The following is a 144,179-nucleotide window of genomic DNA, read 5'->3' as shown; positions in this document are numbered from 1 at the left end:
AATAATTTTGTTACTTCCATTTTCAACTTATCTTCTACTATTTTGTATAAAAAAAAATTGTTTTGGAAATTAAATGAGTAATAACCAGAACGAACTAATTTGATAGTAATTAACAATCAAATTATGACAAATATCCACTAAACTAAGCACCCTAAAAGTTTACATAGCTTCAACTTCAGCAATTGATGTAACCAACACCATTCTTCTTTCATTTGAGCAACATATATATATATATATATAGGTTGATGGTTCATTGTGTATAAAATTGTTCTCTAAAAGCTGATGTTGTAGAAGTCATTTTGCTTGAGCATGATTAATAATAAGCATTCACCTGAAGAAAAAATAAAAGAAAATAACAAAAGCTTTAAGCACAAGTCAGCTTGAATATTTAAGAAGTTAAAAGAGAGATAGGTTTGAAACTTACACAAACTATAGCCTTTAAAAAATAATTTTAAGTATAATATCAATCAATAATGATGTAGTCATAAATCTCATTGTCGTTGTCGTCGTCATTATCATTTTAAGGATTGGTGGAAGAAGGAGGCTTTAGGAAAACAACTCCAAGACAAATCTCGGAGGGATCAATGTGGTGATTAGAGAGATTATAGAGAAGCACATCATCTTCATCAGATTCTTAAAGTAAAATTTTAGATCCTTTATTTTTCAAAAGATCATGGAATCTTCTCTGAGGTACTTCAATAGTTGAAAGATAATGGTTTTTCACTGGGTTTCTCTTCTTTCTAGGTATTGGTTTTTCCTATAACTAACTTTCTCCTATTTTTTCATCTAGAAAACCCTAACTCAATATTTCATCATCTCCACATATATACATGCATAGGCTATGTAATATCCTTAATTAATTTTAATATAATTAAAATTAATGTATAAATATAATTTTTTAATTTTTGAATTTTTTATTTAATGTAACATGAAAAAAAATAGGTGGATGATGAAATTAAAAATAATTTTAAGAAAAAAATGGATGAAAATTTGGGTTTTGGGGTCTTTTTGAAAGAAAAATCGGAAACTAGGGGTCAAAATACAATTTTAAAAAATTGTGCCATGTAGGACGCCCAGTCAGTAGCCCCGACAAATTAGAGCGCACCGCGTGGCAAGGCATATTGACATGGTGCCACGCGGGAGGCCACACTCGCGATCCACATGTTTGCAATCGGACAGTTCGAATTTGTTCTTGTGCGCACGGACGGTCTGGATCCGTTCACCCTTTAAATGCGATCGGACGGTCCAGATCAAATCGAAGAACGGTCAAGATCAAATTACGATGAACGGTGCAGATTTCCTATTTAAACAAAATCGAACAGTCCAGATCAAACGCAATAGAAAACCCAGATTAGAAGAAGACAGATATAAATAACCTTCTTCACACCAAACCCTAACCTTAGCTACCAGACCCCGCCGTCGGAGAAGAAGAGCCAGTCGCCGGAAAGGGAGTTTATCGTCGCCTGCTGCCGCGCCAGAGCCACTTCCGACCTTCAAAAGAGGTAAAAAAATTTCATTGGCTTGAAATTCAATTTTAATCTCTCCCATGGCCAAATCAGAGCAAAAGGACCGGTGTAATTTTTTCACCATTGTAATCACTATTCCTTTCTCTACAGGATGACTAAAGCAAAACACCCAATCGCGAAGATGAGCCGCGAAACCGCCGTACAAGAAAACTCCGCCGCCGGTAAGCTTCGATTTTTTTCCTTTTTTGGGCCAACCAAGACTCGTCAACATGTTTTATCACAGGGATGGGTACAAAACAGACCAAAATTGGTCGAAAATAGCCAACTAGAGGTAAATTGCCACCGCACGCGGTGGTGCTGTTGCTAGAGCACGGTGGAGCCGCTGTGTCGGAATTTCAGAATTGACCAAAAAGGATTTCTAACACTAATTTTGGGCTTTTTGGGGTATTTCTAGGTACTTGGAGTGTGTTTTAATCCCCGAAGGAAAATTCAGGGAACCTAGGGATCGCCAATAGACGCAACCAAAAGTTTAGCATCTGGACACCAATTCGAGTAAGAATCTCTCACCTTATTCCCTGTTATTGAATTGAAGTTTAATTAATAATAATACAGTATTTTATATAGTTTAGAAAATATCCATAATTAATTACAAGTCACTAATAGAGCCAGAATCGGTTATTTATTACTATTCACCGTGTTAGCTCATTGGTTACTTTTACAGTTTTGAATGCATGATAATACACCAGAATTGGTATGACAATGCGATTTTGCTTCTTTGATACATGTATTGCTTGTTTTATGTAATCACAATTAAATTGGAAAACTAGAAATTAAAAGTAAACGAAAAAATTGTTTGATCAAGTAAATGGATGAACGGTAGCCTTACAAGATATCCTAGGAGATGGTGGACAGACCGAGTACATAGGAAATCCTACCGTGAACATTGCCTCATACCAGATGGGGTATCTAGGATTATTGTTTTTGTGCTCATACCGGACACGGTATGGGGACGACTCGTTTCACCCTCATGTCGGATGAGTATTGAGAGATGGTATTTTGGCGCTCATACCAGCTGGAGTATGGGGACGACCCACTAATTAAAAATGTTAAAAAAAAAAGGTTCACACGTAGTGGAGACAACCCTATGGATACCGAAAGGTACCAGTAGGCTAATAAAAGAGAAAGTTGTTGTTGCTGACTGATTGCATATGAGATTATGATATTGTTTATGTTATTAACTCTATAGGTTGGTTTTGGAAATCTCGCTACAGTAAGTATACAGTAAATGATTTTATTTATGATAAATGAATTTACTTAAATTAAGAGCTCCATTAGTTGTTTTTATGATTTTTACCAACCTTCAATTCTGTGTCAGTGAGTAGCATGATATTCTTATTGGGCTAGTGTAGCTCACTCTTTCATTAGTCATTTCAGATCAAGAGGACCAAGATCCAAAGCCCGATCCACAAGAGGATTGCAAGTAGGATGCCTAGTTGTTTATTTTCCATTTATTTCTTTGATTTTCATTATTTCATTTACAATGGTCATTCTCGTAACCCTATTGGGTAATCTGAATAATTGTATAAGGAGTGCAAACCCTAACTATTTATTTCGCTTCCGCATGCAATTCATAATTTATTCAATTTCAAGTTCACAGACCGTTACAGTTGGTATCAGAGCCACGTTCCTCGGAACCATCCCTCACACAAAATCCTTAAGAAACACCAAAAATCATGAATTATGACTCAACTGTTCCTTGTGAAATGTAGGTACAGATAGTTGAGGAGAGGAAGACCCCCACAAAATCGAGTAGCTCGGGAGGGTTCGCTTCGAGAGGATGTTGACCGGCTATTCGAAATGCTGGAGAGACTCATCGCTGCCCAGTAGTCCCGAGAGGAAAGGAGGGAGCTACCTAACCCTTCCCCGCTGCCACAAGTTGAGCTACCCCTGCAACAAAAGGATCCTAAGCCATCCCGGTACGACACTGCTCCTCCACAGTACAATTCAGTACCATTACAGTATGATCCAATGCCCCAACCACTGTACCACCCGGCACCACCATAGTATAGCCCGATGCCCCAATCGCATCACCCAGCACCCCCACAGTATAATCTGATGCCTCCATCGTATCATCCTGTACCACCATGGTGCCATCTAGTCCATCCTCAGCATAATCCAGTCCCTCTTCTAGGGGACCAGTTCCTCCCATGATGGATCCAGGCTACATTGAGAAGTATAAAAGACTAAACTCATCTATTTTTGTAGGGGGGATCTTCATTTGAAGAAGCTGAGTACTGGTTAATTGAGACAGAGAAGGCCTTCACGACTCTTGTGGTGATTACCGAACAGAGGGTTATACTTGCCACCTATATATTGATGGGAGAGGCAGAAGCTGGTGGCAACTCAAACAGGCCACCCGGCACGTTCTAGTCACTTGGGAATAATTTTTGATCGCCTTTAACGCAGAGTACTTCCTAGAGCATGTCCGATATCTAAAAGAAATAGAGTTTGCACATCTGATCCAGGGCGACATGACTGTTTTGGAATATGCCTGAAATTTCCTGGAGTTGGGCCGGTATTCCCCTGAGAGCATGATAGATGAAGGCAGAAAGGCAAGAAAGTTCGAGTGGGGCTTCTGTCTTGAGATTCGATAGCAGCTGTATGTATTTGAGCTCAGTACTTACTCGTTTGTTCTGTCCAAGGCACAACTAGTGGAGAGGAACATTCGTATTTTTTCTCCAGCAGCAGGGAACCTCAGGCCCCCAGTTTCACACGCAGACCAGCACCTACTGTACTTGTTCAACAGAACAAGATACCCAGGCAAATAACTCAGGCTCTTCCTCATATTCCAACAACAGGACACGGCAGGACTTGCAAACACTGTGGCAAGGATCATGGAGACCAACCCTGCTATCGTCTTAACAATACCTGCCACATATGTGGGAGTGCCCAGCATTACGCGAGGGAGTGCAGGGCTTACAACCTCACTCAGTATAAATATAATTTTTTTAATTTTTAAATTTTTTATTTAATGTAAAAATGAAGAAAAATAGGTGGATGATGAAATTGAAAATAATTTTGGAAAAAATGGGTGAAAATGTGGATTATGGTGGTCTTTTTAAAAGAAAATTCCGAAACTGTGGGTCAAAATATAATTTAAGAAAATTATGCCACGTAGGATGCCCAGTCAGTAGCCCCGACGAATTAGAGCACGTTGTGTTGTAAGGCACGCCGACATGGTGCCACACGAGAGGCCAGACTAGCAATCCGTGTACCCACAATCAGATAGTCCAGATTTGTTCCCACACGCATAGACGGTCTGGATCTGTTCCCCTTTAAACGCGATTGGACGGTGCAGATTAAATCGCGATGAACGGTCCAGATCTACTTCTAATTTAAACGCGATCGGATGGTCAAGATCAAATCGCGATAATGGTCCAGATTCACTTCCTATTTAAATGCGATCGGACAATCCATATCAAATACAATGGATGGTCTAGATTAAAAGAAGATGGGTATAAATAACCTTCTTCACACTAAACCCTAATACAATGGATGGTCTAGATTAAAAGAAGACGGGTATAAATAACCTTCTTCACACTAAACCCTAACCCTAGCCGTCAAAGCATGCCGCTAGAAAAGAAGAGCTAGTCGCTGGGAAGGGTGTCAACCGCCACCTGCCACTGTGCTAGAGCCACTTTCGACCTCCAAATTATAAAAAGTATTTGACTCTAAATTGTTACTATTAGTAGAAATTAATAACTAGTCTAATGCTAAATGTTTCAATGCCTTAAAGGAAGAAATTAGGTGCTATTTTTGCTTAAGAAGAAATGTAATAAAGAAATGATGATGTCTTTTTCATATAGTAATAAGAGAAACAATATTGCAGATATATATAACAAGTAATAACATCATAAACCTCCCAAGTCCATAAGGATGTGCATAGCCCAATTTTTGTATAATCCATACCAAAAGTTGCATATTATTTTGTTTGGTTCTTATCTCAATATTTCCATCCATTCTCATATCTTCGTACCAAAATACTAATACCTCTTACCATATAACTCTAAACACAGTAAGACTCCCTAGTGTCTTTAATTCTTAAGATCTTAGTTATAAGTCAATAATGAGAAATGCTTACAGATTTTTCTATAATGGCTCCTCTTCCAGGAACTCTACTATACATTCCTTGTGATTGTTTGCATAGTTTTTCATTAATAAAAAAGTTTCGGAGCTGAAAACTTTTACTTTTAGGATTACACCTATTTTTTATTTGTGAGCAGGTCACTAAGAGAATTCTTCTTCATTTCCCAACTAAAATTGGCACAAGCTCTTATTCTCCACATGTACCTTCTTGTACATGTACAACTAAAACATTTTGCCCATAATTTTTTTAACAATGTATCTTTTGAGTAAGTTTTTGTGAGCTCTAGGAGGTAAAGTTGTCAGAAAGATATATTATTTCTCTAAAACATTTTTTTTTTCATGATCAACTTTGTTACAGGATGGGAGACATTAATTTGGTGACTCTTTTAGGGTCATTTATCAACATGTTACTTTAGTTATTTAGTTGATAAGGCTGAAGGCTTAGGCTTAATGAATTATTGTGGAAGAAAGAGGTCCAATTTATGTATCTTTCTATAGTTTTTGTTCATCCTTGGGTGTCACATTTTGACATTCCTCTATTATATGTTAATTGTTTATTTTTTTCTTTTACATAATAAGTCAAAGGTTGCAGTAACGTTTATTCATTCTTACTGATGTTGATATTTGTTGTAATTTTTTTTATGAGTTTGGTCATGTTCCTCTTTGTGTCGATGGTCATTTTTTCTAATTTTTAAATTGTAATTATGAAACTTTGTTAAAAATTTGAATGCTTGCGATCTTAAGGTTAGTTTGTTAATAATTTTTTTGGTATATTTGTTAAAGTGAAAGTTCTTTAAAGATCTCTATAGACTAACTTAATGTTTTCTAAGAGCACTCGAGATCATTTTAGTTTTTGTATATTTTTTAAAGTGGAAGTTCTTTGGTGATGTCTACAAACTAACTTTGCTTGAAATTCAAGTAGCTACAACCTTAAGGTTAGTTCGTCTATAGTTTCTATTATTGTTCTACTTATGTTGTAAATGTCTTCTAAATAACATTCTTTGGTTGCTCTTTTTTTTAATACCACTTAAGCCAATAGTTTCTACAACTATAGGATATATACACACACACATATATAATTTATTTGTGTGTGTGTGTCTGTATGTGTGTAATACTATAGATATGCTCTTCGAACATATACACGTATGTGCGCATATGTATAGCATTTTCATATTGTATTTGTATTCATCATGTACATATATGTGTATGTGAGTGTGTGTTTATGGTACTACATATGTATATACAAGTGTTATTTGTTTATGGTACTGTATGTAGACTCTTCATGCATGTACAAATAGGTATGTGCATGTGTGTTGTGTGCACATGTTAAACCTCACTTTTATGCAACTTTTCATATATATAGGATTGCATAAATATGTATGAAGTACTACTTTCTTGCTACTCGTCATATTTATGCATGCAAATAATAAAGCACATGTGAAACTTCACTTTCATGCTGCTCTTTAGTACTTATAGTATTACATATATATGTATGTAATAATACTCTTCATGCTACGCTTTTATTATTTATGTTTACATATAGTAAAGCACATTTGGAACCTAACTTTCATGCTACTCTTTAATATCTATAGTATTACATATATATATGATATAACTCTTCATACTACCCATATCTGTTTACATATTGTGCACGTGTCAAATCTCACTTTTATGCTAAACTTTGATATTTATAATATTGCATATATACGTATGTAATACTATTCTTCATGTGACTCTTCATATATACCTTTGCATATAGTATTGCAAGTGTGAAATCTCACTTTCATGTTACTCTTCATACATGCATTTTTCATGCGTGCAAAGTTATATGTGTATACATGCATGCACGTGATATAACATCAAATCTATATTTGTAAGTTAAATTTCAAATTTATTAACGAAAACCCTATAGTATAAATATGCAACTCTTAATTACTTACAATATAAATTGTGTTAAAACATTATTATGTACATACATTTTATTAATGAAGACAAAACCTCCAGACACGGAGATGAGATTCCAACTTCACTCCTTCTAATTTTTAAAGGAACCTAGTTGACAAAAAAGTCCAACCCTTCAAGTCTAAAAAAACTCTTTCAAATCAATGGAGATCTAAATATTAATCTCATTGGTAAATATTCTTATCTTATTTGATAGGCATTTAATTTTTATTTTTCATATTTAATCAAGTAATTATTAACATATTTAAACTAAACCTAATAAATAGCTCATGTTTAAATGTTTTGAGAGGGAGAGAGAATTGAGTCATTCATGACTTTAACTTTAGATCTAAATAATCATTAGAGAGCACTCAGAAGCATCAATATAATACATCATACATTTTTTTCCATTTCGAGTTTAATGAATATGACTATTATCTTCATATATGTATAAAATGTAGGAAAATTATTGTTTCCTCACATGTAAGATGAGATAAATAATTAGTTATATAATATAAATATTGATCAAAATAATAAATTAAAGTAGAAGGTAGTAAAGAGATGATAGAAAATTAACCTGCTTGGCTTAGCTGAAAGCTGGTAATGATTTTATCTGAAACTGGTTTGGCAATTGGATTAAGTTGAGGAAGAGAGGAAGGGTTCACATCAAAGGAATAATTGTCGATCTCTATGGGTTCAGTTTTAATGATGATCTATTTAGGTGAAGGCTTAGCTCTCTTAGTGTTTCTCTATGATTTCTTCGACTTCCTCTTGATCTTGGTTAGGTTCAGCAAAACTTGTTTAGGGACATAGTTTATCAGACTCTTTGTTCTCTTTAACTTGTACCTCGATCCACATACATTGCACAATACTGGCTTCTTCGGAGGTCCATTTCTCTAAAGTGGTGTATCTATATTTGCATATACATGTAAACACGTGTATAATAATCTCATCATAAGCTACCAAACAACATTAATATTTATGATATAAATTGAAGTGGCCATGTGCTCTTTTTTTATTACATTTAGTTCCAATAAATTAATATTTGCTAATTGTATTAAAAGTACACATGCTCGTGCTGGTGCTCAATATGAAAATATATATGCTCGTAACTCGTAATTAGGTTAAATTTTATTGAAAATATATAAAATAATTATGCAAAAGAATATAGATATCAATCAAGATTACCAAATTTTTAATTCTTTTAGTGGTAGTGATTTAATTAGACATATACAACAAATTATTATATACGTTAAAAAGAAAGAAAAATAAAATAAAGTTAAATATATATGTACAATTATTAACATCTTTTAGAAAAGAATATATAGGGACAAAATCAAATTTTAATGCATATATATATGGAAGTTTATAATCATATAGAAGGGAAAGAAATTAAGAAATAAAGGGAAAGGGAAAAAAAATTATCATTTGTTTGAAAATTAGAAAGAAAATGAAAGAAATTTACAGAAATGACACTTTTAAAAATGCTTCGATTTATAAATAATAATTAAAAAATTATTAAAAATGATTAAGACATTAATCCCTATTCTCTCTCAGTCAATAGAAATGAACGACTTTCCTCTTCTTTTTCTTTCATTTCCCACCTAGCACCCATTCCTCTCTTTCTCTGTCCCCTCTGTCTAGACACTGCAACAGTAAATTTATATGGAAAGAAGAATTGAACAAAACAAAATATAAAACATAAATAAATTACAACTGGAACAATAGAACTACTAGAAATACAAAGTATATGGTACAAAATTAAAGCCAAAAAGAAACTCACTTTGAACTCCACAGTGGCGATAAGAACCTTCTTTTTCCATCACGACTAATTTCAAGTATCTACAAGAAAGATTTAGGTCAATGAGACAAGCACCAAGTGATGATTAAACTTGACTTCCATTAATAATTAAGAAATCTGGAGCTTTAATTAAGAGAAAATTTAAGAGGATTCTCCTAATCAATTAATGGAGAAGAAAACCCAATATCTACTTCAAGATTTTCTAAGAAAGAAGAAAAATAAAACCAACATTTTACCTTTTCTTAATTCAAAAGTTTATTCACCCCCCTTCAATTTTGTAGTTATTAGGGGATGTTACTTGATTTCTCTATGTATGAATGCGGGTAGAATTGTTAGAAAAGAGAAAATTACCTAGTGTAAGTTGCAAACTCCATATGCTTGTGCTTACTGAAACAAAGAAAATAATACCTACTTATTTCTTAAATTGAGGATAATTCTTTTAAATATGTCTTTTCTTTCTTTCTCTTAATTAAGTTTTTAGGCAGATTATGTCCATAAATACTTCTCATTTAAGACTTACCTTTATTGTAAATTAAAATTTAATGTTTATCTCAAATACAGGTCTAATAGAATTGTGCATGAGGCACGAAAAAGGGTGGAGACATCCAACTTACTTTAATTTTGTTAAGGATTTAATTAAAAGTAAGAGAATAATGTCTTTGATGCTTTATTTTATTCCATTATATAATTTTGTCTCTATAATATATGAAAGTATATATTTATGATTTTAATGTAGATGGTGAGAATATATAAATATCTAAATTCCAGATCTTAATGGTTTGAAGTTTTTATTATTTTTATTATTATAATCCCCTTGGTATATATAAATTAAATTTTACTTCAAGACCAAAGTCAACTAATATGACTTGGTATGTACATGGGAACGTCTTGAGCTTAAACCCATTCTAATTTTTTATTATTTTTAGCATTGGGTTTGCGTTTAAATCTATTCTAATTTCTTTAATTTCTCTTTTATCTTCTCTTTCTTCATTTCTTTCTTTCATTATTTTTCTTTCATTTTCTTATTTTTTGTTTTCTTTTTCATAATAACAATAAGAATAAGATGAAATAAAAACACAATAGTAATAATAATAATAATAATAACGACAACAACAACTATACTAACAATATATAATAACAATAATAATTTACAATTTAGTATCATTTTTTTTAGTAATATTTTTATTATTAATTACGACTTTAATTATTATTTTTACTTTACATCCTTTTTAATGAGTACGACATATCCTAAGTGGCATTTCAATAAAACTTGTAGTGTCCATGAGAACTTTACAAACTCTAATGTTTGATAGTAGTGCTATAATGACTAACATATTTTCATATCCCTTAAAAAAAAGTTATATCTGAATGGGATTGATAGCATCTCAGTTTTTTTAGACTTTTGTTGGCCTTGCTAGTGGAAACAAGTGCTCTCACATTTTTTCTTAGAGTTGAAGGAGGTTAAATCTCTTATTATATCTTGTGCAATTTGTTGTTTCATAGGGCTTGCAACCTTGTTAACAAAGACTGTTGGGTGTAGTGTTATGTATATAAAGTCATAGTTTATTAAGTGGATTTTAACTAATACAAAAATGTCCTTAATAGATCATCACTTGAGAATTTACTAGTTACCTTATAGGTTATAACAACTTGATTTTCCCAAGGTCAAATAAGTTATACCTCTCATGATGCTTGGTTTTTTCAAGGTCGATAAATTTTTCTCAAGGTTGAAAAGTTAAATGTCTCTAAATACTTCTTCTGCTCCAGGTTAATAAGCTACACCTTTCATGATACTTGTTTTACTCAAAGTCAACAAACTACACCTTTTATAACTGTTCTCGTAATACTTTTTGTGCAAATGACTTCTCGTTCATTTCTTATAATTAATGTGGCTTGATTTTAGTGATATTTATCTATATTCTAGGTGATAGTTTATGTTTTTCATAGTAGATAGTTTATGTTTTTTGTAGTAGATATTTCATATGTATCTTGCAAATATTTTCTATTTATCTTGAGAGATATTTGATGCATATTCTAGAGAGTTTTGTTTGAAAAAAACTCTCATAGTTGTTGAAGAATGATTTAAATTACAATTAAGAATATTTTATTTAGTTAGGTAAGTTGTGATCAGTTTTTTTCTATTTGTTAGGCATGTAAGTCTTAGTTGGGTAGTAAGCATGGTGATAGAAGTGATGAATGATTTTCAGCACAACAGTTTCTTTGTAAGCTTATAAATAGGCATTATTCATTTGCTGATATATATGCAAAAAAATTCTTTTGGTATTTTAAAAAATCTCCCCTGTTATTTTTACTTATTTTGCTGGTTTGTTCTTATTTTTCAACAAAACTGGTATAAGAGCATACCAGGTTCACTGCTCACTAGGTGTTTGATAAAGGTTCTGTGAGAACGCTTCCATGGCAGCAAATGGGAATAGTATGAATATGTCATAGCCCCTCATTCCCATTTTTAAATGAGACTAATATGAGTTATGGAGTATCAAGATGATGACGTTGTTCAAGTTTCAAGATCTTTGAGAACTTGTGGAAAGTGAGTATGTTAACCAGATGAGGAGAATTAGTTGAGGAAAAATAAGAAGAAGGACGCAAAGGCATTATTCTTCATCCAATAAGTTATTCATGACAAAGTTTTTTTAAGGATTTCAACTACAACTACAGCAAAGGAAGCATGGGAGACACTAAAGAAGGAATTTCAAGGCTCAATAAGGTAATTATAGTTAAACTTTAATCTTTATATCGTAATTTTGAAACTTTCTTTATGAAAAGTAATGAGACTATGCCAGAATTTCTATCAAAAGTAATAATAATTTTGAGTCAAATGAGATCCTATGGGAAGAAACTTAATGATCAAACTATTGTTGAAAAAGTTTTAAGGAGCTTGACTCCTAAATTTGATCATGTAGTTGCTGTCATTAAAGAATTAAAGGATCTTTTTATTTTTTCATTTGATGAACTAATTGCTTCTTTACAAGCATATGAGGCAAGATTGAGCAGATCATTTGACAAGATTGAGGAACATGCATTTCACGTTAAAAGTGACATAACTTCACATGATAATGACTCAAGAAAAGTAGTCAATAGAGATGGATATCGCGGTCGAGGTCATAGTAAACGAAAAAGTAATAGTAGAAATGGACAAGCTGATCGTAGGCAATCTTCAAATCAAAAATGCTATAACAAAAGTAATATTCAATGCCACTACTGCAAGAAGTTTGGGCGTATAAAGGCTGAATGTTTGAAATGAGAAAAATAAACAAGTTATGTTACATAAGACAAAGAAGAAGAGGTATTGTTCGTGACATATGAAGCTAAACATGTTGATTCAACTACAAATGAAGTCTGGTATCTGGACAACGGCTGTTCAAAGTAAAATGACAGGTGTAAAATCAGTATTTAAAGAGTTGGATGAGTCTCAAAAGACAAAAGTAAGGCTTAGAGACAATAAGGCACTTCAAGTTGAAGGTAACGGTACAATTGTTGTCACTATTTCCACCGGTAATGTTAAGCTTCTCCGTTATGTATTTTATGTTCTTAATCTATCTCATAGCTTACTAAGTGTTGGGCAACTAATTGGCAGTGGGTATTCAGTATTATTTTATGATTCTTCTTGTACTATTATGGACAAAGAATTGGGGCAGCCTATAGTTAATGTTGAAATGACAACAAACAAAGTGTTTCCTTTAGCTATGTCTACCATAGAAGATCATGCTCTTGTTGCCAACAGTTCAAAAAATGAGTCGATGTTGTGGTATTTATGGTATGGACATTTGAATGTCAATGGGCTGAAATTGCTGAGTAGAAAAGAAAAAAAGAAATGTTTAGTGGGCTTCTTAAAAGCTATAGGAAAATCCTTTACTATAGGAAAATCCTTGAGAGCTAAGTGTTGTATTGATTTAGTGTATGATAATTTATGTGGGCCTGTCAATATAGAATCTCTTGGTGGCAGTAAATATTTTCTACTTTTTACTAATGATTGTAGCCACATAAGTTGGTTATACTTCTTAAAATTCAAATCAGAAACTTTTAAAACATTTTTGGAGATTCAAAGCACTTATTGAGAAGCAAGATGGTGGATGTATAAAGGCTCTTCGCATGGATAGGGGTGGTGAATTTTTATCTAATGAATTCAGTATTTTTTGTTAAAAAGATGGTATTCACAAAGAGTTGACAACACCATATACACTAGAGCAAAATGGCATGGCTGAATAAAAAAATTGCACAGTGGTATAAATAGCAAGAACTTTGTTGAAAGCAAAGGGATTGCCAAATGAATTTTGGGCAAAAGCAGTTACAAAGATAGTTTATTTACTGAATATTTTACCTGCAAAAGTTGTTCCAAATCAAACCCTTTATGAAGCTTGGATAGGTACAAGACCCCGGATAAGCCACTTAAGAGTTTTTTATTGTATTTTATATGATTTGATTGATTCACGAAGTTGATAAAACTGGACAACAAGTCAGAAAAATTTATTTTTGTTAGTTATTCATCACAATCTAAAGCATAAAGATTACATAACCCTATGAGTGGCAAAGTGATTATAAGCAGGAGTGGATGGTTAATGAAAATTCAAGCTTGAAATGGAATAAAAAAAAAGGAAGATTCTACAACTATATTGCCATATGAAACTTGGTTTATTCAAACATAGAAGCATATATAACTTTTACAACCACAACTCCATCAACACCACAAACGACATCCACACATCTTCATCTTTAGGAATAAAAGAAGCATTATTTTCAAGCACTTTTTTTTATGAGACTACAGGAAAAAAATTTTACATCCCTTTAAGAAATATATGATTCCATATATGCATTATTTATAGCTGAACCAACCACCTTTATAGAAGTAATCAAGGAAAAAGAGCGGTGGCAAGAAATGAAGGAGGAACTTGCAACAATAGGAAAAAATGAAACATGGGAGTTAGTTGACTTGCCAAATGAAAAACATACTATTGGTCTTAAATGGGTGTTTAAGACAAAATATCATGCTGATGGGAGTATTCAAAAACATAAGGCAAGGCTTGTGGCAATAGGGTATTCACAAGAGTAAGGCGTAGACTTTAAAGATACATTTTCTCTGATTGCTCAATTTGAAACTGTAAGAATTTTCTTAGCCTTGGCTACTCAGTTTAATTGGTTAGTTTATCAATTTGATGTTAAATCTATCTTTTTAAATGGTGAATTGGAATAAGAAATTTATGTCACACAGCTTGAAGGTTTTATAATCAATGGTAAGGAGAAAAATATGTATAAGCTAAAAAAATGAAGGTTTTATAATCAATGGTAAGGAGAAAAATATGTATAAGCTAAAAAAAAAGGCTTTTTATGGGTTAAAACACGCCCCTCGACCTTGGTGCACCAAAATCAACTCTTATTTTCAGCAAAATGGTTTTGAAATGAGCAAACAATAGACTACTCTCTACTTGAAAAAGAAAGGTACCAGTGAATTTATTATTGTGTGCCTTTATGTTGATGATATAATTTATATGGGGTATAATAAATCTCTCATTGTTGAATTTAAAGATTGTATGATGAACAAGTTTAAAATGATAGACTTGAAATTATTGCATTATTTTTTTAGGTTAGAGGTGCGTCAAAGTAAAAATGGAATTTTTATTTCACAAAGGAAGTTTGCAATCAACTTTCTCAAAAAGTTTAGTATGATTGATTGTAAAGTGGCTACCATTCCCATGAATATGCATGAGAAGCTGCAAGTTAAAGATGGAACTAAAAAAGGAGATGTTAGTCATTATAGAAGTCTAGTAGGAGGACTAATTTATCTAACTCACATTAGGCTAGATATAGCATTTTCGATTTGTGTTGTTTATAGATTTATGCACTCTCCTACAAAGCATCATTACGGAGTAGCAAAAAGAATTATGTAGTATACTACTGCAACAACTGAGTAAAGGATTTGGTATTCTAAGAATTCAAAATGAAAGTTATTTGGGTACACAGATAGTGATTGGGGAGGCTGCTTAGATGATAGAAAAAACACATCAAGAAATTTGTTTTCTCTTGGGTCTGGAGCTATTTTATAGACTTCAAAGAAATAGACAACTATAGTTTTTTCCTCTGCAGAGATAAAATATGTAGCTACTACTTCCGCTGCAAGTCAACTTATTTGGTTAAGGAGATTACTTGTAAATTTTGGTCAAGAATAAAAGAGTGCAACAGAAATTTTCTGCGATAATAGTGCAGCAATCATATTGTTTTTCATGAAATAATAAAACACATAGATTTGCTTCATCACTTCATCCATGATTTGGTCATAAGTGGGGCAATCATTCTGGAAATTTACAACACAAATGAGCAAGTGGCTGATATATTTACCAAGGCACTTTCCTATGAGAAATATGTTTATTTTAAATCTAAGCTTGGTGTATGTAATTTTGAATCAAGGGGAGAATATTGAAGAATGATTCAAAATTACAATTAAGTATATTTTACTTTGTTGGGTAAGTTGTGATCAGTTCTTTCTTATTCGTTGGACATGTAGCTCTTAGTTGTTTAGTAGGTATAGTGATAGAAGTTATGAACTAATTTTCAGTACAACAGTTTCTTTGTAAGCTTATAAATAGGCATTATCCCTTTGCTAATATATATGCAGAAAAATTCCTTCAGTATTCTAAAAAATCTCTTATATTATTTTTTACTTGTTTTGCTGGTTTGTTCTTATTTTCAAACAATATACTTTATATTAATAGGTTTGCTGACCAATTGGTGATGTACTCTCAATTGATTATAGTAGATTACTTTCTTATCAATCTTAACTATGGACATAGGCACATTGTCAAACCATATTAAAACCTTATGTTCTTTTATTTCTTTGTTTACTTTGGTGTAATTATGTATAATTTAGGTATTTATTTTCCTAACAAGTGGTATCAGAACTCAGGTTCGAGATAAAGTCAAATGAGAGAGTGAGATATCATATCAGATCAAGAAAGTGGTGGCGACGATACAAATCGGCATGGTGACAATTCAAGGAGGAGTAGTTGCAGTGTGAAGGAGAAAAGTTGGATCTATTAGAGTGCCACTCGGAGAACACAACCAAATGCACACACGACTGTGACATTAGAAGTGTGGTGAAAAGAAGATCAAGCTGCGATTGGTGATGTCTGGAATAAGAATGACACAACTAGATGTGGAGTTGACAAACCACTTTCAGCTCCACGCATGGTAGACATCTTAAATCGTGCACGAAAGAAAGTTGATCACTGCGAGAGAAGAAGATCTTATCAGCGCATCAGTTTTGTGAGTGGAAGAAGGTCGAATATGACTAGATCTAGCCAGAGAAGACAATGGTGACAATTGTACGAAGTCATATCTGTAGTGCTCTTGGACATTTTCGAGTGCACATTCACCATATCCGTGTCGGATTTGACAAGTTGGTGTGTTCTGTGGGTTCTTTTGCTAATTTTTTATGGCGATGAGTGGCGATCAGTAGTGGTATGTAAAGTTCCGACCACCGAGCATGGAGGCGTGTGTGACTTTAATGGTTGTATAAGGTGATGTTTTCTATGCAGAGGTGTTTCCCTATGAGTTGTTTTTGTTTTCTGTCAGTTATATTTCTCTCAGTTTATTTTTGGAGCATAGTATAGGGATTCGAGATGATATCCATAAAGTACAAGGTAGAGAAGTTTGATGGTGGAATGAGTTTCAGTATGTGGAAAATTAGAATGAGATCATCCCTATTCTACAAAGTCTATTGGGGGCAATTGAAAAAAGATATTTTAAGGGTATGAGGGAGTTGGAAAAGGCAAATCTACATGATAGAGCCTTATGTGCGATTTTTATGTGTGAATTGCAATGTTCTGCAGGAAAGTTTTGGATAGATTTCGATTTCAACTCCGTGGAAGAAACTAGAAGAGTTATACTTTATAAAATCTTTGACAAGCCACCTTTATTTAAAGAAAATACTGTACAATATGAAAATAAGTGAAGGTATGCTAATTAAATAGAATCTTGATGAGTTTAATTCTATAATTATGAACCTGAATAATATAGATATTAAGATTAAAAATGAGACTTAGACATTATATATTGTGTTCATTACCATTTTCCTGCGAGACTTTTGTTGATACTCTACTGTATTGGAAAGATAGTATTTCACTGGATGATATTAGCAACGCACTAAAATTAAAAGAGTTGAAAAAGAACTTTTCAAAGTATAGAATAGAAGATGAAGGTTCAATAAGCAAGGGAATAGCACAAAGAAGCGACATATCAAAATCTAGAGGTAAAAATGGAAACTGTTTTGAGTGTGGGGAGCTGGGTCACTTTAAGAGAGATTGTCTTAAGTTAAAGAGAGGAAAAGAGCAAGAGAGTTCTACTAATATAGTCGATAGGGATAATTTTGATGATAGTGATAATACTATTAGGGTAGTATATTTGTGAATTCAAATCATAGAAAGAATTCTTGAATTATTAATTCAGGTGCTATATTCCACATGTGTCTGCATAAGTATTGGTTTGTTACTTATGAGCAGATGAGTGGTACAATGTATATGGGAGATGGCAATTCATTATTTGTTATTAGAATTGGTAATATCATATTAAAAATGTTTGATGGTATCAAAAAAACTATTGAGTGTTGACATATTTCTTACATAAAGAGAAATCTAATTTCTCTTTCTACATTGGTGTCTCAGAATTATAAATATCATCTAGAGAATGATATGTTTAACGTGTATAAAGGCTCTAAAGTACTTATGAAAGGTAGTTTGAAATCTAAATTGTATGTTATTCAAGGGAGTGTAGTCTCAAGGGAAGTTACTGTAACATCAAGGAGCAGTAATCAAAATCAGTTACGGCATTTATGTTTGGGTTATATGTGTGACAAGGGATTATCTATTTTGAGCAGACAGAGTTTGTTGAATGTGTATAAAGAAAGGGCTATGGGTTTCTATGAACACTTTATATTTAATAAACAAACCAGAGTGAAGTTCAACAAAAAGGTAGTGCATAAAAGCATAAGTAAGTTGGAATATGTTCATTATGACTTATGAGGTCTAGAGTTCTCTCTAAAAGTGGTGTCAGGTATTTCATGATGTCGATTGATAGTTACTCTTGAAAGATTTGAGTGTATTTTTTGAAATCTAAAGAAGAGAAACTTTTAATATTTGTCAAATAAGTGACCATCATTGAGAAGCAGACAGAGAGGAAGATCAAGTCTTTTAGGAATGACAAAGAGTTGGAATTTTCAATCATGTGTTTGATGATTTTTGTAATACAAAAGGAATAGTGAGACAACGCATTTATGTTGTAACACTACAACTTAATGGTATTGTAAAATGCATGAAGAGGACGTTTTGCGATAGGGCACAAAACATGTTATCTCATTCAGGATTGAGACATGAATCTTGGGCTGAGGTTATGAATACTATTAATTTCTTAGTTAATAGATCTCTATCCACAACTATTAAGGGCAAAGCCCCTTTTGAGGTATGATCTAGATCACCTCCTGATTTCTCTCAATTGAGAGTGTTTAGTTGTCCTACTTATGCTCATGTTAGAAATGTAAGCTTAAATCGGGGCCAAAGAAATGCATATTTATAGGGTATGCATCTAGAATGAAAGATTACAACTTTTGGTATGGTGATCCCAAGTCTCCAAGGTTGCTTATCAATACAGATGTGACATTTAATGAGTTTATTTCACTAGATAGTTAGAAGGAGAAGATAATATCATAATCAGATCATGGTGTCAGAGAACAAGTAAAGTTAGAGTTGAGTGCAATGGCCCAGGGAATAAAGTGCAGGATCTTAATCAAGAAGGTAGATGCACCTAATCAACCACAATCATATAGTATTGCAATAGACAAAGAGAGAAGACATATTAGATGACTATAGAGGTATGGAATCTAGTTGCATGTGACTTGTCAGCTGTAGGAATAGTTGATTTAAAGGAACCGGAGAATTCATATGCAAATTAGATGATAGATGTTGTGTGTGAAGAACTTAATGGTAGATGTCACTTTGTTTAGGGTTCACATAGCAAGTTTAGGCACAACCTAGACTTGGTTGGAATATGTGATACTCAATAACATCCCAATGGGGGCATGTTGGCAAAATAGTGCGACAAGATGATCAGTTGCTTTGATGATAGAGGGAATTCAAGTCAAGGGGAAGATTTGTTGATATGACTTGAATTTTAATGATATTTTTCTATATTCTACGAGATAGTTTATGTTTATCTTGTGGATATTTCTTGTATATCTTGGGAATATTTTGTATTTATCCTACGGAATATTCGATGTATATTTTAAAGAATTTTTGTTTGAGAAAAACTATACTAGTCTCTCTATAAGTAGGTTTGATAACTTATTGGTGATGTACTCTCAGTTGATCATAGTGGAATATTTTTTTGTCAGTCTTACTCGTGGATGTAGGCACAATGCTAAACAACGTTAAAATCTTATGTTCTTTTCTTTCTACTTTTACTTTGGTGTGATTATGCACTGTTTAGGGATTTATTTTCCCAACACTTATAATACCTAAGTATGGATATAGGAAAAGAGCTCAATATTTTCTATTTCTTAAGAATAGATATATAAAGTGAGGCTCAAAACTTTAAATGTATGCCCAAGATGTTGTAGACAAACTTTGCTTGAAATTCAAGTGGCTGCAACCTTAAAGTCAGTATGTCAATAGTTTTTTTTGTATATTTATTAAAGTAGAGGTTCTTTGAAGATGTTTATAGGCTTAGTCTACTCTAAGAGTGCTCAAGGTCATTTAAGTTTGAAGTGGAAGTTCTTTGAAGATGTTATAGACTAACTCTATTTGAAATTCAAGTGGTTGCAATCTTAAGGTTAGTTTATCAATATCTTTTCTTTTTGTATATTTGTTAAACCATAAGTTCTTTGAAGACATTTATAGGTTTAGTCTTCTTTAAGAGTGATCAAGGCCATTTAAATTTGAAAATGAAGTTCTTTGAAAATGTTATAGACTAAATTTGCTTAAAGTTCAAGTGGCTGCAACTTTAAGGTCAGTTCATCAATAGTTTTTCTTGTATATTTGTTGAAGTAGAAGTTCTTTGAAGATATTTATAGGCTTAGTCTTCTCTAAGAGTGCCCAAGGTCATTTGAGTTTGAAATGGAAGTTCATTGAAGATGTCATAGAATAACTTTGCTTGAAATTCAAGTTATTGCAACCTTAAGCTCTGTTTATCAATAGTTTTTCTTGTATATTTGTTGAAATGAAAATTCTTTGAAGATGTTTATAGGCTTATTCTTCTCTATGAGTGTTCAAGGTCATTTGAGTTTGATGTGGAAGTTCTTTGAAGATGTTATAGACTAACTTTGCTTGAAATCAAGTGGCTACAACCTTAAGGTTAGTTTGTCAATAATTTTTATATTTGTTCTATTCAATTGTTGTAAATGTCTTCCAAAAAACATTTTTTGGTTGCTTTTTTTTTAAACTCAAGGCTCTATGTTCCAACTATGGGGACACATACATGTACATAAAATATATTTGTGCGTGTCTCACTGTGGGTGATATTGTAAATCTGCTCTTTAGACATATACATGTATATGTGCATGTGTGCAGCATTTTAATCTTGTATATGCATTCTTATTGTATTACGTGCATTTAACTATGTGTTTAAGGTACTAGATGCGTATATACTTTTGTTACGTGTTTATTGTACTACATGTGTACTTTCCATGCATGTACAGACGTGCATGTACGCGTGTGTTGTGTGCATATGTTAAATCTCACTTTCATGTTATTCTTTATACATGTGGTATTGCTTATATATATGCTACTCTTTATGCTACTCTTCATATACATGTATGCATACAATAAAGCACATGTGAAACCTCACTTTCATGCTACTCTTCAATACTTATAATACTACATATATATGTATGTAATACTACTCTTCATGTTATTCTTTATATATGTGCTTGCATATTGTATTGCAATACTACACTTTCATGCTACTCTTTAATATCTATATATTGCATATATATATATGCAACACTATTTTTCATACTACTCTTTATAGAATACATTTGCATATAGTATTGCATGTGTGAAATCTCACTTTCATGCTACTCTTCATACATGCTACTTTTCACGCTTGCAGATTTATGTGTGTATATATAGATGCATGTGTTATAACATCAAATCAATATTTATAAGTTATATTTCAACTTTATTAATGAAACCCTATAGTATAAATATGCAGCTCTTAATTACTTACAATAAAAATATTATGTTGAAACATTATTGTATATGTTAAAATTAATGATTTTTTTATCTGTTCAGTTTAAATTCAAAAGGAAGGAAATCTATCGAGAAGATGTATCACAGTAGGATACGTAAACTTCACGAGACGTGTATGCATGTTTTTCGGATGATTTGAGTTGATCACTTGTAATCGATATCTCTATATATATGCTGAAATAAAAAGATCAAATATTTTCTTCTCTCAAAAAACAGAAAGTGAAACTTCTCTTAGAAAACAGCAAAACAGAGGCAGTTGCAGGTTTTTGCTCTGTTTTGCTGCCCTCTCTCTCTAAGTTTGTTCTGCAGAGCCTACTTCAAAGCTCTTCGGTTTTCGACTAACAACTGGTATCAGAGCCTGGTTCTCCCCTGTATCAGGTGAATCAAAAAATTTCTCAAACCCGATGGCAACCTCAGGAACTACCCCTGCTCTGCAGTTCAACGGAGAAAATTACCATGTGTGGGCAATAAAGATGAGAGCTCACCTCAAAGCTCTGGGTTTATGGGACGTTATTATAGACGATAGCGAACCAACCCCACTACAAGAAACTGCTACATTGAACCAGATTAAAAGACATGAGGAAGAGAAGACCAAGAAACCAAAAGCACTTGTCTGTCTCTTCTCAGCGGTTTCGGACAGGGTTTTCTCTAGGATTATAAACTATGAATCACCTAAGGAAGCGTGGGAGAAACTGAAGGAAGAGTTTGATGGAGGAGACAGAAGCAAGAAGATCAAGCTACTGAGGTTAAAAAGTGAATTTGCATTACTCAGAATGCAGGAAAATGAGTCTGTTAGGGACTATGCCTCCAAACTCTCGGATATTGTCAATAAAATGAGATTGTTGGGGGAGGACTTTCCTGAATCAAGGGTGGTAGAACAAATTCTTATAAGCTTACCACCAAAATTTGAGTCTAAAATCTCAACTTTGGAGGAACTTGCAGATATTGATAAGATTTCTTCAGCTGAACTAATCAATAAGCTGCAAACACAGGAGCAACGTGTCAACATGCATGCTCGTGTACCTATTGAAGGAGCCTTATTCTCATCTCAAATCAAAGCTACCCCTTCAAATCAGTATCAAGGGAGAAGGAATGGAGGAAATCAAACTGGAAACCAAAGTTTCATAAAACAGAAGAAGTATCCTCCTTGCAGCATTTGCTCCCTCACAAATCATTTGAGAATGAATGCTGGTATAAGGGAAAGAAAGCTATCCAATGCAACTTCTGCAAAAGACTGGGCCATAAGGAGAAGTTCTGTCGGCAAAAACAAAAGCTGGAAGCGGCACAATCTAAGCAGGAGTTGCAACATGTAAATGTCACTGAGATATCTAGTAAGCAAAGTAATACAATACTTGTTGCTTCAAGTGAATTGATAGTGGAAGACGACAGCCTCTGGGTTGTTGATAATGGTTGCACTTCACACATGTGTAAGAATGAAGCCATGTTTGTGTCACTTGACAAATCAGCAACAGGCCAAGTAAGACTTGGAAATGGCATGATGGAAACCATCAAAGGTAAAGGCAACATTGCCATTGAAACCAAAGATGGTAGGAAACTTATCACTGATGTAAATTTTGTTCCTACCCTCTCACAGAATCTACTCAGTGTTAATCAGATGACTGATCGAGGCTACTCGGTTGGATTCAAGGATAACTGCTGCAGGATATATGATCCTGAGGATCGCTTGATTGCCTTCATCCAAAAGAAGAATCAAGTCTACTCCTTGAAACTCAAAGAAGTAGTTGAAAGAGCTAGTGTTGCCTCTGTAACTGAAGGCGAGATTTGACACAGGTGCCTTGGGCATTTTCATGCGGCTGGGCTACAACAACTGCAGAAGGAAAGTCTAACCAAGAACTTCCCAAATTTTGCTGTCATTGAGACAGTATGTGGAGCATGTCAGATGGGGAAATTGGCAAGAAATTCATTTCCTCTGCAAGCAGATTAGAGAGCGAAAGAGAAGCTGACACTTATCCATTCTGACATTTATGGTCCAATGACAGAAAACTCTATGAGTGGTTGCAAGTATTTTGGCTTGTTCATAGATGATTTTTCCAGGATGATTTGGGTTTGTTTCCTGCAGAATAAAGCTCAAATTTTTTGTGAATTCAAGAGGTTCAAAGTTATAGCAGAGAAAGAAAGTGGCAGCGTACTGAGGTGCCTAAGGACAGATAATGGGCTTGAATTCAATTCCAGCAAATTCAATTATTTCTATTCTGAGAATGGGATCAAAAGGCAGCTCACGGCACCATATTCTCCTCAGCAAAATGGTGTCTCAGAGAGGAAGAACAGAACCATCATGGAAATGGCAAGAAGCATGCTTGCTAACAAACACCTGCCTAAAGCCTTGTGGGCTGAGGCAGTGAACACTGCTGTGTTCCTGCTTAACATGCTGCCTACAAAGGCTGTAAAACAAATGACACTGGTGGAGGCTTGGAGTGGCATCAAACCATCAACTAAGTATCTAAAGGTGTTTGGATCAGTGTGCTACTGCCATGTCTCGGATGACAAGAGATCCAAGCTAGATATGAAGGCTAAGTTGGGAATATTTTTGGGATACAGTACTAAAGCAAAAGCATACAGAATTCTAAACCTGAGAACCAACAAGCTTATGATTCGAAGAAATGTAACGGTGGATGAAAACAGCTACTGGAATTGGGAGAAGCAAAAAGTCGAACGAGACTGTGTCACAATTGAAGAAGGAAAGAAATCAGTGACAGTATCAATCTCAACTCAGAAAGATAAAGATGATGAAGATGGTGAAAATGATGACGATGATGAAGAAGATAAAGAAGATGAAGAATCTGAAGCAGAAGAGAGAATAAAATTGAAAAGTCTAGCTGACATCTATGAAAGGTGCAGTTTTGCCTCAAAAGAACCTTCCTCTGTTGAGGAAGCACTTCAGCAGCAAGAGTGGAGACTTGCTATGGAAGAGGAAATCAGAATGATTGACAAAAACAATACTTGGTCTCTGGTAAAATTAAGTACAAATAAAAAACCAATTGGAGTAAAGTGGGTGTTCAAAGTGAAACTCAATCCGGACGGGACAACAAACAAGCACAAGGCACGGCTTGTGGCAAAGGGATACTCCCAGCTTCCAGGAATTGACTACACATAAACTTTTGCTCCTGTGGCCAGATATGAAACAATTAGACTCATTCTGGCCATGGCAGCTCAGTTTGGTTGGAGTGTGATGCACCTGGATGTGAAATCGGCCTTTTTAAATCGCAAGCTAAATGAAGAAATTTATGTTGAGCAGCCACCGGGATTCATTCAACTTGGAAAGGAGAGTCATGTCTATCTTCTTCACAAAGCCCTATATGGCCTCAAACAGGCTCCTCGAGCGTGGTATGATAAGTTAAATTCATACTTACTTCACTGTGGGTTTGAGAGAAGCATGACAGAAAGCACACTGCATGTGAATAGAGAAGAAGACCGACTTATCACTGCAGTATATGTTGATGATATACTGGTGACAGGCAGCAACAAAAGGAGAATGAAAGAGTTCAAGCTAAAATTGGAGAAGGAATTTGAGATGTCTGATCTTGGAGAAGCTACCTACTTCCTGGGAATGGAAATTCATCAAAGCAACTTGGGTATTTTTCTTTCACAAGGCAAGTATGCCAAAGAAATTCTAAATAAATTCAATATGAATCAATGTAAATCAGTATCTACACCACTGGTGTCCAACCTGAAATTGTCAAAGGATGAGAAAGGTAGCCAAGTTGAAGAAGGGAATTACAGAAGTCTAATTGGGAGCCTTCTATATCTCACAGCTACCAGACTAGATATTTTGTTTGCAGTAAGTTTACTTTCAAGGTACATGGCTTCACCGAGGGAATCACACTTACAAGCTGCCAAACATGTGCTGAGGTACTTGAAAGGAACCTGGAATTTTGGTGTTCAATTCAAAGCAAGAGCAGAAGGTGGATTAGTCGGCTACAGTGACAGTGATTGGGCAGGAAGCGTAGAAGATGCACGTAGCACAACTGGGTACTTGTTCAAAATAGGCTCCGGTGTTTTTTCATGGGCATCTAAGAAACAGGATACTGTGGCTCAATCCACAGCTGAGGCTGAGTATGTAGCCGCAGCTACAGCAACTAACCAAGAAATTTGGTTGAGGAAGGTGTTCAACGATCTAAAGCTGGAAGAACAATCACCTACAGTGTTGTATATTGACAACAAGTCTGCAATTGCCATTGAGAAAAATTCTATAATGCACGGGAGAACTAAACACATCAACGTTAAGTATCATGCTATACGTGAGGCTGAGAGGAATCAAGAAATCAAGCTGATACATTGCTCCACTGATGATCAGCTTGCGGACATTCTAACCAAGGCCCTGTCTAAAGCTAAATTTGAGGATTTGCGAGAAAAAATAGGGGTTGGTGGAAAAAGTCATTAGGAGGGAGTGTTAAAATTAATGAATTTTTTATCTGTTCAGTTTAAATTCAAAAGGAAGGAAATCTATCGAGAAGATGTATCACAGTAGGATACGTAAACTTCACGAGACGTGTATGCATGTTTTTCGGATGATTTGAGTTGATTACTTGTAATCGATATCTCTATATATATGCTGAAATAAAAAGATCAAATATCTTCTTCTCTCAAAAAACAGAAAGTGAAACTTCTCTTAGAAAACAGCAAAACAAAGGCAGTTGCAGGTTTTTGCTCTGTTTTGCTGCCCTCTCTCTCTAAGTTTGTTCTGCAGAGCCTACTTCAAAGCTCTTCGGTTTTCGACTAACAGTATATATAAATTTTATTAATGGAAAACAACATGATCAGGGAAATGAGCAGTTATGTATTGCAAAGACCTCCGACAACCCAATACCTCTAATGCGTACGGAGACCAGCAACCCGAAATCTTGCCCGACAAAGCTTTCAACATAGTTCCTGATAAATCCATGAATATAGCCCCGAAGCACGCATCGAGCTCTGTATTGAAGACCGCCCCATCAACATTACATTTCCAAGTGCCTGTAGGAGGGACTCGCCGCGTACCCGATCCTGATGGTGAGAGACATGTGGACAGCTCATCTTTTTCCTGGATGTCTTGTACCTGTTTCCACTTAAATAGGAACTTCCTCATTAATAAATGTGAATTTTGATCGTTAAAATACTTTCCATTCCACAATAATTCATTGCGTTCTAGCCATATTCTCCACAAACAACAAAAAATACCTCCATCTTCTGTTTTGTTTTCTGTCGAGCATGACTTTCTATCCAACATTACAAGTCATTAGCCTGAATTATCTGTATTCGGATACCCAAAAGGACCAACAAGTTTACCGCTTTTTCACATTCAAAAAAAGTATGTTGGGCAGTTTTCTCCATGTTACACCTTGGGCAGCCACTTTCGGCCGCTGTACCCTTTTCCCTCAACTGGGTTTTTAGTGGAAGAGTTTTGTTTGACAGCCTCTGGATGAAATTCTTCAGCTTTAGGGGAATGTTTGCATTCCATATATATCTTCGCACACTAAAAGAACCAGCTACATGATTTGCATGGAAACCTTTCAAGTGTTGGTAGGAGAATTTTACTGTATATTGATCGTTTCTCGATAAGGCCCAGATACACTACTCTTTCCTACTTGTTAGTCCCAGCAGGATGTATAATAAGATCCTAAATAATTCCCTGATCAATTTTGTGTTTTAGTGGTCGTCTTCTAATAGATCACAAACCTACATATCTTGAAACCCATCCACACATGCACTGCAGACGTGGAAATCATGTTTCTTCGGTAGCCATGGATCATTTCAGACCTCCACTTGTTGTCTATTCTATATCATCCATCTCAGCTTCCAACTTAACAAATGTAATACCCCGCCTATCACTGTGGTAAAACGATTAGGAAACTCTATTTATTTAGATCTTTGGCCGCTTTAAACTTAAGTTAATTTACGTTATTTAACATTTTTTTAGATTCGTAATTTTGATCTTTTTTTAATTTATTTTATTATTTTTATTTTATTTTATTTTATTTTAAATATTTCATTTTATTTTATTTTATTTTAAAGGAAAAATTTAGAAAAAAAATCAGAAAATGGCGAAATGGGAGAAAACTAGCTCGCATGAAAAATCTCGCAAGGAAATAGTTTGCTCGCGCGGGAGTTGGGCACTGTGCGCACGCATACGCACACAGTCGCCACATGGTGTGTGCATAGCATGCACATCCAATCCGCACAACGCGTAGGTCACGTTCGCGGGCACAGCATGAGGTTAGGACCTGCATGCGCATCCTGTCGGGCACAGGCATGCCGTCCGCATGTCACTTTGTGCATAAATTGGCATCGCACACTATCCAGGCGCAATCCACATAGCAAGCTTGCACGGACAGGCCCTGTACGCCTGGGGCCTGCACACAGTAGGTTGCGCGAGCAATGCTCAGTACGCCTCAACCCTGCACGTTCGCAGGCTAGCCCCTGCATGCACAGCAACAGGCTTGTGCACCTGCAAGCTAGCCTGCAACGCACCGACCAGGTACTGCCATCTCATGCAGTGCATCGCTGCTGCTTTGGGCGGCACGCTGCTGCTTTGGGCGGCGCACTACTGCCACTAGTGGAGAAAATTTTCCTCCCTTATTTTTTGTACCAAAAATCTTTTTCTTCTCTCTCTTTACCAGATTTTGCCACTTGGCACAAATCCAACGGTTTTGAAATTCTATAAATTGCCCTTCCCCTCTCCTTCCTCTCTGCATTTCCATTTTTTTCATTTTTCAAGATTTAAAGAGAGAGATAGAGAGAGAAAGAGAAATGTACAGTAAAATAGTGGGAGAAGAAGAAAAAGAAAGGAAAACAATGAAGAAGAAAATATTAAAGTTTCGGTAAGAAATCTAGTATTACTTTCGACATCTTAAGGAGTATTTTTAGATAAGCAAATTTAATATGATTATTATTTTATCTGTTTTACATGCCTCTATGTTTAAATGAGTCAAATTATTCTAATTTTCAAGCATGTTATGTGAATTACTGACATTTGATGAATTTGCAGGTAATCAATGTAAAATATAATCCATAATAATAAAAGAAAGAAAAAAAGAAAAGTGGAATGAAGCCTGTGTGGTCCGAAGTATGTCTGTATTGACATGTATATTGTATCAAGTATCTCGTTAGGCTTTTTATCTCTGAGGGGTATCTGTTCCCCTTTCCCTTCGGGGTATATGTCTTTTCCTCTACTATCTGTTCTGGAAAGATGTAAAATGACTGCTCCTAGTGGATGACGGTGTGCCCTCTGATGCTAGTGGTATCGCACTATCTGTAGGGGTCACTCGTGGCTAAGTAATATTGTGACTATAAATATCTATTAGGACCACTATGATTGGTACAGGCATGGTTATAGATCGTACCATGATTTGGCCAACTGAAAGTGGGGTTGAACAAATTGTCATATCTACATCTGATCTGGTCATTCCACTTGGGTAGTCGAAAATCTGTATCTGCCCTCAAATATGAAAGTTTGTAACGATTTCGCAAAAAATGACACGAAATATCTGTGCATTTCATGATTTATTTGATTTTCTGTGCTAACGTACTATTTTGATATTTAAATAAATGATTTCATTTTATAATGATGAGTTAGGTCAATAAGGAAGCTAGATGATGAGATAAAATAATAAACTTTTGAAATCTTATGATGTTAATTTAATACTATTTTCCTTACTGAGTATATGGAACTCACTTTTTCCATCCCCCCTAGATGAAGAAGAAAATGAGGAACTGCAAGCAGACCTACCCTTGGAAGTTTATGAGAATCTCGTGGATCCACAACTCTGAGTGCATGACTGTTCTCGCACTCTGATGAATTCCAGTAGCATAGTGAAAAAAGTGGTCCTTGTGTTTTGTATTTTGTTGCCACTTCTACCTCAGTGATGTATGTATTTGGAACATTATATATATTTATAAGAGATTTGTTAAAGTTTGATTCTACTGAATAAATATTATCATGCATTCGTTATTCTAAATCTGTATCTGACACCCATTTATCTTAATTGGCACCTAAGATATCACGGCAAATCTGTCGAAAAATGATTCAAAATTATAGTTAAATATATTTTACTTAGTTGGGTAAGTTGTTATCAATTTTTTCCTATTTGTTAGGCATGTAACTGTTAATTGTGTAGTAGACATAGTGGTAGATGTTATGAACTAATTTTCAAAGCACACCAGGTTCACTACTTACCAGGTTTTTGATAAAAGTTCTATGAGAAAGCTTCCATGGCAAAAAATGGGAGTAGCATGAATATGTCACAACCCCTCATTCCCATCTTCAAAGGAGACTCTTATGAGTTTTGAAGCATCAAGATGATGATGTTGTTAAAGTCTACAAATCTTTGGGACCTTGTGGAAAGTGGGTATGCTAACCCAAATGAGGAGAATAGGTTAAGGGAAAATAAGAAGAAGGACACAAAGGTATTGTTCTTCATCCAGCAAGCTATTCATGATACAACTTTTTCAAGGATTTCAACTACAGCTACTGCAAAGGAAGCATGGGAGACACTAAAAAAGGAATTTCAAGGCTCAATAAAGGTAATTACGATTAAACTTCAATCTTTACGCCATACTTTTGAAACTTTATTTATGAAAAGTAATGAGATTGTGCAAGAGTTTATATCAAGAGTAATAAAAATTGTGAGTTAAATGAGATTCTATGGGGAGAAACTTAATGATCAAACTGTTGTTGAAAACGTTTTACTCCTAAATTTCATCATGTACTTGCTGCCATTAAAGAATTAAAGGATTTTTCTGTTTTTTCATTTGATGAACTAATTGGTTCTTTACAAACACATGAGGCAATATTGAGCATATCATTTAAACTAGATCATTGAGGAAAAGGTATTTCGAGTTAAAAATACACAACTTCATATGATAATGACTCAAGAAAAGCAGTCAATAGAGGTGGATATCGCAGTCGAGTTCGTGATAGAGGAAAAAGTAATAGTAGAAATGGGCAAGTTGATCGTGGGCAATCTTTAAACCAAAAAGGATAAAATAAAAGCAATATTAAGCGCCACTACTGCAAGAAGTTTGGGCATATGAAGGCTGAATGTTGGAAACGAGAAAAACAAGCAAGTTATGCTGCAGAAGACAAAGAAGAAGAGGTATTGTTCATGGCATATAAAGATAAACATGTTGATTCAACTACAAATAAAATCTTGTATCTGGACAGCAGTTGTTCAAGTCATATGACAGGTCTAAAATCAGTATTTAAAGAGCTTGATGAGTCTCAAAAGATAAAAGTAAGGCTTAGAGACAATAAGTCACTTCAAGCTAAAGGTAAAGGTACAGTTGTTGTCACTATTTCCACTAATAATGTTAAGCTTCTCCATGGTGTATTTTATGTTCCTAATCTATCTCATAACTTATTGAGTGTTGAAAAACTAATTGGCAATGGGTATTCAGTATTATTTGATTATTCTTCTTGTACTATTATGGACCAAAATTGTGACAGCTTATAGTTAATGTTGAAATGAAAGCAAACAAAATGTTTCCTTTAGCCATCTCTACCATAGAAGATCATGCTCTTATTGCCAATAGTTCAGAAAATGAGTCGATGTTGTAGCATTTACGATATGGGCATTTGAATGTTAATGAGCTAAAATTGTTAAGTATAAAAGAAATGGTTAGTGGGCTGCCTAAAATTGATTCTATAAAAGTATGTGAAGGGTGTATTTATGGGAAATAAAGTAGAAAGTTATTTCCTATCGGAAAATCCTTGAGAGCTAAGTGTTGTTTTGATTTAGTGCATGTTGATTTGTGTGGGCCTATGAAAATAGAATCTCTTGGTGATAGTAAATATTTTCTGCTATTTATTAATGATTTTAGCCACATGAGTTGGGTATACTTCTTGAAATTCAAATCAGAAACTTTTGAACATTTTCGGAGGTTCAAAGCACTTCTTGGGAAGCGAAATGGTGGATGTATAAAGGTTCTTCACACGGATAGGGATGGTGAATTTTTATCTAATGAAGTCAGTGTGAAGAAAATGGTATTCATAGGACCATATGTGCATAGCAAAATGGCATGGCTGAACGGAAAAATCACACAGTGGTAGAAATAGCAAGAACCTTTTTAAGCAAAGGGATTGCCAAATGAATTTTGGGCAGAAGTAGTCACAATGATAGTTTATTTGCTGAATATTTCACCAACAAAATCTATCCATGCGTATGAAGCTTGGACAGGTACAAGACCTCCAGTAAGCCACTTAAGAATTTTTTGTTGCATTTCCTATGCTTTAATTGATTCATAAAGTCGAAAAAAACTGGATAGCAAGTCAGAAAAATGTGTTTTTGTCGGTTATTCATTACAATACAAAGCATATAGGTTATATAACCCTATGAGTGGCAAAGTGATTATAAGCAGGAATGTGATGTTTGATGAAAATTCAAGCTGGAATTGGGATAAAAAAGAAGTAGATTCTACAGCTATATTTCCATATGAAACTGAGATTTATTCAAACATAGAAGCAGATGCAATTCTTACAACTACAACTCCATCAACACCACAAACTGGCAGCTCCACCTCTTCATCTTTAAGTGGAAGAGAATCATCATTCTCAAGCACTTCTTCTGATGAGACTCCACCAAGAAAGTTTAGATCCCTTCAAGAAATATATGATTCCACATATTCATTATTTATAGTTGAACCAACCAGTTTTGAAGAAGCAATAAAAGAGAAAGAGTGGTGTCAAGCAATGAAGGAAGAACTTGCAGCAATAGAAAAAAATGAAACTTGGGAGTTAGTTGACTTGCCAAATGGAAAACATACTATTGGTCGTAAATGGGTGTTTAAGACAAAATATCATTCTGAGGGGAGTATTCAAAAACATAAGGCAAGACTTGTGGCAAAAGAATATTCACAAAAGCAAGGCGTAGACTTTGAAGATACATTTTCTCCAATTGCTCAATTTGAAACTATAAAAATTTCTTAGCCTTGGCTGCTCAGTTTAATTGGTTACTTTATCAATTTGATATTAAATCTGCCTTTTTGAATGATGAATTAGAAGAAGTTTATGTCACACAGCCTGAAGGCTTTGTAATCAATGGCAAGGAGAAAAATGTGTATAAGTTAAAAAAGGCTCTCTATGGGTTAAAGCAGGCCCCTCGAGCTTGGTACACCAAAATCAACTCTTATTTTCAGCAAAATGGTTTTGAAAGGTTTCTCTACTTGGAAAAGAAAGGTACTAGTGAATTTATTGTTGTGTGCTTTTATGTTGATGATATAATTTATATAGAGTCTAGTAAATCTCTCATTACTGAATTTAAAGATTGTATGATGAGAAAGTTCGAAATGATAGACTTGGGATTATTGCTTTATTTCCTTGGGTTAGAAGTGCATCAAAGTAAAAGTGGAATTTTTATTTCACAAAAGAAGTTTACAATCAACCTTATAAAAAAATTTAGCATGATTGACTGTAAAGTGGCTTCCACTTCCATGAATATGAATGAGAAGCTGCAACTTGAAGATGGAACTGAAAAAGGGGATGTTGGTCATTATAGAAGTCTAATATGACGATTAATTTATCTAACTCACACTAGGCCAGATATAGTATTTTCTATTGGTGTTATTTTCAGGTTTATGTACTCCCCGACAAAGTATCATTATGGAGCAACGAAAAGAATTCTACGATATATTGCTGGAACAACTGAGCATAGGATTTCGTATTCTAAGAATTCAAAATACGAGTTATCTGGGTACACAGATAGTGACTGGGGAGGCTACTTAGATGACAGAAAAAAACACATCAGGTAATATGTTTTCTCTGGCAGAAGAAACAGACAACTATAGCTCTTTCCTCTGCAGAGGCAGAATATGTGGCTGCTACTTCTACCACATGTCAAGTGATTTGGTTGAAGTGAATACTTGCAGATTTTGGTCAAGAACAGAAGAGTGCAATAGAAATTTTTTGTGATAATAGTGCTTGAATCACAATATGGCCAAGAACCCAGTTTTCCATGGAAGAACAAAACACATAAATTTGCATCATCACTTCATCCGTGATTTGGTCACAAGTGGGGCAATCACTCTAAAATTTCACAACACAAATGAGTAAGTGGCTGATATATTTACCAAGGCACTTTCTTATGAGAAATATGTTTATTTTAAATATAAGCTTAGTGTATGTAATTTTGAATCAAGGGGAGAATGTTGAAGAATTATTTAAAATTACAGTTAAATATATTTTACTTAGTTGGGTAAGTTGTGATCAGTTTTTTCCAATTTGTTAGGCATGTAACTTTTAGTTGTGTGGTCAGCATAGTGATAGAAGTTATGAACTGATTTTCAGTACAACGGTTTCTTTGTAAGCCTATAAATAAGTATTATCTCTTTGTTGATAGATATGCAGAAAAATTCCTTCAGTATTCTGAAAAATCGTCTCTGTTATTTTTTCTTGTTTTGCTGGTTTATTCTTATTTTCCAACAAAATCCTTAGCAGCCAAGTAAAACTTGGGATGGAGCCCAACCTAGCAGTTAAGAAGTTCCATCTTGAAAAGTATCTTGCTTTGTAAGTTCTAGCAATTAAGGAGCCCGGGTTTCTAAGGATATGCCAACAATACTTGTCAAACATGGCTAGATCAAATTCCTATAGGTGGCGGAACACCAAACCACCTTCTTCCTTGCTACGGCACATAAAATCCCATGAAAGCTACAACATATTTTTATATTTGTTCCTCTTCTTTCCCCACCAGAAACTATTCATCATACGTTGTAGTTCCTCACACAAGAGGGAAGCAAGGTGGAAGACGCTTATATTGAATGTTGGGAGAGCTTGTGCCACTGCTTTTAACAAAACCTCCTTTCTGGCTTTAGATAGAAATCTAGTGTTCAAGGATTTCAACCTTTTACAGAGCATTTCTTTCATATAAGCGAAAATAGCCCGTTTGCTATGACTGACTATGAAAGGTAAACACAGATACGGGTTGTGATTGATGTTGTGTGTACCCCCATGATATTCTTCAAGCCAACTTGCAGGTCCGGCAGAGTGCTCGCACTGAAAAAAATACCTGATTTTTGGTAATTAGTTGCATGACCAAAGGCTATCTCATACTAGTGTAAAAGCTATTTAACATGGAAGCATTGCTCAGCATTAGCTTTGAAGAAAAAAAATGAGTCATCAGAAAATAGCAAATAAGAAATGTTATGACTCTGAGGGCTTACCCGGAACCCCATATATCTTTCTTACTTCTTCTGCATTCTTGAACAAGGCTGATAAACCCTTTGCACACAGTATTAATAGGTAGGGCGACAATAGGTCTCCTTATCCAAGGCCACGTTGTGGAATGATCGAGCTAATTTTCCTTTCGTTGACATTCACCATGTACTTGACAGAAGACACACAGGCCATCATCAAGTGCACCCATCTGCTATCGAAGCCTAGTTTGATGAGAATCTATTCCAGAACTTCCCAACAGACCTGGTAGTATGCTTTACTTATGTCGACCTTCACTACCATATTGCCCCACTTCTTTTTACCTGCCATTTTCATCTTATGTATAATCTTGAAAGCAATCAATACATTGTTTATCGTTAACTAGCCAAGCACAAACGCAAATTGGATCTCGGCGATAATGCCTGACAGGATTTCCCGCAGTCAGTTGGCCAGTAGTTTTGAGAATATCTTGTATAATACATTGCATAAGGATATGGGTCTCAAGTCCTTAAGAGTCTTAATGGGTGTTGGAATATTCACATGTTAATAGAATGGGAGAGTGATCTAACACAAGTGCACAAAGGTTTTCCAGGTGAGCTTGCAAGTATTGAGCCGACCAGAGTTCGTTCACAACACATCTGTCTGATATTTTCTTTATAGCATTTGTGCCATTCTCGCTGGACCACGTGAAGCCATAACCAGACAATGGCCGGTCAGATGACATGATTGTTGGAGGAGAGAAGTTATAAGCACTACTAATTTGTTAATAGTGCAGTAAATATTTGAAATAATTAAGAAAAACCAAGAAATCATTCTTAGAGTAATTTTGTCAAATAGATAGAGACCAAAAGGAGTGCTAAAATTGCAAGACAGAGTCTATATTTTCATGAACCAGAGCATGCCTATAAATAGGCTTACAAAGCTAGAAACAGAAAGTAAAAAATCACGCCACAATTGACATCGTGCAGTAACCACAATCCAAAAATTTAAGTAATAAAAAAAAAAACTAAGACTTAGTCAAATAATAATAAAACTGAAACAAATCAATTTTAATCAATTTACTCAACACTCTCCCTTAATTCAAACTTGCAAACTCCAAGCTGATTCTTGAACTAGATGTGTTTGTCACGTGGCAAAAATATTTTAAAAATATCAGCTATCTATTCATTTGTATTGCACTACAGTAATTTAATTGACCCATTTGCCACAAGATCACGGATGAAGTGAATTCGAATATCAACATGCTTCCTTCTCCCATGATAAACTAGATTCTTAGACATAGCAATTACTACTTTGTTGTCACAATAAATAGTAGTTGCTCCATTTTGCTCTTGACAGAGATCTGCCAAAATTCTTCTTAACCATATTTGCTTGATAAGTTGATGTTGCTGCAGCTATATATTCTGCTTCTATGAAGACAAAGCTGTTGTAGCTTGTCTTTGAGCTCCATGTGATAGAAACTTATCCAAGATTGAATATGTAACTTGAAGTGTTTTTTCCATCCTCCAAGCAACTAACCCAAACACTATCACTGAACTTAACCAGCCTAAAATCTGATACTTTTTCATACCACAGCCCATAATCAAGTGTTCCAGCTACATAACGTAATACTCATTTAGCTGCCCCTATATGGTTGTGCATAAACCTGGAAATTACTCCAATTGAAAAGGCTATATCTGGCCTTGAATGAGTCAAATAAATTAAGCCACCAACCAAACTTCTGAAGTGACTTGCATTAGCTTGTTCAGTTTCATCATTAACCTACAACTCATTCAAATTCATTGGTGTTGCTATAAATTTACAATTAAGCATGCTGAATATTTGAAGTAAGTCAGTTGCATATTTTCTTTGTGACACAAAAATTTTATCTTAAACTTGCTTCACGCCTAGTCCAAGAAAATAATTCAGCAAACCCAAATATGACATCTCAAATTTCCTTTTCATGCACAACTTGGAACTCATTAATAAGAGAATATGATGAACCCATATATATCATGTCATCAACATAAAGGTAAACAATGAGAAAATCATTTTTACCTTATTTTAAAGTAAATAGTGGGTTCATTTTTACTTTTCTTAAAGCCATTCTCTAAAAAATATGAGTCAATTTTGCTATACCATGCCCCCGGAGCCTGTTTTAAGTCCTAAAGAGACTTCTTTAACTTGTACACTTGCTCTTCTTTCCCACGAACTACAAAACCTTCAAGTTGAAAGAAATACAATTCCTCATCAAGCTCTCCATTTAAGAATGTTGACTTGATATTGAATTGGTAAATATGCAAATTGAGCAGCCAAGGCTATTAAAATTCTCATTGTCTCAAACCGAGCAACCGAAGAAAATGTGTCATCATAATCCACACCTTGCCATTGCACATAGCCTTTCACCACAAGTTATGCCTTGTGTTTTTGTATGCTGCCATCTGCTTGATATTTTGTTCTAAAGGCTCCGTTGAACTCTAATGGCTTTCTTGTCTTTAGGAAGATCCACCAATTCTCGAGTATTATTCTGCTGGATTGCTGCTAATTCCTCTTTCATTGTATTTTGGCATTCTTTCTTTTTTTTTCTGCTTCTTCAAAGGTCGTTGGATCAGCAACAAATAAGGCTTGTGTGCACTTATAAAGTTCAGCCAATGACTTGAATTTTCTTGGAGGAGTATCATCACCAGATGAACTTTTACTGTTGGGAACTTAAAAAGGTGGGGCTTGATGGAGTTGAAGAAGGTGAACTAGAAGTATTTAAAGGAGTTGGTGTAGCTTCATTTTCAAGTGGAACTTCAAAATGAATACCATCTTATTTCTTTTCCCACGTCCAGTTGCATCTTCATCAAATTCAACATTCCTGCTAATAATCACCTTGCCACTCAAAGGGTTATAGAGCCTATATGCTTTAGTTGAGAGCAATAACCAAGAAATATATATTTCACAGATTTTTCATCAAGTTTCTTACAATTTTGTGAATCTATCAATGAATAGGCAATACAACCAAAGATTTTTAAGTAACTTACCCACGGTCTCCTACCACTCTAAGCTTCATATGGTGTTTGGTTGAGAACAGCCCTTGTCGGAGATAAATTTAATAGATAGATTGTAACTGTAACACTTTTAGCCCAAAATTGATTAAGTAGCCCATTCACTTTTAATAAGCTTCTTGTCATTTCAATAACCGTTTGGTTTTTATGTTCAGCCACTCTGTTTTGCTCTAGGGTATATGGTGTTGTCAACTCTCTATACAACCCTTGTTCTTCACAAAATTGATTGATAACTTATGCAACTCTCAATAGAAATTATTGCACTGATTCCCTGGTTTTCATTTGTAACGTCTCAAAGTCACGACGGAGAGATTGAAGTTTTACTATGATTTCCTTTGAGGAGCCTTGTTACGTTGTCTGTAAAGTTGTCTGTGCTTCTTTAGCTGTATTTGCTGCTGCAATTTTAGAAAAAATGGATTCATGCACTGCTTGTTAGACGAAAAATAATGTTTTGGAATCCTTTTTTTATTTTCTCTTAACCTGGCTTCTTCATCTTAATCAGGATACCCATTCTCAACAAAGTCCCATAAATCTTGAGACTTAAATAATGTCTTAATTTTGATGCTCCAAAATTCATAGTTTTCACCATAGAAGACAAGAATTACTGGTTGAGAAATACTCACGACATTGCCACTTATCATCATGAGATGTATGCCCAGTTACGACTGAACCTTGCTCTGATACCACAATTGTGGTATCAGAGCAAGGTTCAGTCGTAACTGGGCATATATCTCATGATGATATAGATTTCACTCACCTTCTTCCTCATATGCTATAGATAGTGTGGCCATAGTCGATTCATCCAGAGTGAAAGCATAGCGGCAGCAACCACTGAGGTTAAGAGAAACGTGCCAGAAGGCAGATTTTGTGGGAACATGCCAAAAGGCAAACGTGCTAGAAATAAACTTCCAAGTTAGTACTATTTTTATTATTAATTACAACTATATGTATTATTTTTACTTTATTTCCTTTTTTGAGGACGACATATCTGAAATGGCATTTCAATCCAACTTGTAATGTCCATCAGAACTTTGCAAACTTTAATGTTTGATAGTAGTGCTACGGTGATTGGGATATCTTCATATCCCTCAAAAATTCATATCTTCATGGAATATGGAAATCTTTGCAATCAATTATAATGATTTTGGAAAATTCAAAATTGAAAATGTGATTCTTAAAATAATCTTACTTATTTGCAGATATATTGCGAGCTTCTTGAGAGAAAACTTTTTAACTTATTGAAAATAAATTCTGAAGTATATAACTTTGCTCACTCCACACGATATAATTAAGATAAAGTTGATTTTGATCATATATCATGAAATATATCCTTTTAAATTATAATAAATTCAAGAAATAATAATTTTTAAGTATTAAAAAATTAATCTATTTATTTGATAACTAAATTTAGAAATAAATAAATAAATAATAAAAACATTAGCAGCAACTTTTTTAAAAAATATATAATTTAAGGTGAATATTAATTTGCCGACTTAAAGAACTGGATTGAACTAGCCAATTCGATCCAATCTTTAATTTAAAAATTTTAGTATGTTCTAATTATAATTCGATCTGATTAAATCCAAATCAGTTAATATTTTTAATATAAAAATTTAAAATATTAAATAATAAATACTATATATATGTGTATTGTATACGTTATATAAATAAAATATTTAAGATATATCAAAACATATTTTTTAATATCAAAAATTAAAATATCAAAAATATATAAATAGTATATTTAAAAAATTAAATTTTTTAGATTAGTTTTAATTTTAATCAGGACATTATAAAAGGATGAAAACATAATTTGCCTATAAATTTTTTTACCACTCATTATTACAAACCTAAATGACTAATTATTTTATATAAAACAAAAATAAAAACATATATTGAATTGTTATAATGAAAAATTATGAGTAAAAAAATTATAAATATATTTTAATAAAATAACTAAAACCTACATTTAAACCAATTGTAATAATTTTGTTACTTCCATTTTTTATTTATCTTCTACTATTTTATATAAAAAAAATTTCTTTGGAAACTAAACGAGCTATAACCAGAACGAATTAATATAATAGTAATTAACAATCAAATTATGACAAATATCTACTAAACTAATCACCCTAAAAGTTTACATAGCCTCAACTTCAGCAATTAATGTAACCAACAACATTCTTCTTTCATTTGAGCAACATATATATACAGAGGTTGATGGTTCATTGTATATAAAATTGTTCTCTAATAGTTTATGTTGTAGAGGTCATTTAGCATGTGAATGATTAATAGTAAGCATTCACTTGAAGAAAAAATAAAAGAGAATAACAAAAACTTTAAGTAAAAGTCAACTTGAATACTTAAGAAGTTAAAAAAGATGTAGGTTTGAAACTTTCGCAAACTATAGCCTCTAAAAAACCAATTTTAAGTATAATATCAATCAATAATGATGTAGTCATCAATCTCATTGTCATTGTCGTCGTCATCGTTGTTGTCGTCGTCCTCATTTTGAGGATTGGTGGAAGAAGGATGCTTTAGGAGAATAGCTCCAAGACTAATCTCGAGGGGATCAATATGGTGATTAGGGAGATTATAGAGGAGCACATCATCTTCTTAGATTCTTCAAGTAAAATTTTAGATCCTTTATATTTCAAAAGATCATGAAATCTTCTCTGAAGTACTTCAATGGCTGAAGGATAATGGTATTTCACTAGGTTTCTCTTCTTTTTAGGTATTGGTTTTTCCCAGAACGATTTTTCTCCTATTTTTTCATCTAAAGAACCCTAACTCAATATTTCATCATCTCCACATATATACATATGCATAGCCTACTCTTTTGATAATGATAATTAATGAAGTAATTAATTGTAATCATCATTGTAATAATAGGGACCGAAAAAATTAGGAGCAAAATGCTAATTAAAAAAGTGAGCAAATTTAACTAACAAGAAATTAAGGAAAATGCAAAATTTATATAACCTATTTACAGTAATTGAGATATAAAAAAAGTAATTATAAGATACTATGAAAATGAAAATAGTTTGACAAACTCAATAAATATGATTGATGCACTTCACATTATGTTTATTTCAAATTTTAGAATAATCTATACTTTTAGAATACTTAATGATAACCCCCAATTTTTGTTATAAAATCAAAGACCTACTCTAATTTCTCATTGATGTTCAATCTTAGTCCCAGATACATCCATTAATGTTGTCAATACACAAGAGAAAAATGCAACTAAGGTCTAAGGGAACGCCTGTGATGTTTCACTCTTTCATGTTCATGTTTAGTTTAGACTATACATGATTTTTGGTGTATTTTTCCCTCTTAGCTATTTGTTGTATTTTTTATAAACTTCTCTAGTTTTTGGTGTATCATTTAAATATTTGGGATTTGTTTGTGGTGTTTGTATAATAATTTTATTTAATAAAGATTTTACCTTTAAAAACTTCAGACAGATCTTTTTTTTCCATAAAAGTAAATGAAATGAGTAAAATGATATTTTGATAATACTTTGTATTAGTAGGAGTAATTACAATATTAGTTATATGCAAAGTTTGGAAATAAAGACGTTTGATTTTATTACTATGAGATATATTATTATATTTAATAATTAGAACACTAATTTTATAAAATTATCACGTTATGTCTCACTAACTTCATCATCATCCATCATTATTGTCGTTAACCTTGTGACATTTTTATCTACCTCATGCTACCAGAAACTTTATCATGTTATCAAGATGTTAAAAACTTCATGAAGCCTCCAACTACATTGTGGGAATTCTTATCTTATAGTAGTTAGATATAAATACTAAGAAATAATGAATTGAGCATATATTTTTCATTCCAAATTTCTTTTAGTTAATATAGTATAAGAGTCTATCATGCCTCAACCAACTATTTATTGCTTAGATTCTTAAAGGATAAATTGCAAGGAGGTCTTCGAGTTTTGAGCCTAATTACAAATGGTTTGAAAATTACAATAAGTTATAATGATTTGGACAAATATTGTAACTCAATCTAGTAGACTAATTACAAATGCTAAAATCATTGTTAAAATACATAGCAGTGTTTTTCTTAATATACATTACAAAAAATTCTTTAAAGGATCAAAGAAAAAATATTAAAGAAAATAAAAGAATATTCACTAAAACTAGAAACAAAGTTTGGTAAGTCAAACTTATCTAACTGCAATTCTCAAAGCTCTCTATTAAATTTTGACCAAAACAAAAATTCGAGTATTTTATTTTTTAGATGAGCTTTTCATGTCTCATTTTGAGGAAAAAGTTATTTGTATTTTAATACCTCATTAGAATAAGTTGTTATACTTGTTCAAAATACAAAAATTAGGTTATAAGTTTTCAAATTTACGTAGTTAGGTGCAGTTAGGCCCAAAAACCCGAAAATTCTACTATAATTTATCTATTCTCAAACCTCTTCAATTATCAATATTTTTTCAGCAGTGTCTTCCACAAACATTCCAACTCAAACTATTACATACCATGTTTTTCCCTACGGAAACTCAAGTATATAAACTATTTATTTAATCATCAAAATGTACATGACTATTTTGAAAGCCTATAAATCTATCCAATCCACTTAAAACTAAATCTTCTTGGATTCTTCTTTATTACATTTCTTCGGCCCTAATTTTATAACTAAGCATCGAAAGTATAAATGTTGATAGCATGACTTTTTTTCCGTTGCTCTTTAAAAATATAACTTCTTAATAATAAGATTAAAGTTATCTGTACAACTTTGCTATGTATTATAAAAATTATTTGACTCTAAATTGTTACTATTACTAGAAATGAATACTAGTCTAGTGCTAAATGTTTCAACGCCTTAAAGAAAGAAATTAGGTGCTATTTTTACTAAAAAATAGTGTTCTTAGAAATGATGTTGTCTTTTTCATATAGTAACAAGAGAAACCATACTGCAGATATATATAACAAGTAATAACATCATAAATATCCCAAGTCTATAAGGATATGCATTGGCCAATTTTTGTATAATCCATACCAAAAGTTACTTATTATTTTGTTTGGTTCTTATCTCAATATTGCCATCCATTCTCATATCTTCATATCAAAATACTAATACCTCTTACCATACAACTCTAAACATAGTAAGACTCTCTAGTGTCTTTGATTCTTAAGGTCCTAGTTATAAGTTAATAATGAGATATGTTTACAAATTTTCTATAATGGCTCCTCTTCCATAAACTCTACTATACATCCCTTGTGCATGTTTGCCTAGTTTTTCATTAATGAAAAAGTTTTTTAGTTGGAAACTTTTGCTTTTAAGATTATACCTATTTCTTATTTGTGAACAGGTCATTAAGAGAATTCTTCTTCATTCCCTAATAAAAATTGGCACAAGCTCCTATTCTCCACATGTATCTTCTTATGAGTGGCTGACAACAAGGTAATGACATGTACAACTAAAATATTTTGCCTATAATTTTTTGAACAATGTATCTTCTGAGTAAGATTTTGCGAGCTCTAGGAGGTAAAGTTTTCAGAAAGATATACTATTTCTCTAAAACATTTTTTTCATGATCAACTTTGTTAGAGGATGGGAGACATTTAATTTGGTGACTCTTTTAGGGTCCTTTATCAACATGTTACTTTGGTTGTTTAGTTGATAAGGATGAAGGCTTAGGTTTAATGAATTGTTGCAAAATAAGGAGGTAAAATTTATGTATTTTTCTCTAGTTGTTGATCATCCTTAGGTGTCACATTTAGGCATTCCTCTATTATATGTTAATTGCTTATTTTTTTCTTTTACCTAATTCTTCAAGATTGCAATAACGTTTATTCATTCTCACTAATGTTGATCTTATTGTAATTTTGTTTATGAGTTTGGTCATGTTTCTCTTTGTGTCAGTGGTCATTTTTTCTAATTTTTAAAGTGTAGTTATGAAACTTTGTTAGAAATTCAAATGGTTGCGATCTTAAGGTTAGTTCCTCAATATTTTTTCTTGTATATTTGTTAAAGTGGAAGTTCTTTGAAGATGTCTATAAACTAACTTAATGTTTTCTAAGAGCATGCGAGATCATTTTAGTTTTTGTATATTTTTTGAAGTGGAAGTTCTTTGGAGATGTCTACAGACTAACTTTGCTGAAATTCAAGTAGCTACAATCTTAAGGTCAGTTCATCAATAGTTTATATTATTATTCTATTTATGTTGTAAATGTCTTCCAAATAACATTCTTTGGTTGCTCTTTTTTTAATGCCACTTAAGCCAATAGTTTCTACAACTATAGGATATGTATACACACACACATAATTTATTTGTGTGTGTCTGTATGTGTGTAATACTATAGATGTGCTCTTCAAACATATACATGTATGTGCGCATATGTGTAGCATTTTCATATTGTATTTGTGTTCTTCGTGTATATATATGTGTATGTGAGTGTGTGTTTATGGTACTACATGTATGTTCGTATATGTGCATGTGTGTTGTGCGCATATGTTAAACCTCACTTTTATGCAACTTTTCATATGTATAGTATTGGATATATATCTATGTAGTGTTACTCTTCTTGTTACTCTTCATATACATGTATGCATATAATAAAGCACATGTGAAACTTCACTTTCATGCTACACTTTAGTACGTATAGTATTACATATACATGTATGCAATAGTACTCTTCATGCTACTCTTTTATTATTTATGTGTGCATATAATAAAGCACATTTGGAACCTCACTTTCATGCAACTCTTTAATACTTATAGTATTACATATATATGCATGATATAATTCTTCATACTACTCATATGTGTTTGCATATTGTGCATGTATCAAATCTCACTTTCATGCTACACTTTTATATTTAAAATGTTGCATGTATACGTATGCAATACTATTCTTCATACTACTTTTCATATATACCTTTGCATATAATATTGCAAGTGTGAAATCTCACTTTCATGTTACTCTTCATATATGTGTTTTTCACGTTATATGTGTATAATGTGCATGCACGTGATATAACATCAAATCTATATTTATAAGTTAAAATTTAAATTTATTAATGAAAACCAAATAATATAAGTATGCAACTCTTAATTACTTATAATATAAATGTTGTGTTGAAACATTATTATGTACATACAATTTCTTAATGAAGACAAAATCTCTAGACACGAAGATGAGATTCTAACTTCACTCCTAATTTTTAAAGGAACCTAGTTGACAAAAAAGTCCAACCCTTCATCTAACACTCCGCTCATCATTGTGCTAAAATGATTTACAAACTCTATTTATTCGGGCATTTGGCCAGTTTAAATTTAATTAATTTACGTTGTTTAGCATTTCTCGTGATTCGTAATTTTGATTGATTTTTATTTTTATTAATTTTTATTTAAATTTTATTTTATTATTTTACGTATTTTAAATTATTTTATTTTATTTTAAATTAAATTAAAAAAATTTAGAAAAAAATCAAAAAATGACGAAATGGGAAAAATTACCCACGGGATAAATCTCGAGAGAGGGCGGTTTGCCTGCGCGGGAATGGGGCACTGTACACACGCGCATGTGCACACAGTGGCCGTGGGGCATGTGCACAGCGCGCACGTCCCCTCCGCACGCACGCTCGCACAAGATGTGCGCACAATGCCTCTGCGCAAACGGCGCGGGGTTAGGACCTGCACTCGCGTCCAATCACGCGCAGGCAGGCCGTCCGTGCGTCACCTCGCACGTGGACAGGCACTGCACACTGCGCGCATGTCGTCTACGCAGTAGGCCTGCGTAGATAGGCCTTGTGCGCCTGGGCCTGCACGCGTGCAGGCTAGCCCTTGTGCCCACGGCAATAGGTCTGTGCGCTTGCAGGCTAGCCAGCAGTGCACCGGCCGAAGAATTGCCACCTCGGGTATTCTGTCGCCGCTACCTTGGGAAGTGCACCGCCACTGCGCAACGTGCTGACGCCGTCGGTGGAGGTGGTCCTCCTCTCTCGTTTTTCGTACCAAGCATTTTTTTATCATCTCTTTTCACCCGATTTTGCCACTTGTCGTAAATTCAATAATTTCAAAATTCTATAAATTGTCGTGCCCTTTTATTTCCTCTCCACATTTCTATTTTTCAAAGGTTTAAAGAGAGAGAGATATAGTAGATTAGTGAGAGAAGAAGAGAAAGAAAAGAAAATGGTGAAGAAGAAATCATCAAAGTTTCGGTAAGAAATCTAGTATTACTTTTGACATCTTATGGAGTATTTTTAGATAAACGAATTTAATATAATTGTTAATTTGCCTATTTTGTATGTCTTTGTATTCAAATGAGTCGAATTGTTCTAGTTTTTCAAACATGTTATATGAATTGCAAACACTTGATGAATTTGTATGTAATAAATGTAATATATAATCAATAACAGTAAAAGTAAAAAGAAAAAAAAAATGGAATGAAGATTGTATGGTTCGAAGTGTATCTGTATTGACATGCATATTGTATCAAATATCTTATTAGACTTTTTATGTTTAAGAGTTATCTATTCCACTTACTCTTCGGGGTATCTATTTCCCCATTCGCTATCTGGTCTAAAAAGACATAAGAGGACTGCTCTCAGTGGATGACGACATGCCCTTTGACGATAGTGGTATCGCACTATCTATAAGGGTCACCCGTGGCTAAATAATATCATGACTATAGATATATATTAGGACCACTATCGTTGGTACGACCGTGGTTATAGATATACCATGGTTTGGCCAGCTGGAAGTGGACCTGCGTAAAGTGACGTATCTGTATCTGATCAGGTCATTCCACTTGGGTAGTTGAAAATCTGCATATGCCTTCAGAGATTGAAGTTTGTAATGACTTCAGGAAGTATGACACAAAACATATGTGTATTTCATGATTTATTTAATTTTCTCTATTATCTGGCATGATGTATATTTGATTTTCTATACTAACGCATCATTTTCTTAAAAAATAAATTATTTTTCATAATGTGAGATAGGTAAATGAGGAAGCTAAATGGTAAAATAAAATAATAAACTTTCGTAATCTTACGATGTTAATTTAATACTTTTTTCCATACTGAGTATATGGAACTCACTCTTTCTATGTCTCATCCCCCCTCCTCCCCAAATGAGGAAGAAAATGAGAAACCGTAAGCAGACATACTTTTGGAAGTCTATGAGGATCCTATGGATCCATAAGTCTGAGTGCATGACTGTTCCTGCACTCTAATGAATCCAATAGTATAGTTAAAGAAGTGGCCCTTATGTTTTGTATTTGTAGCCACTTCTTTCCTCAGTTTATGTTTGTACTTAGAATATTATATATATTTATAAGTGATTTGTTATGATTTAATTCCGCTGCATAAATTGTATCATGTTTTCGTTATTCTGAACCTGTATCTGACATTCATTTGCCTTAATTAGCACTTAGGATGTCACAGATGATATTAGAGCAGAATGTAGCTGAACAAATCCCTTGCACTGAGGCTTACGGTAGATGAACCTGTAAGAGTACCTAAGTAAGAAATAAGTCCTCTTTTCAAAGATTAAACCTCCAACTCATGTCTTTTTTTCTTTTATAGGAATGACACGATGAAGACCATCTGTAGAGCATACTGAACGACCTAAAGCCTCGAATCATCCGACTAGGGCTGAGTTTGTAAAACTTTTTCGAGCCACCCAAGGATTAACTACAACCATAGGATAGAACCAGGCCAACCCTTGACTGTCCCCTGCCCCTGAATTCTAAAACACATATTGGTCTATCTCCCACAATATAGCAAAATTTAGGAAACTTAACCCCCCAAACTATGAAGGTGGCCTTGATCCTTTAGTAACCAAAGCTTGGATCTTACAAATAGAGAAACTCTTCTCTATCCTAGACAAGAACGAAGAATGAAAAGTCTCTCTTGCAGCTTTTATGTTAAACGACGAAGTTGAACACTGGTGGCGACTTAAGAAAGAAGTCTTGCCTACCCCTACTACTTGAGAAGTTTTTGTGAATACTTTCTTTGATAACTTTTTCCCTGCTTATGTTCGAGAAAAGAAATAGGAGGAATTCTAGGACCTCTGCCAAGGAAGCCTGTCTATAGCCCAATATGCAGCCTAATTTGTTCAACTGTCTAGGTTTGTCCTTTTAGTGGTCACCCCTGAAAGTCGAAAAGGTAAGAAGTTTCTCAAAGGCCTTTGTGACGACATTTATGACCAGGTCGCAATACTGAGACCCAGCTCCTATGCGTAGGTGCTTGAATATGCCCAGTTGGCTGAAGATCTTATCTCGGCCAAGCACCAACACTTTGCCCGAGTCCGTGCTCAACAATAACTTCAATAGTTTAAAAAAAGATTGCCTAACCCAGTAAGTAACCCTCTAGATAAAGGAATTATAATTCTCCTTCCTCCTACCTTACTCCTACCTACAGCTCTGTCTGCCCGAGTTAACTAACCCTATCAACATTATGGTTGCTCGCATAGTGACCTACCTTGTCGGCGTATCAATAACGCCTGCTATCGATGCAAAAGCACCAACACCTTATAAAAAATTGCCCTCAGCGACCAAATGATGCAGCCCGACCCGTAGCTCAAGGTCGAGTGTACCACTTAGAGGAATCTAATGTCTTTCCTGCTCCTGTTCTCATCAAGGGTATGCTTTCTATTCATAATACTATTCATAATACTTCTGCCAAGGCTTTAATTGATACTGGTGCAACTCACTTTTTTATTTCCTATGCATTTGCTTGTAACCTAAAATTTAGACCAAAAACCTTAAGAAAAATACTGATAGTAGAAATTCCCTCTAAATGACTACTAAAAGCTCATTGTGTGTATAAGGACTGTAGGATAAAAACTTCAGGAATAGAGGTATGTATAAACCTAATACTATTAGATTTTGTAGGATTTGATGTAATATTAGGAATAGATTGGTTAGAAAAGTATAGAGTTATAATATATTGTTAAAGTTAAAATTGTAACCTTATGATCCCCAAAAAAGAAATAAAAATCATTGTTATCACTTTCCTAATAATTAAATGAACAAGAATATGGACGTTGATCCTATTGTATATTCCATACTAATTGTTTGCAATTTTCAAGATGTCTTTCCCATCGAACTTCCCGGTCTACCTCCCCCGCGTGAGGTAAAGTTCTTGATTGAATTGTCACCTGGAACGCAGCCGATCTCGAAGCCTGCATATTGCATGACTCGCATTGAGCTAACAAAGCTAGAACATCAGCTTTCTTATCTTATCACTCGAAAATTCATTTGCCCTAGCCATTCCCCTTGGGGCACTCTGGTGTTTTTCGTAAAGAAAAAGAATGGTACCCTCAAACTCTTCCTAGACTACAGGGAACTCAACTAAGTGACCGTTAAAAGTAAATACCCCTTACTCCAGATCGATGATCTCTTCAATCAACTGCTAAGGAGCCACGATCTTCTCTAAGATCAACCTCAGGACTGGGCATCACCAGTTGAGAGTTAAAGAAGAAGATATTTCAAAAACTGCCTTCTGGTGCATATATAGATTGTACGAGTTTAGGGTGATGTTGTTCGGTTTAACCAATACCCCAGCAGCCTTTATAGACCTAATAAACTGAGTAGTTTAATACGCACTGGATCAGTACATCGTCATCTTTATTAATGATATTCTGGTGTATTTCAAAAGCCGTGAGGAACACATTATGCATTTGGCTGAAATGTTGGAGACTCTCCGGCAAAACCAACTATATGTGAAATTAAGCAAGTGTTCCTTTGGGTTGGATTGAGTTTCTTTTCTCGATCATGTAATCTCAAGCGAATGAGTTTTTGTAGACTCGTCCAAGGTAGAAACGGTGATCAACTTGAGTCCACCAATCAATGTGGCCAAAGTACATAGTTTTCTTGGCTTAGAGGGCTATTACTGACGATTCATTTACGAATTTGCCAAGATTGCTGCCCCTATACCTCGACTCAATAGAAAGGCATACCTTTCATTTGGAATTATACATTCAGTGAAAGCTTTATGGAACTAAAGTGTCATCTCACCTTTGCTCTTGTGTTAATCCTCTCTGATAATATTACAAGATTCTAAGTTTACTGTGATGCATCTCATATTGGTTTGGGGTGTGTTTTGATGCAGCATGGCAGAGTAATCACTTTTGGATCCCGATAGCTTAAAGTCCATAAGCAGAACTATCATACCCATGACCTAGAGCTGGCAGCCATTATCTTTGCCATGAAGATATAACGGCATTAGCTGTATGGTAAGATTTTTGAAATCTACATTGACCATAAAAGTCTCAAGTATATTTTTTCTCAATAGGAGTTAAACATGAGGCAAAGACACTGGATAAATCTTTTAAAGGATTACAATTGTTAGATTTATCACCCTGTGAGAGGGAATGTAGTCGTTGATGCTCTAAGTTGAAAGGAGCCTACTGTGTTGGCTCAAACTATGGCCTCCAGTTGGAAGATGATGGACATTGTACAATCACTCAGCCTTAACTATTATGAAAAAGGCATCTATATCACCCAAAACTAAGCCCTACCAGATCTCTTTATGAAGATTTAGGAAGCACAGGCCACGGATCTAGAACTCATCAAGAATCTGGATAAGTTCACTTTTAACGAATCTCTTGATTTCAAGATCTCATATGACAGACTATTCAGATTTTAGAATTGAATTTGGGTCCCCGTTGCTGTACGTACAAATGTACTCAAGACCACCCATGCTTTCAAGTTATCCATTCATTTCGGGAGTACCAAAATGTACCGAAACTTGAAATGACAATATTGGTGGCCAAGAATGAAGAATGATATGTTGACTACGTCTCACGATGCCTCACTTGTCAATGGATAAATGCAGAACATTAGAGACCTGGTGACTTGCTATAGGATCTTCTAATTCCCAAATAGAAATTGGAGCACGTGACTATGAATTTTGTCATTTATGTATTTTAAATTATTTTATTTTATTTTAAATTAAAAAGAAAAATTTAGAAAAAAATCAAAAAACTGCGAAACAGGAAAAATTGTCCACTAGAAAAATCTCATGAAAGGGTGATTTGCCTACATGGGTGCTGGGTACTATGCGCGCGTACATGAGCGCATAGCGGCCGCAGGACATGCGCACAGCACACACGACCTATCCGTACCCCAGCATGCACGGGACATGCACATAGCGCGCACAACCTGTCGTGCGCAGGCAGTCCGCACGTCACCTAGCACGCGGACAGGCTTCGCACACTGCGTGCATGTTGTCCATGTTGTAGGCTTGCGCAGAGAGGCCATGTGCGCCTGAGGCCTACACGCAGTACACCTGCGCGAGCAGCGCCTAATGCGTCCAAGCCTTACGCGCGCACAGGTTAGCCCCTGTGCGCGCAATAATAGGCCCGTGTGCTTGCTGGCTAGCCTGTAGCACATCAGCCAAAGCACGGCCACCTCGAGCAGTGCACTGTCACTGCCTTGGACGGCAGAGGTCCTCATCTCTCATTTTTCGTGCTGAGCATCTTTTTCTCCTCTCTCTTTATCAGATTTTCCACTTGTCGCGAATCCAACGGTTCTAAAATTCTATAAATTGCCGTCCCCCTTCCCTTCCTCTCTACACTTCCATTTTTTCTATTTTTCAAAGGTTTATAGAGAGAGAGAGAGAGATAGTAGATTAGTGAGAGAAAAAGATAAAGAAAGGAAAACAATGAAGAAGAAATCATCGAGGTTTTGGTAAGAAATCTAGTATTACTTTTGACGTCTTAAGGAGTATTTTTAGATAAATAAATTAAATATGATTGTTAATTTGCCATTTTTGTATATCTCTGTGTTCAAATGAGTCAAATTGTTCTGGTTTTTCAAGCATGCTATGTAAATTGCAGACACTTGATGAATTTGCATGTAATAAATGTAATATGTAATCGGTAAAAGTAAAAGTAAAAAGAAAAGAAAAAGAGAAAAGATGATGAAACTTGTATGGTCCGAAATGTATATGTATTGACATGTATATTACATCAAGGATCTCGTTAGAGTTTTTATCTCTGAGGGATATCTGTTCCCCTCACCCTTTGAGGTATCTGTTTCCTCATCCCCTATCTGATCTGGAAAGACATAAGATGACTGCTCCTAATGGATGACAGTGTACCATCTGATGAGAGTGGTATCGCACTATCTTTAGGAGTCACTCGTGGCTAAGTAATATCGTGACTATAGGTATATGTTATGACCACTATCGTTAGTACGATCGTGGTCATAGATCATACCATGGTTTGGCCAGCTGGAAGTGGGCTGAGCAAATTGTCGTACATGTATCTGATCTGGTCATTCCACTTGGGTAGTTGAAAATCTATATTTGCCATCAGAGATTGAAGTTTGTAACGACTTTGTGAAGCATGACACGAAAAAAATGTTCATCTCATAATTTATTTGATTTTTTCTATTATTTAGCATTGCGTATATTTGATTTTCTGGACTAACGTATCATTTTCCTAATAAATAAGTAGTTTTTCATAATGTGATATGGGTAAACAAAGAAGCTAAATAGTAAGATAAAATAATAAAATTTTGAAATCTTATGATGTTAATTTAATACTATTTTTTTTACTGAGCATATAGAACTCAGTTTGTATATGCTTCCCCCCCCCCCCCCCTCCTGACAAATGAGGAAGAAGATGAGGAACCGCAGGCAGACTTACCCTTGGAAGTTTATGAGGATCCCGTGGATCTACAACTCTGAGTGCATGACTGTTCCTAAACTCTGATGAATCCAATAACATAGTGAAGGAAGTGGCCCTTATATTTTGTATTTTGTAGCCACTTCTGTCCTCAATTTATATATGTACTTGGAACATTATATATATTTGTAAGGGATTTTTTATGGTTTGATTCCACTGCATAAATTTTATCATGTACTCGTTATTCTGAATTTGTATGTGACACCCATATGTTTTAATTAGTACTTGGGATGTCACACTTCAAGTCTAAAAAACTCTTTTAAATCAATAGAAATCTAAATATTAATCTCATTGCTAATAATCTTATCTTATTTTATAGGCATTTAATTTTTATTTCTCACATTTAATCAAGTAATTATTAACATATTTAAACTAAACCTAAAAACTAGCTACTGTCTAAATGTTTTGAGAGGGAGAGAGTGTTGAGTCATTCATTACTTTAACTCTAGATCTAAATAATCATTGATCTAAATAATCATTGTACATTTTTTTTCTTTTCAAGTTTAATGAATATGACTATTATCTTCATGTATGTATATAAATGTAGGAATATCATCATTTCCTCACACGTAAGATGAGAGAAATAATTAATTATATAATATAAATATTGATCAGAATAAGAAATTAAAGTAGTAGATAGCAAATAGATGATAAAAAATTGGCCTATTTGGCTTGGCTGAAAGCTAGTAGTGATTTCATGTAAAACTAGTTTGGTAGTTGGATTAAGTAGAGGAAGAGATGAATGGTTCACACCAAAGGAATTATCCTCGATCTCTATTGGTTCAGTTTTAACGATGATTTGTTGAGGTGAAGGCTTAGCTCTTTTGGTGTTTCTATATGATTTCTTCGACTTCCCCTTCATCTTGGTTAGGTTTAGCTGGACTTGTTTAGGGATATAGTTTATCAGACTCTCTGTACACTTCAACTTGTACCTCGATCCACATGCATTACACAATACTGGCTTCTCCGGAGGTCCATTTCTCCAAAGTCGTGTACCTATATTTGCATATACATATAAACACATGCATAATAATCTCATTGTGAGCTGTTAAACAACATTAATATTTATGATATAAATTGAAGTGGGCATGTGCTCTTCCTTTTTTATTACATTTAGTTCCAGTAAATTGATATTTGCTAACTTTATTAAAAGTATACGTGCTCGCGCTGGTGCTCAGTATGAAAAATACATATGCTCGTAACTCATAATTAGGTTAAATTTATTGTAAATATATAAAATAATTATGGAAATGAATATAGACATCAATCAAGATTACCAAGTTTTTAATTCTTTTAGTGGTAGTGATTTAATTTGACATATATAGCAGATTATTATATATGTTAAAAAGAAAGAAAAATAAAATTAATTTAAATATATATGTACAATTATTAACATCTTTTAGAAAAGAATATACAAGAACAAAATCAAATTTTAATGCATATATATGGAAGTTTATAATCATATAAAAGGGAAAGAAATTAAGAAATAAAGGGAAAGGGAAACAAATCATCATTTGTTTCAAATTAGAAAGAAAATAAAAGAAATTTACAGAAATGGCACTTTTAAAAATGCTTCCATTTATAAATAATAATTAAAAAATTATTAAAAATGATTAAGACATTAATCTCTATTCTCTCTCAATTAATAGAAATGAATGACTTCAATCTTCTTTTTCTTTCACTTTCTAACCCCCACCCATTCCTTTCTTTCTCTGCCCCCTCTATCTAAACACTGCAACAGTAAATTTATATGGAAAGAATAATAGAACAAAACAGTACATAAAACATAAATAAATTACAATTGGGCTAATAGAACTAATAGAAATATGAAGTATATGGTAAAAAATTAAAGCAAAAAAAAAACTCACTTTCAACTCCATAATGGCGACAAGGACCTTCTTTTCTCATCACGACTAATTCCAAGTATCTACAAGAAAGATTTAGATCAATTACACAAGTATTAAGTGACAATTAAACTTGACTTCCAAAAATAATTAAGAAAGAATCTTTAAAATTTAAGTGGAGCTTTAGTTAAGAAAAAATTTAAGAGGATTCTCCTAATCAATTAATGGAGAAGAAAACCTAATATCTACTTCAAGATTTTCTCATTAAAAAAAAACCAACATTTTCCCTTTTCTTCCTTCAAAAATTTATTCATCCCCCTTCAATTTTGTGGTTATTGGGGGATGTTATATGACTTGTCTATGTATACATGTGGCTAGAAAGGTTAGAAGAGATAAAATTACCTGGTGTAAGTTACAAATCCCATATGCTTGTGCTTACTGAAGCAAAGAAAATTATACCTAATTATTTATTAAATTAGGGATAATTCTTTTAAATATGTCTTTTTTTTCTCTCTCTTAATTAAATATTTAATTAGATTATGTCCATAAATAGTTCTCATTTAAGACTTACCTTGATTGTAAATTAAAATTTAATATTTTATCTCAAATACAGGTCTAACGTAATTATGCATATCTAAGATATAAAAAATTTGTAACGTTTGTGCATCGAGGCACGAAAAAGGGTGGGGACATCCAACTTGCTTTAATTTTGTTGAGGATTTAGTTAAAAGTAAGAGAACAATATCTTTGATGCTTTATTTTATTCCATTATATAATTTTATCTCTATAACATATGGAAGTATATATTTATGATTGTAATGTAGATGGTGAGAATATTAAACATGTAAATTCCAGGTCTTAATCGTTTAATTTTTTATTATTTTATCATTATAGTCCCCTTGATATATATAAATTAAATTTTACTTCAAGACTAAAGTCAACTAATATGACTTGGTATGTCCATTGGAACCTCTTGAGCTTGTCTTCCTTTCTTAGGCTTGGCTTCCAGCATTGGGGTTGAGTTTAAACCAATTCTAATTTCTTTAATTTCACTTTTGTCTTTTCTTTTTTCATTTCTTTCTTTCATCATTTTTCTTTCATTTTCTTATTTTTTGTTTTCTTTTTCACAATAATAATAAGAATAAGATGACACAATAGTGATAATAATAATAATAATGACAACAACAACAATACTAACAAAATATAATAAAAATAACAATTCACAAATTAATATAATTATTTTAGTACTATTTTTATTATTAATTACAACTTTAATTATTATTGTTACTTTATTTCTTTTTTTGTGGGCACGACATATCCTAAGTGGCATTTCAGTCAAACTTGTAGTGTCCATGAGAACTTTGCAAACTCTAATGTTTGATAGTAGTGAGATAATGACAAACAAATTTTCATATCCCTTAAAAAAAGTCATATCTGAATGGGATTGATAGCATCTTAGTTTTTTTAGACTTTGGTTGGCCATGCTAATAGAGACAACTGCTCTCACATTTTTTCTTAGAGTTGTAGGAGGTTAAATCTCTTATTATATCTTATGCAATTTGTTCTTTCATAAGGTTTTTAGCCTTGTTAACAAGACGTGTTGGTGTAGTGTAATGCATATAAAGTCTTAGTTCATTGAATGGATTTTAACTAATATAAAAGTGTCCTTAATAGATCACCACTTTAGAATTTACTAGTTACCTCAGGTGATAACAACTCGATTTTCCCAAGGCCAAACAATTTGTACCTCTCATGATGCTTGGTTTTTTCAAGGTCGAAAAGTTTTTCTCAAGGTTGACAAATTAAATGTCTCCAAATACTTCTTCTGCTCCAGGTAAATAAGCGATACTTTTCATGATACTTGTTTTACTCAAAGTCAACAAACTACACCTTTTATAATTGTTCCTTAATACGCTTTTATGTAAATGACTTCTTGTTTATTTCTTATTGTTGATGTGGCTTGAATTTTAGTGATATTTATTTATATTCTAGGGAATAGTTTATGTTTATCATAGTGGATATTTCATGTATATCTTGGAGATATTTTGTATTTATCTTTGAAAATATCTTATGTATATCCTACAGAGGTTTTATTTGAGAAAAACTCTATTAATCGCTCTATAAATAAGTTTGCTAACCTATTGGTGATATACTCTTAATTGATCATAGTTGAATACTTTCTTCTCAATCATACCCGTGGATGTAGGCACACTGTTGAACCACGTTAAAACCTTGTGTTCTTTTTTTTACATTTATTTTGATATGATTGTGCACAATTTAGAGATTTATTTTTTCAATAAATGGTATTAGAGCTCGTGTTTGAGACAAATTCATATTAGAGAGAGAAAGAGAGAAAAAGAGAGAGAGATCATATTAGGTCAGGAAAGCGGCAGCAGTAAAGATGGGTAGTGAAAACGGCAGTTCAAGGAAGAGTAAATGCGGTGTAACGGAGAGAAGTAGTCAGATTTGTTAGTGCGACGTTCTAAGAAAGCTTTCCTCTTTCTCAAGATAGCTTGCAATTTAGGAGCAATTTTTCCTCTTGGCTGATCTTTAATTGTGAAGATTTCTCATATGATTAGAAAATAAAATTATATGAGAATTTTTCCTTTTCATGTCTTGCAGAATTTTTTTCTTTTCTTATTTATTTCCCTCTTGCACTTGGGGTGAATATAATATACTCTTATACTCTTGGGTTAATGACCATGTTGTCATTTTTTCTTGGACTTCTTTAATTGGTCCAATCCCATCTTCCTCATTGACCCACGCTTAAATAAAAAATTAGAAAACTTGTTGTAATCTTTTAGCTCTCCCCCTTGTAATGGGCCCACTTAGCATTGAAATATCATTTCCACTAACTTAACCCATGTCCATGCTCACATCATCCCCTCCCCCTTTAAAAAGATTCGTCATGGACTCTGAACCTGCATCAAAAAGGGAAAGGTCAGAAACATTAAAGGTAGCAGACACACAATACTCACCTGGGAGATCAATTTTATAGGCATTATCATTGATACACTCTACAATTTGAAAAGGTCTGTCTCCTCAGGGGTCCAACTTAGATTTTTGCTGATTGAAAAATCTTTCTTTTTACATATGAACCCATACCCAATCATCAAGTTATAACACTACTCGTTTCTTTCCTTTATTTGCGTGTCGTGCATAGGAATCATTCTTCATTTGGATATGTTGCCTGGCTTTTTCATGTATGGCTTTAACAATTGATGCTGCTGACCATCGATATCTTGAATTTCCTGCAAAGGTAAAGGCGTGAGGTCCAACAGAGTTAAATGATTAAAACTATAAACAATCTAAAAAGGTGAAAACCTGTAGATGTATGAATTCTCCTATTATATACAAATTCTACCAGGCAAACAATCCTCCTATGTTTTCAAGTTTTGGCCAACTATAGCTCTCAACAAGGATCCTAAGGTCCTGTTAACGACCTCAGTCTAACCATCAGTCTAGGGGTGACATGCAACAGAGAATAACAACTTAGTTCCTAATTTACCTCACAAAACTATCCAAAAGTGACTAAGGAATTTCACATCCCTATCACTCACAATCATCTTAGGAATGTCATAAAATCTCACAATATCCTTGAAAAATAAATTTGTGATATATGTCGCATCATCAGTCTTATGACATGCAATAAAGTGGGCCATCTTACTAAACCTATCCACGACGACAAATATTCTATCACTACCTCTCCTGATCCTAGGCAATCCTAATATAAAATCCATAGATATATCTATCCAAGGTGTTGTAAGCACAGGTAAAGGTGTGTATAACCCATGAGATAGAACCCTAGATTTGGCCTGCTTACATACAATGCACTTACTACAAATATGCTCAACATCTTTCCTCATGTTAGACCAATAAAAATGCTCGTTTAATATATCTAGAGTTTTAGTTACCCCAAAGTGCCCCATCAATCCCCCACCATGAGCCTCACGCACCGGTAATTCCTTGAATGAACAATTGAGTACACATAACTTACCATCATCCTTAAGGAGGAAATCATCATGCCTATAAATTTTTAGAATATAGAATGCTCACATGCATGATAAACAGTGGACAAATCATTATCATTAATATACATCTCCTTAATATGTTCAAATCCTAACAAGTTAGAGCTAAGTGTAGAAATTAAAGCATATCTGCGAGATAATGCATCAGTAATAATATTATCTTTACCATGTTTATACTTGATTACATAGGGAAAAGATTCTATAAACTCGACCCATTTACTGTGACTACAGTTGAATTTATTTTGACCTTTCAGATGTTTTAGGAATTCATAGTCTGTGTGGATCACGGACTCCTTTAGCAATAAATAGTGCTTCCATACATTTAATACTCTCGCTAAGGCATATAACTCCTTGTTGTAGGTTGAGTAGTTCAACTGTGCGGCACTAAGTTTTTCACTAAAATAAGTCACAGGACGCCCTTCCTACATTAGAACTGCTCCTATACCAATATCTGAAGCATCACATTCAAGCTCAAAAGTTTTGTTAAAGTCAAATAAAGCTAAAATAGGTGCAGAACGTAATTTATATTTCAATAAAGTAAAAGCATGTTCTTGTTTTTCAGTTCATACAAATTTTACATTTTTCTTTACCAGTTCATTCAATGGTGCTGTTATGGAACTAAAATCCCTAACAAACCTGCGGTTGAAGCTCGTTAAACTATGGAAACTCCTTACCTCACTAGTTGATGTCAGAGTAGGCCATTCTCTGATTGCTTTCACCATATCTTGATCTACCTCAATGTCCTATGCACTAACTACAAATCCTTAAAAAATTAATTTTTCACTACAGAAGGTACACTTCTTGGCATTCGTATATAAATTTTCTTTCCTAAAGACCTCAAGGACATATTCGATTTGTTGAAAGTGATCCTTTAAAGACTTACTGTAAATCAGAATGTCATCAAGGTAAACTACCACCAATTTACCTAGAAAAGGTCATAAAACATTATTCATAAGTCTCATGAACGTGCTAAGGGCATTTGATAACCCAAAAGACATTACTAACCACTCATACAACCCATACTAGGTTTTAAAGGCAATTTTTCACTCATCTCCAGGTTTCATCCTAATCTGGTGATATCCACTCTTAAGATCTATCTTAGTGAAAATAGTAGATGCACTTAATTCATCCAACATATCATTTGTTGACAGCTCGGTAATCTATACACATCCTCCAAGTGTCATCTTTCTTAAGCATCAGTAATAATAGAACAGTACAAGGGCTCAAACTTTCTCTTACATGTCCCTTTTCCTAACAATTACTCCACTTACCGCTAAAGTTCCTTTGTCTCCTCAGGATTACTTCGATAAACTAGGCGATTGGGAATTGAAGCTCTAGGGATAAAGTGAATCTAATGTTCAATCCCTCGTAGCTGTGGTAGACCATCCGGAATCTCCTTTGAGAACACATCTTCATATTCCTGCAAAAGAGAGAAAACAGAACTAGGCAAAGAAGTGTCAAAGTTAGAAAAAGTTAGATAGGCTTCCTTGTACCGAAGTACAATCAAGCTTTGCTTCTCACATATCATTCTTCTCACTTCTCTCTCCCTCACATATAAATATTTTTTTCTTTTCTCTTTCTCACTTTCTCTCATTGGGCCTTTTTTATTATTCTTTTGGGCCTCTTTTACGCTTAATGGGCTTTCTTTATTTTTTTAGCCTCTTTTTCTCTCAGTGGGCCATTATTTTTCTTTTCGGCCTCTTTTTTTCTTTTTATTTTTCTTTTCTTTTTCTGAGAATTCTTCAAAGGATTTCTTGATTTTGATTTGATCAGCATAGCCCTTTTTTGGAAAGAGGTGTCAAAATGTGTTTTAGGCCATCTAGATGTAAAGAGTATTGATTCTTGAACCCATCATAATGTACCTATCTATCATACTGTCATGGTTGTCCGAACAAGATATGACTAGCGTGTATGGGAACGACATCACAACATATCTCATCTATGTACTTGCCTATGGAGAAGGGAATCTTGACTTGCTTATGTACCATAACTTCTCCACACTTATTGAGCCAATGTAGTCTATAAGGGTTAGGGTATTTAGTATAAGATAACCCTAACCTGTCAGCTAGTAAAGTACTGGTGATATTGGCACAACTGTCTCTGTCTATGATTAGACTGCATACCTTCCTATTCACATGACATCTGGTATGAAAACTATTCTCTCTTTGATCGTTGTTTGTCTCTTTGGATTGTATATTTAGGGCTCTCCGGACAACCAATATCTCATCTTGTACTAGGGCTACTAAATTGTCTTCACAATCATTTAGTGATGTTCTACTATTATCATCATTGTTGTACTCACTACCAGTCTCTATCTCACCATCGTCTCGTAGTAACATGACGTTTTTGTTAGGGCATTATGACGCAATGTGTCCAACTCCAAGACACCTAAAATACTTAATAGAACTTGATCTTTGAGTAGCAGTAGGTGGTTTAGGGTTACCTTTAGATTCGCTAGAGTTAAGTTTTGTAACACTCTGTCCATCACTGTACTAAAATAATTTGGGAATTTTATTTATTCGGGCCTTTGGGCCGCTATAAACTTAATTAATTTACGCTGTTTAATATTTATCGTGATTCGTAATTCTGATTAATTTTTATTTAAATAATTAATTTCTATTTAAATTTTATTTTATTTTAAATTATTTTATTTTATTTTATTTTAACTAGATTGAATTAAAATAAAAATTTAGAAAAAAATCAAAAAAGGGCAAAACGGGAAAAAAAAATGCCCGCAGGAAAAATCCCGCGAGAGGGTTGTTTGCTCGTGCAGGTGCTGGGCACTGTGCGCGCGTGCATGCACGCACAGTGGCCGCGAGGCATTCACATAACACACACGACCCCTCTGCACAAATGTATGCATGGGACATGTGTACATGTCCCATCCGCGCGCACGACACGTGGTCAAGACCTACACGCGTGTCTTGTCACGTGTAAGCGAGCCATTCGTGCATCACCTTGCACGCAGACAAGCATCGCACATTGTGCGCACACCGTCTGCACAGTAGGCCTGCGCGAATAGGCCCTATGCACCTGGGGCCTATCATACGGCGCCCAATGCGCCTAAGCCTTACGAACGCGTAGGCTAGGACCTGCGCGCACGGTAGTGGGCCTGTGCACTAGCAGACTAGCCTATAGTGCGTCAGCTGGAGCATTACCACTTTGTGTAGTGCGCTGCTGTTGCTTTGGGTGGCATGTCGACGCCGCCAGCAGAGGAGCCCTCTCTCTTGTTTTTCGTGTCAAACATCTTTTTCTCCTTTTTTTCACCAAATTTCACCACTTGACTAGAATCCAACGGTTCTAAAATTTTATAAATTGTCGTCCCCCTTCCCTTCCTCTCCACACTTTCATTTTTTTTTCAATTTTTCAAGGTTTAGAGAGAGAAATAGATGTATATATAGTAGTCTAGTGAGATAAGAAAAGAAAGAAAGGAGAATGGTGAAGAAAAAATCATCGAGGTTTCAGTAAAGAATCTAGTATTACTTTCGACATCTTAAGGAGTATTTTTAGATGAACTAGTTTAATATGATTGTTAATTTGCCTATTTTGTATGCCTCTGTGTTTAGATGAGTCGAATTGTTTTAATTTTTAAGTATGTTATGTGAATTATATATACTTGGTGAATTTGCATGTAATAAATATAATATATAATCGGTAACAATAAAAGTAAAAAGAAAAGAAAAATAAAAAGTGGAATGAAGCTTGTATGGTCCGAAGTGTATTTGTATCAACATGCATATTGCATCAAGTGTTTCATTAGACTTTTTATCTCTGAGGGGTATTTGTTCCCCTTACCCTTTGGGGTATCTGTTTCTCCCTCCCCTATCTATTATGAAAAGACGTAAGAGGACTGCTCATAGTAGATGACAGCATGCCCTATGACGAGAGTCATGTCACACTATTTATAGGGTTCACTCGTGACTAAGTAATGTTGAGACTATAAATATTTGTTAAGGCTATTATAGTTGATATGACCATGGTCATAGATCATACCATAGTTTGGCCAGCTATAAATGGGCTTCAGCAAATTGTTGTATTTATATATGATCTGCTCATTTCACTTAACTAGTTGAAAATCTATATTTGCCCTCAAAGATGAAAGTTGTAACGACTTCACGAAGTACGACACAAAAATCTGTACATTTCATGATTTATTTAATTTTCTCTATCATCTAGCATGATGTATGTTTGATTTTCTGTGCTAACGTATCATTTTCTTAACAAATAAATAGTTTTTCATGATGTGAGATAGGTAAAAGAGAAAGTTAAACGATAAGATAAAATAATAAACTTTTAAAATCTTACGATGTTAATTTAATACTATTTTTCTTACTAAGCCTATGGAACTCACTCTTTCCATGCCCCCTCCCAGATGAGGAAGAAAGTAAGGAACTGCAAGTAGACCTACTCTTAGAAGTTTATGAGGATCCCGTAGATTCATAAGTCTAAATGCATGACTGTTCCCGCACTCTGATGAGTCCAATAACATAGTGAAAAAAGTGACCCTTATGTTTTGTATTTTGTAGCCACTTCTGGCATCAGTTTATGTATGTATTTGGAACTTATATATATTTGTGAGGAATTTGTTATGATTTAATTTCGCTGCATAAATTTTATCATGCACTCATTATTCTGAATCTGTATTTGATACCTATTTGCCTTAATTAGCACTTGGAATGTCACAGATTTATCCTTCCTTTCTTCAAGTTTCTTTCTTTCTTATTTTTTAGGCCATCTGAAACTAAACTGAAGGGTAGATTGAGAATTACTTCTGGAGGAACTTCTATACTTTAGATTTTTCTCAGTCTTCATAGTCATGTGTACAATTTCATCTAGATCTATATAGTGATGCAGTTCCATAGCATTGGCAATCTCACTGTTCATACCACTTAGAAATCTAGCCATGGTGGCATCTGGGCTCTCATAAACTCTGGCCCTGATCATTTCCATCTCCATCTCCTTGTGCTAATCTTCCTCCGAGAGAGATCCCTAGGTCAATCTTTGGAGGTTCTGGTGCAATTCTCTATCATAACAAGATGGGACAAATCTCTTTCTCATAATAGACTTCATCTCTCTCCAAATGGATACAGATTGGTCTCCATCTTTTCTCCTAAGAGCAGTCACTTGATCCTAGCAAATAAGTGCATAATCTATGAACTCGACAGTTACTAACTTTACTTTCTTGGCTTCACTATAGTTGTGGCAGTCAAAAATCAACTCTAGCTTTCATTCCCACCCGAGATACGTCTCTGCATCATTCCTTCCTCTGAACAGGGGTATCTGTATCTTGATGGATCTGATGTCATCATCTTCTCTCCAGATTTCTCTTATATCGACTTTACTATTGTCGTCATGTGTCTCATCATCATCCTAGTGATGTCGGCATCTGGGATGACTATGATTCCTTCCTCCATCTCTCTCATCCATTCTTGTTGATATACCTTAAATGGCTAAGCTCAATCTATTGTACATATCATCAATCCTAGCCTCCATGCGTTCTTCGAAGGTCATAGGTCGGCTGGTTTCACTAAGCTGTGACATATCTGCAAAAGATGTCAATGAAAAAAAAAATCAATCCCTCTCAATCACTCGTGTTTACATCTCCTGTCTTCTCCCGTCAAGTTGAGTGTTGGAATTGGATCTCTTGAATCAAGACGAGTAAGATTGTCTTTTAAGACTCTGCAAAGAATCCTAAAAAATAATCTTATTCTTTAAAATTTCAGACGTAAGCACACATAAAAAGAATATGTGATGTGTTTATGCTCATAACTAAGTAGTTAGGATGTAATTAACCACTTAGATGTACAATGGAACTAAATCACTTAAGAAAGAATGAAACTAGGAATAGAAAAAAATAATTATGGACTTAAAGCGTCAAGGATCCGATTAATCCCTATGGATATAACTGAAATGTTATACCTAATTATTCTATCCCAATGACAGCTGCGCTCTATGACTCACTTGAGTTTTTGTGATGTAGGTGCTAATGCAGAATATTGAATGTAATATTGAAAAAAAAAACAAGGAGTTACACACCTCTCTCCCTTTTTTTTTGCTCTCTATTTTTTTTTCACATATTTTTGTTTTTTTTTTCAAAATATCTCCTTTTTTTTTAATTATAATAACATGGTAAAAAAAATTCTTGGAAACAAACTAAATGAATTAGCACTTTATGTAATGATGCTAATTTTATATAAGAAATAAATGTAAATAGTAAATAACAAACATAATAGATTTACCGAAGCGTATGCTATAATACCAACTGATGTGAAACCCAGGATCAACAATAGAATCTAAAACCCTGCATATACATTAACAATCATAAACTCAAAACTTTAAGCAAACCTTCCCTACTTGACCCGCACTCAACAAGGGAGTGAAAACCAAGGTAGATGCCACGAGACTTACCTTGATAAGTGATCCCAATTCCTAGTAAAACAAGTCGGTCGAAAACTCATTTACTCATTCGCTCTTGCAAGCTTGGAAGCTTAAAACAAAAATACCTGAATTTTATTAATAAGCTGAATATTCTGAATTGAATTACAACTCTAAATTGAATGCTTATTTATAATGTAGGCCATGCGAATAATAAAAAAAAATTAATCTCCTAATTAATGGTAGAAATTACATAGGAAATTAAATTTAGACTATAATGGAAAATTAGCAAGAATTAAAAAAATTACAACGAAAATAACATAGATATGATTTTCCTATGAGAAAAATTTTTAAATTGGGAATATCTAAATTAATTGTGGCTGATTTAGGGGAAGAAATTATGCCAAAATAGTTTTCTCTTTCTTAAGTATTTTTTTTCCGTGATATTTGGCATTTAAGGAGTTTTTCTTTTTTTAAAAAAAAATAACTTGCAATTTAGGAGCAATTTTCCCTATTGGCTAATCTTTAATTGTTAAGATTTCCCATATGATTAGGAAATAAAATTCCATGAGAATATTTTCTTTTCATGTCTTGCAGAATTTTTTTCTTTTCTTGTTTATTTCTCTCTTGCACTTGAAATGAATATAATATACTATTATACCTTTGGGTTAATGGCCATATTGTCATCTTTTTTTGGATTTCTTTAATAGGTTCAATCTCATCTTTCTCATTAATCCACGCTTAGATAAAAAGTTAGAAAACTTGTTGTAATCTTTTAGCTCTCCCCCTTATAATGTGCCCACTTGGCATTGAAATATCCTCTCCACCAACTTGACCCATGTCCATACTCACATCAAGGAGCATATTAATCTAGAGGTAAAAAGAAAAACTATTTTGAGTGTAGGGAGCATAGTCATTTTAAAAGAGATTGTCCTAGGCTAAAAAGAGGAAAACAACAGGAGACTTCTACTAATATAATCAATAGGGATAATTCTAATGATAGTGATAGTGGTGTTGGGATAGTATATCTATGAATTTAGATCATAGGAAAAATTTATGGATTCTTTATTTTAGTGCTATATTCCACATGTGTCCATATAGACATTGGTTTATTATTTATAAGTAGATCAGTAGTACAATATATGTGGGAGATGACAATTTATTATATGTAGTTGAGATTGGTAATATCATATTAAAAATATTTGATGGTGTCATTAGAACAATTGGGTATTGGCATGTTCATCAGATGAAGAGGAATCTAATTTCTTTTTCTACATTGACATCTCAATGTTATAAATATCATATAAAGAATGATATCCGTAAAGTGTGTAAAGGCTCCAAGGTACTCATGAAATGCAGTTTGAAATCTAGATTGTATGTTCTTCAGGGGAGTGTAGTTTCAAGGGAAGTTACTGCAGCATCAGAGAGCAGTAATTATAATCAGTTGTAACATCTATGTTTGGGTTATATGAGTGAAAAATTGTTATCTTTTTTGAACAAACAGAGTTTGTTAAATAAGTATAAAAGAGTTAAGGGTTTCTGTGAACATTGTGTGTTTGACAAGTAGACCAGAGTAAAGTTCGACAAAAAGATAATGCATAAGGCCAGAGGTAAGTTGGATTATATTCATCTTGACTTATGGGGTCCATACATAATTCTCTCTAAAAGCGGTGTAAGGTATTTCATGATGTTAATTGATGATTACTCTCAAAAGGGTTGGTTGTATTTTTTGAAATCCAAAGAAGATGCATTTTTAACATTTTTCATATGGAGGACCATGATTGAAAATAAACAGAGAGAAAGATTAAGTGTCTTAGTATTGAAAATGGGTTGAAATTTTACAATTATGTGTTTGATGATTTCTGCAGTACGGAAGGAATAGTGAGACACCGCACTCGTGTTGGGACATCACAATAGAATAATATCGTAAAATGCATGAATATGACACTTTGTGATGGGGCATGAAGCATGTTATCTAATTCAAGTTTTGGGCAAGACTATGAATTTTAGTCTAAGACTCTGAATACTGCTAGTTTCTTATTTAATAGATCTCCATCCACAGCTATTAAGGGTAAAACTCATTTTGAGGTATGGTTTGGGTCACCTACTGATTACTCTTAGTTGAGAGCGTTTGGTTGTCCTGCTTATGTTCATGTTAGAGCTAGTAAGTTTGAGCCCAAGGTAAAGAAATTCATATTTTTGGGATATACATCTAGAGTAAAAGGGTAGGTTGTGGTGTAATGATCTCAAATCTTCAAGGTTGATTATCAGCAGAGATGCGATATTTAATGAGTTTACTTTATTAGACAATCAGAAGAAGAAGACAATAGCAGAATCAGATCACAGTGTTGGAGAACAAGAAAAGTTAAAAGTTCAGTCCAATACCCCAGGGAATGAAGTGCAGGATCTTAATTAAGAAGGTGATGACGTACCTGATCAACAATAACCGTATAGTATTGCAACAAGTAAGGGGAGAAGACATATTATACGACCATAGAAGTATGAGAATCTAGTTACATACTACTTGTCAATTGCAAGGATAATGATTTGCAGGAACTGGGGAGTTTAAATGCAGATAAGATAATTGGTATTGTGTGTGAAGAACTTGATGGTAGATGTCACTTTGTTTAATGATCACATAACAAGTTTAGGCGCGACCTAGACTTGATTGGAGTATGTGATACTTAATAATGTCCCAGTATGAGCATATTAGCAAGACAGTGCAACAAGACAGTAAGTTGATTTGATAATAGAGGGAATTCAAGACAATGGGAAGATTTGTTGATATAACTTAAATTTTGGTAATATTTATCTATATTATATGAGATAGTTTATGTTTATCCTAGTGAATATTTCATGTATATTTTGAAAATATTTAATGTATATCTTAAAGAGTTTTTGTTTGAAAAAAGTCTATCAGTCTCTCTATAAATATGTTTACTAATCTACTAGTAATGTATTCTCAATTAATCATGATGAAATACTTTTTTGTTAGTCTTATCGTAGATGTATGTACATTATCGAACCACATCAAAATCTTGTATTCTTTTTTTTTTTTTTTTTTTTACTTTACTTTACTTTAGTTGGTTTGTGCTTGTTGGTAGCACAAAGTCCCAAATAACTTGCTCTAACTTCCATCCTCAATATTTAAGTATATCAAAAAATCATTGAAATCGAAAAGATAGATATTAAAAAGGAATTAAAAGCCTAAAAGGCATGCACATTAAAAAAGAATAAAAAATGGTGTAAATCTTCTGTGTAAATTTGGGGAGTATATTTTTGGTTTTTAACTTATCCCGGTTAGTTCGGTTTAATTTTTTTCGATTCGATCCGATTTTTCGATTTTCAAATTTTTTAACCGGCCCACACGTTCTTAAGGTGTGTTTCTGTCACTTCCCCCTTCTTTATTTGGCCTATTCAGCTTCCCAAACGATAGGCCGTAGCTTGCAGCTGCTTTCTCCAATGACATATCAGTCCAGGTTCTCTCTTTCTCCATCTCTTGATCCCTCCAAAAAAACTAATATTTATGTATCTCAGTTTTTTGTCAATATTCCCGTGTTTGATTTTGAGGTAATCTCTCTTGCGATTTAATACCTTGTCATCGATCTTCTTACATTAGTATTGGATAAATATTTTCTTCAAGTTCACCTTTTCTTTCTCTTTTTTTAATCATTCATGATACTCTATTTCTGATTTTCTGTAATCGGCCTCTACATACAACCCTTTTCTAGGGTTTTTATTTTTTTTTCCGTTTCTTTGTCTTGGTTAAATACGTTATCGTGGACTTTGTTATGGGGATTCTTCTGAATCCATTTTTCATATTCATCATCTAGAATGAAAAGGAGAAAATAAATTTAATGGTCTTTGGTTGAGTTACATTGAGAAAATTGTATAGTTGTCTTCAACACGTCTTTAAAAGAAGAGAAAAACGCATAAAGATTAGTTGGTGCAGTCTTGTTGATAAAGTTTTGTTTCATACTTGTTTAAATGTCTCTGCTTCCACCATTTTATGATTGGACATTTAGATGGCTCTACCCTGAAATAAGTCAGTGAAAAGTGAAAACTTTACTGTAAGTCTCTTCTCTAGTTTTTGTTTATGAAGCTTTAAACAAGTCTTACTGAGCCCTTTGAACTAAGATTACGATATGTTCTATTCCAAAATGATCAGTGCAGTATACCCTTCTACATTTAATAATCCTTTATGGAGGAATACTGCCTTTTTGCTTGACAAATTGATATGTTGTAGACTATCTTGCCTTAGGAACTTGGGCAGATGAATGGTATTCTGCTAAGCCTGCTGGTGGCTTATTTCCACCAGTTAACAGATTATGTTCATGTTATCATTTATACAACTGTATCATCACAAATGAACTTCTTTCTGGGCAATGTGACATGTTTCAAATATGCAACTTTCATGCTATTTCTTGCTAGTCCTTCCTAATATCTATAGCAATTGGTTTAGCCACTCTCACTGATCTCTCATTCTGTGCAATGAGCACAGACAGGTCATGCACAAAGTTCCAGGATAGGTGGTAGAAAATAGTAATGCCTGATAATTCTGTTCTGTTCCCCGAGTTGGGAACAGTATACAGGAATTCCAGTGGGAATGTTAGCAAGTTAAGTCATAATGTGGCAAACATATCTCGAGGCTCAAGAGAAGATCCTAATTGCAAGTTTAACCCATGGGATTCTCACAGTGGAGTAACTTCAAATCCTCAGATTCCCCACAATTCAGCTTCTAATGCATGGGAACGTCCAAATTTGATCCAGAAGCTGGGAATTCAGAAGAATGGCTGCTCAGGATCTGATAACAGTAATATGTGGCCAACTCAAACTACTGTTGGAAATGCATGGCCTAAAAAGACTAATGAAGCGTGGAGAAATAATTTCAAGGCTTCTCAGCTGTCTGCATCTCCAACTTCAGACAAAGCTGATGAAATCATCTCAAATGCTCAATCCAGTGATTTTATTTGTGCTGTGAATGGTGTTGATGATGATAATGATGATGAAGAAGAAGATCTTTTATATGATAGCGATGATGATTTCTTTGACATTGACTCTGATTCAGATACAAGTCAAAAGAGCCATGAAAATCTTAAGAAATGTATGCCGTTCAAGGCCTTTTTTGAATGTTTGGAAAAACTAACTGTGGATGAGATTAATTCACCAGCAAGGCGATGGCACTGCCCTGCTTGCCAGGGGGGTCCCGGAGCCATTAACTGGTACCGAGCTCTCCAACCCCTGATTGCTCATGCCCAGACAAAGAAAAAACGAAGAGCACTACTCCATCGGGAGTTTGCTAAACTTTTAAATGAGGAGACTTGCAGAAGAGGGATTTCTGGTTTCCCAGTTGGTGAAGTATTTGATAGGTGGGAAGGCCTTTCTGAGACAGTAAAAGACCATGAAATAGTTTGGCCTCCGATGGTCATTGTAATGAACACCAGAAATGAGCAGCATGAAAATGGCAAGGTACTCAATGTTTGCATTTTTTCTTTTGGACTTGACTTATTCCATTTTGGTTGTATTCTTTGATGCAATATCATGTAACTTACCAACTTTATTTCATCTAATTTTTTTGCTTAAATAACATTTATCAGTGGAGTGGTATGGGAAATCAAGATCTTCTTGATTGCTTCTGCAACTATGCTGCATCGAAAGCTAGGCACTCTTATGGTCCACAAGGGCATCGGGGCATGAGTGTTTTGATTTTTGAGTACTCTGCAGCAGGTTATATGGAGGCTGTGCATCTGCATAAACATTTTAAAGAGCAAGGAAGAGATAGGGAAGCTTGGGATCGTTCTCAGGTTCTATTTTCTGGTGGGAAACGACAACTGTATGGTTTTATGGCTATGAAAGAAGACTTAGATATCTTTAACCAGCATGCTCGAGGTCTTCTCTTTCTCTCTTTCTTTCTCTATATATATATGTAGTGTCCAAACATTCTCTGTGTTTTGTTATACTCACGTTATGAATAACGTAAATTTAAAAAGAATTGCCTTTTAGATCCTGCTCCACCGACCCAATGAAAAATGTTAATAGTTGAGCGGAATACATCTCTGGATGTTAAAATGATCTAACATTGGTGAGTTGTTATTATGAATTAATGGTGTTTTTAATTTGTTTCTTTCTCTTTTGGAGGATGCGTTGTCCTATAGTTCGTAAAATATTTTTCCTCCCTTCTAATATATTTCTTTACTTATCAACATAAAGAAGACTTAAAAAAGCTGTTAGACCATTGTGGGATAAGGCTTCATTTGGCAAATGAAAATGTTTCCTTGTTTTTGTTCCCTGAATTCATATATTTTACAGATGAAAGCATTTTGTATGTATATTTTACTAGTATAGACAAGAAACACTTTAAATACTAATGAGTACCTTCAAACTCATGCCAAAATTTTGTTATGATTTTTTATTATTATTTGTTGAAAACTGCACATTGTTTATATATAATATCTATTATTAATAAAAACTAAAAAAATTCTTTATGTGCCAACCTGAGCTTCAATTTTTTCAAGGCTATAAACATCCATGGAAAATTTTGATATAGTTAGATCTTATTTTAGTCCCAAAACCATTAAGTGGTATGAATGGATTAGAGTGGCCTCACCACTATAGAATAACGAAACTTAAAAGACAATAACTAAATGGCTAAGTTTTTGCTACGTTTGCCTACAATTGGTTCCTTTGTGAATAAAAGAGTAGCTCCTGAAATTAGGATGTCCCTGGTCTTAGAAACAGGAGTTAAATAATATGCTGGTACTCTGAATTGCAGGTTTTTGCAATTCAGATTAGAAATAAAGTAGTAAGCCTGGAATTATATGAACTTTATGTGGCATTTGATTAAATAGGAAAAAAAGGTGAGAGTTGGGGTTGGGGGATTTCACCAAATTAAACTTTATTCAATCTGTAGAAAAGTCAAATAAACCATTGTTCTTCCATTTATTGATATTTGTGTAGGGAGGTCCAAACTGCAATTTGAGATGAGGTCATACCAGCAGATGGTTGGGAGCCAAATTAACCAAATGAATGATAACAGTCAGCAACTTATCCAACTTAAGGACAAATTTGTCGAAGGACAAAAGCATTCCCAAGTCCTTGCAGAGTCTATTGATAGAGTGAGTGAGAAGTTACGTCAGACAATAGAAGAGAATAGGCTTATAAGACAGAGAATGAAGCTTCAGCGCGAGGAAACCAAGGATGAGGTAGTGTTTCCTAATTGCAAGTCATTTTTTGGTAACACATTATTTTTTTATTGTTACTAGTCATCCTGCGATAAAGATTCATCAGGTCGAGGGAGTCACTAATTGCTGATGCATTTCTATTTCCTTTATTTTTTTTGTTCTTTTTGCATGCTTGGCTTCTCATTGCTTACGCATTGTTGGTGGGTGATTTACACATAAGTGTATATTGCAATGCTTTCCAGATGGATGCTCAAGAACGATTTTTTAAGGATCAAATGAAGATTATTCAAGAAGTTATAAAGACAAAGGAAGATACTTTTAAGAAAATGCAACAAGCGGAGCGAGAAAAGGTTCAGCAATCTGATGCACATAATTCAAATGTAGGACACAGGTAGTATTCCCTTCCCTGATTCAGCTGCCATCTTAAGCTGGTATTTTAAGAATTTTTGAACATGTAGTAGGTTTGGAAATCAAATTAGGATGTTTGTTTCACAATGAGGCTTGAGATATTTAACCAAACAAGTGACCTAACCTCGATCAATTTTCACCACAATGACTTCTAGTTTGTCAAAGTATGAGTTTTACTGTCACTACGAAGCAAATTAAGCTCCATATCCTTGATCAGCACACCATATATGGCCTAACTCCAGTGCAGACTCAAGGGAACTGTTAGAATTATCATTAACCTTGGAGGATGTTGAATGTATTCTTAAACAAACAGAAGTTTGTGTGTGGTTTTGTTAGTTAGTCAGACATATACAAATACTTGTTAGATGGTAAGCGAATGCCATTGATGCTTTATCGTAGAATTCTAATATAATGTGGTTTTGGCACTTGTTTGTGTTTGTTGTGAACAGGGAAGAGGAAATTGCTAGCCTTCAAAAACTTAAAGAAAGAGAGTGGGAAGAATTTGAAACAGAGAGGGAGAAGATAATAAAAGATCATGAAGGAAAGAAGGCTGCAACCATGCGTAGATACTGGGATGAACAGCTTGAGCTTAAGAAAGAGTTGGAGAAAGAACTAACCTTGCTCATGGAAAAGTACAGCCCAACTGGTCTTAGAGAAAATAGTACTAACAATCTTTGATGGTCTTTGTGCAGAAAAAAAAGAAAAAAGTAGGAAAATTTTTTGCTGGTTTTGGGTAAAGAAGCAATCTCTAAGAGTGAGAGAAAACGACAGGAAATGTGCTCGGAATCATCTTCTTTTGGTTGGTGATGCTTCTGAAGCATGTGGAAGAAAGAGAAGTGAAGCAGAAGAAAACCTTCACTTCAAGTTGTAATCTTCCAGATAAATCATGGAATTTGAACATTTTTTTAAACTGTAAATTGCTTATACATGATTCATGCTATGTGCAATAAATAATATGGCAATGCAACAAGTTTAATAATATTTTTTACATGGTTTTACGCTTACGAGCGAGTGTGTATGATATCAGATTCTACGTGCTCTCTTTAAGACTGAAAAATTAAAAAAAAAAAAAAAAAAAGACTTCATGTGCTCTCTCTAAGGATTACTAGTCCTTATTCTACTGTAATACAGTTCTCTTTCTGTTGTGGGAAATAATTGAAAAAACGTGCGATTGCCGGGGAGTCAAAACCGGATCAATTGCTTGAAAGGCAATTATCCTAACCCTTGGACTTCCAACCCTTGTAGCTGCAGGTGATTGCTTCATTTTATTTGATGATATTTCACAGCAAACACAATTACTGACATTCAAGTTTTTTCCAGCCCTTTCGGGCACACAAAAAAATAATAATAAATCAAAAGAAGTGAAAATGAGAAAATTTGAAATTTTAGGAAATTTTTTAATTTAATTTTTTTATTTACATTATTATTTTGTTTAATAAAATAATAAATATTATTAACTATTTTCTTAAAACTATTTTTTATTTTATAAAATTAAACTAAATAGAATATTAGAAGAACACGTTTGTTTATTTTATTTAGTAAATTTTTAAACGAATAATTTTTAATAAGTAAATTTTTATTCATTTAAAAATTAAAACGCTTACAAGAAAATATAATTTTAGTTTACAACAGGCGAAGGAAAAGATAAAATACTGTACTGTGCGAATCAGCGTTAACATTAATACCGTCAAAGAGGCAATTTGGAACAGACGCTTTATCAATTAATGGCAAAATGGAAGAGGAAAAGGAGGAGCGGAGGAAACCAGTAGCTGTTTTCATGGCTTTTGGTACCAAAGGCGACGTTTATCCTATCGCTGTAAGTCTGACCTCCGTCTCTCTTTTGTTTGGTTTCTCTGAAAACGTCAGAAAATAGAAATCCTGAAGAAATTCCGGACAAGAACGCTGTCTTAATACCAGATAATTAATTTAAAACGATGATTGATGTTTATACAATCGAAATGTTTGGTCGTCGCTTTTGTATTAGGATTTACAGTGTTGATGTTGCTCCTTGTTTGAAACCTTCCAAAATGAGTTAATGCATTAGAAATTTGGTTCTTCTATGTTTCTTGTAATGATTTGCTTTAAGCAGAAGAATGATGATTCCCGGAGTTTCAATATTTTAATTGGAATTAAAACTTTCAGTTACTAGTACTTTTAAGTTCTCAGAGGTTCCTGTATGCAGGTAAGTCATGTTATCTTAAAATCATGAATGTTCTTTTTGTTTCTTTTGGGATTATTTGAACTAGTGGTTGCTGTCTACATTTATATCTAGGAGATACAATGCTCACTGTCCTTTTCAAAAGAATGGCTTTGCCTTTCCTTTTGAGTTCATTTGCAGAACAATTTAGAGGGCTTCTGTCAGCAAGAAAAATAAAAGAGTAACTAAGACGGCAAGTAATGAACTTTTTTGTCATCCTTTCAGGCCATTACTGCTTCTTTTGCTCGTGATCAGAAACAGTATGATGTAATCCTGATAACTCATTCAGCACATGAGGTTTTCAATCTTTTTAGACTTTGCTTATTGTTTTTCACAGCACATGCTTAGGGTTAGCTTACTGATAATAACATTTTAGACCTGGCTCGCTATTAAATTGTACAGTGTGTGGTTGGTTTCATTGTGGAACCACAAAGACACCCGCTTGTCTGGTGAGAGTTACAAAACATAAGTGAACCAGGAATCAGTAAACTCCAGTCCAAGCATTTCCTTTACTTCTTTTTGGGTTAAGCAAACTGTGGTTGGGCAATGTTGACCTTCTATGTTACATTTATCTTATGAAAATTTATTATTTTTCTACGATAAAATGATTCAATAAACCCCACTATTGGTATCTTATAAAATTAAAGCCAATGTCATATATAGGTTAAAATTTTAAAATGATACTGTAGAAAACAAAAAAACGTTCAATAGTCAAACGTTTTGGGCATAGTTTTAAGTGAAATGCAATGTTTCACTTTAGCTATAACCAGAACATATTATTGGTTGAAGGCACAAATATTCAATGTCTCCCATATGTTGAATAGTAAACATTTCCATTTAGTAGTGGTGGTTGTTATTGGCATTTAGTAGTAAAGATGGTATTTATATATCTACAAAAGAGTTAGTAACCGTGCGGTTTGGCTATTTGATAATAGACAGAGTCTAGTCCACATTGAACTGCTGGTCTTAGGTAATTTTAAAAGCCTTAATGAAACTGAGGATATATGAACTAACCAAGTTAACTCAAAATATAAAAGCAATTAGTTTGACCTGTTTGCTTTGTGGGTAAAAATGAAGCACCGCACATAAGACTTGCACAAACTTTTAACTTTTTGGTGGCTTTTGAATTGACTCAACCATATTTAGAGACCTTGCCATGTTTAATAAAGTTGCAAATTTGGTATGATTTACTGCAGACCTTAAGTTCTCACTTGGCAAAAGAAAATGCTGCTTATTTTCCAATTTCATCACCACCAGTTCTTTCTCCTCCTGGAGATATTGATACAACAGGTTTGGCTGGCAGACTCTGATACCCGTTTTTTCTATAGTTCCTTATCATACAACAACAAAAAATGGCTTTGTTTATTCAAAAAGAACAAAGCAACAACTCCATTGCTATTGAATTGTTCTGATATCTCACTTTTTATAACCAGGTTTTCCGGAGATATTTGCACTGCAAAAAAGGGCGATAACATGGGCACACAGACGAGAATGTTATTCGGCAATCAAAAAGATCTTTGGAAATGGCCCTAGCATGGGGGGTGATTTTATTGTGATAAACTTATTTGCATTGGTATTTCTAATAAAAGCTTAAAGTCAAAATATATTTCTTCAGTAATTTGCAAATGCTATTAAGGTTTTGCTGTAGGTTTTGATGGGGAAAAAGCCCATTCAAGGGAATATATTTTAATCCCCTAAACTTCCGTACAGAAAGAATTAAAACTTTAGCAATCCAAAATATTTTAGATGTCTGACTCCACCAGCTTATTGTATGATGGGTAGATGACAGTAATGACAGGTTTGAAGTTTCTGAAGAAAATAGGAACATGTCATACTTTAGAGGAATTACTTACACCCAAAAAAAATAAAAGAAAAACTTCAGAGGAAATTACTATAAATGATGCCATAATATTCTGCTAATATAATATGTATATATGCACACTTTCTTAATCTTATATTTAAAGATTGCTATGGAAAACCTGATAGTCTTGCTCTCCATGATGACGCAGGAAGGATGGAGCCTTGCAGAGGCTTTTTGCATCCGTTGCATGGTTGCTGCTCCTTATGTTGTTCCATACAGGTGAAGAAAGATTCTCATTTTTTTTAGACAATTCCTGTCTCTGTCTCCGTCTGTGTCTCTCTTCACACGCATATATATATAAATATATATATATATATCTATCACACATACAAAAGAACATTTCCCTACTCCTCTAACTCAACACACCTGCAGATTGTAGTTAATCGCCCTTTTTTTTTGAGCACTCTGCAGTGCACCTTCAACATTTGAATGCAAGTTCAGAAAAGAACTTCCTGAGCTATATCAGTATCTCAAGCAAGCTCCTTTTGACAAGGTAAGTTATCATTTATATGGTCGATGTAATTATTCTGATGGTTTTCTTTTGGGTACATGTTCTGCATAGTTTCAGCGGAATAAGTTTGTTGTCTTTTCTTTTCATTTAAAAATATTAAACAGGCTTGAATTTTTTTGCCTCATGTTAACCTATCAAATATTTTAATGAAGGTTTGTTGGAAGGACGTGATTCACTGGATGTGGCCCCTTTTTACTGAAACTTTTGGATCATGGAGAAGTGGAGATTTGAATCTGAGCTCTTGCCCTTTTATGGTTAGTACTTTCGAGGGTAAAATTTCTTTTATGCATTAATGGCTTCCAACTTATTTTTTCATAAAATAAAATATTGGTCGTAAAAATTAAAATCAAATGGCCTTTCTTTCTTTAATCAAATGCAGGATCCAGTAACAGATCTACCAACTTGGCATGCCATGCCGCAATCTCCTCTCCTCTTGTGAGTTGCCAATTTTTACTCTAAAATCTCATATTCTAAAAGAATACATTCACTTATTGTTGGGAAAAATTTAATTGCAATGGTATTTACATCTAATGCTGGTTCTTTCCTCTGATGCATACGACTACCAGTTATATGCTTGCCACTGCTAGGGTTCAAAGGTTTACTGTGAAGTTTAAAAATGGAGACTTGTAGTAATGTTTTGTTCCATAATATATTTTTTTTAATAGAACACACATCTAGTTCCTTAAAGGGGGTCATTTCAGTTTTGACAAAAGGCAATGCTAAAGTTTGTATCGTAACTTAATGTAATTATCTTACAAATTAGAGTTTGCCATTGGCATTTTTCTCTGTATGAATGGCTTCTTTAATACATTTCTTGATATTCTTTATGTTTGAACAAAATCTAAAAAGTCATATGCAGGTATGCCCTTCTGATTTGACTACTTTTTGTCTGACAGGTATGGCTTTAGCAAAGAAGTTGTTGAATGCCCTGGTATAATATGTCTACAAATTCATGGGACGTAGACTGTTGCATATTACTAAAATGAATCATGGATGATTTCGTATTCTTCTGTTATTTGGGCCTTCTTTCTTGGTTATACTGCATAGCAATTTGCTTTTTTCTTTTTGAAATAATAAATTTTATACTGCATAGCAATTTTGAATGTAATAATGCTTTCCATTATTTTTAATCTCTGGCCCATATATTTTTGCTTCTTGGTAATTAGATGGGAAGTAGACAGCAAAAACAGGTTTAAGGTTTGATTATTGCTGAACTTGGAAATGATGGATGATCATTGTGTTCTGCAATGAAAGCTAAGCATGAAAGCTATGACTTGCCTTTTTCCCATTCAGAACATAATATACATGCTGAATTTCGAGAAATTCCTGCTTATCAACTGTTGTTATCCTTCCAGTAATATTACTTAATTAACAGATTACTGGCCGTCAAATGTCCGGGTTTGTGGCTTTTGGTCTCTTCCCTACGAGTGGCAGTTTTCATGCAAGAGTTGTGGGGAAATTTCAGCAGCTTCTAAAAGGAATCTGGCAAGAGGCGAACATGAATTTTGCTCAGCTCATATGGAGTTACAATCTTTCTTAAAGTTTCCTACAGCAGTACAGCCTATTTTTATAGGACTGAGTTCTATTGGAAGGTTGGTTCTTCTGTTTAATGTCTCTATAAGTGTGTATTCCATTTGAAGGTTGGTTCTTCAGTTTGAGATCTCTACATGCGTGTGTTGGTAGGTGGATTTTTTTTTTTGGAGAGGGAAAAGCAGTGGACATATGTCTTAATTGCAGGAGGGGTATTTAATCCTCTCAAACCTTAGGTTAACCAACCTCCTCTTCCATCTTCATTTGATGAATCAAGGGATTTCCTCTAAAACCCTTTTGCTCTCATAGAAGATTGACTATCTATTTACTTATTCATGCATCTTGTATTTGCATATAAATCACCTTTCTTCATATATGTAAGGAATCGATGAATGAAATATTTTGAAAATATTATCACTATCTCCATTAAGTTTTCTATTTATCTCTCAGATTCATCCTCTCTTCCTCTTGGTATTTTCACTCCCCTCTCTTTTTTTCAAACCCGAATACATACATTCTTACATCAGAATCATGTACTCGGGTCTTCACACTCAGCCCCGTAACTAATGATAAATAGAGCTCATAGAGAAAGCATCATTCTTATTTGAGGACTAGATAGGCTGATCAACCTCATTAGGGAATACAACATATGACTCAAGGTGAATGAGAAGGCTGTTTATGATTGTTCATCTCCTAATCGTCAACATCACAGATGAGTCCCAACTCCCGCACTACCTGGCACTCACCGGGTTGCCGTGCTATTTTCAAATCGATTGATAGATAGCCTGATCTGTTCTGATAGATCGAAAGAGTAGGAATAGATAGAGAGGGAATCTATCAATAATAAGGGCAAATCCCCTATTTCTATCTATTTTTTATAAAACTCTCGATTCTTGATCCCTAAGATGCATATTGATTTCTTTCTGATGGAGTCTACATCGTATGTAGAGTGCCCCAGCGCTTTTTTTTCCAGCTCAGTTCTCTTATCCATCGGTCCAATGCACTGGGCTCATCTCATGGAGGGAAAAGCCAAAATGTAGTTGTGTTGTTGTTGTTCACAGCATCAACGCATTCACTTCTCTCCCCGGCATCGTCAACAATGGCTTCCTTATTCCTTGCAATGTTAAATATTCATGGAAATTGATGACACAAGGGGGAATGACAACACAAAATGTCTTTCCAGAATCTGACACAAAGAACCAAGCCTACTTCAAAGTGCATAGGAGCCAGCTCTAACGAATTTCCAAACTCTCAAGCCATGTGGAACCTTATTAGAATCCACCCATTCTCCTTGAGATCAAACTTTGCTCTGAGAACCTTCTTCCATAAGCAATCTTGGTTTCTCATGAACCTCCAAGGTCATTGTTGAAGACATTAGGGACCACAAACAAAAGCCCTTTCCCTCAAAAGATCTTATGGCTAAATTCTAGACCACCAAATCAAAATGCCTTTGATCAATTACCCAATAGAAATCCATGTCGAATAGATTCCAATCTTTTAGCAAGTTGGCCAGAATGGGTATGTAACGTAGATAGGGAGGTCAGATCAAATTGTTTCGGTAAGAGTCAGTCTATCACCTTTACACAAAAAAGCCCTTGTTCAACCATCCAATATTCTCTCTAATCTTGCAACAATAGGCTTCAAAATAGAGACATCACTAAAACCAGCTTCCAAAGGCAAGCCCAAGTACTCGATGGGAAGAGAAGCACTTTTAGACCCTAGAATACCTACCAAATTAGAAGCACTCATGCCACCCAAATACAAACCAATTAAGATTCTTGAATATTGGTTTTCAAACTGGAAATAATCTGAAAGCAAAGTAAGATGCACCTGTCATACAAGAGAGACTCCCTATCAAGCCTGCTGGATAAGAGGCTGTGCTAAAAGGTGAGAGACTGCAGTACCCTCCTTTCTGTCACCAATTACCAAACCTTTAGAAAGATCCATCTTCTGCTCTTGCAAATCATTTGCTAAGTGCTTCCATGACCACATTGAAAAGGAAAGGAGATAGTAGGTTACTTGCCCCAATCCTCTATATGCAGAGGAAAAGCTCGAGAGGTCATCATTCACCATAAGCACGAAAGACAAATAGGAGATAGTATCATTCTTTGACTATGATACTGACATCATTCCCCCATAAGATCATAGCAAAAGACATTCTCTCTATCACCAAGAGCTTCCTTGGTAACCAGAGAGGCATGACCCATGTGAGAGACATTGGAACAGGGCTGAAAAGGAGAGAGAAAGGGAAAAGAGATAAGAATGAGATAAAGAGTTCAGTTATGGGTGAATGGGTGGATTTGTAAACACACATCCCTTCATATATCATGCTCCATCTCATGACGTCCTAGTATTACCTGTTCTTTTTCTTTTGATAAGCAATACCAAACTAACACTACTACTTGGGTGGATTATAAGACAAAGATCTTGCTGGGTCTAGCCTGTTGGTTAGTTTCAGGATTCTGCCAGAATGAGATGTTATAGCATTTGTTTATGCATCTGGTCTTGGATAACACTGCTCATCCTTTCTTCCATCAACTATTTTGCAGCATGGGTTTCTTGAGGAATCCCCAAGCATTTCTTCAAGTTCTTCAAACTGTTTTAGAGATCACAAGTTACAGATTCATCCTTTTTACTGATGGCTATGGACCTTTAGATGCAGCAATTAGGATCATTGCAACTGAATCATCTTCAAACGAAAGGAAGTCCACTGATGCTGGGATCTCTCTCTTTGACGATCGACTCTTCTGCTTTTCTGGGTAAGCATTTAGATGCTTTCAGATACTAAGAATGTAAAGTGCTAAACACTTGTTCACTAAGAAAATAACCAAAAGAGTCATGTAAGATCTTTAGTTCTTTGCTGTTTTATGGAAGTCTTAACAGAGTATTTGAGATTGCTAAAAGAAATGTACTAAAATAGCATGATGCTTTAACATACTTGAAGTAGGTAGGTTCTTATTAAAGAATAAGTAGTAAAGGATTTAGATAAAAATAGTGATTGCAAAAAATAAGCAGTTGCTTTTGTAAAAAAGAATATATTTATTATGGAAGTTTTGTTGACTTATATTATTTTATGTATATATTGTTACTATAGAAAATAAAATAATTAGAAGAATAAATTAGAATTAAAAATGGTTATTTACAACTGTTATGTAAATGGAGGGAATTACCAACGAATTTGTTCCAATAAATTTCTCATTAGAAACAAAATTTTGTTAGGTTTTCTCTAGAATTTGTTAGGTTGTTAGGAGTAGTAGACTTGTATATATATGTGTAAATCATTCATCAAAAATAGAAGAAGAATATTTTTACCTCAATTTTTTCATGGTATCAGAGCCATACCTGATCCAAGAAGAGATCAAACCCTGCTGAGCCGTAATCAGAAATGACCTCGGGTGAGCTTCCATCCTCTCCACCAGAAGTTTCCTTTGATTCTTATCATCACACAGCAACAACCAGAGCTGTGAGTGAATTACCATCATCCTGTATCACAGGACATAAACTCGATGGCAGTAGCTTCCTTCAATGGTCGTCGTCTGTCCGTCTTTTCATCCGCGGAAGGGGGCGTTATCAGCACCTCACTGGCGAGCTCATGCCTCCTCCAACGTCCGATGCAAATGCACAAACTTGGGAGATCGAAGACAGTATGGTCATGTCCTGGCTCATTACCTCAATGACTCCTGAAATCGGAGAGAATTTCCTACTCTACAAAGCTGCTCACGAAATCTGGAAGGCAGCACAGGAACTATACTCCAGCAAGCAAAATACCTCTGCAATATTCGAAATCGAGTCAACTCTTCATGATCTTCGGTAAGGAGAACTCAGTGTCACCCGCTATTACAGTATTCTTAGTCGAAGTTGGCAACAGATGGACGCCTTCGAGGAGCGTCACTGAAACTGCCCCAAGAACACAAAAAACTTCAAAGCCTTTGTGGAAGAAAAGCGGGTCTTCAAATTCCTGATAGGGCTAAACAAAAATCTCGACGCGATTCGGGGACATTTTTTGAGCACCAAACTTTTGCCAAGTCGTCGAGAAGTGTTTTCTGAGGTTCGACGCGAGGAGAGTCGTCGGAAGACCATGATGGGAGAGAATGACCAACCTCACCCGACTGAAAATTCTTCAGCTCTCACAACCTGAGCGATTGACAGTCGAACGAAGAAGACAAGACCCTGGTGCGACCACTGTCGGAAGCTAGGGCACACTCAGGAACGTTGCTGGAAGCTTCACGGCAAGCCAACTGACTGGAAACCACCTTTGGGTGAGTGAAAAATGTGAAAAGCAGAGACCTCTAGCAATCTTCGAGGAAATCACGTGATGGCTGAGGAAGTAATTTATGATGAAATGGGAAAAGACCTATTTACCCTTGAACAGTCGGAAGCCCTCCAGCAAATCTTGTCCAAGAAATCTCACCCAGTCAGTGCCTTTGTGGCACACAAAAGTAATATTCATGCCTTATCTGTTCTTTCAGAAAAAGGACAGGTGTGGGTGGTAGACTCTGTAGCATCTGATCATATGAGTGGCGATTTCTCAATGTTCCAAAATTATAGAAGATGTAAAGAAAATATTTCAATCAGAATTGCAGATGGTTTTCTCTCAAAAGTGGCAGGAATGGACTCTGTAAATTTGTCTCCAAATTTGACTCTCTGTTCAGTTCTTCATATTCTAAATTTGGATTGTAATTTGTTGTCTGTCAGCAAGTTATGTGAAGATTTGAAATGTGCTACGAAATTTGTTTTTAATATGTGTAATTTTTAGAATTTGGACTCAGGGAGGACGATTGGTAGTGCTAGGATGACTCGGGATTATATTTACTTCAAGTCAACATTTCTAAAAGACAAGCTCACAATGCAGTATATGAAAACTCTGTTCTTATCTCCAAAAATAATGAACATGATATTATGTTGTGGCACTATAGAGTAGGATATCCAAATTTCATGTATTTGAAAAAGATGTTCCCACTATTATTTAAAGGAAAAGATTCAGTTTCATTATAGTGTGAAGTTTGCCAATTTTCCAAACATACTCGAAGTTCATTCCATAGTTTAACCGTCTAAACCATTTGCATTAATTCACAGTGATATTTGGGGTCCTTTCAAGGTTTCCAACGTTTTCAGAACTAGGTAGTTTGTATCTTTTATTGATGACCATACAAGAATTACTTGGGTATTTCTCATGAAGGAAAAATCTGAAGTGGAATCTTTATTTAAAAAATTTCATACAATGATTCGAACCTAATTTCATGCTACCATCCAAGTATTGAAATCTGACAATACTTGTGAATATTTTGAAAATACTCTTGAAAAATACTTTACTGAACATGACATTATTCATCAAACTTCCTTTGTTCATACTCCACAACAAAACGGCATAGTCGAAAGATAAAATAGACATATCCTTAAGGTTGTCAGATCTCTCATGTTCACCACACATGTACCAAAATATCTTTGGGGAGAGGCTGTCCTTTTAGCTACCTATTTAATCGGATGCCCTTCCGTATCCTACAGTTTCAATCACCATACACTATTCTCTCAAAAATCTTTCCTGATTCTCACATCTTAAACACTTTGCCACTTAAAGTCTTTGGTTGTTTAGCATATATCCACATTCATAAACATTTTCGTAAAAAATTAGACCCAAGAGCAATAAAGTGTATTTTTGTTGAGTACTCAGCAAATAAAAAAAGATATAAATGTGTAGTTCCGGAAACCCGCTGATTTTATAATACCATGGACGTCATCTTTTTTGAGAATCAACTGTTTTATCCCACCACTGATATTCAGGGGGAGACATTCACTCAGGAATATCAGTTGTGGGATGTGAGTGTACCACCTCTCTACCTACAAAATCCATCACCAGACCAACCTTCCCTGGAGATTGAATCCGAAAGCTTACAAAAGAAATCAAAACTAAAACCAGTTACAGAAAGCACATTACCTGCAATGAGTGAGCTACGTGTCTATACAAGAAGAAACAAAAGAAAAGCACCCGAATCATTCAAGCACTGCTATGAATCCACCACTAATCCAGGTAACGTAATCTTTGTACCAACTCTTGATTCCGTTGATTCTGATATTCCTATTGCTTTGAGGAAGGGTACTCGAACATGCACCAAACATCCTATACAGGACTATGTTTCATTGGACAAATTATCATCGGAACATCATGTTTTTGTGTGCAGGATAGACAGCAGCTCACCTGAACCCAGAACAATACGTGGGGCCTTGAAAATTCAAGAATGGAAGTTAACTGTCCTAGATGAGATCAAGGCACTTGAAAAGAATGAGACATGGGAACTAACTGATCTTCCTCCAGGAAAGCGTCAAGTGGGATGCAAATGGGTTTTTACAACCAAATATAATCCAGATGGGAGTGTGAACGGGCTTAAGACCCGCCTGGTAGCCAAAGACTATACACAATCATATGGTGTAGATTATTAGGAGACGTTTGCACTAGTTGCCAAGCACAATACTATTCGAGTACTCCTCTCACTTACATCTAACCTTGACTGGTCACTGTGTCAATTAGATGTAAAGAATGCATTTCTTAATGGCAATTCGGAAGAAGAGGTGTATATGAATATACCACCAGGGTTCAAATTAACTGACAACTCTCAAAAATTGTATAAATTGACGAAATCACTATATAGCTTAAAACAATCTCCAAGGGCATGGTTTGACAGATTCACAAGAGCTGTAAAATATAAGGATATGAACAATATCAATACGACTATACGTTATTCGTCAAACATTGCATATCAGGTAAGAAAGCTATTTTGATTGTATATGTTAATGATATCATTCTTACAGGAGATCACCTTGAAGAGATTCAGAAACTTAAAGAATTTATAGCCAAAGAATTTGAAATAAAAGATCTTGTAATACTAAAGTACTTCCTCGGTATGGAAGTGGCTAGATTAAAAAAGGGATTTCAGTTACTCAACGAAAGTACATTCTGGATCTCGTAAAAGAGACTGGGATGCTAGGAAGCAAGCCTGCTGACACCCTTATGGATTCAGTCATCAAACTTGGATCCAGAATCAGTGATAAAATGGTTGACAAAGGAAGATACCAAAGACTTGTTGGGAAACTTATTTACTTGGCTCACACAAGATCAGACATCAGTTTTGCAATAAGTACAGTAAGTCACTTCATGTATCAGCTAACTGAAGATCACATGAGTGCTGTGTATCGGATTCTGAGGTATCTCAAGAAAACTCCAGGATAAGGTTTATTCTTTCAGAAGACAGACATAAGGGGTGTTGAAATTTACACGGATGCGGATTGAGCAGGTTCTACAAATGACAGGAGATCTCCATCAGGATATTGTATCTATGTTTGGGGTAACCTGGTTACCTGGAAAAGTAAGAAACAGTCTGTTGTGTCTCGCAACAGTGCGGAATCTGAATTTAGAGCTCTTGCTCATGGTATTTATGAATATGAAAGTATGGTATGACAACCAATTAACAATTAGTATGGTCAAAAATCCAGTACATCATGATAGAACCAAACATGTGGAGATTGATCGTCATTTCATTAGAGAAAAATTGGAAGATGGGACTATAACTCTGATGCATACTCCAACCAATCAACAGATTGCAGATATTCTAACTAAAACTCTTTTTAAGAGAACCTTTAATGACATAATATCCAATCTAGGTTTACTCAACATATACGTAAACTAGATTGAGGGAGAGTGTAGAAAATAAAATAATTGGAAGAATAAATTAGGATTAAAAATGGTTATTTACAACTGTTATGTAAATGGAGGGAATCATCAATAAATTTGTTTCAACAAATTTCTCCTTGGAAACAGAATTTTGTTAGGTTTTCTCCAAAATTTGTTAGACTGTTAGGAGTAGTAGACTTGTATATGTATGTGTAAATCATTCATCAAAAATAGATGAATAATATTTTTCTCTAAATTTTCTTCAGTTACTTTAACTAGATCTCAAGAGGGTGATTAAGTAATTAGTGAAATAAAAAAAAATAAAAACTTAAAAGCTTAGAATACTGGAGTTTAATTTCTACCTTCTTAAAGTCACTTTTAAATTCTAATGACTATGCTAATTTTTATGTTACCTAATTGCAAATATTGGTATGGAGGTGCTTAAACTGCTTATAAGCACTAAATAAGTAACCTCAAACACCCTCTTAATAACAGTTTTTGTGCTTCAGGTCACATTTAAAGGTCAGTGAGAGTGCATATTGGGTCAAATATCAGAAGTACAACTAAAGTTGTAATAGTTGTTTACTAGGAAATGAAGAATTGTAGAATTTGATAAGTCTACCAATTGCTACTATTCTGTGCCATTAACATTGTAAGTTAATTCTGAAATTGGTCTATTGTTACATAGAAAAGAAGAGAGAGAGCAGGAATCTTGAGGTTTTCATGTCTTTTTTGGTTTAGGATTGAGAGAGCTTGGTTAATGTGTAGGTTGAAGGTCTTGAGTTTTAGGATTTTATGGTTTATGATTTTTTAGGGTCTTCATGTTTAGAATTTAAAAGATTTTGGGATTTTCTAGGGTTTTGTATAATTTAGGATTAGAGATATCTCGCAAACCAACTTCAAATTCTGATTGTTTTTCTCTGCATATTCTAAAATTTTCTACTGTTCGATTGGGCATAGATTAAATAATCATTCTCTTCTTCTGCACTTGCTAATCATTTCATAAATCAGTATGGTACCATACACTGTGCTCTTTCCAAGATGTGCTGCTGCAATTCATCATGGTGGCAGGTTAGAGTTTCCTATTTCATTTAAATAATAATTTCATGTTTGAGACTAATTGAGAATTTTTATGGAATTCATTCGAAGACCATATAGTCTAGAAATGTGTGAAAGTCACTTAAAATGTTAGAAGCTAAGCTTACAGGAAATTCCAAGTGAAATTAGAACAAAGTTTTCATAATTCCACAAATTTTGGTAGAATTTAGAATTCATTATTTTAAGTTTAATCTTTATTATCTTCTTGTAGAATTTTTATCTCTCCTCATTTTATTTGGTTCAGCTCTATTCTATTTTCATTTGATTCTATAGTTAATAAATAGAATGTATTCATAATTTATACATTTGATACATAATGGAACCAGCTCCACCATACATTTATATTTTCATATGTTAAGGGAGGAATAAGAAAAACTCTTGACTTGAATTGTGTAAGAATTGACTTGAAATTAAAAAGTCACTATCATTTGCAATTGTTATATATTTATATTGTATAGAAATATCTATTCCATAGAATTGAAGTTTAAACGAAACTCTATGTGTGAGTTTCTAAACAAATTCCATTAAAATTCTTGATTTGTTTCAAACATCACCTAATTGGATATGCTAAGCAACAGAAAACTGATTCCTTTTTCTTCTATCATGTCTTTTATGAAATTTCAGTGGATCAACAGCAGCGGCACTTCAGGTTGGGATCCCCCAGGTTTGTTATTATGGCATTAAACCTTATATCTCTTTTGCTTGTGAAATGAGAACAGAATGCCTTTTTATCTGTTAGTTAATGCTACATTAAAGTTATCTTGAGGTAACCTCCAAACAATTGACTTGCTGGAAGTTGCCTTAGCATGAAGAAAACTTGAACTCCCCTTTGTAGCTCTCAATGGCAGGCTATAGCTTGCCAACTCCATGCACAAGAAGGAATTTCAAATATCAAGTTGATAAAAGTTTGAGAGCTTCCTGGTGCATCGTTCTTGCAATCAGTGCTAACTTGAACTTTCAGGAAAGGACAAATGAATTTGTTTATAATTTTGTATGCATGATAGATGTGTATGTGTGTATGTGAGCATGCTGAAAATATTTCGTACTACTCAATTGGATGGGTTGAGTGCTAATAGCTAATTCTATACTGAATATAAATTCATTAGATTTGGCATGCTTTTTCTCCCTTTTTCACCTCATGTTTGCATTTTTAGTTTTCTTGAATAAAAGAAACCCCTATGGAATTTTTCTATCTTTCTTAGTCAGTTATTTTTTATGGCAGATAATATGTCCATTTATGCTAGATCAGTTCTACTGGGCTGAGAAGATGTTTTGGCTTGGAGTTGCCCCAGAACCAGTAGAAAGAAACCACTTAGTTCCAGAGAAAATGAATGATTCTGGCATTAGGAAAGCTGCAATTGTGCTATCAAAAGCCATACATGACGCATTATCTCCTAGAATCAAAGCATGTGCTTTAAGAATTTCAGAAAGAATTTCTTGTGAGGTAATACTGTCATAAACATTTTGCGTTCTCTACCCAGATTGGTCAAGTGTATCCTAAGTAATATTTAATTATTTTAACTTCATACAGTTCCCTAATCCAGCTTTTTATGTTGGTATATTTCTATACCTATCCTTGATACCTTTAAGTTTTCTGTGATGCATCCCTGCTAGGGCTAGAATCTCTTATTCTGAAATGCAGTATTTGTGTCCGATTTGCTGCATCTATCTGCTTTATATTGGGGCAACAAAAACTAATCCTGATTTGAGAAATTATTTAAGCCTAGTTTTGATGTTGAAATTTCTGGCTTATTACATAGTTGGTCTTGTGGTTTCTTGATGATCTCAATTTTTTTTGTTTCCTATCCAATATTCCTTTGCAAATAACACTTCCCTTTTCCCTATTTTGTAATATAAGTTATCTACTTTTTTGTAGTTTTTCATAAACTGTAATTTGAACTCGTACTCTTCAATTTTCAGGATGGAGTCTCAGAAGCTGTGAAACTCTTGAGGGAAGAGATCTGCTGTTAGACTTATGGTTAGACAAAGCTGATTCTTTCTCTCATTTCTTCTATGGAAATTCACTGGATTCACAGCAGCGACACTCAGGTTGGAATCACTCAACTTGTTGACAGTAAACTAAACAATTCGTCTCTTTTGCTTGTTCAATGGGAGAGGCCGCCTTCTTTTTTCTTTTTATATAGAGCTATTGCCAGTATCTTATGCTAAAGTATGTCTTGAGAAACCACCTAGACGGTAGCTGAAGTGATAAGGACTCCATTTTTCCTATGGCCTGGTTTCAGGTTTGAAGCCTTATATGGTAGTGACTCATGCATCTACCTGTTCTGAGAAAGAGTCCAACTTGCATCTGGGTGGTTTTGGTGATAAGCTTGCAACAAAGATTGTAAGTTGTAGTTTAAATCGGATATCTTAGAGTGGATAAGAACCCGTATAATCTTACCATAAAAGAATTTGTTACCATTTTTTGCAAAAAAGAAAAATATATCTTACGATATTTATGCCAGTTTGCTTGGGGTAAAATTACAAGGATCTTGCTTGCACGTCTGTTAAGCATGTATGAAAAAATGGTGATCATAACTCACTGTTATGTAACCCATGTATAGTTTCTGATGGATTCTCACACTGAAACCCTAAGGTACCTCTATTATTGGAAAGCAAGAAAACTAAGCATAAACTCTGTTACTCATATCATTGAACAGAAACGTTATTACATTAGTATACATGTAATTATATATGGGATTAGTTATGAGAGAGATAAAACTTGGTGGGGGGGCGACTAGTAGCATTGATGAACATCTTCATTCCAGCAGCACACTCGTCACCATAATAAGTTGAAATGAAATAATGTTCTCCAAACCCCAGTTGAATTGTATCATCTCCTGACGTATAAACTTGTGCTCCTTTATTAGCTGTGCATGTTTCCCACCCTTTTTCATTTACTACCACCACGTTGTATCTATAATCATCATACTTGAACACTGTCATTCAAAATTAGTTACTTAAATTCATCAATACCCAAAATTTATGTCTACATATGTGTATATATATATATACATAATATACAGATAACTGAGTGCATATACATATATGTATATATATAGATTATATATAATTGAGACACTCACCGAGTAAGTCACCGGCATAAAATGTCTTTCCATTAGGCCAAGCTTCCATGCTTATAGTGAGGTCCCAACCAAACTCATCACCAACATAGTAGGTAGTTGGCTGAGTGGTGTCACAGCCAAGCACCAAGAAGAGTACTGTCACCATTGATACAATGCTCCTGTAACGATAATTGCCTCCTGATCTTGACATTTTTTTCATCAATCTTTTTTAGCCTGTCCAACTTTATAAGTGATTGAGACACACATACATGTAATATACAGATATATATATATATAATCAACTTATATAGTTGTCTACGTATTTGGTAATATGTACCTAATTAGTTATAATATCAACACTTGGTATATTGATAGATATCTTAAGAGGAATTTTCCTTTTATTATAATTTGAATGGTTTGCATGTGAGCAAGTAATTAATATATAAATGAAATCAATTTATATAGTTGTCTACATACTCTGTATATATACACAATTACTGACAAAATAAGCACTTTCTCTATTTGTAGATATGTTTAACATTTGTAGGATTTTTTTATTTTTATTCTGATTTTAGCGATTTATATATAAACAAATAATTAAGAAAAATTTTCGTTTTATTATAATTTGAATGATTTACATGTGAGCAAGTAATTAATATATAGATGAATCAATTTATATAGTTGTCTACATACTTGATATGCATACACAATTAATGACAATATCAGCACTTTCTTTATTTGTAGATATACTTAACATTTGTAGAGATTTTTTATTTTTATTTTAATTTTAGTGATTTATATATGAACAAATAATTAAGAGAAATTTTCCTTTTATTATAATTTGAATGATTTACATGTGAGCAAGTAATTAATATATAGATGAATCAATTTATATAGTTGTCTACATACTCAATATACATACATAATTAATAACAATATTAGCACTTTCTCTATCTGTAGATATGCTTAACATTTAAAGACATTTTTTATTTGGAGTATCGATGAAGGCCGACTTCAGATAATGGTCTCCACCTTCTTTGAACACCTTTATATGGCCGAAGAGGGACCCATAATGCATTATCCCAAGTTATATAGTTGTCTATATACTCTGTATGTATACACAATTAATGACAGTATCAGCACTTTCTCTATTTGTAGATATGCTTAACATTTATAGAGATTTTTTATTTTTATTCTAATTTTAGTGATTTATATATGAACAAATAATTAAGAGAAATTTTTCTTTTATTATAATTTGAATGATTTACATGTGAGCAAGTAATTAATATATAGATGAATCAATTTATATAGTTGTCTACATACTCGATATGCATACATAATTAATGACAATATCAGCACTTTTTCTATTTGTAGATATGCTTAATATTTAAAGACATTTTTTATTTTGAATATTGATGAAGGCCAGCTTTGGATAATGGTCTCCACTTTCTTTGAACACCTTTATACGGCCGAACAGGGACCCATATTACATTAACCTTTAGAGGCTTGTTCTCGAAGTTAACTACTATTATGGTTGTTCGGTTGGACTCTGAGATAATGAACTATGAATTATGAACTATGAAATTCATAACGCTTTATTTAGCATGCACCTGTTGAAGGTCCCGGAGTTGATGGCCTTCACGCTGCGTTCTTCCAAAACCAATGAGAGACTGTAGGCGAGTTAGTTTGCGCAATGGTCAAAGGTATCTTCCATGCCAAACAGTTATTTGTTGGGATTAACAAAACCCTTATTACCCTCATCTCTAAAGTTGCAAGACTGGAGACTATTAAAGAATTTTGTCCGATCAGTTTATTAACGATTTTATATAAAATTGTTATTAAACTTATTGTCACTAGATCTAAGAACCTAATGCTTTTTTTGGTTGCTCCTACCTGAGCTAGCTTTGTAGTTGGTAGGAATATCACAGATAACATTATTATTGCCCAAGAAGTAGTCCGCTCTATGTGACATTTACGAGGAAAGACAAGTGGATGATCATTAAGGTAGACTTAAAAAAAAGTTTATGATCGCATCTGATGGGAATATGTGAATGACACTCTACTTGATGTTGGTCTCCCTTCTAACCTTATTAGAGTCATCATGCATTATATCTCCTCTTGCTCTATGCAATTGTTGTGGAACGGTTGTCTCACCCAGGAGTTTCGGCCTACTAAAGGCATTCGGCAAGGGGACCCGCTTTCCCTCCTATATATTTGTGTTATGCATGAAACGGTTATCCCATTATATCAACACTTTGGTAAGAAATAGTATGTGGAAGCTGATCTACCTTGGTAAAAAGGATCATGTCTTCTCACACCTCTTTTTTGCAGATAACCTGATAATCCTTGGGAAAGCCACTGATGACTAGACTCAGGTTATAAAGAATGTCTTAGAGGAATTCTGTGCGAGCTTGGGCTACAAAGTGAGTGCGACTAAAACACTTACTTTCTTTTCTTGCAATGTTAATACGGGTGAGGCTAGTCGTATTAACAAGATGTTTGGTTTTTAAGTTTCCAATAATCTTGGTAAGTTTTTTGGTGTTCCATTGTTACATGGTAGAGTCAATAAAGATACTTATCATTACATCCTTAAAAAGATTAACCAAAAGTTATATGACTGAAATGCTAACATCCTTTTCTCTGTAGAGTGTTTAACTTTAGTCAAGTCCGTCCTCATAATTATTCCTGTTTATGTTATGCAGACCACGATTTTACCTAAATCTCTTATGTGATCGATTGAAGTGTGGTCAGGAAGTTTCTCTTGGGCTAAGGGGATGGCAACCGAAAAATCAGCCTTGTCAGTTGGAATGACATGTGTATGTCTTACGACGCTGGGGAAAACGATTCGGTCTATCCATAAGTAAAACCAACTTTTCTTGATAAACTTGGGCTTTGTTGTGGTTGCGAAGCTCGACCTCCTATGGGTCCAAGTCCTCATAAGTACAGATGTTCTGTTTTATCGCGGAATTACAAACCAACGGGACCAATCTCCCATCTTTAGTGCAACCTTGTCCATCTCTTGACGAACCTTCGAGTTGACATCAAATGATCCATTGGTTCAGGAAAAAATGTTAGATTTTGGGAAGACTGCTGGTTAGGGGACTTGAGGCCGCTTAAACTTTTGCTTTTCGCACTTATTGAGGAACAAGATCTCCATAGATGTGTCAGGGACTACATGGTGTCGTCCGACCAATGGGATTAAGAGACCTTGTACCGGGTATTGCCGATGGGTACATTGCTCGAGATGGCAGCGGCACCGACTCCCAAATATGACAATATTCCAGACTTTTACTTTTGGAGTATGACGAGCTCTGCGTACTTCTCAATTAGTTCGGCTTACGCCCTCCTGGAGAGCGATCATTGGCATCCGGATGATAGGAACTGAAAAGACATTTGGCGTTAATCAGGTGCTCAATGGGTGCGTACGTTCCTCTGGTTGACTGGTAAGGTGAAGCTTTTGATGAATTGGGAGAGATTGATGTCACATATCCTCTACTGCGGAATACAGTAGGTGTGGCGACCTTATTGAGAATGTGGATCATGTTTTCCGTAATTGTAATGTGACCAATTTGCTGTCCTGTTGAAGCCCAATCAACTTTCTTCAGTGGTACTGTGGATGAGTAGTTCGTGGTAAATCCCAAAAAAACTGGGTTTGGTGCAAGACATTTCTGGATTGGAGAGTGATCTTTGGTCTTACTTGACAGAGCTTGTGGAACTATAGAAATAAATTAATTTTCCAAGAGAGAGAGAGCAGTATCGATGAGCTTGTTAAAGATGTGTCGTTCATGACTGATTATACTTTTATGGCTAATAATATAAATCTTTGTTTTCTTTCAAGTATGGTGCATAGGTCAAAAGAATTTGCAACTTGACAGAAACCACCAAGGGGTTGGTTGAAAGTGAACACTGATGATGTTTATCGTGCTGCAACCAATCTCGTCTGATGTGATGGACTTATTAGAGATGATGATGATTTTTACCTGAGAAGGTTCAGCAGGAAAATTTGTTGATGCTCTGTTCTTCAGGCCGAGCTTTAAGGCGCCTTTGATGGTCTTTAACTTGCTTAAAATGTTGGGTTCTGTAGTATCATTCTGGAAATGGATAACACTTTAACGGTGTAGTTACTCACTAAGGAAGATTACGGTACTAATGCGCATACCGCTCTCATTCGTGAGATCAAGCACTTGTTACTACAGGATTGGCAGATACAGATCCAACATGTTTATCACGAAATAAATAAATGTGTTAATTGATTGGCAAATGCTGGCTTCTCTCTAGCAGTGGGCCTCCATTCTCATGTTCAAATATCGAATGATCTGTAACAGCTCTTCATTGACGATATCATGGGTGTCTCTTGACTCAAGATGTGCATGACGATTTCTTAATTTTTTTTTTACTTTTGTCTTTCTTTGTACAAAAAAAAAAAAAGACATTTTCTATTTTTATTCTAATTTTGGTGATCTATAAATGAACAAATAATTAATATATAAAAAAATAATTACTTAACTTAATCGATACTTTTACAAGATGTTCTACATTCAAGTCGGTTTGTATTTTGTGTATATTCTCATGGAAGAATTATTTTTGTCTTATTACGAAAAATGTATAGATATCAGTCGATTAAAAATTATCCGAATTTACTCAAGCAAAAAATATTAATAGGTAAATTAAGTCAAAACGTATATAATATTCTATGTACTTGGTATATATAGATAATCAGTGACCATATTAGCACTTAGTATATTGGTAGATATGTCAACATCAAAAAGAGTCTACTTATTAACTAATAATTGATATTGAGGTGTGGATTTGAATCTTGAAATTTGCTTTTCATGTGTACTAATACGGAAATTGTGTTACAAAACACATGAATTTTTATTAAAAAATAAAAATAATTATTAATAGAAATAATATTCTAAAAGAATATTCGATATGGAACACCTCAACAGCACATGGTATCAGTCCACTAAAGAACTGGTATATTGGACCAATCGAATACCATTTTAAAATGGGGGCTAAAAAGATTGGAAAGAAGGATGGCAAAATTTGGAAGACTAATTAATCCTTGTGGGAAAAGAGAGTAATAAGATTAAACAAAGATTTTGGGAGGTGAAGTAGAATTAAGATATCTGGATGATTTATGTATTAACAGAATTTCATGTTATTAATCCAAGAATCATTGATATAATATATGTATATACATATATACACACACACACACCCAATTAACCAGAAGAAAAGTTCTTGATCAAAATTTGAAAATAATAAATTCTGTACGTACATCACCTGAATCTTGGTCCGTCTTCCACAGAAAAAGGCAGCGAATAAGGCATATGCATCTGCAAATGTATTTGACCATTAATCCGAAACATTAGTTTAGTTCTCTTGTTAACTGAAGTTATGGATCGGAGTTATATGAGAGGAACACTATGTGTTTCTTTATAATAATAAAAATAAAGGAAAAAGAAAGATGTGGGTTAAAACTTAAAAGCGAAAGAGATGAAGAGAGAGCATCACAGTTTGTTTAACATTCTGCAGTGCAACCGATCTCTTGAGAAATACGATAAATATTGTTGATATATATACATACATACACCAAAAGCAAGAACTTGAAAAGGTCCTCGACGGTTTGTGAGGAAGAAATTTACAGACCGAGTTTGACATCCTGGCCGCCTCCAAACAGAAGGCGAGCTGAATTGGGTATAATGGAGGTGGACAGAATGCCAAATTGGCTCTGCAACTAAGCCCCTCAGAAACCCTAGAAGGACTCTGTAAACAAGTTTTCAAAGATAACGGAGATGGGTTTTTATCTATGAAACTACCTCAGTTGAGTGATCATGGGAGATTTTGGAAACCAAATAAAAAATAAAATAAAATAAAAGGATTAGTGTTAGCTTTTTGAATATAGAGAGTAGCTTTATAAAGAAAGAGAGAGTGCATGAGCGTGCATGGTGTTTTTGTACGATCTCAGACATGGTCTTCTTTTTTTTTTTTTTTTTTTTTTATTCTCTTCTTTTTTACTTTATAAAGTCAACCAACTCCATTGCAGTTACTGCTTTAAGCTTTTGTACGTTTTTGATGGCTTTTGACTAGTATATTTTTGTGGGTACAACGACTGGAAGCCAGATGTTTTGTGATATTATTATGTTGCTTGAGAATATAATATATGTATACATATATATACATCTGTTGGGTTTTGGATTTGCTTTTTGACAAATTTTGCAAAAGGAGGATGCATAAAGGCTTCTTTTGTCTCCCACTAGAACCCCCTTCATTTATGTCTTCTGCCTCAGTGCTAATTTCAAACTCCTCCATTAATTTCTTTACTTTTACAAACAAGCCATTCGCTTGACAAATTAATAAGGGGCAAACAATTCCAGTTTTCTTCTGGGCCACGCCTTTTTTAATGTTGAGCTAAAACATTAAATTATGATGTTTCTGCAACAACCAGTATCATACAGTATTAACCAAACCTATTATGATATAATACCCCATTCACTTACGGCATGAAACTACAAAATCATTACATCCTCCCACTTATTCAAACCTTCAAAGAAGAAAATGGAGCAAATGAAATCCTTTCTGTAATTAGTCTTTAGGTCTAGTGTCATCACAAGACAACCTACCTTCACATTTGACCCAATAATAAATATTGCCATTTTCAAAATTTCCTCAAGTTTACAACAGATCTTATGAAAAAAATATTTTACTTGACTTTATTTATTTATTCTAATGTACGAGGCAAAAATATACAAGACAAATAGAAGAGTGGGACTTCTATCCTTGGATAAAGCACCGACTATATACAATATAAATATGGAAATTTAAACAGCTAGAGAAAAGAAGGGGAGGCTTAAGAGGTACCCCAGAATCTCATCTTTCACCTCTAAAGTTGGAAAATTCATCCTTCCTATGAGCTAATTTGCTGAACCATTTTCAAGAAAGGGACTATCATCGGCAACTATTTCCTCAACTGGGTTAGCTTCGCCCCAGGCCGCTGCATCAAGATATCCAAGTTCAAAGAGTCTGTCCAGAACATGATCCTCAGCCGGCTCCAGTGCCCAGTTGAAAAGCTGAAATTGTTGGGAAAAAAAATAAGACCTGTCTCATATTTCCAAAGAACAAAAGATGATTCAGTCCAAAGGCCTGCAAGATTACCTCTCTGGGACTAGCTCTTTTTACAGGATTACAGTCAGGACTTATCCCAATCCCCTGTAGTCCTAATCTACTGGCTGGAAAAGCACAAACACGAACCTGCAAAACATCCAAGCACCTAGGATCAGCTGATAGAACCGTTCATGGAAAAGCATGTTTCTCACCACATGATGCTACTAGCTTGAAGCAAGGTCCACTTGCTTCCATCGAATATTTACAATATTATAAAAGATGGATTCCCTTCAACAAGAGCATAAAGCATCCGGATAATACAAAAATTGAGCTTCACCATACAGACAGCTCCTAATAATAAAGCAGAAACTTTACTGAATTAATGTGTTTAGGTAGAAGAAATATCATGTTCTTTCCTAATTACTCCACTGAACTTCAGCATTTGGACGATTTTAAGGGTGAGGATTACCCTTCCAACACACCAATTGGAAAAATAAACAATATGATCAAGATTCTTGGTCCCTATAACACAAGGTATTGGTCTAATAAAGTTACAAATAGATTACAAAGTATATCAAATTCATACTCTGCATTTCCATAGTTTCAAGGCTTCTATTCTATCAGACAGAGGCTAGGTATTTAAAAGGAAATCATTTCAAGCAAATACCGTTTTCGTAGCAGATGTTGGTGGCATAAACAATGTCAAACCCCCATCAATGCAAAGTCGATTTCGAAACATTGTTGCCGGTCTTGGGGCAAGATATCTGTGATCAAGCCCATTTCTTAGCTAAACTTCATTTGTAATATCTCAAACCGGGAAGAGAAGAGTTTAAAAGAGAATCAATTTACCCCGGAATAAATGAAGATGTAATAACTGCATTGATGAGATCTTCCTTGGAGTCAAATTGATCCACCAGTAAACCTCTTGGCCTCCAAAAAATCTGAGTAACAGCAACTGTAATAAAAACTATAAGATTAACTAGATGCTGTACCCAGAAGTTAATCAAAAACTGAAATGTTTAGCAAAGAGGGTGTTAGCAAGTCGGGCCTATTTGATGTTTCATTGAAATTTATTGTCTATGGAGATCGCCTAAGAAAAGTGGAACTAAAAACATAGAAAATTGAACAAATTATTCTCACCACGAACCCTCCCATTGGACCTACTATGGGCATCATCTGGTAGGAACTTCTCAAGAACATCTCTGAGAACAGCCTGTATATAGTAAGAGATGGATGGATAAAGATGATTTTAAAGTGAAAAAATAACTGTACAAACATTTGTAAGGCAGAGAAATTGAACTGAATATTATGTGCTGCTATTTTGTAACTGAGATCTGGAATCTGGTCGTACCCCTAGACGAAATGCAGTGCCTCTCGCTCGGCAATCTTCAGCTAGAACTTTAGTTGCGTTTAGAGCCTCTAGCATACTGGCTCCAGAGGCGATAACTGCACAGACTATGGCGCCAGCAGAGGCACCGGCTAATGGAGTAGTGTCCTGAATTTTTTAAATAAAAAAAATAAAAAAAAATAAAAAAAAATAAAAAAAAATGTCCACTCTTGTTTCCCATTGTCAAGATCAACAATAACAAGATATCACTCTGAAAGGCCACAAATACTCTATGGGTTCAAACATGTATCTAATATCCAAGCAATGATGATAGATAAAGAACAAAAATCTGTTGCGAGAATAGCTTGTAAATCCTCCATTCAATTTTGTGTTAATTCTTGAAGGTAGAAATTGATCAATGCAACAGAAGAGATGGTCAACTAGATATCCTAAATGTTAGTATGGTCCTTAATATTGACTGAAAACGGGGGGAAAATTAGGTAAAGATTCAAGCCAACCTGAAAGAAGATGCAAATATTAAATGTTCTTTGATCATACTGTAGACCAACGGAAGTAAAAAATTTCACCTGTTGTGTCTAATTCTTTTCATTATTAAGAAATTGATACAGAAAATTTTACTAGGAATTTAAAGGTCAGGTAGATTGTTGATGTAGTTAGGGCTGTTACATAAGTACAAAGGTAGCTGTTTAGTTGGTATGCAGTTGTTATCTAGTACTAGGGAAAAACTATCTAAAGCTGAGTACCCTTTGTAAACAAGTTTAGCAATTGGTTAATCTGATAACCCCCTTTTCATTTAATTGTCCGCTTGTCTTCTTAAATAGCTATGTGATTTGTCTCTAATGCTCTCAAATTCCAGCCAAGACAAGTATCCTTCATTAAAAGTAAACTTTGGGGGTTAAGAAATCACTATTCAGAAATTCAACACAGCGACTTCCCTTAGATATATATATATATATTTACAAATTACTGCTTTCATTCACAGTGGCTTGGCACATTTCCAATTTAATCTTTATGGTTTGTTGATATATCTATAAAATCATTAGTTTTAAAGGTCATTTAATTGTAATCTTGAAATTTTTCCCCTAATTTTGCTTCAGATAAGTGCAAATATAATCTAAAGATCTAACAATTCTGTGCAAACTGATAAAAATCAAAATACAAAAGTTCTAAACGATTGCAGACAAATCTGCAAGCGTTCAAGTGCAACTAGGTCATGGTACAGGAGGTGAAACTACTCTTTGGCCTGCACTCAGTGAACAATTGATCACAAGAGAGCTCACAGAAACTATTAAAAACAGCAAAGAGAAAATAAAACTCAGTTTTCTTTCCGCATTTCCGCCAAACAAGCAAGATAACAAATAAGTCACGATTACTCAGGCCTAACGCCAAACAGACCCGAAACAGTCAGCATCAAAGACGTGCACGACGACACGTTAATTTTTCGAATATAATATATACGAATATATATGTACATACATTGAGATATATATTATATAGAGAGATTATACCGAAAACCCGCTTCACATCAAAATCACGAAAGTCGAACTACACTACCAAAAGATATAAACTCGGAAATAGATGAAATGAAACAAGGAAAAAAGCAGGAAGGGAGAGTTATACCTTAATGTAACCCTTTTCAATGAGAAACTGGGCAACCCCAAGATGATAAGGAAACAAAAGGCCAGCAGCGGAAAAACTAAAACCCGGACTAGTAACGATCCTCCTCTCCTTCTCGGCCTCAATATCCTTTACCCTCTGTTCCCATATAACTCCCGGTTCAATCTCATCCTCCATGACAGCCCCAATTCTATCCTCGTTGTATCTCTCATCACCATCCCCATCCCCATCATTTCCGCTCCTATTCCTCAATTTCTTCAATGTAGAAATGGAGCCAGAATTGCTGAAGAGGACTCGGCTACTAGGTTTGATCAGCCTGGACGCGATTCCCAAGAAAAGCTCACCTGTGGCGACTGCAAAGGATCTCTTCTGGGGATTGGAAGATGGAGGAGGAGGAGATGAGTCCTCTTCGTTGGAGAAAGAAGGAGGCGAAGGAGGGGTAGCGAGATTGCGGTTGGTGGTGGAATTAGAGGAGCAGAGGATTAGGGTTTGGATGCGTGGAGGGGGGATGAATCTGTGGGCTATGTTAGGGTTGGGAATGAGAGGGTAAACAGGAGAGGAATGGGGGAGAAGGAGAGAAGAGAGAGAAGGAGCCATGAAGTGAGAAGAAGAAAGAGAAGGTCTTTTTGGTTTCTTGTTGAAGAAGAACATTTTTCTTGTCCTTTTCAAATCAACGTTTCATTTTCAGTAATTTTGTTTTTTTTTTATTTTTTTAGGCGGTTTCTGGAATCTTGGTTTTTCGCGGGAAGAAGATGAAGTCAGACAACCGATTGATACTATTTATTATATTTTTACTTTCTGACCAAAAATATATATATATATATACATGTGCGTATATTTATTGGTGGGACTGAAAAATTAAATTATGAAAAATACTTCTGGTCCGTAGAAAGCCAAACTAATTTAGTACAATTCAATTTAATTTTGAAAAAATATTAGATTATTTTATTCATGTTGATATAATTTGAATTTTGATAATATTTATTTATATTTTAAAAAATAATTTATGTTTATTTTAAAAAACATTTAATTTATATTTTAAAAAAATTTCATTAATTTCTATATGAATAAGTTTATTAACTGATTAGTAAACGTATTTTTATTTGATTATAATATAATATATTTTTTTTAATTTTATTTATAAATATAATTACGTTAAAATTTTATATTTTTTTCTTTATACTTTTTATTTTGATGTTATTACGCATAATTTAGTTATTTATTACTAACAATCTAATTATAATGTTTAATCAAATATATTCAATAAAATTAAAATAAATAATAAATGTATAAAATTTAGTTCATCAATGAACTAAATAAAAAATTAATACTTTAGTTAATATTAATTTTTTAAAATACTTCGATAAAATTTTATTAGGAACCAAATCAAAATTTTTGACCTTAAATTATGTTGGTTCCATCCACTTCAATCCCATCAATTCAGAGTGAACACTTAGGATCTTAAATCATGTACGTATTAAGAACTCTTATTTACAATCTAAAAGATTCACAATAATTCCCAGGTCCAATGCAAGTGTCACAGAGGAACCCTATAGGATGGATCCACCATTTTCAAAATGAACAAGTTACCTCTGTTACCCCTTGATATCCTGAAAACAAGAGAACAAAATATCTAACTTCAACCTTCAATCTTGAAAAAACAACACACACACATATATATATTTATTTATTTATAAATTATGCAGATGCACTTTTTTGTTCATTCAAAAGTCAACAGACGGTGGTGGGTAAGTAACCAGCTGAACTCCCTTTATATCATTCTAATCCAAATAAACATGTTGATTTGAGTCAACTTCTTGTATAATACATATGTACTAACTTCATCCGAATTATGCATGCAAATGTAAGATGCATTTTAAGAAGACAGGTTTTCTGATCTACCCAGGGGAGGTTTTCGACCTCAATCTCGAAGCGAGATACATATAAGCTAATAAAAGTTATATCTATTTCTTAGAAAAAAAAATATCAATCTAATATTTATATATTAATACGTTTTCTCTAGTGTAATGCAAATTAAGAACTACTCTAACTTAAGTTTTTCTTAAATGAATTGATATAAATGAAGTGCCAACCATAATTTACTAACATAGATTAATAGAAATTTGACTCTAGTTTGAGGTGTTCATCGAACTAGAACCAGATAAGACTGGAACAAACCGAGATTAATTTTACTCTGAAGCAGAATAAATCCCTCCCTAACTTTGATATTGCGTGAAGTAATTATTGCAATACCCATAACTTGGCCTTTGTATGTATCTAGTCACTCACCATATTTAAGGAGATTATTAAGGAAACTTCAATTCTGCGTCTCCCAAATATGAGAATCTATAATAACTTTTATCTATTGAGCAAATCTACCTTGACTAGATGATTTAAGCCTACAGTCTGATAATAATAACAGTATTTTAAAGGATATCATTTCCAAAGGGGGTTAAGAAGCTGCACAAATGAAGTTGAACCTATCTACTCCTCAAGGGAACTAGCCATAACCACTTGGCCTAACAAGCTTTGGCTCTCATAAATTTTATTCTGTGCTCATTGACAGCAAAGAGCTTTCCAAAGAATTCTAAGAGACATGTATTCTCTATCAATAAGATCATGTCACTTTTATCTTTAAAGAAGAGATGGGATCAGGAAACTCTCTTCTGAGTGTTTGAGAAATGAAAATTTATCATCAAAATGATCAACCGTAGTGAGTCATTAATGTGCACCAATTCCTGTTGACCACACAGAGATTGCTAAATTGCTTACCGTAATTCTTCATCCAAGTAGATAATCTCCAACTGACCACGACCACTCCCTGCTGATTTGACGGGTATCTGAGAAACATTACGGGATGATATCAGATAAATTCTAAACCTTATGTTCCGAAATGGTTGTCTGAATGAAGCATTTTTTTGAAGCATTTCGAGCTTCAAAAGATTCAAGGAAAGATTGGCAGAATGATGATTAAAGAAAATTGAATATTATAATACATTTAGAGCATCACTTACCATACCCACAATTTTGAAGTAATCAAATTTAACAGCCACCCTTCTTTCATTAAGAGGTACTAAGTTAGCTGTGGCCTGCAAAAGTATACCCTGATTAGATTCACAATTACATGTAACATTTCAGTTTCACTTGATGTGTAATTATCTATAACAAAAGAAAATGAATTAATCAAATAGCTGAAATAATCTGATCCTGATTAGTTATGTGCAATATGACAGAAGCAAGAATGTGTTCCAATTGATTCAATTATCCATAAAGAAGTCTACATCAGCATATGCTCTCACTGTGACTCTCGTTAGTCGACTGTGTCATCAATGGCTAAGAAGAGATGGTGAGACATGTATGCTTGTTCTTGTAAACTTTCTTGAGAAACAGAGAGAACATACACAAGCATGGTCTGCAACCTATTGTGGAACATTGAGTTTTTGGCATTGGACACCTCATATTATTGATTGATGCTGTTTCACTTTTATCATCCTTATAAGATTATCCTTGACATGCACTTAAGTAAGGCACATCAGAACTATAGGTTTGCATATTTGCAGATTCTAATCCTCTCCGGTGTTGGTTCCCTGGGCACTAGAGAAAATCAATGCCCCATATGCAGATAAACAAGCAGCATTCATCCAATCTAGTGCTGGAAAACTGTTACGAACGAGAAAGTGTAGTAGTGGTTCCACTAGCACTTCTTCTCATACGACACTAAATGATGATTTTAACACTTCAACTACTGTATCTATTGACCGGTATAGCAGCGGAAAAGATATTATATAGAATAGTTGGTAATTTGAAATAACTTATGGCAACTAATTAACCCCAAAACTTAAAGCTTGTAAGAAATGATGCAATATATTATTTGTTCCTCAACACCTCCTTATGTAGAAGCTTGTTAAGCTAAAAACATAACCAAACACACACCTAACATACCTTGTGCTGCAAGTGTAGCTAGTATTCTATCTCTACATCTTTGACCATTATACTGTCTGAATAATTACTTGTCATCAATTATTTATAAAGTTTAAGCTGATTGGAATTGTACAATCAATTATTTGTACTCTTACATGTAACAAATCACCAGTTTTCTTGATATTTCAGTTCCCACTAAAAGCTATATCATAGAAAGAGCACGTCAAAAGAAGCTTTGAGTAAATAGAAGACAAAACTGCAATTCCCACATGAACAAAAATGTAAATCAGAGTTTGAAAGCATTGAATCACCTGATTGAAGAAGGGCCAAGTTTCAATATTTTGAGCTCTAAGGGTATCCAAATTAATAGCCTGGTAGATTTTACCATTTGGTCTTAACAATTTTGGCCTCTGTCAGAGAAGAATACCCTAGATAAGTAATCATAATTGAATAATCATCACAGTAGAATGTCATGTTCATGGATAACCATGATATCAGAAAAAAATGCAGCTAAAAAAATTTAAATCTCCAAGTTCCTTCTAAACCCAGGAATTCATGTACACTACAGTATCATATGAAAAGTATGGCATAAATAAATCAGAAATACAAAATAGAGAGAAAACCAGCACCTACTGATAAAATATTGAAGTGAAATAAGGGCGCGTGAAAGACCTTGGTTTGTAGAATTGATTTAGAAGTTGTATATATAAGCTCCCATTTCCCATTGAGCAAGTTAGACTTGAGAGGCTCCTTTATCTTGTTGGCTGCCTCAAGTTTCTGCACAATCTGAATAAAAACAAATGCTAGAAGCAAGTAAATTTAACAAGATTGAACAGATTCTACTGTATACTTCTTTTACACAAAAGAGATTTAGGGTAAAAAAGATGAACTCCGCATAAATTGTTTTAATAAGGTTTCTGGGTATGCGCCTAAAAATCAAACCCCGTGTTATCAAACAGCATTCTGAAAGCAATTACTTGTAAATGACAATCAAATCGTGCTTTCAACAACGAATAATTCAGGCTTAGGTAAATCAACCAAATGGGATTGTAAAATTCTTTCTCCTTTAAAAAGTTAATGGATATGTAAACTGCAAACTAACCTTATTTACAAGGTCTTGATCATCAGCAGAGGCGTCTGCCCCACGATCAAGAGGCGCAATGGCGGTAAAGAGCTCATCCTTGAGGCCGTCCACATCTTTACCTTTGGTGAAGAAACCAGGAAAGAAAGAAAAGTTAGACCTCCATCTGTGAGAGACAGAGTTGCTGTACGATATTTGGAAATGAGCAGTTGGAGTTTCGGATGATAGGAAGATAGCACGTGGAGAATGGAAAGGAAAAGGTTGTTCAATTGAGGGTTGAAGAGTGTTTAGCAGACTTCTGAAAGAACGAAAGGTGCTGGCCATGGAGATGGATGATGACGATGATGGTTTGTCATCAGTACTGGATAATGGTGTTTTGTTCTTGATTCTTGGCCGTTAATTTACAGTTGCTGTATGAAGTGATAGTAGAAAAAAGAAAAAAAAAATCAAAATTTAAATGAAATATTATGAAGTGTTTTATCTTACATTATTTAAAAATAAATTTTTAGAAAAAAGCATGCGATTTATTTTAAATTTTTAGTAAAAATTATAAAATAAAATTTTCAAATGTAAGAAATATATTTATAGAATAGAGACTAATTTTTTGCTATTAATTATTTAAAATTTTTTATTACATCAGATAAATAACTGAATTATTAATATTAAAATTAAAATTAAACTGCAGATTTAATTTAAAAAAACAACATTTCTTCTTGTATAAATAACTTATAAAATGATGCAAAATTTATATGATTGTAAAATAATTAAATTATTAATTATTTAAATTTATATCCTCGACTTAAATAAAGTTGCTTTTATACAAACCATTTTTGATAATTAAAGATTTAAGTACTTCAAGCCATTATAATTACTTCAAATAAGAAAATATAACTCCGACTGAGCTCTCTCTTCATCAAAATAAAACTATAATCTGTCATAAACATATGTGCACCCAGAGTAGAAAAGCCAGAAGATTTTATGTTCTTGATACATAAAGGCGATACATGGATCTATACACGATAAGATCTTCTCAGAAGCTCCTTCTTGTAATGGTTTTAAACAAGCATCTTTGATGAGCAGGAAACTATTCTGCTGCGATGTAATTGCATGTCAAACAGGAACTCTGTAGGATGTATCAATCATTTTCAAGATGAACAGATTCCCTTTGTCTCCTCTGGATATCCTGTTGAAAGAAGCAATACAATCTTATGTAATTTACACTTTACAGTTCAAATGATTGAAGCTGTCAAATAATTGCATTGGATGTGTCAGAAAAGTTTAAGCTTATGAGGAAAGATCTAACCTATTATATGCAAAACGATAATAATAGCTATAGTACCAGTTGAGTGTGTGCCAAATGGAACCTGGATATTCAATTTTATTGATCCAACCAAATCAAACATAAATCATTCTATCGGATAACTTTGATCAATATAACCCGAAGAATGTATCAAATTCCAATTCATCACACTTCATGCTAAAAGTTTCCATAATCCAGTAATCATTTGGGTGAAAAAAGGATACCCCGAACAGACACTAATAACTGATGGGTGAAAGGGAAAAAGGCTCGAGAGGGAGGGATTTCGAGAAGTATACAATTCTTTTTGCCTACCATAAGACAACTTGTCTTATTATCTTACTCGCGACAAACTTTGTCACAGGGTACAATATAAAGGAGGTGTACATTCCAATTCTTTATTTTATATCTACAAACATGGGATTGGATAATCTTATTTACCTATTTGTCCTGTATAATTGCGTAGAGGACAACAATCAAATGATACTGAAAGTTTAATTTGGTGTAAACAATAAGGCTACATGATAAGAAAATCTCAAACATTAACGCACCTCAATTCTTCATCCAAATAGGTGATTTCCAATTCACCACGAGCTCTTCCAGGGGCCTTAATAGGTATCTACATGTGAAGCAAAAATCATTCAGATCAAGTAAACTACTATTTGTTATGCATAAAAAACTGCTATTTTTTTTAATTATACCGTAAGTCAATGTTATAAATCGAGACTGCATGGTAAAAAATAACTTATATTATATATGCAGTTCATAAGAACAAATAGTTTCAAAACCAAATAACTTATAACTTTTAACAAGCTTAAAAGTAGATACACCCAAATCCTCATATGAACCAAGAATCTGAACGCATATGTGAATCAAAACAAGTGGTGTAGATTTCAAGTTCATATTCACTGCTCATTTAGTTCAAATTTGTATTATATTCCTTTACTTGGTGTAGAATTAGATCAAAGTTTTCATGATTAAATCAATTCCATCCCTATGTGAATGCCTTGAAGATGGCTCCGAAAAATAGATTAGGAGTACAATTGATTAAACAATGGAAATCATTAGCAAATTCTAAATATCAAGAATATTCTCGTATGAATATTCTGGTAGTTCAACAAGAAAAGATGAAAATCCAACCAAATGGGTCCAAATTATTTATAGATGGATTTCACAATCCTACTTGACTATGTAGAAATCAGAATTCCATCTCCAACGATTTTCTGAAGAATGAAGTTGATCTAAATATGCAATTATGATCTAATTCTGCATGGTAAGAATGTTTCTAGTAATTATGCAAATTAGTAAAACAAGAATTAACCAAATAAGGCATTGGCCTAACACAAAACATATGATAGGTTTGATCTTCAATAATACTTACCAAGCCTCCAATTTTGAAAGTGTCAAATTTTACAGCCACCTTTCTAGCATTCAGAGGCGTTAAATCTGCTGTAACCTACTAGGAAAAGAGAAGAAGATAGCAGTTCATATCTCTAGCATTCGTTGGTGTTATATTCAGGTGCAAGAAGACTATCTTGTCTCGTGAAAAAGGAGACATAAAACTAATATGAAAGGATGATTACATTTGGTCCAACATATTAGCCAACAATTTGAAAGACAGGATAAATACAGCGGAAGGTCAAAGAGAACAGGGGTAAATTGAAGGAAAACTAAACTAAAAGTAGACTCAAACAGAGGTGATAAATCCATCAAAATCGAAGTAATGTTAATGTAAATATACATATAATTAAGAGCTAAAACCATATAAACTGAGGTTGAAAAGCTGATTGCAAGAATAAGTTGAAAGCTACCTGGTTGAAGAAAGGCCAAGATTCCATGTTCTGGGCTCTAAGTGTATCCACATTAATTGCTTGGTAGTTTGTAATTGACCTTAAAAATTTTGGCCGCTGCAACAAAATCATCCCTCCTAAATTTGCTAACAAGAAGGATAGAGATATAAAATTTTAACTTCTGAACGCAACAATCATGGCACAAAGAGAAAGGAGATCAGCAGTACAAACCACAAGGACATCAACAACTTATATTACTAACAAAAACATGAAAAGAAGATCCTCCTAGGATATGGCCATGAGAAGGGGGCGAAGCATCCCCTACTCATCATTGTATAAAAAGCAAGATATTATTACTAAGAAAATATTGAAGAAAGAAGTAGAACAATGATGAAGATAAACATCAAACACTGGAATAAGTAAAACACCGTGCCATTTTCTTATATCATGCAAGAGTTTCTGGACCTCAAGTAGAATTTCTAGTTACCTGCGTTTGCAGAATTGACTGTGAAGTAGTATATATAAGCTCCCATTTCCCATTCAATAAATCAGATTTGAGAGGCTCCTTTACGGGGGTAATCGCTTCAAGTTTACGCGCTATCTATTCAGACATGAACTCTACCATTTAAATCAGAAAGATATGAAAATATTAACTCTAACAAAATGAATGAGTGCCCCGTCAAGAAACTTTGTCACAAGAACAAAAAGAGAAATGAAAAAGGAAAGAACCTGATCGACTCTGAGCTGGTCATCGGGAGAGGCAATAGCGCCACGATCGAGAGGTGCAATGGCTTCGAGAAGCTCTTGCTTGAGGGGAGTAGCGTCTTTGGGTTTATTCAAGAAAGCAGGGAAAAAAGACACCTTGGCTCTCCATTTCTCATACGCTGGTAGCGGTGCCAAAAGGATACTATAGTTTTTATGGCGGTCAGTGGATTTTGCAGAGAAGGGAAAGGTTGTATTTGGCGGATGAGAATGGAGGAGATTGTTCGAGCGGAAGGTCTCCGTGGAGGTGAAAATTGCTGAACAGTTGATAGATAAGGCCATGGCCAGAGGTTGCAGTGTGGGAAGCTCTATTTTTCTGATACACTAAAAGGTTTTTACTTTTCTTTTATTATTACTATTATTATTATTATTATTATTATTTATTTATTTACTAAAAAATTAAAAAAAATAATACAATATTATTTAGTTCTATTTTGTACATTAAAAGATTTTTCATTTTTATTTTTAATTAAAATATTTTTATTTTTATGGAATCAAAATCAACTACTTTACAATAAATTATTACTAATTATAAATTAAATATTAGAACAATACAAAACGTTGGCTTGACCAAACGAAACAGTCCGTTGACTTATTTGTCATTTAGCAGTAAGGGAAGGAGCCACCAGCAACTCGTCCCCCCCCGCGCGTAGTGTCTCTTCCACAAAAGTGGAAAGTTAGTCGTGCACGTCTCTGATCTCTCCTTTTCTCCTTCATCAATGAGCTCAAAGCTTCAAGTTTGAAATCACTTGAGCAATAGAACTTCTATACATGGCCTCAAAATTATTACTTACTCAGTTGAAAGCATCCAATTCTTCGATTTGTTACCGTACTGAACACTCTTATAAGTTTGGATTCTCAACGTATTCTTCTTCCAAGCGGAAATTAAGATTCAAGCTTGAAGCGCAGTCTCTTGGAGATAAATGGAAGTTAAATGACATCGATACCAGTGAGTTTCAGTCCTACCTAGCTTTTCCCCTATTTTGGGTGTAATCTAATTTTGTTTTCTCAAAGTGTTTCTTGTTGGCTGTTCTTATTTGAGAAATGGATCCTGTTTATGGCGAGGCTGCAGGGTGCTGTTATTTATGAGATCAATGTTCATGGAAAAGGGTCAAGTAGTGTTTATTGATTTAATAAAAACACAGATTTTTGCGTATTCAACTTATTGGGTGAAGCAAACAGATGAATTGTTGATAACTCTGTTGAAAGTATATGAGGTGTTTAAACTGTTCTCCCCCGTGCATTTTCATGTATTCTCTGCAACTTGAACTGATGTATTTGGTCTACTCTTTGCTATTGGTGCAATTTTTAGTATCTTCATTACCAATTCCTTGGATTGAAACAAGAATGTAGAAGTTTCTATTTGGAGTTATGATAGTATCCTTTGGGTACATCAAAATAGTTTTCTAAATTTAGAGGTGATTATAGGTGTGTTTGTCCATGGAACACGTATGACACTGGGTGTTTGTTTATGGAGCAATAATGTATATATAACAATCGTTTTTTAAAAACATTACAAACATATATTTTTTAGTTTAAATTCTACTATTATTTTTTTTCAATCTCATTATTATTTTTGACTAATTCATATGTTTTATGTATAAACATTATTAATTTAGAAAATGAAAATTAAGAAGTATTTTCATACACTAAATGATTTTTCTTTTTCCTGCTATGTAATTTGTAATATGTGGAGGGCTCTTTGCATTGGCCTTTTTAGAGTGTGTCCTATTTTATTTCTGTTGACGATCTGCCTTTTCTCGGGGTCTGTAGATTGCCTGGCTCTTGGGCAAAGTCACAGAACACTACTTTCCGAAGCACATGTTGCAAACTGGAAACTTGCATAACCCTAAGGGCGTGGTATGTGATAGTTGATGGGGTTGTCAATTATCACGTACTATGCATTATCCCAAAGGTTTAACTTAACAGAATATCACCAATGTACTATTTATATTTTAATGCACCCCCTCACATCCAAGTAGATTGAAAGCATGATTCAGACACAAGCTACCATACTTTTTGCTGAAATCTAAAATTCTCTATATAATTGATTTTCTGTGCACAGGAAATTTCTGTTTATACATGTATATATTAGCTAATATAGGATATAACCTATGCGGAAAATAACACATATATGTAAGAATCCTACCGTATACACATTACTTATTTAGGAGATGCAATTCTATTATTTTAACACCCTCATCAAAGTTAGGTGGATGTAGTGGCACCAACTTGATACTGCAAATTAAGTCTTGAAAATGATCAGTTGTCTGATTAGATGATGATATGATACAAAGAACAAGTTGAGAGTGTCTTGGATCCAGATATTGTAATTAACTGGACAAAATAGTAGTAATAAGTGATAAAATCTCATATTTTTGCATTGGATAAGGAAACTTTGCAGAACCTGAAGCAAAGAATGTGAAAAGAAGGAAAGAGGTGAGGTTGCGAAAAAAAAAGGAAAAAATGCTAGTGTGGCAGGCTGACGGGGCAGTAATGAGGTCGAGATGTGCTGAACAGATGCTGGATTAGTAATCCTAATGTCTGTATTGATGTCAGCAAAAACAATTTTTAAGAAGAGGAGGGACAGGATGCATAGAACGAAGCACTGGTGCAGATTCGAAGGGAATTGGGTCAGAGAGCAACCTGGAATATGCTGGCACGTCCACCAGTGGTTGGAGTCATGTCGATGTTGGAGAACTGATCGGAAGCGGAGGATCTTTACAGTGAGCATGCAGAAATCGAGGACTAGACTAGAGATACACGAGCAGTAGAGGTTGTGGTTGACAGGAAGAGCTCTTCTTTCAATGGCAAACCAAAAGTAGATCTAAGGAGAAGCAGTGGACAGAGACCAAAACCAGTGGTTGAGAAAGGTTCTAGATGTTGGAAAACCTCTGCTAACTGAGAACAATAAACCAGAGGAGAGGATTCAAATCAAGCTTTTCGGTTATAAAAAAAAATATTTTTATGATAACATTGTCTTAAATAAAACATTGTTATGGTGTTAGGATGAGTCTCTGAACAAGTATATAAACTAGTAAAGATTCTCGTACTTGTAGGACATAGATACAGACAACTATCGACAAAATATTAGGCAGGACTGAGTTATGGGGCAGAATTGGCTCTAATACATGTTAGTTAGTAGAAATTGAATTTCTCTAATGAATTGATTTTGGGTCCACATGGAACTCGTATTATACAATATTTATATATATTAGCTCATATAGGAAATAACATGTACAAATATATGCAGGAAAGAATCTTAACATATATACATTACTTATTTATGAGAGGTATTTTCTTATTATGTTAACACCTTATTTAGGAGATGTATCTCCTGTTATGTTAGCAAATAGAATTAAGAATTCAAACTATTGTCCTTTGACTTTAATACTATGTGAAAGAACTGATTGGATGAACAATTATTTTAAAAGCTTAAAAGTTGGAAATTATTCTATCTGTGATTTATATTCTACTGGTAGTTTATTATATATTTTCTAGAAATACCCTTTTTCCTACTCTTATAAGTTGGGATTTTCATTTGCTATTTTTTACAGGTGCAGTTCAAGAAAAACTGCACTCATGGATGTCTAGAACCCAAAGTTTTTTCAATGATGTGACTTTGCCATTGGTAAAAACTGGTCAGAGTGGCAAGTCTGACCCCAGAAATGCATTGGATGCTCAAGATGTGGAGGACATATTTATGGCTGAGCAGACAATTGACAGTCGCACGCCAAATGGGATTCTTTCTTTAGCTGCGATTGTGTCTATTGAACAATTCAGCAGGTGACAATATGTCTGTTACACCACATAGTTTGAAGTTTGTTCTGTCTGGAAATGTAACAGTTCATTCTTCTTCTTCTTCTTCTTCTCCTTAATCCTAAAAATGTAACTGTTTCTTCTTTCTCTTGGTTGTCTAAGGACACACCAGAAAATTAAAAACTACTGAATAAGAAATATGCTTCCTCTGCAAGTAGCTGAATCATGGGTGAGTGATTATTTGCGGCACATGCATGTGTATGCTTATTTGTGATGAAATGTTCCTCAAAGTGACTGGATAAACTTTGGAGTCGTTATTTGAACTTTATCTTACCATGCATATCATATGATTAAAGGGATCAAAGGTTAAGTATTAACGATTGGAAGTCATGATATGCAGGATGAATGGATTGACTGGAAAGAAAATGCTGAATATTTTTAAAGCCCTTGTTCCTGAGTCTCTGTATATGGATGCCCGTAATTGGGTGGAGTACTGCTGCTTTAGGTTCTTGTCAAGGGACAGCTCAGAGATCCATCCCAATCTCAAGGTCTGAGGATCTAGTATAGCCCTTTTATGCTTTCTGTATTGAATAATTTCTAAAGCATTCATATGTCTATGATGAAAATAGTTCATTAGTTTGAGAGGATGATGGAAATGGTTCGTCGCCGAAGAAAGAGTTTATCTAGATTGATGCTTTGAGAAATCACAAATGGGTTGTTCTTTTTTTTGGAAAAAAAAAAGTTAGGAGGCTTCAAAAGCATCTGCCAATGAACCTTCACTGGGTTTTAGGAAGGTGTAACAAACTATAATAAAGTATAGTTACTTGTAAATCTTGTATAAAAAAGATGTATAGTTATATTAGATTCTATTGATTTAGTTTTGTTTTTTATGGTTGATCAGTTTAATCATCTTGTTGTCACATTCTTTTCCTTTTTTTGGAGGGGCTTGTCAGGACCCGGGTACACGGTTATGATTTAAGAGGTATATGTTTCGGATTTTAGTGAAAGAGAGGGAGAGTGAGAGGACAAACAGAAGGTTTTGAGAGAGAGAGAGTGAGAAAGAGTTGGTTAGAGAGAGAAAGGGAACAATCGAGACTGGAGGTGGCCAATAGAGAGCGGAAGATAGAGAATTTAGAGAGAGAGAAGGTGAGAAGAGGAAGACGGGATAGAGAGAGATTGAGATGATTTGAGATTAATATTTGCAAAAAATATTTTGATTATCAAAGTTTACAAATAGATAGTTTATATACACAAAATGGTGCATGCATATGTCATTCGAAACTCCAGTCATTTCCAAGGACGCCGAAACATTTGTGGAAAAGCTGGTGAACAGAAGGGATTTGCCATCAGGTTTGCTGAAAGAAGAAGAAAGGTCAGTTCAAGATGCTTTGGGGGGTTCGTCAAATAGACCGGTCCAGTCAGTCTGTTCAGTGCCGGGTTTTAGGGTTTTTAATTACCCTGCATGGGTTTCCATTTTTCTCCTTCTGTTCCCAAACCAATCCAATGTTTCCACGCTCATTTTTTCCTGGTTACACCCAGATCCTTACAGGGTTTTCTCATATGTCAGAGACTCGTTAAACTTATTTGCTCTTTTTTGCCTTCTTTTGTGTTTTTTTTCTTGTTCTTCATTTTATTGTTGATGGTTTTACAGGAACCTGCATTTCAGAGACTGATTTTCATCACAATGCTTGCATGGGAGAATCCTTGCAGTAAAGAGGCTGATGCATGTGGTGATGCTCCACAAAGCGCTTATTTTAAGGTTTTTCTCTTAGATTCTCTGTTTTATATACTTTTGCACATTGTGAGTTATCTTTGGTTGCTCAAAGAAAAAAAGAAGAAAAGAATTGTACCATAAAAGATTTACTTGTATGGGCTTTTGTTATATAGTTAATTTCCTATTCCTACTTTTCTTTTTCTTGGTATACGGATCCCTATAAATACCTATCTCAATTCCCCTTATAACATTTTGGAAAATTGCAATCTTTTCCACAACATGGTATTATGCTAGTTGGTGTAAAAAACGAAAAAAAAAAAAAAAAACAGAAGAAACCTTCTTTCGTGCCAAAAATCTACAAGAGAGAAAAATGAGTTCCCATCTTCAAGGCCTTTTTTCTGTGGGTGCACCGTAGATTCACTGCCCCCAGCATCTGGTGACCTCATGTCCAGTGGTCCAAATACCATTTGACCTGTCAAGCATCGCTGGTCATTAGCATGTGAAGTCACACACTATCTCCTCTTTTTATCAATGACCATTCTGGCATTATTTTAATCACATTGAGATGTTTTGTCAGCTTCCATTTGGATGTGTCTTTATTGATTTGCCTCTGAGGTTCTTTTGTGTTGATTTTTAGTGAATAGTACTGTCTTTGTGTACATTGGTTGTTGATTAACCTTGTTTATAGTTCTTTAGATATTAGTATGGATTCAAATAATATGAAAATAAGATGATTTTGAATATGTCAAGCACCAGGATTCCCTAAATCACTATATGGTACTTGAATGGGAATAGTTAGATGTAATGGGCTAAATCAGCAAAGATGTATCTCATAGGATAAGGTAAATTCTGATTTGTTACTGATTCAGTCCCAAATGACAATAATTCCAAATTATATTTTAGGAAACAAGAACATTCTCAAATTGTAAGTCTGTTGTGAAATTCCATGGAAATTTGTGGTATCTTGATTTGTGAAAACAAATATGCGATTCTGTCAAACTCTTGAATGCTAGCAGCATAACTGATATGTATGATTTATCCGTGGAATTGTTTATCACTCCGCGATGTGAAATGTATGATTTATCTATGTAATTGTTTATGACTCCGCGATGTGAGAAAACAAGTAGTGTGTACACAATGGGTTTATAAGAGTTGAATATGATCGGACCTATTATATTTGATGTGAAGGTAGTCTAAGAACAACAAGAGCAATTATTGACTATGTGTCTTTTGATGGGATTTAAAAAAGAATTTGAGCATCTGCACTCCCAAATCTTAGGGATTTCTGAACTCCCTTCTCTTGTTCAAGGGTATGCATGACTTTTGCAGTCTTCCTCAAAGGATATCTTATCAGAAGATACTAGTATTGTCAAGTGTACTTTGGTTATTCAAGAGAATGGTGGTGGCCAAATGGCAGACATTTATAGGATAGTGCAGGTGGCTATTTTGAAGGTGGACATGGAGGACATGGTCTATGATAAAAGTGCTTTCATTGTGGAAAAGATAGTTGTACGCGTGATCATTGTTTGGAATTGGTTGGTCGACCACAATGAAAAGACTAATTTTATCGTAAATACGATAGAACCAGTTAACTAGGCTTTTGCAGCGAGTGAAACTAAGCTTTGATGTTTTCCAAGGATGAGCCCTCCAATTTCCTTCATTATTGGGCATCGCAACAAGCTTCGAATTTTATTCTCTCTGTTACTCAATTAGGTTAACTATGTTGCTTGCCTCTGTCCCATTTCCCATATTGTGGAAGATAGATTCTACTGCCACAAGCTATATATCAAGTAAATCTAGTTCTTTCGCTCTTATTCAATTGATTCAATCATCTCCTGCAGCTCTTACAGTTACTTTGGCAAATGGGAATAAAGTTCTTATTAGTGGTGTAGGACTTATTCGTTCTATATCATCTCTTATCTTGCCTTCTACTTGTTACATTCCTAGTGCTCCATTTAATCTTATATTTGCTAGTCAATTAACAAAACACCTAAATTGTTGTGTTTGTTTCTTTCTCGATTCTATTGTTATTTAGGACTTTTAAGGCAGAGGATCGACATTGAAAAATATGTGATTGAGGGCTTTGCTATCTTGATTCCTCTCCAATAGCCTGTTTTCCAGAAGTCATTCCTCTTCAAATTCATAGTCATTTGGGTCATAATTCTAAAGTGAAATTAAGGAATCTTGTCCTACTTTAGCACATGTCTAATCTTGAATGTAAGTCTTGTCAGATGGGGAAACTTCACCATGTTCCTTTTGTTTCACGTGTCAATAAAGGAGTTGAGTATCTTTTTTATGTTAGTTCATTCAAATGTTCAGGGTCGTAGCTGTCTTGACTCAATGTGGATGATTGATCAATCTTCTTGTGACACAATCCTCAGTAGAGTGGTGCTTGTGAGCAAAAAGTTCCTGCACTTAATTAAATTAACCTGTCCTCTACTGATTCATATGAATGGTGTAACCTATTTTGCTGTGATGTTATTTATCTCATTAATTGTTTGATTTTTTCCATCCTTCAATGTCATATTCAGCATATTATCTTTTTCCTGATATATTTTTCTTGGGTGTTCTAGTTCTCAGAAAGGCCAGTGCTGATATGGTCTTCAGTCACACAATTCTTTACATGAGCCAATGTCACATTTTTTGAGTCTAGTCCCTTCTTCATTGAGTCACTGGCCATTACTGATTCTCATCATATCATTTGCTTAGGTGGGAGAAGATGATGAAGCCGGTTAGGGAGGGGGGTCTCGGTTTAAGGTCAATTAGGGAGTTAAACCGAGCCCTTCATGGGAAATGGTTGTGGAGATCTCTCGTGGAAGAGAGGAGATTGTGGAGGAAGGTGGTGCATGCAAGATGGGGTGATTGGAAGAAGGAGAGAGGTAGGAAGGGTAGATTCAAAACGCACGGGATGAGCCTCTGGAAGAAAATTCGGTATGACAGCTATTCTTTCAAGGGCTGTGTAGGTTGGCAGTTAGGTAACAGCAAGGATGTTAGTTTTTGGCAAGATGAATGGATGGAAAATTTTAAGCTAAAAAGATCGCTTTATTTGAATCTTTGACATCGTCTGTGATAAAGAGACTAAGGTGAAGGAGATGTATGAGAATGTGGGATAGGGAAAGGCCTGGAATGTGAAAGTGAAAAGAAACTTACAGGATTGGGAAATTAATGATTATAGCAATCTGTTAGTGTGTTTGGACAGCATGAAGCTAAATGATGATAGAGATTAAAGGGTTTGGAAGCTTGATGAGAAAATGGTTTTTCAGTGAAATCGTTGTACAAGTTTCCTTGTATGAGTGATAACAGTGGCAGCAAAACAGCACCTTTCAAGCAAATATGGAAGATAAGAACCCTCCTAGAATGGTATTTTCTACTTGGGAAGATGCAAATGAACGTATTTTGACTATTGATATGCTAAAAAAGAAAGCTAACGCTATAGTTAATAGATGCTACCTCTACAAATTTTTTTCCACTGCTTGCTTCCTTCTCTTATTTCACATTTTTAATGCTACTTGTCTCTATTGTTGTTTTTTGTCCCTCACCCATTTTGGTAGTTTTGAATTACAAATGTTTTGTTGGTCTAAGTTGATTTCATGTAAATTTCCTTTTCATTAATTTTTCTTTTTTTTTTTTTTGGTCTTGACTTTTCATTGTTTAGCGACCATACCTGAGTTTGAGTGGCAATCCGGATTTGGATAGACACCAAAAAATGAAGGGAGAAGGATGGATGGTATGAGGGTTTACAAGAATGGGAGAGGGTTTCAAATGTCGATCTTTTTTAAAAAAGCGGAAGTCGACTGGCTTCTCAATGTACTGGAGGACTTCTATTGGAATAAGAATGGTTTGAGCTGGGAAAGACACTATGTGGGGTATAACAGAGATCTATGGATTTCGTTCGGGCAAAATAGGAGAGGTCTTTACTTAGTCCTGTCAGAAGTGTGGGAAAAAAAAGGCGAAGGAGAATCTTTATCCCAGCCGGTGCGGAAGGACAGAGATGGTGGTTGTTTATGGTGGCGGCTTTTGAGTTAGCTGACAGGAAGGTGGTTAATCCCAGCTCCTTGAATAGAAAGACAAAGAAGGATGGAGAGGTTGATAAAGCTAATATGAATCGGAAGGGCCCAAGGTGGTCATGTTTTAATTGTCCACATTGTGCGATGGCGATTCATTTCTCAAGGGATGGCGGGGTGAACCGCGACTATGCGGTGGCACTCGAAGCTTTTGAAAATCAGCAAAGTCGGGTAAGGCAGAAGGATCCAGTGAACTATGTGGGTTGGGGTAGGAAGGCGACCCGACCCGCCCAAAAGTTGTTTAGGCCTGGTGGGCTTAATCAGGGCCTATCTAGGCGGAATTTATCCAAACCCAATGGTGAGCATAGATTCACACGTGAAGAAAAAGGCAAATGGGTGGTTGACTCAGATGGTTTTAGAAGCAGAGTGAATGGAAGAGGCCCACTTAGAAAATATGATTGGAGGCCCGTTGGGAGTATTCCTGCTTGTGGTGAGCCATCAGGTGTGAAAGCAGCTAGCTATCCTTCACCTAAGTGTGGACCAAAGGAGGGTGGAAATACAGATACGAGGGTGGTGGCCAAAGTGGATGAGGGGAGAGAAGAGGATAATAGAATCGGGGAGGAGTTGATTCCTGCTAGAATGTTTGATGAAATCATAACTGAGACGAGAGGTGACCTTTATGGCTGAGAGAAGGAAGTGGGAGCAAATGAACATACGGAAAGAGAGGTAGGTGAGGTTTTTTCGACGTTTAACTCCCGTGGCGGTGGCTGAGGAATTCAGAGAGGCTGTGGAGGAATTAGAGCTTGCCGATCTCCCATTGATTGGGGGCTCTTGGACATGGACAAACCAGAGGATTAATCCAGCATGTTTTAGGATTGATCGTTTTCTTATATCACCTGATTCCTTGTTACAGCTTGCTGGGGTAACTCAATACTTACTCCAGTGCCCCATCTCGAATCATTTTCCTATCAGTTTGGCCTTTGGCGGAATCCGGTGGGGGTCGGTCCCTTTTCGACTAGATAACTGGTGGTTGAAGGAGCTGATGTTTAAAGAATTGGTCGAGAAAAAGTGGTCTTCTTCCAGCTTTGATGGGACAGCTTCTTTCAAAGTTGCAAGCAAACTAAAAATGCTGAAAAATGAAATTAAAGCTTGGACCAAGGAGGAAATCAGAAAGGAGGGTGAAGAGATGGATTGTTGGCTTAGCGAATTGGTGTTGTTGCATGATAAGGAGGGTAGGGAGGGGTTGGGGGTTGCGGATCAGTTTCGCAGGAATGAGATCAAGTTGCTGATGGCCAGAAAATGTAAATTGGAGGAAGTAAATTGGAAGCAAAGGTCAAGAGAGAAGTGGCTGTTGGCAGGTGACACTAAATATTTTCATACTTTAGCAAGTCACAAGAGGAGATGTAATTACATTGAAGAGCTGGGGGTGAATGGAGTGATTCATAGAGGCAATGACCGAATGAGGAAAGCTGCCAGGATTTATTTTGAGGATGTGTACAAGAAGGAATTTAGGCTGAGACCCAAGCTGGATGGATTAGATTTTAAAAGAATTAGCAGAATAAACAGGCAGAATTTGGAAAGGGTGTTCATTGAGGAGGAAGTGCATGCTGTGTTGATGTCTTGTAATGAAGATAAAGCCCCCTGGACCGAACGGTTTCAATATGAGATTTCTCCAAGACTTTTGGTATGTGATCAAAGGAGATGTGATGGAGTTATTCCATGATTTGTATAATAATGGTAAGTTTGTGCGGGAACTTAATTCTACCTTCCTTGTACTGATTGCAAAGAAGAATGGTGCTAAGAATATACAAGACTTCCGACCCATTAGTCTTATTGGGTGCATATACAAACTTATTGCAAAGGTGTTGGCTGCGAGACTTACTAGAGTTTTGGGGGAGTTGGTGGGAGAATGTCAGCATGCTTTTGTGGAAGGAAGGCAAATCCAAGATGTTATACTTGTGGCTAATGAGGTTGTGGATCATTTGGTGCACAATGAAAATGGGGGATTTATTTGTAAACTTGACATGGAAAAGGCCTATGACCATGTTTGTTGGGAGTTTGTGGATTACATGCTATATAGAATGGGCTTTGGGATAAAATGGAGATTATGGATGAAAACGTGTATGACTACTATTTCTTTTGCTGTTCTTGTCAATGCCGGACCTTCTAAATTTTTTAAGGGATCTAGGGGGCTGAGACAAGGGGATCCGCTCTCCCCGTTACTGTTTATTGTTGTGATGCAAGTTTTGAATGGCTTGATGGAGAGGGCTAAACAACTGCAGCTGGTTAGAGGGGTGCAGGTGGGTAGAGGTGTTAATTCCGTGGAGGTATCTCACTTATTTTTTGTGGATGATACGTTATTATTTTTGCGTCTTAAGTGCATCCTCCTCTGTTTCCAAGGTGTATCGAGGCTTTGTATTAATTTATCAAAATCGGAATTAGTAAGGTTGGGAAGTGTGGGTGATGATAGCAGTTTAGCTAAGCTACTCAGGTGCAGGAATGCGCAGCTCCCCATAAAATATTTGGGGATGCCGTTAGGGGCGAGGTATAAAGATAAATAAACATGAGAACCGGTGATTGAAATGTTTGAGAATCGGCTTGCGACTTGGAAGAGAAACTTCTTATCAAAAGGAGGAAGAAACACTCTAATCAAAAGTACACTTGCTAATCTTCCAATATACTATCTAACTATTCTAACTATGCTCTTAGCATTGCAAAAAGATTGAAATCAATTCAATGTCGCTTCTTATGGGGGGACAACATTGAGAAAAGAAAGTATCACTTAGTAAGATGGTCGGAAGTTAAAAAACCTCATAGTTTGGGCGGTTTAAATCTCAGATCTCTGGTTCATATGAATAGGGTTCTTTAAAGCAAATGGCTATGGAGATTTTTTAAGGAAGAAAGCAGATTTTGGAGAAGGGTTATAGTCGCTAAATGGGGCAGGCTTGATTTTGCTGTGGAGAATTTCCGTGATTGCAGGGACCATGGCTTGGCTTTATGGAAGAACATCAAACAGGGCTGGCCAAGATTTAAAGAATGCATTAACTGGAAATCGGGTAGGGCAAATTGTATTAGGTTTTGGCATGATGAGTGGCTGGAAGGTGGATGCTTGAAAATCAGATTTTCTAGAATATATGTCATAGCTCAATCGAAAAACATGAGAGTTGAGGAGGCGTATGCAATGAAAAAATGGCTGCTTGTCTTGGACAATGAGCGTCTCTAGAAATCTGAATAATTGGGAGGTCTTGAGGCTGGTCTCACAATGTAAAATTAGTGGTGAAGCAGACCAGATTCGTTGGCAACCTTCCAACAAAGGTGAATTCACAGTTGATTCCCTGTATCAACGGTTGGTGGGGACTGGGCAGGAAAACATTCCGCTTTTCCCATCAAAACAAATCTGGAATTCCAGGGGCCCACCTAGAATCGCTTTTTTTGCATGGGAGGCTTGTAGAGGAAGTATATTGACACTTGATAAGCTAAAGACTAGAGGCCAGATTGTGGTTAATGGGTGTTTCATGTGCAAGAAGGCTGAGGAATCCTGCTGTCACTTACTTCTTCACTGCGAGGTGGTCCACGAGTTATGGTGTCAGATTTATAGACTGATTGGAATCAATTGGGTCATCTCTGATTCGATTTTTTGTGAGATCTGTGCTTGGAGTGGGATTGATCTGAAAAGGAACATTGTTAAAATTATCCCTTCAACCTTTTTTTGGGTCATTTGGAAAGAAAGGAATAAGAGGGCGTTTGATGGTATGGAGAGGGAGATTAATAGACTAAGAGATGTATGGTTTAATTATTTCACATTGTGTTGGGTCATGACATCATTAGAGATGAGGATTTTAGAAATATTGACACCCTAACAATTTTGTAAATTTGTGTATGGGTGGTACCCCATTGGTACCCTGTTTATATATATATTCATAATTTTTATCTCAAAAAAAATAAAATAAAAATAGATACTACCTCTACAAATCTAATGAGGAAACGTGCAACCACTTATTGTTGACTTGTCCGGTGACATACAGCATTTGGACTACAGTTCTGGGCTTGTTGGGGTTAAATTGGGTTATGGCTGATAATGTGAGTAGAAAGTTGTGGGCGTGGGTGGGTTTTTAAAAAAAGAAAAAGCATTTGTTCCTTATTCCACTAACTATTTTTTGGGTTGTGTGAAAGAAAAGAACACGAGAACATTTGAGGGTATAGAGACTAATTTTACAAACATTAGAGATAGATGGATTTACACTAAATATTGGGATGATTTTGGAATTGTCATAAACCACTTGATTGACTTGTAACTATGTTTTGTATACAGGCAGTACCCCCATGATACTTTTGTACATAATAATACTTTTCCTTGATTTCAAAAAAAAAAACTGATTCTCATCATTGTCTGCTTTTACCATCTTTAATTACTAATGAGAATGTCTCCATTGTCACTCAATTTTCGAACCCTAATGGTGCTAGTCATTTAGATTGTTGTAATTTGGAAGTTTGTACTCAAAACTCTCAATCAGTAATAGATGGTCATGAAGGTTCATTTTCTAAATCAATCATCCCATTGTCTTCTAATCCTTCTACAACTAATTCTGATTTATTCATTGCCCATCGAATTTGTAAAGATACTTGTAATTTTCTTCTCATCTCTAATTTTATTTCTTAAGATCACTTATCATCATCCTATTGTGTATTTATCCTCTCATTGTCCCTTGTTTCTACCTACAAGCCATTGATAGAAGCTCTTTCATCTTGGTTGGGGACAGGAAATGAGAGAAATGTTTGGGTGAAAGGGAATGGTACTCGAGTTTTGGTTGCTCTTCTCTTGAGAATCATTTTGTTGGGTGCTGTTGGGTTTTCATTGTTAGAGTTCATCCTTATAGGTTTGTTGATTGTTTCAAGACCTAACTAGTGGCTAAAATCTACATTAAAGTTTATGGTGTAAACTATACTAAACTTTTTTCAAATGGGTTTTTTCATCACTTTAAGGCCTGAGCAGTGGCTAAAGACTACATTAGTTAATGCTGCAGACTATACTAAAATTCGTCTCCTGTTGGTAACCTCACTTCAGCTTAGGTGTTTATTTCTTTGGCGAGTACCCACTATTGGCCCTTGCACCAATTGAATAAAAAAAATGTGTTTTTACATGGTAGCTTAAAGGAAACCTCTTACATGGAGTGACCTCCTAGATTTGTTGCTTAGGGGAAGTTTAAGTTGGTTTATTGAGGAAAGAAATCTATATATGTATTAAAACAGTCGTCTAGAACATTGTTTGGAAAGTTTAGCAAAGTAGTAATGAAGTTTGATGTACATCGAAATGGAGTTGGCCATTCTATTTTCTATCGATGCTCTACTGTTGGAAAATTATTACTTTTTGCATCACGGTGAGAAAATTCAAGAGTTGGAGTTTTTCCTTTAAAGTTGATTCCAAATTAGATTGGGGACCTTTACATCAATTTTCGGATGTTAAGGTAGGTAGTCAAATTTAATCAACTTGTTAGGCCTGAGTTGGGTGGTTTCTCCTTCTCAAATCTAATAAGGGGTAGGAGTAAGAAAAGAAGCTAAGTTGCTTTGGCAAAGAACAATTTTTGTAGGGTTATGAAGTATTCGGCTCACAAGGAATTGTTGACACTTTTATGACCGATCAATGTCCCACTATGAGATATGGGAGAGGACAACTTTCGTGGTAACCTTATGGGTAAAAGCACATGGACATTACCCTAACAGTCTTTTGGCGGCCCATCAAAATTGGGAAGCTATTATACATAGAACATAGAGATCATTTTTTGTGCATTAAGATAGGGCTTATATATTTATAAATTTTTTGAGGTGGATGTTTTATTCTCCAAATTGGTAATTTTTTTCATCTCCTAATAAAATTTCCTCTTTTATAAAAAAAAGTAACTAGTTCAAAATTAAGAAATTTTTGGGTAGAGAGAATATGCTTCTGATCTCCTCAAAAAGGATGATGGGGTCTAAACTAGTTGATACTTGTGTTCCTTGACCCAAGATCTTGTCACCGGGCGGTTGACTGCAAAATCTCCTTCGCTCAAGGGGTTAACACCCTTGTTTTTATTCCTGCTAAGAACTATCTTTGAGAATACCTACAGCTCATCAAGAGGGAGCTGTCATCTTGAGCCTCTTAGGGAGATCCCATCTTTTTAGAGTATAAATTCTGACTTATTTTATTGATAGAGCAAAATCTCTTTAAATAGATGTTACATAGCCTATTAGGAAGCTTAACTAGATAGGAAATAATAAACTTGAAGAGGAAACAACTACTGAAAATAAAAGTCCTACACTATTAAGAAACGAGCTAGTATTGAAATATTCCTAATTAGAAACTCTCCCCTAAGTTTCCTTTTATGCAGCTTTTTCCTTAAAATGCCTACCATAAGCTTTCCCAATGAAAGCATCCATAACAATACTGATAGGATTTTAATTTCAAATTCGCTATAAATGACATGGAACTGTTGGAGAGCCTCAGTGTGTATAGGAGGCAAGTTGGAAATTGAATTATCTCAGTGTGACTCGTTTAGATGTTTCATTTGGCACAAATGTTGTAAGTTAATTTACTGTTTCTCTTTGGACTAGTCATTAGGAGGAGGTCATACATATCAAGACATTCTGAAGGTGCCAAAGGTCGTCGATTGTTCTATAAGAATCATGGGTATACTTTAATTCAGGGATATGCAAATGTTGGTTAGGCTGCTCCACTTTTGATTGTTGATTTAACATAAGTGGTGTCCTGGAAGAGTAAGAAGCAGGCTGCGGTTGTCAGATCTAGTGCTGAGTCAGAATGTTGAGTTGTGACTCTTGCTACTTATGAGTTGATTTGGTTGAAACATGTAGTCATGTACTTTGTTTTCCACAATTTGCTTTAAAACTAATTTTTTATTAGAGAACGAAATGCATTAAGGTTGATTCTCTTTTTATTCTAAAAAAGCTTCTATAGAATGTGATTCAGACCACCCACAACCTGTGGGTTCTACCGATTTTGTTTTTCCCCCAATATTTTCCTCCCTTGTTCCAGTAGAAATCACTCAGAGAATCAACTAACCATTTGACATCCTCCTTGTCCATTGAAATAGTTACTCTGTAACCCCTCCCTGTTCTCACATATTCTCAGTCCTTCCAAGGTTTTCCCTTCGCACACTATGTCAAAAGATTTGCTATCAATCAGGATGAATCTTCTGTTAGGATCCGAAGACATCGTGCATTCGATGTGGTCGGCCTCTCTGACCAACCACATTTAGTCTCCCTCCCTTCTTCTAACCCAATCTCTCTTTAGCTGTTTTTCCCGTTCTGTTTCCTAACCTTCTTCACCCAGTCGAACACTTTCACTCTCTACAATCTCTCACTTTCTCTCTCAAGCATAGTAAGGCATACAATCTCTCTAAACATTGTTGCACTGGAAGATTTTATACATGGAACATAACTATTATTCTGCTGGGCTTTGTATTGATTATTATGTTCTTTTTTTAAAATATATTTACTTTTAAAATCCTCCTAAGCCAACAAAATATTTTTTTTGCTCCTTTTGTTGGCTTAGGACTTTTATCCTCTGCTTTTGTACCCTTTTCTACTGCTTCTATATTTCTGTCTTTTTCATAAGAAACTATTGTTTAGCTGTATGTGGTTTACTGGAATTCACTCATCTCCTTTGTTTTTTGTTTGTTGATGAGATTCTCTTTCAATACTTTGAAAAAAGGAGTCGTGTTTTGGATTGAAAGAAGTTCTTTATTGTTGTTAAAAGGGAAAACTTGTGGGAGAAAAAGCTTTTATTCGTATTGCTCCTGCTGTTTCTGGTGTGGCTGACCGGTCAACAGTGCATAATCTATTCAAGGCTCTTGCTGGTGATGAACAGGGCCTTTCTTTGGGTGTGTGGTTGACTTATGTTGGTGAACTTCTCAAGTGAGTTTTCATCTCTTTTATTGTTTCATTTATCTTATTGTTGACCTGTCTCCGTCCTTTTCTTCTTACTTGATCAGTTTCATATCGAGTTCATACTTATAATTATTTTAACTGAAGATACGTGTTACAGCCCAGCTTAAACGAGTTCTCTGGTAAGTTATGTGTATGTGGGACCCACCGCAAGAAGCATAAGACTTCCATGGCAGCATCTATCTTTTGAATTATATCTCTAAAAATTAAAGTTAAGATGGACTCATTTACAAAGAAGTCCAAGATTACGATTAGATTAAACCAAGTCCAAGGCTACGATTAGATTTAACTAAGTATCTTAATAATAATCTGGATGTCATTGTAATCCAGTAGGATGCTAGGTGTCCTAATCTCCATATGAATATACCAATTAAAACGTAAATAAAGCATCTGAATTATTGAAGTCTGAATCGAGAGAAATCTCAAGAAGATCGTAGGTTCTCTTCCTCAAATGTGTCCTAAAAGATCTACTATAGGGAGACAAGGATGTAAGTCCAATAAACGAGCATCCATCTTTCAGTCCTTGTGATGCAGTACCTTCTAAGCCTAAATAAGAAGGTTGATTTTAATACTTTTTAAGAGATTCATCAATGTTTTCCTCAATCTCTCTATTCTTCTATTATTTGCCTCCATATTTTCCTCTTTTCCTCTACTTTGTAGGGTAAGTGTGGTTCTACCATAACTTGTCCTACATCAGTTGGTATTAAAGCCAAAACCTTACCTCTGCCTGCTGCCAAACTCTCTATTCTCATAAAAACCCCAGATTGCAAAAACCCTAGCCTTAGCCCCAACAACACTTTGCCTTCTAACTCTCTTCGCCATTGGGCTTCCACATCGCATAAACAGAAACAGAGGACTCGGGTCATCCTTCTGCTGGAGCCTCGTAGTCCTGTGTCACCCAACGGCCCCGCACGTGCTGTGCAAGAGCATCCTGAGCTGATCCCTGTTGCAAAATCTGGAATTTTAAAGTTCTTACAGTAATAAATTTCCATTTTGATTTTTTATTTTTATCCATTCCTTACCACCTAAGAGATACTCCAGATTGTACTGCCTTTTCAGCCTCCCCCAATAACCCAGATGCTAGACTTACTAAGTTGGAGCTACAAATGGTTTAACTCCTTAAAGACTTGGAAAAATGACCTGAAGAATACAACCACTCCTCTACAAGGTCGCCTGATAATCCTCAAAATTTCATTGAATTTGCCCAAGATATTTTTCCTACTCCTGCGCTCGAAATAATTTGTTCCCTTGTGTGTCAATCATGGGCAACTTTTCCAGCGTCCTATATAAGATCCCAAGAAGGTAGAGATTTTTTTGCGTGACCAGTTGAGTATGACCCATGTGAAACTCCTCATGGGCAACCTATTCATGATAGAGTCCCACCTAGAAATGCTAGGGTTGGAAAAGTTATCAAAAGGATGAAATGTTGATGTTCCTTCTTATGATGGTACTTCAGATTGAGTATTGTCTTGGAGTTCTTAGATGCCTTAGAAAATTATTTTGAGGGGTATGATATGTCTAGTACTGAATGTGTAAGATTTACTAAAGTGAAATTTGTAGGATCTGCTAGGAGGTATTGACAATTAATCCAGCAAAACTTAGATCTAGGAGACCCACCTATCACGCAATAAGGGGTTAATAAAGATTGAAAGAAAAATACCCTCCTACCTAGTTCAGTAGCTTGTTTAAGAATATTTTTTATTTTTTATTTTTTGAAATAAGTTTTTACCACGCTAGTCTCTAAAACAGATTATGTAATGTACTTTATCTGATGGGTTATGGGGGCAATTACTAAGAAGTACATTTTTCCAACTAATGCATTCCACTTATTGAATATGGTTCTATGGTCGGTATGCAATTTGAGTGATTGTTCCTACAGGACCCAACCAATTTCTAATTGGAATTTACAGCAACTGAATTATAGCATTGTCAGGAATAGTTGTGTTGTGTATTCCATCGAATAATATGTCTCGATATATACGAGTCTTAGGAATAAGAACAGGAAAATTACAATTAATTATTAAGAGCATGTTTTACTTTAATGCCCTTTAACTTAGTCTAGCCTTATATAAGGAGATCAAAATAAGAGAGCTGAGAGAAACTTTACGGACAGGTGGAAGATGTGAACAAGAGTAACTGTCTGAACATTGGCCGAGCAGATCTGCATTTCCAACATCGTCTCTCCTCCTGCATTCATCCTTTGGTGAGCAGGGAGGCAGTCATGGTGCTCCCTCAGATCAGAAAATTTTTGGTGAGAGAGAGCAAATCATTTGTTGTTGTTTTTATAGGGAAAAATGCAGATGGAATTAGGGTGAGCCAAAATAGTCGGGGGTTTAGGGCTTCAACCACCTTTTGAGAGGATGAAATCGAATGGTTTTTGGAAGCTTTGCATAAGTTTTACTAGACAAGAAGAGGGAAGCTCTAGGGTCTGAATAAGGCAACCGAAAGACACAATCTATGGATGGCTATGGGAGGTAACAACTGGGGGAAGTTTTTGGTTGTCACAGAGAATAAAGCGGAGAAAGTTGAGACACATCCTCATTTTGAAAGATCAATAGACCGGAGGATGGTGGAGGATGATGGTGGCATTGTTCGAAATGGTGTGGAGGAAGTTTGAGGCGCCAAGTTAACCAAAGGAGATAAATACGAGAAATGAGAAGAGAAGCATAGCCCAGAGGTAGTTTATGGTACCACGCCGGTTTGGCTGTGTTGTCCAAAAAGGTGTAAGATGAAGCTGATTGTGAGATTGGAGGTGAGAGGGGAGAGGAGCTCCATTGTCGCGATGAAGGCAAGCAAGAGGAGAACCGGGTTGAGAAGAAAAAATCCAACTTCGGGAGGGTCAGGTGGAATTCAAAAATCATCGAAACACAATTAAGTAATGTCGTTTTGATTTAAGTGGGGGGCTCGAATGGACCTCAGCTTGAAGATCCCAAAGATAGGAAACAGGCTGGATTTAAACCACGGTTCGGCTCAGCCGAGGAAGGGAAATGGGTAAGCAGGCCGTGAAGGAGAAGTGGGTTAAAAGCCAGAGATCTAGGTCAAATCCCGAATGGAGACATGTGATCCAGGATGAGAAGCTGAAACCTGAGTTGTGCAGCAGGGGAAACTGAGAAAAACCTAGGAGGCGCAAGAGCTTGGCTATGATGGTGGATCTCGAGATGGATTCCGACGACGGAGAGGATAGCAGAGAAAAGGGGGAGTTTAGTGGAGCTTGGGAGGAAAAAGAATTGGGTAAAGAAATGATGACGAAGTTGAAGTCAGATTAACACTAGGCGAGGTTGTCAAGAAGGATGAAGAGGGAATCATTCAACCACTGGCGGTGGTTTCGATGGTGCGTGTTAAGATTGAGAGGGAGCCTGGTCCGGACGAAATGCTTATGGTGCAAAGGTTTGAGGTGTTGGCGGAGGATGAGAAGGGAGGAATGTGAGAGAAGTAAATGAGGAAAATAATTTTAGATGGGTCATTCAAAATATAAAGCGGATTAACAGAATGTTAGGGGTCAGTTTTAGCAGACTAGAAGACCATACCTTGATGCTTTTCAAAGAGATTGAAAAAAGAAAAGAAGAGAAGGTGAGAGGAGAGCAAACAAAATCCAAGGATAAAAATAGTCAAGGGGTGGAGGGGTCTAAAAAATTAAGGAGGTTGCGATCCTCAATCAATTATGACAACTTGCAAAGGGGAAGAAGGGAGATAGAATGATTATGAATGCCTAATTAATGTTTAGTTATATCATCTCTTGGAATGTTTAGAAGACTAAAAACCACATGGTTATGTCGTGGTTAATCTACTCCATAGACAATGAAATAGGAGAAAACTTTCTTCTGTTTGGGACAACAAAAGAGATATGGGAGATAGCCAAAGAGACATACTCAAGTTCTAAAGATACATCACAACTGTTCTAGACTGAAGCTATATTACATGACCTGCACCTCAGAGACCTCTCTCACTTAATATTTCAACACACCTATTTGACATTGGCAACACCTTGACATGTTTGGAACTTACACTTGGAAGTGTCTAGAAGACACAAATATCTATTAGAAGATGGTGAAGCAGAAGAGAATATTTGAGTTCCTACTTGGTCTTAACAAGAACTTGGATGAAGTTAGAGGAAGAATGATAGGAACCAAGCCACTTACAAACCTTAGAGAAGCCTTCTCTGAAGTTGGTCCGCAAAGAGAGCATGAAAAAGGTAATGATGGGAATTCAAGGTTTCTCTCATATATCAGAGAGGTCAGCCCTTGTGATCCGAGGGCCCTAACCAAGCCACCATTTCAATGAAAACAAGAAAAAAGGAGCACGTTCTTGGTGTGACCACTGCCGGAAACCAGGACACCTGAAAGAAAATTGTTTGAAAATCCATAGTAACCACTGATTGAAGTCTTCACGCTCATCCAATGATGAAGAAAACTAAGCACATGTTGCTACCACCTTGGAGGACAAAGTAGCTTCTTCTTTTGAAAAAAGTCCTTTCTGTAACGAATAGTTACAGGTACTCCAAAAACTCTTCTTCCAGAGTTCCGTCCATCAGCCTTCTGCTTCTTCTTTTGAAACTGGTTTGTTAGCCAAAAAAGGTAATTCTTCAACAGCCCTTACTGCGAATACAAGGCTCACTTGTACGTGGATGGTTGACTCTGAAGCATCTACTTGTTTGACTGAGGAGGCCACCTTGCTTCACTAATACAGCCCATTCAAAGAAAACTACAATGTTTGCGTAGCAGATGGTGCCTTATCCAAAGTTTAGGAATTGGGGAATGTGAAGAGCACTAAGGATTTGATCCTAAATTCAGTCTTACATGTCCTTAATTTGGACTGCAGTCTACTTTCTATTAGTAAATTAATCCATGATCTCAACTGCATAACTAAATTTTTTCCATCTATATGTAGATTTCAAGAATTGGAATCAGGGAAGAAGATTGGTAGTGCTGAGATGTGTTCTAAGCTCTATCTCCTCAAAGAAGATCTTTCTCTAAGCATTCAAACCCAGAATGCAAGTTGTGTGACCTTTAAGAGTTGGTTAGATTGACATTCTAATGTCAATAAAGATAATGAGGTTATATAGTGGCACTATAATCTTGGTCTTCCGAATTTTACTTATCTTGAAAAATTGTATCTATAATTATTTTCAATAAAAGCTTAAAGCTTTTCATTGGGAAGTTTACCAACTTTGCAAACACACCTGTAATAGCTATCGTAGTCTCACATATAGACTCTTTCACCATTTTACCTTAATCCACAGTAATGTGTGGGGGTCTCTCAAGAGTGAAAAATATAATGGGTGCAAGATGGTGTTTATATCATTTGTTGATTATCACACCAAGCTAATTAGGGTATTTCTCATGAAAGAAAAAAATGAAGTTGGTCAAATATTCCAAACTTTCAATAGAATTATACAAGTACAATTCTAAACTAAGATTCAAGCTCTAAAAACTGATAATGCCAAGGAATACTTCAAATATGTCCTTGATACCTACCTCTTGAATCGAGGCATAATTCACCTAAGCTCTTGTTGATACTCTGCAACAAAGAGGAGTTGCAAAAAGGAAAAATAGACATTTATTGGTAGCTCGATCTCTCATGCTCTCCACCTATGTTCCAAAATATTTCTGGGGAAAAGTAGTGTTCACAGCCACATATCTCATCAGTAGAGTGTCCTACAAAATCTTACACCTCCAAACTCCGTGCCAAACAATTCCCAAAACCTTCCTAAGAACAAAATTATCTTCTTATTGAACCCAAAAGTATTTGGGTGCTCTTTTGTCCATATACACCAATATCACCATAGCAAATTAGATCCTAAATCCATTATATATATTTTATTGGGGTACTCCTAATCAAAAAGGCCGAAAATGCTATTCTCCAATCACAAGGAAATTTTGCAACTCAATGGATATGACACTATTTGAAAACCAACCCTGTTACACCAAATCTGAAATTCAGGGGGAGAACATGAGGGAATATTAGCTTTGGGATATCGGACATCTTCAAGGGATCCAGCATGGTTGCCTCCACCTCGACCGAGCTCATCACCACCACATATTCTTCAAACAACTCTAGCCCAACCAAAATCAACTAATTATACAAGCTACCAACAAAAAAATTCAGCATCTTGATGATCACTCAAATCCTGGACTACCCGAGAGTCAAATTTCTGTAAGCCCATCTCAAGTCAAAAAATGACCAACAACTACCTGCCAAGAAAGATCTCATTGTTTATACTCGAAGAAAGAACACTAAAGGGAGGTAGGACACTCAACACATCTCATAGATGACCAAGAATCTAAAGCACAAGGTCACACAGGTAAGGAAATATTTGCACTTTACACTGCATCTATTGTGGATGATTTAAACATTCCATCACTCTAAAAAAATGGGTAAGAACCTAAACAAACTATTTTATTTGCAAATATGTCTCTTGTAAAGGATTATCAACATCCTGCCAGGCATTTAATGTATGTACCCTTAAAAATGTGCAGATTCCTAATTCCATCCAGAAGGCCCTTAAGAATCTAGAATGGAGACAAGGGGTCAAAGAAGAAATTAGAGCTCTAGAGGAGAATGATACATATGTAATATCAAACTCTCACTTGGAAAGGAACCAATAGGCTTTAAGTGGATATTTACTATCAAACACATGGCATATGGAGCCTTGAGAGACTAAAGACTAAACTTATTGTAATTAGTCCTATGGAATAGATTATTAGGAAATATTTGCTCTAATGACCAAAGTCAAGACTGCAAAGGTTCTTCTCTCCCTTGCAGCAAATCAAGATTGGCCACTATACCTGTCAAATGAATTAACTGGCAATTAATTACCCAACAAATTTTATGCAATTAATCAGCAAATTTCAGAATATTATGATAGCAAATTATGCATGTAATTAGCCAGCAAATTTTATGTATAATTTTATGACTTATATATCTTTAATATCTTTAATTAGTACAAATTTGTTTAGCTAATTTAGGGGTAGAAAATTAGCTTGTATGTTTGTATGCATAATGAGAATTTTCTTCTATGGAGGGGACACAAAAATCTTTTTGCTCAAAATCTCTTAAATTGTCAGTACCAACTTGATGTTAAAAATGCATTTCTAAATAGTGATTTTGAAGAAGATGTTTACCCAGATATTCCGCCAAGACTTGAAACAAACCTCTACTTCAATAAGATTCATAAATTGAAAAGTTCACTAATAGCCTCAAACAATCACCAGGTACCTGGTTTGGTTGATTCATAAAATCAATTATGAGAAATGGATATACTTAATGTAAAGCAGAGCACACACTATTTGTGAAGCAATATCCAGGAAATAAAATTACTATACTCATAATGTATGTTGATGATATCATACTCACTAGTGATTATGAAGAGGAACTGTTGAAGTTAAAGAAGTTTCTCGCAATGTAATTTGAAATTAAAGACCTTGCTGATCTCAAATACTTTCTGGCTATGGAGGTGGCACAATCAAATAAAGTTATATTTATCTGATAACATAAGTACATCATAGATTTATTGAAGGAGACTGGCATGCTAGGATGTAAACCTACAAATATCCTAATGGATTCCAATAATAAGATAGGAACAAAAAAGAAAGTAAGCTAGTGGAAAGGGAGATACTAGATACTTGTGGGAAGACTCATATCTTTACACAGTCAACCGGATATTGGGTTCTCAGCTAGTGTTGTAAGCCAATTTATTTAGAACCCAACTAAAGAACATGTGGAGATTGTGTACAGAATCTTCAGGTACCTCAAGATGACTCCAAGAAGAGGCTTACTTCACGGGAACATGTCAATCAGGACATTTTAGTTTTCTCTTATGCAGACTGGACAGGAAACGTGAGGGAAAGGTCCATCTTTAGATATTGTCCCCATGTCTGGGAAACCTAGTAACTTGGAAAAGTAAAAACCAATCTGTTGTCTCTAGGAGTAGAGCTGAAGCTAAATTTAGGGCTTTAGCATTGGATATACGTGAAGGTATGTGGATAAAGTGACTTTTTGGTGAGTTGGGGATAAGTATTGAGAAGCATATCAATCTATTAATAACTAGGCCAAACAAACACATTGAGATTAATCAACATTTCATTTATGAGAAAATGGAAAACTCAGTTGTATAAGTAGTCTACATGCCTACCTGGTCTCAAACTGTAGATATTCTACAGAAGCCCTTCCAAGAACCGACTATGAAGAATTGAGTAACAAGCTATGTTTGTTCAACATTTACAACTTGGCTTGAGGGCGACTGGAATTCTGTATTAGGAAGATAATAATGCTACAGATTCTGCTCATAGATTTGGAAACAGTTGAATTCTTGAATAAGGAAGATCCAGTATTACTCCACCTGATTCTCCCAGATTTCTTCTTAGTCCTATTGGGGGACTTTTCAGTTTTAGGATGGAAAATTAGGGTTTTCTTGATGTAGTATTTACTATATAGTTTCATGTATTTTCTTCGTCTTTTAAGTAAAAACCTCCCAGAAAATTACAGGTTGGTTTGCTAAATATCCTTCTGGTTTTAGTGCAGGGTGCATGAAGGACGGAAATCTTATCAAATTCGTGAATGTCCACAGCTTTCACCAGAGAGAATATTGTGTGTTGGTTCTAACAGGAAGCGGCCTGTTCTAAAATGGGAGAACAACATGGCATGGCCAGGAAAACTTACTTTAACTGATAAAGCACTCTATTTTCAGGTATTTATTCATTCTCGTACTAATTTTAGGGCTGAAAACTATGTCTCCTAGTTCGTAGGATGTAATTCATTTACTTTGTCACTCTCATGTTGCAGGGCTTAGTAGGAAAGAAAGAAACTATGAGATTTGACCTTACGAGGCATGAACTGCAAGTGGAAAAAGCTAAAGTAGGACCTTTTGGTTCTGTTCTTTTTGACTCTGCAGTCTCCATTTCATCTGGTCCTGGGTGAGTAAGTTTGTTGAAACCAATCCCCATCGAGTTGCTTGAGTATGAATGTAGTTTGATCCATGTTGATGTTATAGTGATTATCTAATGAGAAATGATGCCGTAGTCGATGCTGTTAAGTCAGTGTTGTCTGATGGCACTTAACAGTACTTCATTAATAGAGGTAGATACAAGTGAGAGTGGGTTGGCAATGTGTGATAATGTCATGCTTTTTGTCATGCTAATTGCTTGGTTGTTTCACTTGTAATTCAGACTAGTCCAAGGAAAGTTTCTCTTGCTCAAACTGAATTTTGAAACAAAAAGATGGAGCCTACTTATCTGACTAGAAAATGTGTTTTTCCTTGTGAGAATCCCCAAGGCTATAACATCAAGATGACAATGTAGTTGAGATACTTCAACACAAGCTTTGATGGCAAAAGTGGTTTCATGGACATGTAGGAAATTTGGGTCATTCTATCTTTTATGTCTTGTTAAAATGAGAGGAATAAAAAGGGGGATTTAATATCTTGAAATTAATATGCGATGGAAATTACCATTTGAAGAAAGAAAATAATTAAGGTAGAAAGCTATTATTGGATAGAAATCTTTGTAAAAAACTGACTGCAGTTTACCAGAAATATTTTGATCTCTCATTGTTTTTTTCAATTATAAATTCATATCCAGGTCAGACACATGGGTGCTGGAATTTGTTGACCTGGGGATTGAGTTGAGACGAGATGCTTGGCATGCATTTATAAGTGAAGTTATTGCTTTACATAAGTTTGTTCGTGAATATGGACCAGAGGATAATGATCCATCATTACTTCATGTGTTTGGTGCCCACAAGGGGAAGGAAAAGGCTAGCATAAGTGCGGTTAATTCTATTGCCCGACTTCAGACTCTTCAATTTATGCGGAAGTTTCCTGATGATCCAATCAAACTTGTTCAGTTCTCATATTTGCAAAATGCACCATATGGTGATGTTGTGTGTCAGGCTTTAGCTGTAAGTTACTGGAGTGGACCCTTGATCACAAAAGTTAAAGAGGCAGGATATCAAGCATCCCAAGTGCTTAGGCCTTCAGAAGAATTATTTGAAAGCAGTGATCACGTGTCTGATGTTGATGGCAGTGTTTACTTGCAGAAGTGGATGAAGTCTCCATCATGGACTTCCAGTACATCCATTAATTTCTGGAAGAACTGTTCCATAAGACAAGGGATAGTACTGAGCAAACATCTTGTTGTGGCTGATCTGACTATTGTTGAAAGGGCAGCAGCTACATGCGAACAAAAATGCCTGGTGGTTGAAAAAACTCAAGCTACAATTGATGCTGCAATGCTTAAAGGAATACCGAGTAACATTGACCTCTTGAAGGTTTGGCTCCTTATTTCTTAGCAAAAAATTTTAGAATTTCTTTTTCACTTCTCTGATACTGAATACTCTCTGTCATGTAACTGTTTCATGAACAACTGTATAATTTGGTGCAACTAGTTCTAACAATACCAGGTTTATGCCACAGATAAAAGTTGGACCCTCTTGATATCTGGCACCAACCTCATGGACACCAAATATTTTCATAATAAAGAACCTTTTGTTTGTGTGCTTTATACAATCAAATTTTACTGGGTCAACTTGAACCTAAATACATGCAGGAACTGATCAGCCCTGAAATTGGCCTGATATCTTTTTTAACATGCTGATTAGTTCCTATTCAAGACCAGATTCCTGATCATTAGGAAGAAGCTCCACGCATGCCAACCCAAGGTGTTAAAAATAATCGGCACGTTCATTTGTTTATTTAATTTTTTGGTGCAATGCTCTGGAAATTCCAGGTCACGGAAGAAGACAGTCTATTCATCATGTGGTCGAAGAATATTGTCTAGATTGTAGCAGTCTGATGGTGTTTATAATTAATTATTACAGGAATCTCAGACATGTTTCAATCAATCAATATCATTTTGAATATGCTCCAATTGCTTGGCATTTACTTCAACAATCAAAAATGTGAAGTTTCTGTAATGACTGCTGTGTGGGATGATTAATGATCTTCCATTAATTTTCAGCTGTCAATATCAAGATTTGTTGAAAAGTCTTGTAATTCTTCCATTTCACAGGAACTCATCCTTCCACTGACTGTAATCGCCAGGAATTTTGAAAAACTTAGGCGCTGGGAGGAGCCACATTTAACTGTCTCATTTCTTGCATTTTCGTATGCCATAATTTTCAGGTAGGTCCATACCCTGCTACCTTTACTGTATGTTTGCTATTCTTATGGACAATGTATACCATTTCGGAAGGTTCTATGACTATGATCATATAGCACTAGAAACAATTTCCAGAATGAAATATAGGGTCAGAAAATCGAGTCTTTGATCAATAATTAATTGTTAACAATTAACTGATTGCTGCTAGTTTCGAATATCTCACCAACGCATAAATCCTAAATTTTGTGAAGTATATCCCTCGGTTGTTAAAATGGGCTTGTTGGACCTAAAATTTCAGCCCAAATTACAGAAGAGACAGCTGGCTAAAATAGGTTTTAGATAACAAAAGAACCAGACCTGGTGTGAACAATGCAAGAAAAATGCGCATACTAAAAAATCTTGCTAGGAGATATGTGAAAAACTAGCAGACTGTAAGCCCATGCCCAACATACGATCCTGTGCATATTAAACTTCTGTTGAGGACCGGACCAAAAAAGAGCAAAAACGAGGGAAGACAATTTTTCAGCCAAAAATGCCTTTAGTACCGAGCAACTGGAACAATCTTATAAAAAATTTTCTAATTTTCAAGCATTGGATCTGTCCTTATCTTCATATATTTTCTTGAAATCATTAGCTTAGAAATGTAAGTTTTCGAAAACATTGAGAATCACCTCTAAATCAAAAAATTCTTTGATAGTCGATTCTAGTGCCTCCAACCATATGACTGATTCTTATTATATGTTTACCATTTATCCACCTTTTCAAAAAACAATCTTAATGTTGCAATATGTGGTCTAGTTTGTGAAGAAAGAAGTTAGATTCTTTCCCATAACTGAACATGCTGCAATTGATGCATTGTGCTGAGGTGCTTTAGTTTTCCTTTTTTTCTTTTGTTGAAATGGAATTACTTTTCCTTAATTTAAGGTATGTGTTCTTTATTAGACTGAGCTAATATGTTCTTTTTCCATAATTTTTCTTCATCAGAAATCTTCTGCCATATATGTTTCCAATGGCATTGATGATTTTGGCAGCTGGAATGCTAACCCTAAAGGGGCTTAAGGAACAAGGGCGCCTTGGGAGATCTTTTGGAAAAATTACAATCCGAGATCAGCCACCTTCAAATACTATTCAAAAGATAATAGCTGTAAAAGATGCCATGCGGGATGTGGAAAACTATCTTCAGAATCTGAATGTCATGCTTTTGAAATTGCGAACGATTATTCTTTCAGGGCATCCTCAGGTATGCCATAATCTAGTGAACCTAGTATGTTTTGTAAATAACAAATATTTATTTCTGTTTTAATGTCCATGGGAATATTTTATTTTGCTTTTGCATCAAACACTAAGAAGTCTCACAATGTTGTTTCCTTCTGAATTGCTTGGGCAACACTATAAGAATGGTGGCATGCCTTTAGCCCAGTTAGTACTTGTACTGTGAGTTGCTAAAATTATGTGATGATAACCTTTTAGTAAAAACAGCTTTAAGATAAAAGTAGAACAATTTTTGGTAAAATGTTCTATAAAAGGTACTTTCAATATATAATGTGATATTATTTCATTGTGACATAAAATTATTAGAAAATATTGAAGTCATTAAAAATTGCATAAAAATAAAAAAATAATATGAATACTAATTTAATTAAATCAAATAATTGAAAAAACATAAAATTAATAATATGCTCACTGAAAGTATTATTCACCTCCTACATCATGCAGCATAAATCATATTTTAAGAACATCTATTTTCAACTTTTGATTTCACATCTCATCAAAAGCCAAAAGTAGTTTTAGCTTTTAGTTAGAAGTACTTCTATATTTTGGCATTGGGCTAGATTTGTTTTTTTGGCAATAAAAGCAGAAGGAGAAGTAGAAGAAGTCCTGCCATATAAGCATGTTATCAATTGGGAAGACTGGAACAAAGGGATCAACTTGGAGTAATTTCCCTGCTGATATGAGAATGTAGAGGACTGGCTATTTTCTTAAATCAAGGATATGACTAGTTTTAGGCATAAAAATACTTCAGGGTCAAAATATAAGCACAAGTGGGATGGATATATTGAATTGATCATATATAACAATTGGGTGCAGATTTGAATTTAGGCTTACTTGGACCTTTGACATCAGTTTCATTCAGACTCGTCTAAATTGTACGTTGTCAAACATGTCTTTGTGAATGGAAGCAGAGAATGTAAGGATAGCATTGATTGAAAGTTTTGTGACCCGTTTCTTAGCCCGATGCTAATATCTTTGTAGAATTTTTTTATTTATATTTCTATGTTTATGTTCATAAGAAGTTTTTTTTCCTAATTTTAAATTTCACATATATTTTTCTGATAGTGAAATTGATCTGTAACTTGTTATCAGATAACTATGGAGGTTGCAATTGTGCTGCTATCTTTTGCAACTATTCTCTTAATTGTCCCTTTCAAGTATGTTCTTGCATTTCTTCTTTTTGATCTCTTCACTCGGGAGCTTGAATTCCGGAGAGAAATGGTTAAAAAGTTCATGACTTTTCTGAAGGAGCGTTGGGAGACAGTGCCTGCTGCCCCTGTAGTTGTATTACCATTTGAAAGCAATGATTCTAGGTCATCAAATCAAAGAAATGAAATAGACAAACCAGCAATCAGAAGGAACTAACAGCATTGACACTTGTATCTGTAGGGTATCTTTTTGAATTAAGTAGGTGCTTTCTCTGTACACTTTAAAGTCACTGTACCTAAATTTTTCCTGCTGTACAGAAGTTAGAGCACAGTGAGTATGATGAGATTTATTGGCTGTAGTATGGAGTGGGATGGTTCTATATAAAATAGGTATTGAGTGGGATGGGTCCGTGGTGTTTTGTTGTATAAAACTTTAAGGAAATTGTGAGATGTATATCCCAAAACATATTTACCAACATGCTCAGGACGAGTTTGGTCAAGTGGCTGAAACCCAATTGTATAGCATATGTATCCAATTCTTTGGGACGTAAATCTGGTAATCAAGCTTATCCGCATTTTTCTTCTTTTGTTTTTTACACGTATCTGTCAATTTCAATCAGGTTTATAGACTTCAATCCCACTGTCTAAGAGAACATGTGCTGTTGGATATTCCAGAGGCTGGAGCCACAAAGGTGAACAATTTTCTATAACGTGCTATTTGCATATGACACTTTTCAAATTGAATCTGTCCTCCAGTTTACCAAATTTGATGGGAAGTTGCAGATTGTTTGCAGCCATTGACAAACGCAGACAAAATATTCATAGCTTGGATATGCCACAATGGCTCAACGTGATCATAGACCTACCCTCTGGGGTATCATTCAAGATATTAAAACTTCCTCAGATCTCCAATACTGGGCAGAATAAGTGGAAATATACCATGAGGAAGACAATTGGAGCAGCCACTAGGAGTGCAGATAATCAGAAATAATATCTTCAAATGAGCTGGTCTGTTCTATGTTACTGTATTTTTTTGTTGACTCTATACATATTTAGGTTGGATTAGAAGTCAAGTCAAATTCCTTCCTTGAATGCTGCTTGTGTTCACGAGTATATCATTTAAAATAAACAAGAAGGTGGTTCTTTTTCATGGCATCATAATAGAATGTGGATTGTATGAAAGATTAAGCTCAATCCTATCTATATTGTAAACCTTTTTTGGAGTAGCTAGCAGAAGCCTACGATGGATATGTGTTCCTGCACATTGTTTACTTGTTTTAATAGACAAAATGGGAAAATATGTTATTTTAGATACTTGAACATAACATATCTTGAAACACAAAAATGAAAATAGTACTGTACAGAATTTGCTAAAACAATGATCGTATAAAGAGAGTAAAAGGTATTGCAAGCATCAGGCTCCACCAGCTGCTAGAGAATGATCTGAGGCCACCAGATACATTGCAGGCAAGTGTGTGATCATGATAGGAGCATACTGTTTGATTTCTGGAATCATAACCAATGAATCAGTAAACATGGAAAATAAATACTGTTACTAGATATCGCTTTCTGTTCATGGCAAAGACTGATATAGTACTGTATCTTTACTATTGCATTCTGTTATGAAAGAGAAATATCTGATAATTTGATACTGTAAAAATAACCACTTGGCTTTTGATTGTTTGATGAATGTTTGTGAGCAAATGTATGATAATGTTTTGTAATTTCCTTACTGAAATGTTGAAACGATAATGCATGTTTACCTTGTTGCACAGAAGGACACAACGTATTCTCTTGCAGAGCATGTTATAATACTTGTTCGGTCATCAAATGCATAGGTGGATGCTGCAGAGCATGTTTGTTTGAAAATCTTGGAATAATTGGTGGGTAAACATGAGCCAGGATCTCCATAACTACCTCTGCAGCAATACTCATCTGTATTAAACACATCACAGGCACTTCGGCAGGCAACATCCTTCCCATTAGATTTAAAGGTGAGCTGGGATGGGCAACTTTGCCTCAAATCTCCATCACAACCTGCAGCACTGCAATTACCTGTGCCATTAATTGGCGTAACCACAATAGGCAAGTTAAAGCCATCTACGAGACTAACATCATAAAAGTCTGGCTGTCCGATGGTAAATTCAGCTATGGAAACTGGCAGGCTGCCCGCGCTTGAACAATTGAGAGAGTCTCCGCAGCTACCTGTCTGGCACGTGCCATTGCCATTGTTGTCGAAGCTGCAGCCTGTACGTCCCCATATGCGCCCACTCCATCCATCCGGGGCGCTGTAGAAGGCAGTTTGGCCTGCTTTTAATTGGAAACCACTGCCGCCATTATTATTACCGAGTGTTATTATGGCGGGCCATATTGTCTCCTTACAAAGATTAACAATGGTAATGTTTTTGGCATGTGCTGACATTGTCATCCCTACAAGTGTAAGCATATATATAAATATATGCATATGGTGATTAATATGTCAAAAACAATGCAGATATTCTCCAAAGACAATTATTTACCTGATAGAATGAGGATGAAGACATACAATAAAGATGTAAGAGGTACAGAACTGGAACAGTAAGCCATCTCTGCCACTTATCTCTCTATTGAGTATTTAGCTTGTTTGAGGTCGAGACATGGTAAGAGAAGGTAGCTAGAGTTGTAACTTATATCCGAATGGAGAGAAAAGTGAGGGGGAAGAATACGTGTGAAGAGAGGGAATCTGCAGATTCTGTATAGCCACTGACAGCTCCAAAAGGCTTCCTTGCTTGTTACCATAATCCATTTGATACCTTTCCCCAGTCTTTAATTCCTCGTTTGGCTCAATCTTGATTGATTTTTTTTTGTCATTTTCTGTTCAAGTTTCAGTTCTCTCACATCAAATTATCAAGGAACTCCGTGATATAGATTTAATAGTGGACTATATATATGTGTATGATTCACTGTGATCATTTGCATGATCTTGTGATGTGTAGCAGTCATGATTACAGAGAAAACAAATGGTATCATGACCAGTGGTCAAGAATCATCATAGATATTTGCAGAGAATCAAAAGAAATAATTGATTTACTAGCATATTATTTTATTACTGTTGAAATCTTGAAAAACAGAAGTTGCTTAAAACCAATAGACTGAATTTTAAGCCATTACTAAATCATTTTTTTACTTGGAAAAAAAAAAAAACTAGAACCAGTAAAGAGCTGAAGAAGAAACCAAAATTTCAGTAAACAAATTTCAGTAGAATTATTATGTTTAGGAACATAAATTCTATGTAGGTAGACAATACATGGGTAGAGAATTGTTCATCTGATACAGATTTAACACTGATTAAAATAAATAGTGGTTATAATAAAAGTTGGCATTTTTAGGGATTACATTGTAAAATATATATATATATATATATATATACTTATAATTTAGAGTTTTCATCATGCATGTATTAATTCAGCATTCAGTATTCTCAATCATACAAGTTGATGGAGCCACATGTTCTAAAACTGTATGACTAATTTAATGTAACGAAGCTTGATACATTAAATTAATATTAATTTATGAATCGTCCATAAATAGACTGAAACCAAGCCCTATTAATGAATAATTCATATCCCACATTTTTCTGTATTACATTAATATCATACGTAGAAAACTTGTACGTAAGAAGATTTGAAACTGAGTAGTTTAACATAAAAGAGAGCAGAAATAACAATTAAACTAAAATTTGTTAATAAACATCATATAAATTCAACATCTTTTGCATTTTTATAATTGTTTAAAGTCTTATTTATATCAATTAATTGATAGGAGATTTAAACTTATGATGACAAAGTCCATCCATAAACCAAGTTTAAAAAATAGTTTTTATTTATAATATGTATATATATTATGATATAGTATTTATTTTTATTTAAAAATTTTAATTGGGTTTTGCCGACTAATCATTTTACTATCAGTTATTTTGTGACAATATGGTTATTTTGATGTAGTTATGTGTTACGTAATATATTAAAACTATTATAGTACACAAGAAAAAAAATAATAATAATAATCATCAAATCCTTATAAATAGATAACATGAAATAAAATTACATATTATAACACAAAATATCAAATATAGT

General features: G+C 34.8%; 6 protein-coding genes, 1 long non-coding RNA gene and 1 pseudogene across 26 annotated transcripts; 4 read left to right on the top strand and 4 right to left on the bottom strand.

Annotated features, from left to right (window-relative positions):
• Window positions 1-68,018: 68,018 nt before the first annotated feature.
• Window positions 68,019-73,289, top strand: LOC110823759 (protein SUPPRESSOR OF GENE SILENCING 3-like). Of its 3 annotated transcripts, none has more exons than XM_022054224.2 (6): window positions 68,019-68,175; window positions 69,198-70,165; window positions 70,294-70,585; window positions 71,654-71,898; window positions 72,120-72,268; window positions 72,735-73,289. In XM_022054224.2, the coding sequence occupies exons 2-6, from the start codon at window positions 69,242-69,244 to the stop codon at window positions 72,961-72,963; spliced, it is 1,839 nt and encodes a 612-aa protein (XP_021909916.2). In that variant the 5' UTR covers window positions 68,019-68,175; window positions 69,198-69,241; the 3' UTR covers window positions 72,964-73,289. The 3 variants fall into 3 exon arrangements, with proteins under 3 accessions (XP_021909916.2, XP_088070023.1, XP_021909917.2); XM_022054225.2 differs by having other exon boundaries at window positions 68,124-68,266; XM_088213897.1 differs by lacking the exon at window positions 72,735-73,289 and having other exon boundaries at window positions 72,098-72,184.
• Window positions 73,290-73,904: 615 nt separating this feature from the next.
• LOC110823898 (UDP-Glycosyltransferase superfamily protein) lies at window positions 73,905-91,480 on the top strand. Of its 14 annotated transcripts, none has more exons than XR_015817205.1 (17): window positions 73,910-74,101; window positions 74,708-74,779; window positions 75,679-75,772; window positions 75,916-76,055; window positions 76,492-76,562; window positions 76,755-76,836; window positions 77,007-77,108; window positions 77,234-77,289; window positions 77,751-77,785; window positions 78,230-78,446; window positions 80,934-81,143; window positions 87,062-87,121; window positions 87,773-87,812; window positions 88,371-88,592; window positions 89,069-89,197; window positions 89,392-89,492; window positions 91,174-91,480. XR_015817205.1 is itself a non-coding variant. In XM_088213894.1 (15 exons), exons 1-15 carry the CDS (start codon window positions 74,018-74,020, stop codon window positions 89,117-89,119), a joined length of 1,536 nt encoding a protein of 511 aa, XP_088070020.1. In that variant the 5' UTR covers window positions 73,910-74,017; the 3' UTR covers window positions 89,120-89,612. The 14 variants fall into 14 exon arrangements, 3 of the variants coding, with proteins under 3 accessions (XP_088070022.1, XP_088070021.1, XP_088070020.1); XR_015817204.1 differs by having other exon boundaries at window positions 89,069-89,222; XR_015817207.1 differs by having other exon boundaries at window positions 90,271-91,273.
• LOC148268937 (early nodulin-like protein 22 pseudogene) lies at window positions 89,849-90,433 on the bottom strand (annotated as a pseudogene). Its single transcript, XR_015817213.1, has 2 exons — window positions 90,235-90,433; window positions 89,849-90,087 (listed from the first exon to the last, which is right to left on the bottom strand). The product of XR_015817213.1 is annotated as an early nodulin-like protein 22 pseudogene (transcript).
• Window positions 91,481-96,903: 5,423 nt separating the features above from the next.
• Window positions 96,904-101,033, bottom strand: LOC110823832 (Acyl transferase/acyl hydrolase/lysophospholipase superfamily protein). 2 transcript variants are annotated; one of them, XM_022054315.2, is made up of 7 exons: window positions 100,289-101,030; window positions 98,672-98,815; window positions 98,461-98,533; window positions 98,170-98,275; window positions 97,988-98,084; window positions 97,372-97,467; window positions 96,904-97,286 (listed from the first exon to the last, which is right to left on the bottom strand). In XM_022054315.2, the coding sequence occupies exons 1-7, from the start codon at window positions 100,934-100,936 to the stop codon at window positions 97,131-97,133; spliced, it is 1,320 nt and encodes a 439-aa protein (XP_021910007.1). In that variant the 5' UTR covers window positions 100,937-101,030; the 3' UTR covers window positions 96,904-97,130. The 2 variants fall into 2 exon arrangements, with proteins under 2 accessions (XP_021910007.1, XP_021910008.1); XM_022054316.2 differs by lacking the exon at window positions 98,672-98,815 and having other exon boundaries at window positions 100,289-101,033.
• Window positions 101,034-101,627: 594 nt separating this feature from the next.
• Window positions 101,628-109,470, bottom strand: LOC110823903 (uncharacterized). Its single transcript, XM_088212266.1, has 13 exons — window positions 109,104-109,470; window positions 108,862-108,975; window positions 108,396-108,491; window positions 107,966-108,040; window positions 107,136-107,203; window positions 106,404-106,470; window positions 106,230-106,297; window positions 105,309-105,675; window positions 104,840-104,992; window positions 104,518-104,616; window positions 103,300-103,374; window positions 103,058-103,125; window positions 101,628-101,895 (listed from the first exon to the last, which is right to left on the bottom strand). Exons 1-13 carry the CDS (start codon window positions 109,416-109,418, stop codon window positions 101,823-101,825), a joined length of 1,638 nt encoding a protein of 545 aa, XP_088068392.1. The 5' UTR covers window positions 109,419-109,470; the 3' UTR covers window positions 101,628-101,822.
• Window positions 109,471-109,762: 292 nt separating this feature from the next.
• Window positions 109,763-140,648, top strand: LOC110809978 (chromosome-partitioning protein, putative (DUF639)). 3 transcript variants are annotated; one of them, XM_088213890.1, is made up of 11 exons: window positions 109,763-110,085; window positions 112,694-112,922; window positions 113,296-113,443; window positions 114,547-114,654; window positions 126,364-126,521; window positions 135,072-135,237; window positions 135,333-135,463; window positions 136,127-136,814; window positions 137,555-137,667; window positions 138,629-138,884; window positions 140,009-140,648. In XM_088213890.1, the coding sequence occupies exons 1-11, from the start codon at window positions 109,908-109,910 to the stop codon at window positions 140,279-140,281; spliced, it is 2,448 nt and encodes an 815-aa protein (XP_088070016.1). In that variant the 5' UTR covers window positions 109,763-109,907; the 3' UTR covers window positions 140,282-140,648. The 3 variants fall into 3 exon arrangements, with proteins under 3 accessions (XP_088070016.1, XP_088070017.1, XP_088070018.1); XM_088213891.1 differs by lacking the exon at window positions 126,364-126,521 and having other exon boundaries at window positions 135,067-135,237; XM_088213892.1 differs by lacking the exons at window positions 109,763-110,085; window positions 112,694-112,922 and adding an exon at window positions 112,983-113,124.
• Window positions 140,649-141,354: 706 nt separating this feature from the next.
• On the bottom strand, window positions 141,355-142,718 carry LOC110809979 (pathogenesis-related thaumatin-like protein 3.5). The gene is made up of 3 exons (XM_022035976.2): window positions 142,584-142,718; window positions 141,828-142,494; window positions 141,355-141,570 (listed from the first exon to the last, which is right to left on the bottom strand). Exons 1-3 carry the CDS (start codon window positions 142,648-142,650, stop codon window positions 141,435-141,437), a joined length of 870 nt encoding a protein of 289 aa, XP_021891668.1. The 5' UTR covers window positions 142,651-142,718; the 3' UTR covers window positions 141,355-141,434.
• LOC110809981 (uncharacterized) lies at window positions 142,319-142,873 on the top strand. Its single transcript, XR_002538911.1, has 2 exons — window positions 142,319-142,460; window positions 142,559-142,873. It is a non-coding gene; the product is annotated as an uncharacterized LOC110809981 (long non-coding RNA).
• The last annotated feature ends 1,306 nt before the right edge of the window (window positions 142,874-144,179 follow it).

This window comes from Carica papaya, chromosome 2 (assembly GCF_054855325.1).
Source record: "Carica papaya isolate Zhongbai chromosome 2, ASM5485532v1, whole genome shotgun sequence".
Taxonomy (NCBI): Eukaryota; Viridiplantae; Streptophyta; class Magnoliopsida; order Brassicales; family Caricaceae; genus Carica; species Carica papaya.
This window is presented reverse-complemented; position numbering and strand designations above follow the sequence as displayed.

Excerpts from the sequence above, each read along its gene's own strand:
- LOC110823903 (XM_088212266.1), bottom strand. The coding sequence starts at position 109,418 with ATGGCCTTATCTATCAACTGTTCAGCAATTTTCACCTCCACGGAGACC. Across the intron at positions 108,492-108,861 it reads AGTCAATTCTGCAAACGCAG|CGGCCAAAATTTTTAAGGTC; the intron begins GTAACTAGAAAT and ends ATTTTGTTGCAG. Across the intron at positions 104,993-105,308 it reads ATCAAGACCTTGTAAATAAG|ATTGTGCAGAAACTTGAGGC; the intron begins GTTAGTTTGCAG and ends GTTTTTATTCAG.
- LOC110809979 (XM_022035976.2), bottom strand. The coding sequence starts at position 142,650 with ATGGCTTACTGTTCCAGTTCTGTACCTCTTACATCTTTATTGTATGTC. Across the intron at positions 142,495-142,583 it reads CTTCATCCTCATTCTATCAG|GGATGACAATGTCAGCACAT; the intron begins GTAAATAATTGT and ends TTACACTTGTAG. Across the intron at positions 141,571-141,827 it reads GTGTCCTTCTGTGCAACAAG|AAATCAAACAGTATGCTCCT; the intron begins GTAAACATGCAT and ends TTATGATTCCAG.
- LOC110823832 (XM_022054315.2), bottom strand. The coding sequence starts at position 100,936 with ATGTTCTTCTTCAACAAGAAACCAAAAAGACCTTCTCTTTCTTCTTCT. Across the intron at positions 98,816-100,288 it reads TTGAAAAGGGTTACATTAAG|GACACTACTCCATTAGCCGG; the intron begins GTATAACTCTCC and ends TAAAAAATTCAG. Across the intron at positions 97,468-97,987 it reads CAACATCTGCTACGAAAACG|GTTCGTGTTTGTGCTTTTCC; the intron begins GTATTTGCTTGA and ends GATGTTTTGCAG.
- LOC110809978 (XM_088213890.1), top strand. The coding sequence starts at position 109,908 with ATGGCCTCAAAATTATTACTTACTCAGTTGAAAGCATCCAATTCTTCG. Across the intron at positions 110,086-112,693 it reads GTTAAATGACATCGATACCA|GTGCAGTTCAAGAAAAACTG; the intron begins GTGAGTTTCAGT and ends TATTTTTTACAG. Across the intron at positions 126,522-135,071 it reads TATGTTGGTGAACTTCTCAA|GGTGCATGAAGGACGGAAAT; the intron begins GTGAGTTTTCAT and ends GTTTTAGTGCAG.
- LOC110823898 (XM_088213894.1), top strand. The coding sequence starts at position 74,018 with ATGGAAGAGGAAAAGGAGGAGCGGAGGAAACCAGTAGCTGTTTTCATG. Across the intron at positions 76,837-77,006 it reads AGCAAGCTCCTTTTGACAAG|GTTTGTTGGAAGGACGTGAT; the intron begins GTAAGTTATCAT and ends ATTTTAATGAAG. Across the intron at positions 88,593-89,068 it reads CAGAAAGAATTTCTTGTGAG|GATGGAGTCTCAGAAGCTGT; the intron begins GTAATACTGTCA and ends TTCAATTTTCAG.
- LOC110823759 (XM_022054224.2), top strand. The coding sequence starts at position 69,242 with ATGCCTGATAATTCTGTTCTGTTCCCCGAGTTGGGAACAGTATACAGG. Across the intron at positions 70,586-71,653 it reads CTTTAACCAGCATGCTCGAG|GGAGGTCCAAACTGCAATTT; the intron begins GTCTTCTCTTTC and ends ATATTTGTGTAG. Across the intron at positions 71,899-72,119 it reads GCGAGGAAACCAAGGATGAG|ATGGATGCTCAAGAACGATT; the intron begins GTAGTGTTTCCT and ends AATGCTTTCCAG.